Source organism: Osmerus eperlanus, chromosome 3 (genome assembly GCF_963692335.1).
Source record: "Osmerus eperlanus chromosome 3, fOsmEpe2.1, whole genome shotgun sequence".
NCBI classification, from domain to species: Eukaryota; Metazoa; Chordata; class Actinopteri; order Osmeriformes; family Osmeridae; genus Osmerus; species Osmerus eperlanus.
This window is the reverse complement of record NC_085020.1, coordinates 18,569,060-18,670,942: the sequence shown is the minus strand read 5'-3', so window position 1 is coordinate 18,670,942 and position 101,883 is coordinate 18,569,060. Positions and strand designations below refer to the sequence as shown.

General features: G+C 45.6%; 3 protein-coding genes across 3 annotated transcripts; 2 read left to right on the top strand and 1 right to left on the bottom strand.

Moving 5' to 3' along the window:
- Positions 1 to 7,876: 7,876 nt before the first annotated feature.
- Positions 7,877 to 21,372, top strand: wars2 (tryptophanyl tRNA synthetase 2, mitochondrial). Its single transcript, XM_062457654.1, has 6 exons — positions 7,877 to 8,009; positions 15,967 to 16,224; positions 18,133 to 18,213; positions 18,792 to 18,874; positions 19,092 to 19,210; positions 20,736 to 21,372. Exons 1-6 carry the CDS (start codon positions 7,905 to 7,907, stop codon positions 21,182 to 21,184), a joined length of 1,095 nt encoding a protein of 364 aa, XP_062313638.1. The 5' UTR covers positions 7,877 to 7,904; the 3' UTR covers positions 21,185 to 21,372.
- Positions 21,373 to 24,975: 3,603 nt separating this feature from the next.
- On the top strand, positions 24,976 to 43,992 carry tbx15 (T-box transcription factor 15). The gene is made up of 8 exons (XM_062457608.1): positions 24,976 to 25,457; positions 30,683 to 30,881; positions 32,858 to 32,959; positions 36,437 to 36,608; positions 38,330 to 38,497; positions 38,813 to 38,877; positions 40,398 to 40,495; positions 41,984 to 43,992. The coding sequence occupies exons 1-8, from the start codon at positions 25,256 to 25,258 to the stop codon at positions 42,811 to 42,813; spliced, it is 1,836 nt and encodes a 611-aa protein (XP_062313592.1). The 5' UTR covers positions 24,976 to 25,255; the 3' UTR covers positions 42,814 to 43,992.
- Positions 43,993 to 79,334: 35,342 nt separating this feature from the next.
- Positions 79,335 to 80,929, bottom strand: LOC134017694 (zona pellucida-like domain-containing protein 1). The gene has a single exon (XM_062457645.1). The coding sequence runs from the start codon at positions 80,892 to 80,894 to the stop codon at positions 79,722 to 79,724; it is 1,173 nt and encodes a 390-aa protein (XP_062313629.1). The 5' UTR covers positions 80,895 to 80,929; the 3' UTR covers positions 79,335 to 79,721.
- Positions 80,930 to 101,883: the final 20,954 nt, after the last annotated feature.

Sequence of the window (101,883 nt, the reverse complement as noted above, 5' to 3'; positions counted from 1 at the left end):
ACGAAGGCACCGTGGACGAGCTTTTCCAGATGGCACCAATAGATCACATTATTTACATGGATTGTATCCAGTTACCCTGGTAACGCAGCTCTATTACATGGCTCCCTGACCTGGGTCTGATGAGCATGGGGGAGAAGGGAGGAGGGGTTGCTGATGCGCAGATGTAGTGTCACATCGATGCACCTTCTCCCCAGTGGAGCCCTCGTATGCATCCTCTCTGATATGTGATCCTGGGGAAGACAGGTCACCCTGCCCCCATTGGAGGAGCTCTGCCCTTTCCACCCATAACTTGTGGTCCAGCACTCATTACTGAGTCCCTCTCTGGGGGCGTCACGGATGGTTAGCTCTGTTCATGACACTTAATTGTTTCTCTCTGTCTCTTCTTCTCAGAGAAGATCGTTGTGGATGGCTCCAGGTCTGATTGTGCTGTGGGCTCTGATGCTGTACTGACCATGTCCACTAGGCGGAGACCTTAACACAAGAACCTCAGGCTGATTATGCTACGCTCAGCAAGTTCTGAACTAACATGCAGCCTCTGCAGGTTGCTTGTTCGTGGTTTGTCGTTGATCATAATTCAATTTAGTGCAGTGCCCGCACATATTTTAGACTGTGACTGGTTGCTAGTTATTCTAGTTAGACAGAATGTGCTTTCTCTTGTACATTTCAAAATGTTTTAAATCAAATAACAATTAGCTGAATAACCTTGTCAGTCACTACTATAGATAGCTGGTTATACAACCTGCTGGTTATTGGTCGTAATCCTGGGGGGGTGATTGATTCTGTGTCAACGTAATTGGAGTTTGTGCACACAGATAAAACCTTTTCAGTGTTCAATTTGAGATATTAATGCACATCCACATGGATTATTGAAAGTAAATGAGTGAAAAATCCAAAAAGTAAAGGAACCACTCCATTTTGTCTTGCTGTTAGTTAACTAGCCAGCACGTCATCCATGAAGCAAACCCTTTGAAAGTTGATTCAAACAGCCAGCGTTGGCAGTGTATGTGCTGTAATAGCGATACGGAAATTTGCTTGTAAGTGACAGTATGCCCAAAAAACGTATTTGTGAAATGTCAATGGAAATGTTGCAAGGAAGTCGATTTTTGATGATGTCGAGCAAATCAATGGAAATCAAATCCCTGTAGAATAGGGCTGAACCGTAGGCTACTAAACAAATGGATGGAGTGTGGGATGTGTACCTCCCCCCTTCTAATACTGTAAAATGATTTGCTGAATTAAAAACTGATTGACAACAAGTTCAGCCGCTGAAAAGGGGGCCACATTTCAGAGTTTTTGCCTGTAACTTTTTAGGTGTATATATTTTACCCAAACGCAAACATCCAAGTGAGCTCATCCAAACAACATCACATGGGACACTGCACATCCTTGAGTCCTAAGCATGACACTGGCCGATTTTCAACTTCATACAGTTGTCCAGTTCTTGAGATAATTGAGCCACAAAAACAGAAACACACACACACAGAGAGATTCCTAGAATTACATAATATACTTATAAGTCTGTATTCTGTTAGTCTATATTTGTAAATAGGAAATAAATACCCGCAGACTGGAATGTTCTCCCTTGTGGTGTTACATGCCTTCTAAAACAAGGGGACGACATCTCACTGTGCTGGTACACCAGTCATGACCTCCGAACGCTGCCCATGACATGAGCGTCAGACACACTACTGTATGATATACAGTAAAAATACGGTGAGCCGCAGTGAAGCCTTTCAAATGGTAAAAGCAGGAAATGTAATCATTGTTAGCGTATTTGCTGCGGAGCTGAGGGAAGACTGACTACCATTAGTACCGGATGGTTGTGGGTGTGAATCTCTAGCGAGGCTGCAGGCTGAGGCTGAACCCAGCTGTACAAACGCAGTGAGGAATGTGTTAGATGTCTGAAATGGTCAGAGAACCAAGTCACTGGTTAGGGCAGAACCGGACTGCAGGATGTGGGAACCACAGGCCAACCTTAGGGACCAGCACATCTGAGGTGTTGGATCCACTGTCTGAACTCTGAGGTAAAAACTTGGTCTTGGCTCAAACTATGATCTGCTCAGCAAGGGGGAATATTAGGATGCCTCAATGTTGTGTTCCAGTAGTACTGCCTCTTACAGAGCACAAGCGAAGGGTTTATGAAAAATATTTTTACACGCAAATATAGAAATGTCTATAAAATGTTGTACATATCATATTACATGAAAGTAGTCAGGTTATCAAAAGTATTTTTCGTAAGTACACACAGTGTATTATTTGGTATAACTATATAATATATAAATACATGCTATAATATAAAATGTATTATATGTTTATATACACATAAATCTACATGTATAGATCTACTGTATACTGTACTATACATTTGTATATCATTTTTTTAACTGATTAACATTTATAAATATATAAATATATATTTAGATTTATATATACATTATATAGACATATACTAAGTGATACATCGTAAATTTGGAAATTTATGACAGTTTATTTCAGTTTCAACTACTTAGTTTAGGACTTACTTCTGCTGTGTTGAATGCACAATAAAAAACGGGCAGCATTTATGAAGATTACCTTTGTTATTTTGTTGGCCTCCATTTGCTGCTATTATTAAAAAAAACTGTTTGTAAGACAACAAAACCGAAACAAACTTTGGACAACATTTTTACTGGAAGACCAAAAAAATCAAACTGTGAACTTCACATTTCCCGATAACATAAACAGTAGTGCTTGGTTAACAACATTCCTCCCTAACAACGGCAAAATGTTGGATCTGTCATTCTCCTCTGCATCCACCACTAATGATCATGTAGTAATGCGTCAGCCATGTTTACGGCTGGCTTTGAGAACCTGTTGATCTGGTGGCTGCCATATTTAGGACATGAGGATAGGCTCCAGCTGTGTGGAGATGGCAGAGTCTCTCCACGCTTAATTATTCTGTAGAGAAGCGTAAAATAAGACGCTATAAAGTCAGCCAGTGGCTTGCCTGCATGTCCCACAGCAATCTATTGTTGCTTTAATTATCCTTCTCATTACATGCCAATGCTCACAGAAGCTTTTGTTTGTGGCAGGGTTTTCAGCCCCAGACCTTCTAATTTCCTGAGAGATGTTGTGGCAGTGATTGGGTATATTGGTACCTCAGGAGGAAGAGAGCCGGAGAGAGCCCAGTGAGGTAGCTGTAATTTAGCAGAGCACGGAGACTCCATACCAAGTCTTAACCATGTGTTGGGTTCTAAACAAGCCTGCCTGTCTCCATGTGCACAGCGGGCCATGAACTTCATATGGCTGTAAGCTCACACAGAGAGGTCTAGCTGTCTGCTCACATAGAGAGGTCTATCTGAATGCTCAGAACGGCAGTTCCAGCTGTATCTCAGACAGAGGGGTCTAGCTGTATAAGTGTAGCTAAGTCTAGCATAAATTTGATCCTTACTGTGGCCCTTCATGCTACTCTGGGGGGGTGCCTGGTCAGGCACCCCCCACTTGCACACCAACACCAGTGCTGTGTTTACTATGGATAATGTAAAGAGATTAGACTGAAATGAAATGCAAATTGAGATTCCAGGGTTTGGTGCAACGAGAGGAAGGAGGCTCCAGCCTGTGACTTCAGCGTAAAGCGATACTCTTCAGAGGAGATGTTTGCTGACAGCCATGGGGCCCTGATCAGAAATTGCACACACAGACACACAGGCACACAAGCACACTCATACACGTTTGTATATAGACATACACATTCTCTCCCTCTCACATACTCCTCCTTCCAGCACCGTAAAGTAAGCCTAACCAGAGAAAAACAGTAAAAGTCGTGTTAGTTAGCTCAAGTCAACCTACTTTAACTTTTTTACAATTGCGCACAGTATCCCTGTGAAGTTTGTCCTGATGCAGTTCGACATGGCTTGATTTTTGCAGCTGCAGTTTCTGAAATACATGTTTTTCAGCTAGAACGTGTCAAACATCTGTTAAGTGTTTTTTTTTTTACCTCGCCTTAAATCTTCCCTGCTTTTAAACGAGAGAAAATTAAGTGTTATAATGTTGTGGGTGTTTTTATGGACGCTATGGGCACACACACACGCACGTACAAAAACACACTTACAAAACACATACATTGGATTATTGACACTTCAGTGAACAGTATTTGCAATGTTCCAATCAGGTGGAGGCCAGGCAGGCGATGCTGGCGTCACTGCTGCCCTGCTACATGTGCTAAAGCAGCGTAATGATAGCCTGAACCAATACATGAGTTAATCATCAAAGTCCTCAGGCCAGGCCAAAGTAAACCCATTCTCAAGGTCTTGCACCTTTGCTCCACAGAGGCTCCAAGGAACTGACTACAGTATGTGTGTGCACTCACTATGAGACCGGCACATTGAAAGAATTTATAAATAGTACAGTCCCCTAAGCTCAGTGTTTTCTCCCCCTCAGTTCCTGCAACCCAGAACTAATAGAAAATAAGGAGGAAGAAATGATGGGCCAGGAGAAAGGCTGAGAAGGCTTCACATGGATGGAGGGAAAAATATGTCACCCAAATTGAGCTTGGCTCCCTCCAGAGTTTTTGCGTGGACTGCGGAGCACACATAATATCCAAAGAGACAGTCATCATTTCAATGAATATCGTCAGTCAGGCTAATGGCTGGGTCTCCATTGTGGTCAAATCAGGAGAAGTCTGGATCCACTAGCATCAGTTGTTCTGTGATAAAGCAGAACACTGATTTATGTAGTCTGGTTCTGATTACACACCGAAGATGCATGGTTCTGTCTGGAAATGATGACCCCCCACCCCCAAGGCTTAATGGGGGTTGACACTTTCCCATCCATTTGGAAAAAAACGTGGAAAATAATGGAAGACCTTGCAGATTCTCAAAAGTGACTTCTGTAAAGTTGTTTCCTCTACTAATTAAGCATCGCAACAGTTTGGTCTACTGTGGTAGGTTCTATGCAATGCCTTGTAATTCCCAGCACTGACTGAGAATTTCCTCCAGTAGCATTTGATCAAAAAAAACTAAACAAGAATAACAATGTAAAACAGGAGGATAGAGTTAAAGGTGATTTCATGAAAATTCCTCATTATGTTAAGGTCATCCTGCAAATAAAATATTTTTTTGGCTTTCAGCGCAGTGTAGGACTGTTTCTACAACACTGTGATGTGCAATGTAGGGTTATATCTCTCCTACTGTGCAGTGCAGTGTAGGGTTATATCTATACTAGGGTTGAGATGTCAAATGATCAGAGGCTGTGGTCTCTAGCAGGGTTGAGGCCGGCAGTGAGTGAGGACAGCGCGGTCGAACGCCTGCCCCGCTTTACCTGACCCCTCCCTCTCCCCACTGCTCTGTCAGCACTTTAACAAGGCAGCCAGACAAGGTGCTGAAACCCCCCCCTCCAGGGACACGCCCCCACAACCTGCTGCTACACCGTATAAACACACACACACACACACACACACACATACACTACAGAAACAAGTGACTGAAAGGTTGGAATAATGATAAAAACACAAACCACTTGCTCCTAGCAGTTTAAGTACATGGATATGGTTTAAAGTGAGTTAAATCATCAAACCTTCTGTAATGAAGGGCCACTCTGTCACAGATGCCCTCCGGTGCTCCAGGTAGACCCTGGGGGGGGCAGAGGGGTGTCAGTCACACGGCTGGGACAGAGATAACTGACTTAGAGCTGGGGAGCTCTAACCAACACCCAGCAGCTGTCTCCATGCTGCCTGCAGGCTAGCACACAGACACACACTTTCTAATGAAAGCCAGATCCTCCTCAGGGAAGCAAACATTGCTTTACACAAAATACTTTGCGCAAAATGTTTATTATCCTTCCAGCGCTTTCACACTAAGAAAATAGTAGAAGAGTCTGAGGAATGTAGGCCTCTCCGACAGCACTGCTTCCACCAACTGAGTAACCAAGGGATTTTCATCTTTTCATATTTTCCCCTCGTTTCCCTGCCCGAATCCATCCATCTTTCCATCCATCCATCCACTTGTCTGTCCGTCTGTCCACTTGGGTGGCGGACGCCCCGTGGCCTGAGTGTCAGAGGGGAGCGCCTGTCTTTCAGCGTCAGGATGCAGCCGTGTCGGAGGTCCGTTGATCCACACTGAGGCCCAGCCACCCCCCCAGAGCCCCCAAGCCCTGCCTGCCGAACCTGTCCTGCCTGCCCAGCCAGCCAGCCCTGGACCCCTGCCTGGATGTGTTATCACAGGTGGGCCGTCGGTCACCGCTATCCAGCCTTGTCTCTCTCCATCTTTCCTTAGCTCTGGAGGGGCAGCCAAGAGGCCTTGCACTGCAATGTCCCTGTCCTGGTGCAGGGGACGGGGAGATCACTGTGAACTGCTGGGGTAATTCTGGAGCTCCGGGAAGAATGTGAAAAGGCGAGGAGAATCACTAATACACCCAGATGAAGCATTGATGAAAGCAGAGTAGTGGTGATCTAGGGAGCGTGGTGAAAGAATATTATTTTTCTTATAGGGAGTGTGGCGAAAGCAGAGTATTTGTGATCTAGGGAGCATGGTAAAAGGACCAAGCTTTCAATCATTTTTTCTGTTGCACTACCAGCACCCAGCCGCATCTCTTTGTCACACCAGTTTACTGTGGCCTGTCCACTTTCACTGAAGAGTGTTATCGCTTTAGTCCAATTAATTTGCTTATATTAAAAGATTGCAAATACATCAATGTGAATCAATCAATTTGTATTGTATTTTTTTAATAAGTATTATAATAATTAATCAACATACAAACAACAATCCCTCAACTGTAGCTTTTCTGAATGAAGGCTTTATGAAAAGGTTACAAAAAGAGACATAAGTAGGACCAAAATAACAGTTTGTAAAAACTGTCTGCTCTCAGATTTAGGAAGGAGGTGGAGGGAGAGAAGGGGGGGGGCGAGGAGGAGGTGGAGGGGAGTAGATTGTGGAGCGAGGTGAGGAGGAGGATGTGGGGGGTGATGAGGAGGTGGGTGAAGTGGCGGGAGGGGATGGGAATGAGGAGGAGGGTGAGGAGGCAGAGGGAATAGGTTGGAGGAGAGAGGTGAAGAGCAACAGTCCAGGAGGCTCGGCATGACGTGGGTGGCCAAGAAACAGGCCCAAAGGCATGGAGAGCGAGGCCAGGGGGACCCTCACACTGACCCAACACCGACCCAACACGTGGGGCTGCTCCGCCAGCCTCGCAGCCAGACAGAGCTGGCAGAACACCCCACAGAAGGCCCATGGCCTCGGGGAATGATAATGAACATGGAATGAAGAAATGATATTTGCACAAATACAACCAGATGCAGAGGTGGGAGAAATCAGCAGCAGATGTCGGGTGAGGAGCAGAGCAAGGGGCCTGAACCGTGCGGCCTCAAAGGACAGCCATGCCCTGCGAGCATGTGTAACCCTAGCCTGCCCGCAGATCATCATGTATCTCACCTCCCCTAATGAGGCAGGCATGGAGGCTGCAGCAGCTAGCCATGCAGCTGCTGGAGATGGTTTAGGACTGTCCAGACACAACACCACCTAATTAGACATATGGTTCACACATAGAGGAAACCACATGTCTGAATCATCACTGTGCATATGGCAGGGTGTGGAGTAGCACTAAATAAAAACCTACTCAACACATAATTCTACTTGATTTTGAAACACTGTCAGATTTAGAAGTAGTTGGACCGTTCAGGTCCAGTTGTCTGGAGTAGCTATGTATATGTTGTTAGGAAACATCTATCATTTATCGTATCTAATCATACCAATGCTATGCAAACAATCTATCTCTTGTTTTTGTGTGGATTTTTTGTAATGCAGACGCAGTCATATAGGATGAAATTGGACACAGATTTTATTATGAAAAGCCGAAGGGGGCCACACGTTTACTTTTTGAAGGCACTGTTTGGCCAGTGCGAGCCACTGTAGCTACAGTCACAGAAATCCAACATGGCGCTCCCCATGAGAAATAACGTGAAATTACTTCTACGATTCATTCAAAAACATCGTTCTCAAAGTCGATTATTCAGCGCGGGAGAATGTGCAGATACAAAGGTAGTTACAAACGTAAAATGTTTGTCAAACGTATTCTTTTCCGGAACAAGTTGTGTTCTAAACACTAGTGGTCAATGGCATTTGACAGGACAGGTTTCTGCAAACCTTCTGCATGTCTGGCTATGTTGGTTGTCCTTCAAACTAGTCTCATCTCACTGTATTACGTTAAGCATTATTGTGGCAGGACAATATATGGCAAGGACGATATTAAATCATGACACGACAACTGAGTAAACGAATGTTGTCTAGTTTACTGCACAACCTATGATAGAGACCAAGCTGTAGCCTATCGCTAACGCTACGTGCAATACTTTCTCAGCTGAGAGCTATTGGTGTATTTAAAATAGGCTATATTCCATATTATAGTCTCTATTGGTTTGCTGCTGTGTTAATGTATAATTCCCTTGGCTTAGCTAGCATTGCCCTGAATCTAATTTTTATGATAAAAAATCTAGCAATTCATCTATCAATTACAGATGAGCTGTGATTGACAATCAGGATGAGGTCAGTAATAGGCTATTTCTTTAGACATCATGCAACTTGTGTTTCTTTTGGCCTTTTTAAAAATCAGTCAACAGAGGTCCATTCAATCAGTAGGATAACATTCTCAATAAGTATGTTACATTCTATGCCATTAAAGTATGTGTGTGGTGTTGAAATAAAGTGCGGCTCAACCTTATGAAACACGAACCCCGTGACGGCTGGCTGTATGGTTGAATGAAGCATTAACCCCCTGGGCTCCAACCCCAGCGCCCTGTAGAAGCCAGCAGAGTGTTGAGGCAAGCAACTAGTCCCGTGACGCGAGTAAAAATGATTAGAAGCTTTCGGCACAACCGATATTCTAATTATTGAGCTATTCTCATCTAATGACGCACTTGAGCTCTCGCCATCCACCCAATGCGGCCGGATAATGTCTACTCTCGGTGATGTACGAGCTGCGCGGTGTAATGACTGCCTCGTGGAGCACTGCTGAGGAACGGAATGCACGCTCGCCACCACGTCTGTGTTTGGTTAACAGTTGTCTCGGGAGACGCTGGAGGTGTGCGCGCGGAGGCGGGAGGGAGATGGAAGTGAGGGACTCGGGAGCATCACAGCAGTGCTTCATTACCAGCAATAACATCAGAAATGAAGTGTTGGTTTTCACTTGTTTTAATTTTCTCCAAATGTGGACGGCTGTGCACAAACACCGACATGCGTACAATGCCCCGAGGTGTGATGTGCGTCAAGGCCTCCGGCTTTTTTTCTGCCATGGAAAATGTGTGTTAAAAGTCACTGAACCTAGTCAAACTTACGCGAGGAACGACGCTGTTCCCTAACCTTTATGTCAGATTGTTTCTATCAGCAAATAATTAAGTCGCTCCATGGTCTAACTCTGAGAGGTTTGTGACTGAATTGTAACAGAAGCCTTAGGAGCTGATATGACTGCTATGCATGGCTGATCACCCTAGTGGTTGGCCATTTGGCCTGTTCAGTTATCTCCCCTGGGCTGCACTTGGGTTGAAATAGTTTCTGTTCCTGTGTTCCAGTTGTCAGTTTGACTTGGTGTGTCAGAACTAGTGCTGACATCTCATGATGTTTTACCTACCCATTCAGTTGCAATGACATCAGCTCCCCAGAAACCTCCTCTCTCTGCTCCTCTCTCTGCTCCCCATACACCTCCTCTCTCTGCTCCCCAGACACCTCCTCTCTCTGCTATTCTCTCTGCTCCCCATACACCTCCTCTCTCTGCTCCCCAGACACCTCCTCTCTCTGCTCCTCTCTCTGCTCCCCATACACCTCCTCTCTCTGCTCCCCAGACACCTCCTCTCTCTGCTCCTCTCTCTGCTCCCCAGACACCTCCTCTCTCTGCTCCTCTCTCTGCTCCCCATACACCTCCTCTCTCTGTTACCCAGACACCTCCTCTCTCTGCTCCTCTCTCTGCTCCCCATACACCTCCTCTCTCTGTTACCCAGACACCTCCTCTCTCTGCTCCTCTCTCTGCTCCCCATACACCTCCTCTCTCTGTTACCCAGACACCTCCTCTCTCTGCTCCTCTCTCTGCTCCCCAGACACCTCCTCTCTCTGTTACCCATACACCTCCTCTCTCTGCTCCTCTCTCTGCTCCCCATACACCTCCTCTCTCTGTTACCCAGACACCTCCTCTCTCTGCTCCTCTCTCTGCTCCCCATACACCTCCTCTCTCTGCTCCCCAGACACCTCCTCTCTCTGCTATTCTCTCTGCTCCCCATACACCTCCTCTCTCTGCTCCCCAGACACCTCCTCTCTCTGCTCCTCTCTCTGCTCCCCAGACACCTCCTCTCTCTGCTCCTCTCTCTGTTACCCAGACACCTCCTCTCTCTGCTCCTCTCTCTGCTCCCCATACACCTCCTCTCTCTGTTACCCAGACACCTCCTCTCTCTGCTCCTCTCTCTGCTCCCCATACACCTCCTCTCTCTGTTACCCAGACACCTCCTCTCTCTGCTCCTCTCTCTGCTCCCCAGAGGCCTCCTCTCTCTGTTACCCATACACCTCCTCTCTCTGCTCCTCTCTCTGCTCCCCATACACCTCCTCTCTCTGTTACCCATACACATCCGCTCTCTGCTCCCCATACACCTCCTCTCTCTGTTACCCATACACATCCTCTCTCTGCTCCTCTCTCTGCTCCCCATACACCTCCTCTCTCTGCTCCCCATACACCTCCTCTCTCTGCTCCTCTCTCTGCTCCCCATACACCTCCTCTCTCTGCTCCCCATACACCTCCTCTCTCTGCTCCCCATACACCTCCTCTCTCTGTTACCCAGACACCTCCTCTCTCTGTTACCCAGACACCTCCTCTCTCTGCTCCTCTCTCTGCTCCTCTCTCTGCTCCCCATACACCTCCTCTCTCTGCTCCCCATACACCTCCTCTCTCTGTTACCCAGACACCTCCTCTCTCTGCTCCTCTCTCTGCTCCCCATACACCTCCTCTCTCTGCTCCCCATACACCTCCTCTCTCTGCTCCCCATACACCTCCTCTCTCTGTTACCCAGACACCTCTCTCTGCTCCTCTCTCTGCTCCCCATACACCTCCTCTCTCTGTTACCCATACACATCCTCTCTCTGCTCCTCTCTCTGCTCCCCAGACACCTCCTCTCTCTTCTCCTCTTTATGTTACCCATACACCTCCTCTTTCTGTTACGAATACTGCTACTCCCTCTGTTACCCATACACCTCCTCTCTGTTACCCATACACCTCTCTCTTCTCCTCTCTCTGTAACCCATGCACCTCCCCTCTCTGTTACCCATACAGCTCCTCTCTCTGCTCCACTTTCAGCTTCAGCTCCCTGTGGTCCAAATGGCTGATATCAGTCATCTCAGCCCCAGGCTGCAGGAAACAGGAAGTGACTTCTAATTGGCCTCTCTGTTCTGTTTAGCTCCAAGTTCACTCACTCTGGTGTCAGTTAAAACCATTAGAGCTACTCCCACACCTCCAGGGAGCGTGGAGAGAGAGGAAACATAGACTCCATCGTGAGTAAATTCATTAATTGCCCTATTTATTTTCAACTGTCCAAAAAGCCCTGTAATTCTCACTAGTCTCTTCTATGTGCTCATGTCTGTTTCAGGCTGTGAGGCTCCTGAATGCTTTGTGCATTAGTTTGAACCTGTAGTCCAACCCATTTATCCAAACAACCCTGAATGTCAGCGGGTTTCTTTTTTTATACTGAGCTAAGTCATATTACAGAATACACCTCTGTAATGCGACCAGGTTGATACCCTGGGAGCTTAGTCCATGTAGGTCCAGGTTTGGACAGAAGGTTTGACGTTTTTAATTAAAAAGTACCAAGTATCTGGTAACACGATTTTGGGCCATGTTCAAGTCAACAGACGTGGCTGTGCAGAGGAAATGGTTGGCCCGCTTAGAGAGGTAGCCTGGCGCTTGCTTGGAGTGTTACCATAATTACAGATTGATAAATTTATGAAGTGTGTGCTGGTTATTTTTTGCTGTGTTGTGACTTTTATGTGTTTTTTGTATTATTAGTTCCCCCTCTGACCAATTTTCCTGTCGGTGGACTAAAATTAAACATTTCTATCCATTTCTTGTCAAGCGAGGACGTTTTTTAACGGAGCAGTTCAAAACCATTCATTTAAAAGACCTATTGCGAGTGCTGTTGGCAGAAATATGCTGGGCCTAATAGTCCTTGGATGCAGATTAAAGTAGCCTAGTCATTATTATATTTATTATTTAAAATACTGTCAATGATCCATTGTACTTTATCATGTGATCTGGAGCTGGTTTTACCCTAACTGTCAGGACAGAGCTGCCAGCTGGTGGAGGCTTCCCAGAGCTGTGGATGGTTGTTGTCCGTCAATGTGTGTTGTTTTTCATCCTGCTGGTGCTGATGTGTGAGTGGGTGCTGGTTTTGGTTCTGAGCGCAGCAGCAGTGGGCCCAGACGGGGAAGCCTGCCGAGCCAGGCTGGTTATTTTTGGAGCGCTGTCGGGCAGTGTCTGCGGGGAGCGCTGTTTTTGAAGGGCCTCCAGTCCCATTAATCAGCGCGGGACCCCACGGTGAGAGCGGGCTCCAGCCATGGACGCCACACTGCCGTTCTGTTCCCCCCCCCCCCCTCCGCCCTTCCCCGCTCTTCGCACAGTGTGAAGCGCAGAGGAACCTCATCAATCTCACCTGTCCCACACGTCAACCGCAGATTTAATCAAACGCTCCGTTTGGCCCTCCCCGCCTCCCCTTCCCCCCCATCCCCCATCCAGACCGATACTTGCTTACAGGCTTTCAGTCGCTCCCGTTCTCTCTCCCTCGCTCTCTCTCTTTCTACCAATGTGGGGTTTTTCCTGCGGCTCTTCACACTTGGTTTCCAGCTGGGTGGTGTTCTGCTATTGGCGGAGCCCTGTCACACCGCTGTGCCGTGTGAAAGAGAGAGCCTGTACAGTAAAGCCTATTTCCTGCTCAATACTTCACAGAAGCGGAGCTCTGCCGGTCCCCTGCCTTAACAGGTCCCCGTGCGAGAGAGAGCAATAGAGGGATGAAGGGATGGAGGACGAAGGTGGGGGTGTTAGAGGGGGAGGCAGGGGGGTGAGCGAGGCCTGTTTCCAGCCCCGTTCGGCATGGTGTCGTGTTAATGGGCTGCCGTTGGGGGTGGGGGGGTGGGAAGGACGCTGTGGGAACACTGGGTCCTGTGTACCCCAACACTCAGCAGGAAGGAGACCATGAGGACCCCAAACACACCAACCAGCGAGAGGGGGTGACCACTACCCCTAATCATGCCCCACCTGGAGAGCTCCCTACCCTGGGCTCCACCTGGAGAGCTCCCTACCCTGGGTTCCACCTGGAGAGCTCCCTACCCTGGGCTCCACCTGGAGAGCTCCCTACCCTGGGCTCCACCTGGAGAGCTCCCTACCCTGGGCTCCACCTGGAGAGCTCCCTACCCTGGGCTCCACCTGGAGAGCTCCCTACCCTGGGCTCCACCTGGAGAGCTCCCTACCCTGGGCTCCACCTGGAGAGCTCCCTACCCTGGGCTCCACCTGGAGAGCTCCCTACCCTGGGCTCCACCTGGAGAGCTCCCTACCCTGGGCTCCACCTGGAGAGCTCCCTACCCTGGGCTCCACCTGGAGAGCTCCCTACCCTGGGCTCCACCTGGAGAGCTCCCTACCCTGGGCTCCACCTGGAGAGCTCCCTACCCTGGGCTCCACCTGGAGAGCTCCCTACCCTGGGTTCCACCTGGAGAGCTCCCTACCCTGGGCTCCACCTGGAGAGCTCCCTACCCTGGGTTCCACCTGGAGAGCTCCCTACCCTGGGCTCCACCTGGAGAGCTCCCTACCACTTCCAGGCCCACGGAGGAGCTGACGGCAGTGTGTGGCGGGTGGCGCCGCCCCCAGAGGTGGCTTGGAAGAAGTGTTGAAAGTGGCGTGGTGGATGGCCCCGAGAACGCCCTGCCTACCTGCGTCTGCTCACCCCGAGGGCTCCAGTGATGGATTGCGTTGGCTGTGAACCTGGGTTTACAGCAAGCTGAGTTTGGCAGTCAGTCTCCTGATCCATACCACTGCTCTCCACCCTGCATGCTGGGCTCTGGGAGCGTTTAAACGACTCTGAGAGTAGGGTTAAGTGGCAGGTTATCAATCCATGTTATTGGGCTTCTGGACAGGTAGCACATTGTTGTATTTAGCACAATACGTTTTATCCAGCCTCAATGTTGATTTGTCCTCAACCATCTGTGTTTCCTGGGTTGTTTGGTTGATTTGCATTTACCTGTGTCTATTGCCTATATCTTCTGTGCTGTGCCTCAAGTTGCCTTTCGGAGGACGTTAATGTATTCTCAGTCTGAGTTGTAGGAGAGAAAGAAATCAGGAAAACTCAACGTGACCTTTAGAAATAAGAAAACGATGTCCCTAACTGAACTGAATGTGTTCTGCTTAGCAGGGTACCTAGTGCTGCTGTGGTGTACATCCTTGTTGTGAGGGAATCAGGTTCTTTTTTTTAGAACGATGAGTCTTGAAGCTGTGAGACACACGTTACCACACACATTCAATCCCATTCACACAACCCCACACACCTCCCGATGTACGTGTAATGTCTCAACACACACACACATTCAGATAAATGAACACGTAGGCTATTCCCTGAAAGCGTCCCCCGAGGGGTGAAAACATGGCCTTAAAGTGTACGTAACCCTACTAGCTGTTGGCATTAATGTCACACTCGCAGTGTGTAACGTATTCACCATATGCTAGATGTGGATGAAGACAGCTTTCGCCACCTTCGCTCTTCTGTGGTGGAACGTCATGCCTGTCAGGAGAACAAATGAGGAGAGAACACCCAAGGCTACCGCTCGGCTACGTGTCATCAGCAGGCGCCGAGACGGGTGCAGGAGACAGAGACGGGGAGACACAAACGCAGACAGCGAGAGAGACCTACAGAGTAGGAGAGAGAGAGAGCGACAGAGACAGAGAGGTGTTGGTGGTGATGGGAGGGAGGCTAAAGATAGCAGGTTGAGGGTTCGGTGAAGGGCGACAGAAAGTTCTGCTTTGAAAAAGTGATATTGTGTTAATGCCTCTTCGTGCTCAGACCTTGTAGTGTATGGGAGCTGAAGCCTAGCTGACAAAACAGAGGATGCGGGAGACAGATGTGTAGAACACTGTTTGCAGATTAGCCAATTCAAATATGTTTCCATATCCAAACTTTCCTCTGACCAGTAGTAAGTCTCAGCCTTCAGGCCAGCAGCCTGATTGGCCGGTGGCTAGCGGGCATTGGCGTTGATGCCGTTAGCGGTGCCGTGTCAGGTGACACCATTAGCATGTCTGCATGGCTAATGGCCTCCCCAAGGACAGAGGAAAACATGGGTTTGGCGTGTCAACATGAGGTGAGAACACACATGATCCAGACTCGGCCATCTGCACCCAAATCACTCCTGACACCAACACTGGGGCCCTCAACATCAACTACACGCCACAGTAATCACCCCCCTGCTAATGACATAAGCACCCACTTCCTTCCTGCTCTGCAGCGCCTGCATAGTAACAACCTGGGATCTGCTCCCCAGGCTGGGTGGGAGACAAAGGGAGCAGGACTAGACTGGTCTAGGAACAGCTGGTATCTGCTCCCTAGGCTGGGTGGGAGACAGAGGGAGCAGGACTAGACTGGTCTAGGAACAGCTGTTATCTGCTCCCCAGGCTGGGTGGGAGACAGAGGGCGCAGGACTAAACTGGTCTAGGAACAGCTGTTATCCGCTCCACAATGCAACCAATGCATCTCTGTCTACAAAGCCCAGATATGTGTCTTTCTTTTCTTTCACCTTCTTTCACACTTTCAATTCTCCTATTAAGTACTTCTCTGTTTCTACCTTTTCTTTTCTCATAGTCGGGTATCTAAATTCCTTCATTATCGATCCCTCACATCCCGCTACTTAAACACATTCTCTCTACCGTCTCCTCTTCCTCCTCCTCTCGTTCCTCACTCATCACCTTCTTTCTCCCCGCTATCACCTCCAGCCGTGTACATGGGCCAGAGTGTTCTCGGGGATCCAGCCCACTGGGGTGCCCCACCTGGGGAACTTCCTGGGGGCCCTGCAGAGCTGGGTGTCCCTGCAGAGCCAGTACCCGTCCGTGCTGTACAGCATTGTGGACCTGCACTCCATCACCCAGCCCCAGGACCCCGCGCTGCTTCGGCTTCACATCCTGGACATGGCCGCCAGCCTGCTGGCCTGTGGCATCAACCCAGACACCTCTATCCTCTTCCAACAGTCCCAGGTCAGAGATCTACTGACACACACATATATACACACAAAGTTGTCAGTAATTTTTCGATATGCAGTTGGCCTAATGGTTGACCTTTTAAATAGTTTAAATGCTTCGTTTTTTTCCTTTGTGGTTGCAAACAAGTGGATAAGTGTACGTTTGTGACTGCTGTGATGTGTGTGTGAGACTGTGGTTATGTGTGTGTGTGTGTAACTGGTGGTATGTAAATGCCTGCCTCTGGTCTCTCTCTCAGCTGGAGTCATCAATGTCATCAAGAGTCAACTGGATAGGCAGCCATCTTTGAATGTTTATTTGATCTCCGCAGGCTCTGAATGTTTACCTTATGCAGGCTGCTCTGAAACGCTTATTTTATTACTGCGATTCTTATCTCCTGTGTGTGCTCTGCAAATTCACAGGGATTATGAAAACACACACCAGCATAAACCACCATTTACTTCAGAGTAGCCCACATGAAGGAACTTTAGGGAATAATGATAGATTTACTGTATGCAGCACTTCAACAGATCACAGTTTCAGGGAAAAATCTCCTTTTGGGAGGGGGTCGGGGGAAAGAAAGTGTAATCAGAACGGACATTTGGTTTCCCTGGATACGATACCTAAAGTGTGTTTTCACTGGTCTCAGACCATCTGAGAGAGAGTGTATGAAGGGAGGAGGCCATGTGTGTTTAGATTGTCCAGTTCTGCTGTGTTTCCCTCCCTTACATGTGCGCACACACACACACTTTCTCTCTTATTCTTTTATTCTATCTCTCTCTTTTTCTGTATCTCTTGCTCATTTTCACACACAGCCCTATTTTTATTCCTGTTTAGCTTCATGGCACATATCTTGGCAGAGATGGGGACCTCCCATTCACTACCCCAGCCCCAGGCTGTTCCACATGTACAAATATGACTGTTGCCCAAAACAAACACTTGACTTCATTGAAAAAATGGTGACAAGCTAAAATCAATGGTGTCTAAAGTAAGGTGCATATGTGTGTGTGTGTCGTAAAGTTACACCCTCTCACTGGAATAACACCCGTGAATCCACACGGCCGTGAGGGTTGCACTGTTTTGGTTTTCCCTCCCTTAGAAAAGAAGGGAGATGTTTATCTACCGTGTAGCATCAACTGTCATGGCCGTCTGTCAGTCCTGTATTCACGTTTCAAAACTGCTAGTGTCTTTTTTACAGGGAATATGGAGTTCTTGTTCTTTTAGCCATCACTGGTTCTCTACCACAAGCCCTGGAACTGTCCTGTGTCACTATGCTGTCACTAACATCTGTCCCATCTCTCATCTAGCTGTTCTCGGTCCCATATCCCGTGTTAAGACCCCCTCCATGCCAGTGTAAAATCCCATTTTATGTCTGTAGAGTCTTGAGTTTACGTCAGGCTCCTCAGAATCGTATTTAAACAGCAAGAGATGGTGGTCCGATCGCCAGCAGACATAAACTTTAATTCCCTGAAGCTGAAGGATTTTGCGCCTTTTTTTCTAGCCCAGCAGATATTTGTTGGCGTGTTGAGGAGCAGGCGGTGTTGGACAGCCGTGGAGATGGTTTGAGCGTGATGCAAACTGGGCTGTAAAACTGAGCAGTTATTTAATGGATATAAAGCTTCATACTGGTGGACCAGGCCCCTTAGTCCATGCACTGACACCTGTTAGCCAGAACTGACACTGAGGGGGCTGGCTGCAGTACCCTTTTCTGCCACATGGAGGGGCTGGGGAGACACCCTTCACTCCATGGAGGATTGGAAAGATTCTTTCTGTTTTCAAAGTGAAGGGTAATAGAGACCAAAGCCCATTAAATCAACCATGTTTTCTCTGTGCCACAATCTGACTCTTATACTCATGCACACACACTCGCACCATCTAAACAAACGTCCAGTTGAGGTGACCAGGTGTGTGTTTTCTCCTGTGCAGGTGTCTGAGCATGCAGAGCTCTCCTGGATCCTTGGCTGCCTCACCAGTATGCCTCGTCTGCGCCACCTGCCACAGTGGAAGGTAGGAACATCCAAAGAACATCCTGAGCTCACCTAGAAGGAATATCACTGTAACATCTTACCTCTTACACCATCTTACACCTGACACAGTGGACAGAACATCAAGTTAACAAACAAATCAAGAACAATTATTTAAACATTTTGGGCCATTGTCACTGTAGCATTTTCATCATATATGATATATCCATGTAATGGAGTCATCCCTCTGTCCTGGTGATTGGTGTTCTGGTGTCTGGTGACGTCCTGGTGTGTGTCTCTCTATCTGAGGTGACTGGGGCTGGTTCTGGCGTCTAGATCAAAGCAGCCTGTCCACCTGCCAGAGTTTCTAATGTCTCATAAAGTCTGGTTTGAGCCCCTGTAGTGTTAATATGCTGGAGAGACTGCAGACCAAACACCTTCCATTTATACAACAGATGAGTTCACCTCAAACATGCCGCAAAATGCCCAGCGAGTTCAGCCATGCTGGGTTTGTCTGAGAGTTTCTCTTTTGGTAAAACTGAAAATGACTTCTTGTATTGACTCATGTATTTGTACTTCCTTTCGCGTACAAGCGATCTTCCTCTCTTCCCTCTCCCCCAGATGAAGAGCAAACAGAAGAACGAGGGCAGTGTGGGACTGTACACCTACCCTGTTCTGCAGGCTGCAGACATCCTCCTATACAAGTAAGACAAGCAATGTCAGTGCTGGAGTATCAGGGCGGAGGTGCCACTGCTGTATAATACTGACAGTACTATCTTGCTGGTTCAGAACTATATTGCTGGTTCAGCACTCTATTGCTGTGTGAGCACTGTATTACTGGTTCAGTAGTATGTTGCAGTGTGAGTACTGTACTGTTGTAGTACTGTACAGTGTTGTTAGTGCTGCAGTGTTGTGTTGCAGGTCCACTCTGGTGCCGGTGGGGGAGGACCAGGTGCAGCACCTGGAGCTGGCCCAGGACCTGGCACGCATCTTCAACCACCAGTACGGAGAACTGTTCCCCGAGCCTCGCGCTCTGCTCAGTATGTACACACAAGCACACACACTCGCTCTCACATACCCACAAGTAGGGTTGGGTATCGAAAAAACTGTACCATTTTAGAACCGGTTCCAAAGTTCGCGCATTTCAATTCCTAATTTTGGTTCCTAACTAAGGGTATTACGATCCCTTGGTGGTATTCTTCCATAGATAAAATTGCTAATTTTGAAAATATTTTCCTCTGCACTGTCGCTTGTACTCCTCCGGTTGAGCCTTTCACATGGCTACAGGCTGATTGGTTGACTTTAGACCTGAAATATAAGGCCAAAAAGTTCCTAACCTAGGCTACTGCCTCTCCATTAAATGATCGCCCAACAAAATGAAACGAAAATGTGTGTGTGAGTGGGGCACAAAAAAGGCAAAATTGCTCAAGCTAATTTGTTGGAGAGCTCCAAGATATTTTGTGGTGAAATATAGCCGATAGAAATGAATGAATGGATGGATGTTGAGGACTAGAGCGTAGCTGTCGCCAGAGACGATCTTCTGGCGACCAGCTTTGACGTTCTAAGATGTCAGAAAACAATTGAGTCTTGATGAATGTAGGAGTTGGCTAGCTGTGTGTGTTCCAATAGTAGGTTATCTAGCTGCAGAGCTGTATCAGCAGTGTTCACGTCAATTTCGTAGTTGATAGCAGCACAGTCGGACACTACGCACAAATGGGGCGGCTCGCAAGTAAACGTAACAATTTTCCTAGAAATAGAAATTGTAGGTTACCCCTCCCTTGTATTTATTTCCATCTCATAATTTGACATCAACATTGGATGCTTTTTATAGTCACATTGTGTAGGCTATAGGCGTAGTACAAGATTGGATAATAGGCCTACAAATGTTGTCGAATAAATACAGAAAGATATCAATGGATATTCTTCTGTGTATATTTGCACATCAGAATCAAAGATAGCTAACAGAGTATTATCGGAACCAAGATTTGATTCGAGAACCGGAATCTGAATGATAAAATGTAAACGATACCCAACCCTACAAACAAGCACTCACACACTCTCACAAACGTCCACGCACACACACAAACAAACCTAAGTTTATTTAGTTGCTCCCCCATCTGCAGAGTAACACACATGGCTCGCATGTTTCACAGAAATCCTCAGTCTCACATGCCCCTTTTATTCTCCTTAATTATCACCATCATAAAAGCACAAGATGTAACCGGTCATGCATGCGATGGAGCTTTGATTAAAGGACTGTTCTCTCCCTCATATATCTGAAACAAAAAGTCATAATGGATTTGGGAGGATGTCCTCTAGAGGACTTGCGTGTGTGTGAAAGTTTGTGTGTGTGAGCGTGTGTGTGAGAGCATGTGTGTCAGAGTGTTATGAAGGGTGAGGTAGCGGGGTTGTCTCATCCTGTTTTTCTGGTCCTCACATGCTGTACTTGGCTGCTTTCTACTGTACCGCTGAGAACTGCCAGTCATGGCTAACGTCAGGGAAACCCAATCAAAGATGTCCTCCAGTCACCCAGAACCACAGTGCTCATCGGGTCTGTCTCCACAGGCTCCACGCGGAAGGTCAAATCCCTCCGTGAGCCCTCTTCCAAGATGTCGAAGTCGGACCCCCAGAAAATGGCAACCGTCAGCCTCACTGACTCGCCAGACGACATTGCTCTGAAGATCCGGCGCGCTGTCACAGACTTCACTTCCGAGGTGACCTTTGACCCTGAGCGCCGTCCGGGCGTGTCAAACCTGGTGCTGTTGCACGCAGGCGTGGCAGGGTTGAGCGTGGAGGAGGTGGTGCTGCAGGCGCAGGGCATGGACACGGCCAGGTACAAGCAGCTGGTGGCCGAGGCTGTGATCCAGAGGCTGGGGCCCATCAGGGAGGAGATCCTCAGGCTGAGGGCCGAGCGGGGCCACCTGGAGCTGCTGTTGAGGCAGGGGGCGCGGAGGGCCCGTGAGCTGGCGGCCCCCACCCTCCAGGAGGTGCGGCAGCGCGTCGGCTTCTGCTGATGAGGGGACTTGGGGGAGGGTGGGACTGACTGAGGTAGGCTGAAAAAGCTGTCTTTAAACAGGACAAAGGGGGCTGGAAAATTCTACTGGAGCTTTATAATGTGTGCTATTATTGTCGTCTCTACTTTTATATTGCTGGCAATTTTTTTTATTTTAAAAAGTAAATAAATGTATTATTTATTACCTTTTCTGATTTACTTTATTTGTAAAGTCCTTGCAGTGCCAGAGGACTTTCACCACACAAACACACACAGGTTCTGGTCTACAGAGAGAGAAGAACATGCGTAAATCCGTCTGTGTTGCTTGGACCAGTGTCCTTAGGCCCCAGACCAGGGTCCTCTCGTCCGCCCCCTGTCCCTGAGGAGCAGCAGCTGGACACACTCACAATTTTCAAAACCCACGCTAACCAGGGAGCTGCTTTTCTGATCACTTCCAAGGATAGTTTCTTTACCTTGTGATACTTGGTAGCATGTGCAGTTGGCAGAAAGGAATTCAATAAATAAAAAACATATTTGCCAAATAATGTACTATTATAACATTGACAATGAAGACCTACGGTTTTAAGTCAAATATATTCAACTTTAGTCCTTTTAACTTTGTTAAGTCTGTTGCTTCTCTTGTCAAGTAAAACAATGTGAAGCAGTAACAACAAATCTATTGTCTGGTTTTAATGAATTTGAACTTTTTACTAAAAGAATGGGACTTTGGAATACATTTAGCTGCATCTTACAATTGGAAAGGTATCCAATACTAAAAACGGTTTATTAAAACAAGCAAGTTGACTGCTGTGATATTACTGTAATATTTTATGGGATGTCTAAAGCTTTACAAGAAGAACAAAAAAACAAACTGTCTTTTAGTGGTGTTACTTCAGGTCTTTTGAATCTTCTTTTCTCAGAACCACCCGACACAGTGAGGTACTGCGGGCCCAGCCTTCGCCTGAGCTGTTGGTCGGAGGAGCCGAGTCTCTCGAGAGCTGTGTCTTAGTAGTCTCACTCCATTTCTGCGAGTCTGTCAATCCACCCGACTGAACTAGCCTCTTATTCACGTCACATGTGGCCAGACTTATTTTGTGTTCTGCACATTTTAATTTCATATAAATTATATATGATTTACTATAATACTCAACCATAGTTCATGGATAGGACGTAATAAACAATAGTTCATATACTACGACATCATTAACTGTAACCTAGTTCATCAACGACTCCTCACAAAATGTCATGCATGCGCCCCGATTAATTTATAGCCTACACTTTAAACGTCGATAAAATTACAAATTAATCTCTGAAACAGTTTTTGGTTATTGTAGACAACATATTCCTAAATGTCACTATTTTGCTTCGCATAGGCGGCCTACATGTTTCTGAACTGTGAGCAACAGAGAAGTGCCGTCTCCAATGTCTAGTCGATTGCAGATTCAGTTCACATTCAGGCCCATGGGTTTAGCTCTGTATTGCGCGTCAGTAAGAAATGTAACAATTCAATGCAAAACCTTAACCTGTGGTTACAAACGTGCAGGACAATGCTCGTAAATAATATTTGGCAGCGGTGGGCGCATTGCGTCATCTAATTGAATGTCTTCCTTTTTGTTAAGCTATAGTCTACTCTTTGTCGAATAGCCTCTGCAGTCCTGGGAAATTACCTGTTTTTTTTCAGAATACAGATATCTGTAACTTTTAATTTGACTCAATATGTGACCTGAATGAAATAATTCAGATGAGCCTGCGTGTCCCAGGTTAATTCTGACAGTTAATCCAAAAAATTTAAAACAACTAACTAATGCGCAGTCGTTTTGGATGGTTTACTGCGTGTCGTGCTGTTTCCTCTGCTACGTGGTTTATGTTGCGTGTGTCAGGGGTCAAACCACTTTTCTTGCGAACTGAATTATAACTGTGCGAGTTGAAGTTGTATTCCCTCACTTCCACAATTCACAATTGTACGCAAAAATAACCAGTTGAAAGCTTTGACTGTCTCCGTTTTGCAAAGCCTCATAGCTCGACTTCTTGTAAGATGTTTACATAGGCTACAGCTAAAATTAGGAGCGAATGGTCAGCAGCATTCGATAATAAACAACTGTCCTGGTTCTAAGGATTTGGAAACACTTTTTGCCCCTAGTATAACAAATGGAAATTGTTGGTGTGCGGACGAATCTTTAGTGCTATGGTTCTACTTATAGCCTAGATTATGCTGTAAACGTCACCAATGTCAGGCCCAACAAATGGTTATTTATAAACCTATTACCATATTGCCGTGAAATTAGGCTATTTAGTTAAAAAATAACAATACAATTCTTCAAAACTCAAAAGTTTAATGTTTTTTTTATGTAGGCCTTTCGCTTGAGATTTACATGTAGCCTACCTTTCTACTACAGAATATACATTCGTAAATAACCTACGATTTTCGTTTATTTAAAACATTTAAATAACTCTTTAAATCTTGATAATTAATATTTTACCTGAGTAAAAACTTAATTTATTAAGGTGCGTCTATAGAAAAAGATGTTATATTTCTTTTTCAATTTTTTTTAACAAAACGAATATGGTCATCCAAGTAGTTTGCTTTATTTGCTGTTCTGCTTTTATATTTTCTGAGAGCTTATTGATAGGCTATTATATCGCTTGACAAAAAAGTTAGAGATGCGCAAGCTATTTTATAGGCTAAATTACCGTCTGTGTTATGGAAATATACCATTCAAAAGTCATAATTTACATTCACACGTTTGAGTAGGTCTTCCATTCGTTAATAAATGACTGTATTTAGGCCACGTGTAAAATTGATTTAGACATCACCACCACCTTAAATTAGGTAACGCGAGATTAAATTAAAGTTTCGCAACACACGGAGAAAGTGGGTACAACATTTATATCGATCATCCAATCTGCGCCAATGTTAAAAGCATAAATAACCTAATTATATTAATGATAGGCTACAAGACACCCTTTAATTCTCAATTATGCTAAATTAAATCTGCAATTATCCTTAGTTGTATAATGTATAGGCTACAGGCCTGCTGTTTACATGGGGGCTATAGTCTACTCAACACTGTTGACAATGATGACGTGTCTATCAAAATTTGCTCTATAAAAGTTGATATTCTTTAAAACTTCAAAACATTGTTTGGTTCTGTTTGTAGTGAGGCTTCTCGCTCAACACATGGTTTTACCTCGGTCTTTGGGCCACACTTGTGTATGAGCTGTTTCGGATTCTCAGGTGTTTGTCGGCGACGGCATAAAGCCATATGACATGTTAAAGCTAACATTCGTAGAATTTGAAATCTTGAAATTGAGTTGAAACTTTGTGATAATCTTGCATAAACTTGAACCATTAGGAAAAAACCTAACGCTTTTAATTATTTTATTTGGAGCTCGGTGCTTTGAAAACACGCTCTTCAACTCGTCAGTCTCGTTGTATGGTGTGGGCGAAAGCATGGATAGGGCCCAGGTAGGCTATCAGTCTAATGTGGTTTGATTAGCCTACTAAACTTTGTTAAAGAGCATGAGAAGTGTAGGCCTACTTTTTATCAGGTTAGTACTGTGCGTAGTTATTAATTTTTGATTATGTATCCTAAATGTTCCATAAAGCCCTGTCTAGTTTAATGTTGTGCTGGATGGCCAGTTACGAGCTACATGGAAGGTCCCTCAGTTGTTTCTCTCATCTGCCATTGGATGACAAATTTTGGCTCGCTCTCTTTTCAGGCTTCTCATTGGACACGTAGGATTTGACAGTGAGCAAGAGGGTTGCCCTTAGCGCTTCGAAAAACCGTTCTCCAGAAGTGAGTATCAATCAGAGAGAAGGGAGGACAGAGAGGAAAAGTGGAGCAGGCATAACGCGGAGACAAAAAGCGATAGATAGCATCAAAATATCTGATCTCCGAGAAAACTAAAACACAGTAGAAATGGCATATTTTAAATGTATAAGTTTGAAACCGCATTGTTGGTCATAGGTTTGGGATTACTTTTGACACTGGTGAGTTTTGTCCCGTTGTAAACATTGACGTGCGCATTTTTGTTGTGCTTGCTGCGTGGACGGAGTTGTAGTTCCCCGTCTGGAGGATCAGCCCTTAGAGACATGAGTGACAGGAGACGATCTGCCGCTGCTCTAAGCTCGAGAGCGCACGCTTTTTCGGTGGAAGCCCTAATCGGGTCAAATAAGAAAAGAAAACTCCGGGGCTGGGAGGAGAAGGAGCTTGAGCTGTCTATGGAAAGCCTCGCTACCAACGGACAATTAGGAGACGGAGAAGACCCGGCGCATTGTCTGGATATCGACCCTGGTCAGTGTGGAACCATAGCCTAGCCTACATCTCACAGGTTCAGGGTTCTTGAATCCCAACATTTTACGACACGCGGATGACGGAAAAATGAAAATAAAATATATATTAACACTAGGCCTACATAAGCTATTTTGTAAGATATTGATCCTGTTTCCTTACCTGAGCATTGGGAAGTGAGTGGCTAAACATGCAGTTGTCATGACAATAAATTGGCCATAATACAAATAGGCCTATTGTGTAGCTATTTTCATCCGATTCCTTTAATTTAGGCTACTTATCTTCCTATCAGTTGGTCATCAACGCAAATGTTCCCGTAGGCAATTTAAATCGAAGAGGCCTTTAAATCGAGATGACATAGGTTAATTCAGTAATAATTCAGAAGTTACATTTTTTACACGTTGCATGTGGACTAACAATTCACTTTATTAGTAGGCCTATAGCTGTATTTGAGAGTTTATAGGTCTAACAAAAGCTGTTGTTTTAGGCTACTTATAACCTGTGTGTAACGTGCAGCTCAGCCTCTTGCAGGCCCTTGTAAGTCTGGCCTGCGTGAAGTTCACAGCGCTGACATATCTTTCACGCGTCTCAATATTCACAGGCCTACAACATAATTTGCCGTGACACTGATCTGGGAGTGAAGACACGACCAAATGTGCCTTCCCATTAATAACATAATTGAACAAATGTCCATATAAATTGTTTAGGAAATCTTATGACTAATTTGCACAGTGTTATTTCTTTAAAGAAGTAGCATATGGACTAGATGGACTCTTTGGCCCTATGACATGCCGGAAAAGTTTAATATTAGGCCTACGATAAGGCTATTATTTGTTTATTATTTTATATTTAGGCCTAGTTCTGACAAATCCATTCGCATGAGTTTTCATTAGGCTAGTTGGTACGGCTTCTGGTGTTTGGCGAGTGGGCCGCTCATATAGCTAGCTACATCTCAGTATAAGACCCTTTAGCACCTAATTTTCCCATGTAGAAAAGTTAAATTTACTGTTATTGTTTTACATTTTATTTCACAGGAATTATACCATGTTGGCTACCGCATGTCAGACTCTAGCCACAACCGACACACATATTTGACGAGTTTGACAATCGGTTAATGTAGGCAGGCCGATTCTACTCAAAACTCAAAAACTGCGTTGAGTGTCTTCATTCAGCCAGCAAAAGTAACAAAAAGACTAAATCAAAATTCGAAAGTAGCCTAATTTCAAATGAGAGTAACCACCCTATGTGGGCCTAGGCTATACGATACCTATGCTAACAGGTAAACATTTTTTATATATAACCTAACAGGCTAAATATAAATTATAATTACACTTTTAATGGTTTAACTCATTGACATAGCCTATTTCTTTCTAAGCGGATAAGGTGAAATATTATTTAGCGTAGGCCTACACGTAGGCTATTAGGCCTACAAATGTAGCCTGCTGGTGTTAGACCAAACCTAATACATATGACATTACACCAGGGAACTTTTTGTTACCGAGCCTCATTTATATTGGCCTATATATTATGCCTAACGCATATTGTCGTCTTGTAAATTGTCCCCATCAGATTAACGATTTGAACCTTAATACCTTCTAGTTAACTTGAAATCGGTAGATTGTAGGCCTATGCTATCAATTTACTAATTAAACTCAGTCTATAAAAATGTCGCATGGAATGGCCTATATATGCATCGCTCAAGTTCATCCACCGTCTGCCATGACTTTTTGAAGTCAAGAGATTCGCTCTTTCAAAAGCAACTAATGACAATAGCAGACGTGAGCAACTCAGCCTTTAGTGTTTTCACTTTATTTATTAACCTATAGGCTACTATCTCAATGTAAAACGACCAAGAAAGTTAATATCTTTTGTAGGCTATAAAAAACTCCAGAATAGCCTATAGCCTATTTTATAGGTAGGCCTACACAGTTTTTTCATTTCACCAATGCAATCGTCCTCAGCGTTTAAATTAATAATTAAGACTTATAAATACATGTGGACGTCAAAATACTTTAGCATGATAAAGAACATTCGACGTGATACTGCAAAGCCAATTATAGCCTAACTTATGAAATGTGTAATTTACATCTGCTACGTTTAGCTTCACAACTTCGCTTAGAGAGCGTCTCACGCGGATTTGTGTCAGAGGGGCACCGACGATGACCTCACCCCCGCGGCAGGGCTGTTTTCTTAAACACTCCTGACGCGCGATTCGTAGAGCAAGTGCGCTGCTGTTGAGATGCCTCGCAAATGAGGTGAACAGAGCTACATAAGTTCACGGTTTAGAAGTATTGTAGCAATGCAATCGGTACGGCGAGTCAATGACAGGTTATAGCCTCCTCAGTTTAACAGGGGCCGATTCAAGGGATGCCGTTGATTGAAAAGCACAGTCTCCCTGGGCCGCTCAGAGTTTCCTGACAGCACTTAGTGCAGACCGGGCTCCAGCTGACCCGGAGACCAGCCGGCATTGCAAACAGCGTGTCTTTGTGGCCGTTTATATAGTTCTGGACATAAGCTAATACCTAATGCCTTCAACTGAATAGACTATTGAAACCAACATGGTCATATACTATATATATTTATATATATCATAAGAATATATTCTTATTGAAAAATCGTCTCAGGGATACCAAGGAAACCACCTTAAATTACACAAGAATCGACCCCCACGACCCTCTGAGCTGTTGAATGTATCTCCTACCTGACAGTGGTCTACCTGGACTTATGCACAATCAACAACGTGTGTGGAAGAAGGAAATAAACTGACAGTGCCAGTGAAAGATAGTGGAACAATATTTTATATTTAAAAAATTAAAATTGATTTTGCCAGTGGAAACTGTGGCAGTTTGTTTTTTTGCTTTTGTATTCACATTCTATGAAATATTTCAGTTTCTTTAGTCATGTAAATTAGACTAAAACATTTTGTTAAAAACTTTCTTATTACATTTCAATAATTCTTTGTGTTAATTAGCCTACTTTGTGGTTTCCTTATAATTTAATACGAAAACCGTCTTGTGTTTGATAGAAACAGCTGGTAGTTATAGCAGACATTGTGAACGATGAAGGACATCATGTTGAAGGCTTTTATTAAACTGTCTGTCTGCCATGACCTGTCTGTCTTCCATGGTCTGTATGTGGTTCAGCAGAAACAGGTGGCCCTATTTTTTGTGGCTTGGTTTACTCTGCAATTTCATGGTTGGTAGATTGCAACTTGCCCACGTAGAAATTCTAGTTAGATCGGCATTAAATGCATATCACATTCGTAATTCACATTAAATTGTGGGATTCACCTTGTAAACTGAAATTATTATAATGACTGGAGACTAATACAGGCAGGAATCTTATGAATTGCCCTTTTGTTTTGATTCAAAGTCCCAAGCATTTTGTTCAGTAATAACATGATACCAGGAACTGTGAGTCATGTCAGCAAAATGGTTTCCTTTCTCCTCCAAGGTTTATACACCTACCATACTCCATGTCTGTGTGAGCAGCCTACAGGATAGTTAGACCATTGTAATTAGTAAAGAGGCATGTTATTTTGACTTCATTAGAAAGACAAATCCAATTAGAGGGACACAGTGGACTGAACCAACAGTCGTTTTGAATAACAGAGACTCTCCTGAACAGATTTATCTGTTGTTGTTGTTGTTGTTGTGCAGTCAGATGTGTGTTTTGATGTGTAGTAATGTGTGTGTGTGTTGTGTAGTCAGATGTTTGTGGTGTTGTGTAGCCAGAAGCATATGTTGTTGTTTAGCCAGAGGTTTATGTTATTTTGTCGTTAAATGTGTGTGTCGTTGCACTATAGTCAAACGTGTGTATTGTTGTGTAGTCAGATGTGTGTGTTGTTTAGTCAGATGTGTAAGTTTGTTGTTGCTTAGGTTACTGAGACGCAATGATGAGTCAGCATGAGTCATGCTTCTAAGTTTGTCACCATGCTTTTTCGGCAGAGTGATGCAGACACAGCAATTTTCTCTTCTAAGGTACTGCATCTCAATACATGTAATGTCTTTCAGCCATGACAGCATTTTTCTAAGCCTCACTGTGACAGGGGTGAGCTGGGCCAGGGGTGCTCTAGGGACAGCTATTCTGGTGACAGGCCAGAGGGCTCTAACATGCAGGCTGCCCCTAAGCCACTGGGCCCGCCATGTCTCTCATCTCTGGATGGCTAGGAACGAGGTTGGACGACCATCATGCTGAAAGGATCTCTCAAGAGGATGATGAAAATGTTCCCCCCTTCCCAGTCCTCCTCCCTCCTGCCACCTGTATGTCTGTGGGCTCATCCTGGAGCATTTGTCACATGGGGTATCGTGCTGGCTATATCGATCAGGCTGCTGGCTGTAAAGCTCTAGTGGTTCTGGTTCATTCAGGTCTATGAGTAGCTGAGTTGTAGTGGAGCTGGTTCTGGTTCGGTCTAGTCTATGTGTAGCTGGGCTGCAGGCCAGTCCCTCAGTGGTGCTGGATTTGCATAACCATATTTGTATGGAGTGTACTGCCAAGGCCTACTCCTGTCTCGATAAATACTGTATTATTACATTTTGGAGAATAGACAACCTATTTCATAAAAATATTACGTTGTAGAATTTGAAATATAGTAGTGTTCACAGCTGTTAAATTTATGTATTTTAATTTTAAATAATGAAAATACCTCTAGTCCGGTTGCTACAGTGTGCCCGGAACCAATAATATCCAGGAATAATCGGTTGGTAGTTTTTAAAATGTCCTGATGTTAACCTTCTAGAATTTTCTGGGAAACAAGTAATAAAGTTGATTCATAATGGCCTAAAGATGTTACTTTAGGACTTTAAATTCAACACATTACATAAATTATCCTAGGCCTATGTTCCGAAAGTTGCAACAGTTGTCTACTTGTACTTAAAATAGCAAGCTTAATTTTAAATGGAAATAATGGGTACTCTTTACACGTCTTTTACTCTAGCAATTTAATAACTGATATATCGTCCCAATGCAAGGAATTAAGGCAGCTGGCCATTGACTCCGCGCGACGGACTATGTTGTGTGAGGATCAATTCGATTTCGAACGTTTCGACATTTTAATTAAGCTTTTTCACAATCACATTTCTATATTTAGGCCTTTATCCAACAATGTTTGAATGGGTCACAGCCGGTTCTTGCTTCGGGTAGCCTAATTTGGCATTAGATGACGAAAATAATGTGGCAAGTATGTTACTACTGAAATAAGATTTTCATAATTGTTTCGATCGCCACAGATTCAGAAGCGAGCCCAGGTTCTGACGGTGAAGGTCTGGCGGAGAGAACCTCTTGCTCTTTTGGCTCCCCCACGGACCTGGCCCCCGCTGCCTGCGACCCCACCTCAATGGAGGAGATTCAGGTGGAGCTGCAGTGCGCCGACCTTTGGAAGCGCTTCCACGAAATTGGCACGGAGATGATCATCACCAAGGCGGGAAGGTAATTCCATTGCTCAATGGAGACACCACAACTGCGCTTATTAAGCATTGACTTGTGAATGTCGGGTTAGAATTGTAAAACATTGTGTGCAACGTGTACATGCAGCAGGCCAATATGTTGTTCCGTTATCACACATATGTTTAAAAAAATCCTTCTCGGTTAAGCTATAATGGCAGTGTGTTTTCAAGTTATTAAAATAATGTTTCTTCTCAGCGTAGTGGCGTGCAATAGGAACGAGTTGTGCGCATAAATGGTGCTGTTTTTAGGAAGCACTGCACGCGCTGTGTTTGAGGGTGCTAATGTGCCGCACATGGGGCCAGGTCTCCGGACACACCACTTTGGAAACAGGCGGAACGCATGGGGATATTCCATGGTGATGTCAGAGAATACAAAAAGGGAACTGCTTCTAATGAATATCCTATACTCGATCTGTTTTCGTTTTCTTTCTCTTTTGGGCAGCAATTGCACCCAAACCGAGCATATAACTGAGCTGTGTTCTCGCAAATAGCCTAACTCGAGCGCCGGTCATTTCCTATTGCCTGTAGGGTATTTCGGATTTTACGATCAAGCGATAGCCTATGATAATATGAACTATAGTGGACGTACACTAAGGGTAATAAATCAGTGGACTGGATATTACTTTTCTGTAGCCACCAAAGAAAAGGTAGCCTAATGCAAGTTATTTTGCATTAGACTTTCAATAATCCTTTAAGGTTTATATTATGCAAATCGGTTTATACATTATGGCAATGCATAAATATGGTATGATATGGGATGAAATGCAATATGGAAATAACCAAGAAATTATAATCTGACCATCTAAATGATAATCTGAGCAAAGGATGACTGAAATCAACAATTACGACCTGAAACAATTATGTGAACAATGCCGATATTGAGTAGCCTAAGCAATAGGCCTAAATTAGTCGTTTCGTCTTGACGAGCACTGACGAGTGTTTGATCAACGTTAGGCATTGTCACTGATTATTCAGATTTTTTTATTTTGCCTAGGTCTGCAGTTAATACCACCTACGGCCTACCACCCGTATTTCTTTCGAACAGTTTTCGCAAGGCCAATATGGACTATAAGGACATAGGCCTATACATTTTTTTCATAAATAGAATATAGTCCTACTCCAGGTTATTTATGATACGCCAGATACATAAATTCAGATTAGTGTAATAGTAGGCTACTTTCACATCCGATAAACTTGTCTTAATTATATTTTATTTACTTTGGTAATCGCCTCATAAATATAATTATTCTTCGTTTAAGCGTATAAGGCTTACACGAATAGCTGCGTGTATTGCATGCCCCTGCTAATAATAAGCCTATAAATTCAAAGGAGAAGGCAAGTAAATGAACAGCCCTCTTTTCTCATTAGAAAAGCCAAGATTTATGACGGTGAAATATGAAAAAAGAAAAGTCAGCTTTTGAAGTGTAAAACGGGTAATTAACTTAAAATGTTTCCATCTTCATATTATTATGGTTTCGTTTTAAACTTTTAAACTTATTTTCCCTATTTGCATTTTTTTCTCCCCAAAAAAGTTTAATCGTGTGCACATGTTAAGGGGAAGTATAGATAGCCAATCAAGCAAGCTCAATGTCTGTATCTCAATGAAACCCCATTCTCTCTTTAACATGAATACAATTTATTTGACATTTAACATTTTATGAAGATTTTTTTTTGCAACATTTTTATTGAAAATCATAAAATGATGTGTGTAGGCACTGCTATTATGGGATTAAAAAAACAACTGGCGAGACTGGCATTGGTTAAACTTTTAACCATGGTGTTCTCCTGGCTCATGAAAGACTCATGGAATCATGCTGACATTACCCAATACCTTGCCTATTGTACACATCTGATTATGCTGCTGTTCTTCTCATCCCAGTAGCCCTTGATCATCTTATCACCCTGCTTCTGCTCATCTCACCTCCTTCATCATGTCTTTCCCTGTCCTCCTGCCCCTAGGCGCATGTTTCCTGCAATGAGAGTGAAGATTGTCGGTCTGGACCCCCACCAGCAGTATTACATAGCCATGGACATTGTACCTGTAGACAACAAGAGATACAGGTCAGTGTACATACAAACAAACATAAACATACACACACAGCTGTTTTACACACAGGGGCAAGACACATCCTCGTAGCAGGTTGATGGTTGTATTCATGTCAGAATTCCGTATTCTAACCATCAAAACATTTTATTTCAGAGTTGGAAACCACTCTGAATTTGCTGGTCTTTTACTCTGTTTTGATGGATAGCCCATGATGAAGATGTTACTGGCTCGAGTGTTAGTGTAAAGAATCTGATATTAAATCCTCTGAGAATGTGAAAAAATAGTCTCCACCAGACCAGGGTCCTGTATAGATGTGCTATGATAGATCTCCCAAGACCAGCATATGTGGCCTGGGGAGAGATGTTATGTGGAAGACTGTGAGATCCCCATAAAGTCAATTTAAATACATATTTTTTGGGGGTGCATGTATGCCTTTATTATTTATTTCTGACAGAGATGGTGTGTTTGGAGAGGACAGGAAATGTGAAGAGAGAGAGAGAGAACGAGAGAGAGAGGGGATGACACGCAGTAAAGAGCCTGGGCCAGATTTGAGCCCAGGCCACTGCGGTGGGGCCTCAGCCTATGTGGTGCGCGTTAGTCTGGTGAACCACCGGAGCACCCCACCAGGAAGTCATTTTGTAGATACTGAATTCCCCCCCAAAATAAAGTGGGGAATCGATGATGTTAGTGACAGTGATTACAGCTTGATGGTTAGTAGGCGTTTTATTTTAATACTGCCCCTGCATTTCCTTCATAAAGGCCAGATGTATTATAGTTGTATGTAAGTATTAAGTCTAAGAATTTACTGTTGCGTCTTTGACTCAATATTACAGCTGAAATACTTATTTTTATTATTTTTATTATCTCAACTTACTCAATTGTATTTTTAACAGAATCGAAAGCAAACATCACAGTAAATCACAAAAACATTGTTGCCAGGCAGCATTGTATCATCCATTACATTCATGTATCAAACATCATATTCAGATTTATGGATATTGGGCTTTTTACAGCACTTCATAATTTGTATTTAAGTTTCCATGTTTTGTAGAGTGTATAATGAAAGGAAAGCAAAATAACATTTTGACAGTAAGGGAATGCAATACTTTTAAATATGATTTTAAATCTGATTCAGATGATCATAACTATTAAACTGAATGACACAACACCAATTTAGCATTTTTCTCAAATCAAGAATAGTCAATTGTCTTTTTCAGAAAGCTGAAGCTATATAAAAGTACTCCGTTTGATAGCTCATGCTTTCCCCCATTGTGGTTGTTTATGTCAGAGTTAGACAGCAGCGCCATAGCTGTTTCTCTGGCTGCTGTCGCTCTCATAGAACTGACCAGAGAAAATATCATGGAGGATTGTAGAAGCCAAAAGATCTTGTAAAATTAAATAGGATTTCTTCCTGGCTAGGGAATTTACCACAGGGCTTTGCAAACTGAGCTCTGAGCTGTCACTGGAATGTCTCATAGTTCTCAAGAGTTGGGGTCTGGAAATATGGTCTTTATTGGAGTTTACTTGCTTTACTTAGGCATTCTGCCTCTCTTTAGGAGCGCCTCGTTAAATTTCCATATATTACTGCTCTTTTATGTGGACAGTTGGTTAGTTCTAAGTTTGAATCGCAGAAATGGGAAAGTGCAGACACCAATGCTTTCTAACTCATCAAAGGTACTTCATTCCTTACTGTAAATGGCAAAACGTATACACACACATATACATATCACGCTCAAAAACACATGTTCACGCATAAAGGTTTGCCTTAATGTAAACTCAGAACACACATGCAGGAGCCTTGGGTAAGGTAATGGTGATACTTACTCTGTCAGTAAGGTAACCCAATATACAGCCTGGGTTTGGAAAGGGTCAGCCTTTTATGTGTGTGGCTGTCTGTATTCCTGTGTGTCTGTGTATGTGTTAGATGACTGGTGTGTCCAGGGTGTGTACGTGTTAGATGTTGTGTTTGTGTGTGTCCATTGTGTGTGTGTGTATGTGTGGCTGTGTGTGTGTGGCTGTGTACATGTGTGCGTGTGAGTGGTGGTGTTGGATGAGGGGGTTAGGGGTTCCCTGTCAGTCTAAAGAGTGTCACATAAAGTCCGATCTTTATTGATAGTGCCGGAGCCAGATGGCAGATTTATCGAAGATGAAAGGAGACTAATCAAATTTCCAGTGGTGTTTGGGGCTCAGGTTCCCCTCTTCTTCAACACTTTCCCTGCTACACGGAGCGTAACCCTAAACAGAGCTCCAAACAGGAAATTACAGAAACGCCTGGCGTTCTGTGTTTGGGCCCAGGGTCGGATATATGTGTGAGTATGGGTGTTTATTAGTGTGTATATTTGTGTGTGTATGAATGTGCCTGTTTGTTGTGTGTCGTTTCTGTATGTGACAGAGAGAATGAAAAAGCTAGAGAGTGTGTGGGTGTGTGTTTGTGTGACAAAGAGAGGGACAGAGAGGGCTGGTGCAGCACTTGAAGACCATAACAAAGGGACCAAATGAAAGTGTCCATGTTTTACAGCTGAGCGATGACTCTGGCGAAGGCGTAGCCGCTAAGCGCCTGTCCAGAACTAAAGACAACCAGCTGGGCCTCGGCCCGCTCTGCTAGCTGCTCTGCTAGCAGCTCTGCTAGCAGCTGTGCTAGCAGCTGTGCTAGCTGCTCTGCTAGCTGCTCTGTTAGCAGCTCTGCTACCCGCTCTGCTACCCGCTCTGCTACCCTCTCTGTTAGCGGCTCTGTTAGCTGATCTGTTAGCGGCTCTGTTAGGAGCTCTGCTAGCGGCTCTGCTAGCGGCTCTGCTAGCGGCTCTGCTAGCGGCTCTGCTACTAGCAGCTCTGCTAGCTTTAGTGCTCCCAAACACTCGCTCAACACACACTAACACCCAAACACACACATTTACATGTAGTCATTTAGCACTCACGCAACAGCAAATATTATGACTGAGACTGGAAATATGTTATCATTATCTACCTGGAAAAGCTGGAATATGTGTGTGTGTGTGTGCCGGTCTGTCTGTGGCTCAATTATCTGGCGTACCGGACAATGTATGAAGTTAAAAGTGGCATGTGTATTTGGCAGGACCCAAGGACGTGTCGAGTGTGAAGTTCTCAATAAATAAATAAATATATACTTGTTCAAATATAAATATAAACTGGCATTTTTATACTGCCTCACAAATACAAGAAAACTTATAAGCCAATATTAATGTAAAAAAACATAGGTGCCTAAGACTTCTGCACAGTACTGTATATATAAAAATATGTGTGAGTGTGTACACATGGAATATTTATATATAATATTTATTATCAGAATTTCATCAGAATTTTCAAATGAATCTATGACTGCAAATGTGCTTAGTTTGACGTTCTTTTTGCAAACAAGATTGCCAGTTATTTAAAGACCAGCAAGTTGTACATGATTCTCATGGCTTTGTCTGTTTGTCTGCCTTCCTGCCTGTCTGCCTTCCTGCCTGTCTGTCTGTCTGTCTGCTCTGCAGGTATGTGTACCACAGCTCTAAGTGGATGGTGGCGGGAAACGCAGACTCCCCTGTGCCCCCACGGGCCTACATCCACCCGGACTCTCTGGCCTCTGGAGACACCTGGATGAGGCAGGTGGTCAGCTTTGACAAGCTTAAACTCACCAACAACGAGCTGGACGACCAGGGACACGTAAGTGAGACTGCGAGCCGGCTGGTAAAAATGTGGTATGTGGCTATTGTAAGGCAGGATAGTATAAATATAACTAAATATATCAGATAATATTGTTGTTGCTAGCAACCCATACGATGGGCATGACATGGGGTCTGTGCTGTTAGAGACCATGCTGCTTTGATTACAGCCTGATGCTGTTTAAACAGGAACCAGTTTAAATCCTTTTCTGCACCAAGGTCTTGATTCAGGGTTGCCAGTATTGAAGATGGACTCATATTGCCCAACTGCAGAGAGGATATATATAATTTGATCATCTCAAAATGGCCGACCGTGGCTAGCTCTTGTGTGCTCAGCTGGGCTGGTATGCTTATACAGGCTGGCTTTCTGTATGAACACAAACGCTGTCAAGTTTACCTTTCAAAAATATTAATGTAATAGCACGTCATAGTTAGATACTGCATAGAAATTCAATAACATGTAATTGTTATATAACATATATAAATACATGTAATGTAATGCATGTAGTAGTTAGATAATAATATATACAAATGTACTATACAAAACAATAATCGCTACTTCTTTTAAATACACCTATAACTTCTTTGCTGGGGACATGGAAAAAAGGAATTTAGTTACTTCCTGTATGACAAAACCTCACCACAGACCTCACCATCTCTATTGGCTGAAACTGTATACCAGTGCTACCAAACATTCCCCCTTGTAGAGAATTTCAGCATGACTCAAAGAAACAACAGCTTGGATTGATCAGATATCCAGTTAATTTGGTAAAGCCGGCAAAAGACTAGCTTAATTTATACAAAGACGTACTAAGACTAATGTTGTGCAGTTGTTGTCACCAGTGAAGTTGTTGAAGCAGCTTTCCCTCTCTCTCTGTCATTCTACATCAGTGACCAACTGTTGCCCTCTCTCAGGGATTAATAAAGGGGTCATAAGTCTGTAATGAGATGAATGATAGTATTACCTTGTTCTGATTACAGTCAACAATCGAGTAGATCAGGTCTCATGTGTGTGTGTGTGTGTGTCCCTGTCCCGGGCCAGGTCAGAACTCTAACTGGACTCCCCAAGGTCCAGGCCAGGGACGAGGTGACTAGGGGTGAGGGAGGGATCCAATATTGAATTTACTGTCCCCCGTTATTTGGTAGTGTTTCCCCAACCTCAGTTTGAAATGACCCCCGTGGTTGAGGCGAGGCTCAGGGGAGGGTGTTTCAGTCTGAGTAATGAAGACCAGCTGGAGGCCCCGGGCCGTGCTGGCCCGACACAGTCTGACGCCTTTTCCACCCCCTCCCCCCTCCCCAGACCCCTCCCCCCCACCAACCGCCCCCCCCCAACCCTCCACCCCCGCATCCTCACCACTCCACTCCTGTCCCCCACCAACACCCCCACCCCTGCCTCACCACCCTCACTACCACAACTCCCCCACACACACACCCCAGGCTCCATCACCCCCCCCCCCCTCACACACACACCCGTCATGTTTATGTTCTGCTTCATGATAAAAAGAGATTGTATGAAATCAGTCCACATACAGTATTTGACATCAGACTAGTCCATACACTCTGTACCCACATCCCTGAGGCGCGTGTGAGTGCAAAGACCATTCAAGACCAGATTTGAAACCATAATGATTCCCACATAAGCATTTCTCGCACACTTACACACACACACATATAGCACACAGACATAATTTTTTTAACCATAATCGTCTGTTTCCCTTCCAGATCATCCTCCACTCGATGCATAAGTATCAGCCCCGGGTGCATGTGATCAGGAAGGACTGCAGTGGGGAGCTGTCCCCCACCAAGGCTGTCCCCGGCGGGGACGGGGTCAAGACCTTCAGCTTCCCGGAGACCGTATTCACCACCGTCACGGCCTACCAGAACCAGCAGGTCTGAGCCTCTCTGACTACTGCTGCAACCTAAATGGTTATGGGAAATGGGAAAGTTAATCAATTGTAGTTAATTATGAATGAGTTATGGATGACATGGGATTCTTTTGTGTTTTCTTGGGATGTGTTTTGTATGAGTGCATTTAGATTTATGGACCACAAGTAAAAAACTAATGTTGATTGATGATTGAGTCAATTGATACCAACCGCTCATTGATTTATATATTCTGTCATTTCCTTTTTTTTTTTTTTTTACCTAATATTTTCCTTTCTGAGTCCTCAAGAATTTAGATTGTTACGTTCTTGTCATTGGCAGATCACCAGACTAAAGATTGACCGCAACCCGTTCGCTAAAGGATTCAGAGACTCCGGTAGAAACAGGTACATTTGCCTCCAGTAACTGGAGCACCATGTAATACAAGCTGTCGTAGCGTTCGCTATGCTGTGCACTGCAAATCTATCCTTTCTCCAAAAGCGGCCTTTAATATGGAAATAATCCCCTTGAGATAGCATTTAATCCCATGTGCTGCTCCATATAAAATCAGTCACTCTCAGCACTGCCAAGATGAACCACTGTGGTGCAGACTGAGCTGCAAGTTTCAAGGAAGGAGATCTCCCTCTCTCTCTTTCTCTTTCCCTCTGTTTCTCTCTCTCCCTCCCTTGCTCCCTCTCTCTCTCGCTCTCTTTCTCTTTCTCTTTCTTTCTTTCTTTTTTCCATATAACTTTTCTTTTGCTTTCTCCTTACTTTTGTATTCTCTCTTCCTCTCCGCTCTCCTCTCTCTTTCTCCTACCCTAGTCTCTGTTTCTGAATTATCAAACATAAGGGGGAACCCTGAACCAGACCCTCTACACATGAAAGCAGCCTCTCATCTGGACCACATTATCTGCACAGATATTTGAGACATCTTTTTTCATTTTTCAAACAATAGAGTGCCTGATTTATGAACTAGCATTAGAATTTCATTGCCGAAATCGACAGATGAAAAGATTATGCAGGAATTAGATATTTATAGAGAGAAAATGTATTTATCCTCACACACTCCTCTTCATTCAACTCAAACCCAGCCTATGATAGTCATTTACCTTAGCAGTGCTAAATGGCAGTGAGTAATTCCATATCGTCGACATAAAATCTATAAAAACGCCATCTTACCAAAGCTAATTTGTAATTTAACTACCGAGTTGTTTTCTTTCATGAATTTACATCTTAATATGGAACTCCCTCAAGCATTAAATTATGATCATGTCGTCTAGTTGGACTCTGTGGTGACGCTGTGTTATGGGGTAAAGGAGGACATAGCTCATTTGTTGGGTTTTGGTCCTGAGCGGTATGAATGAGTGCACTGATGGTAGGGGCCAGTGTGATTAGCGTAGCGCGCTAACGAGCTGGTATGGACAGGGAGTTACTGGCCCTAAAATAACATGAGCAGGACAGGCTCGTTTCCCTGGGATCGGCCCAGCGGTGAGCTGGGGAGTAAATCATGCAGGAAGGAGAACCGAGATTCAAGATGAAACATCACTCAGATTTATGTGCACAGTAAAAACCTGCTCCTTTTTAATGGCTCCAGTTTCCTCAGTCTGACTTCAGCTCTCCTACTCCATCCCCCTCATCTCTCTCCTCTGTTTCCATACATGCACATACACTCATAGAAATACACAAACTCACACAAAAACACAAACGCACGCACACACTCACACAAACACTCACTAACACACGCACACATGCAAACACATACAGTACGATCACACATAAACTCACATGCTCACACACACACAGTACCATTTATTATTCCCTGACCTGACTGTCTCTTGCCACTCCCTCATTCTGTCTCTGACCTTCTTGTCTCTATCTCCTGTTTTATTGCACTGCCTCACTCCTTCGTCCTCTCTCTCCCCCACAGGACTGGTTTGGAGGCAATCATGGAGACATATGCCTTCTGGAGGCCTCCAGTGAGAACACTCACCTTTGAGGACTTCACTAACATGCAGAAGCAGCAAGGTGTGTGGAACTATTTCAGAAAAGGCTGGGGACCCCCATTTTCAATCTAATTGGTCTCAAAATATAGTTCCTACTTTTCCAATACCTCACTATCTAATAACTGGGTTTCGGGACTGAGTCTGACATCAAGGAACTCCCTTGGCGTATTTCCCTCAAAATGTGTATCTGTTGAACTTTTCACTCTCTGCAGACACCGCAGAAATAAAATCATTAAACGAACCCAATGGCTTTTGAGCGGCTTAGTGACAGAAGCGGCGTCTGTGAAGGGCTCTGTCCCCAGCGCCGGCTCTTGCTCATGGCTCACATCACAGGCTTGACTCTCAAACCAACTTGATGTCCTCACCCTGTCCTACCTCACGGTCACGCTGATGTGACGCTTGTATTTTGTCTGTGCCGACATCTGTTTGTTATCACAAGCTCCTCCGAAGCGATTAGACGTTAATTAAAGTCCTTGCGCCGCCGAGGTCCTTGCGGTGTTTCGTACAACAGAACCGGAGATTCACCCCCGTGGCTCCTACACCCCTCCAGCCCGGTAATCAACTGTTCCCCTCGACGACGCTGAGCCTGCTATAACCCCGGCCTGAGCTGAGAGGAAAATATGACATCACCGCGACCTCCCCTTCGACAGAACCCCGCGCAGAACCGGACAGAACAGAACGTAGCAGAACGCTGCAGCGTTATCGAAGGCATATGGTGCAAAATCAGAAGCCTAGCCAAGAGTCCTGAAATATTTAGTTATGCAGTTTTTTAGATTTTCCCTCTCCCAGTTACTCCAAGAGAATCTCTTTAACAACAAGATGAATGTGAGCCAAATTCTCATTAATAAGGAAACGTGATTGATATCCTACAGCTATAGCTCTGTCCCTAAAGTTTGACTTATTGGACGTAGATCCGTGCCAGGAGTGTTTCTATTGGACCTAGATCTGTGCCAAGCTCTGCTCAGTTCAATCCACACGACATGGGTCTCTGTTGAGAAAGAGGGCCTGCTCAAAGCTCTGTTTACCTGTTCCAAACTGAAGCCATATTCATCTCCACATAATTTTATTCAGTGAGTAGTTATTTATGACTTGAGGTATGCTTTTGTAAATAGCAGTATCTCAAAATAATGCAGATCAGCTATCCTTTCCTAATGTCAGATGTTGTCAGATCAAAGTCCTTTACAATACATGTCTCTAATACTGGTTCACTACTACAGATTCTTTAATACAGGTCCTTTACACAGGGGTTCATGCAAAATAAATGGATAATGATGAATTAGAACCAGTAAAATATGTCTGGAATGTACACCCTGATCAGCCATATACCTGTACATCACACAGACAGCCAGAGACCCAGTACCTGAATGAAAGATCTCTTATCAGATTATTTGTTGGCAAAGGCTGTGTTTGTTTCACTCCTTACCAATGGCAGCTGTCTTTCTGTCTCGCTGTGTGTGTGTGTGTGTTTGTATGTGTGTCTGCATGCGTGTGTGTATGGTGTGTGTTCCAGGGGGAAGCACTGGCACCTCTCCTACCACCTCCAGCACAGGAACCCCCTCCCCCTCCGGAGCTGCACACCTCCTGTCCCCCTCCTGCTCCCCCCCCACCTTCCACTTGGCCCCCAACACCTTCAATGTGGGCTGCAGGGAGAGCCAGCTGTGCAACCTGGGCCTGTCTGAGTACCCGGCCTGCGCCCGCAGCAACATGGCCGCCCTGCAGGGGTACGGTGGCCTTGCCGACAGCTCCTACGGACGCCTCCAGGCCGCAGGGGGCACCGTGACGTCGGGTCAGCCCTCCGAGTCCTTCCTGCCCCAGAGGACTTCCTCTCTCATAGCTGCGGGCATGCAGGGTGGTGCTCACTCCTCATTGGCTGGCGGCAGCGGTGGCGGTGGAGGGGGAAAAATGGATGCCTATGGCGGGCAGCTGACCTCCTTCCCGGCTTCCCAGCTACAGTATGTGATGCAGGCAGGGGCTAGCTCTGCCTCTGGCTCCTCCTCCACCTCCGGCTCCTCTCCCTCCTCCGCCCACATGTTCAGCGGCGGCCATCACCACGTGCAGCAGGGCTCCTACAACGCCTTCTCCCTGCACAACCCCTACAACCTGTATGGATACAACTTCCCCAGCTCCCCCCGCCTGGGGGCCAGCCCGGAGAAGCCCCAGGGCGGCCTGCTGTGCTCCTCCTCTCCTGCCGGGGCCTTCTCGGAGCGCCAGTACCTATCCAACGGAGGCATGGAGGGCATGCACATGATCGGCAACCCCAACCCGGGCCAACAGGGCGGTGCCTCCTGTGATGGCCGCCAGTATGGCTCCTCCTCTCAGATGTCCATGCATATGGTGTAAAACTGGGGCCCCTCCTCGGACACCTGTTCTGACACTGTCCCCACATTAAAACACCCTCCGTTCTGAAGTCTATCTGTAATCCCTGACAAGCTTAAAGACATTGTTACCGTGTTACTGTGTATGTTTTTATGGAGTGTTGTTTGTGTTTCTGAGCTGCAGAGTGAACCTTTCAAAAAAGGACATTTTAATCTCATGATGTATTTGCTTAAAATTTCACTCCAAAGGCTTAAACAAAGTAGGGACGCTATTATTTAATTCTCCAACTGATGAATATGGTGTAAATAAAGTGAGTTGGGAGAAAGAATCCCCCCCCCCCTTCCCCCCAGGGTAGCTCCGAGCCTGAGGGACCCAGAACCACGTCTTCTGATTCTAGAGGGATTATCAGGAAGAAGTCTATCGATCTTATTATGGTGCAATAGTAACGACATTCTCCACTGCAGCTCTCCCTATCTCTGCCTTATCTCAGATCTACAGACCGGACCACGTGTTACTGACTCCTCCGAATCACAGGCACACCAATGCCATACGGCCAAATATGAAAACACGACGGAAGGCCGTAGAGGATTTAGGGTGACAGCGCGGAAATCACAGACGTTTTCTAATAAACTTCAGAGGTTTAAGAAAGTCTGAGAAACTCTCAGGGCAGAGGGACTCTGGTAGAAGAAGGATACAGGAACGAGATGTATGTGATGGAGAGTGTAAACAGAAAGTGGACCGATCACGTCAAAGACTCAGACTAGATGGAGAACTGCGAGGGAAGGATGGGCGGACTGCCTGCCCTCTGGACACACTGTATGAAAGGGACTATCCTGGAAATTACCACGCAAGCATATCTTATTGGTGCTTTCTTCATTGACAGGAATGGGTTCACCCCATTGGTGATTGGACTCTTTTTAAAGTATACACAGTATAAAATGACGAATGCAAGAAAAATCATAAGCTTTAAAGTTGTGTGAAAAGTTATAAGAAACAATAGGAAAACAGAGTAATTAACGTATGTTTTGGTGTGTTGTAGATATGTGTATTTAATTACCAAGTCATAATACCATTATATGGGCCAATCTATTATGAAAACAAATGTGTGAAAAAAGGAAATAGCATAGTTATTCTTTTGGATGGCCTTTAATAAATAAATGTAAATAACAAGTGCCAAGCACAAAAAAGCTCAATAAACGTTTTAATTCATTTACATGGTTTTGAATTTTTTATGCAGCAATATTATGGCGAAACATACTCTAAATGTTGTCATACACTGGCCTGTGTGCCAATGAAAAATCATTCATGTATCATTCATGTATCATAGCAGTGTCCAGGAGTGGCGTCATAATTAATCATACAGAACTCTTACTCTATACTAAAAACACATCTGCTTTTGTCCACATCACAAGCATTGGTTTCAGAGCTATGACGCAACCCATCTATCACGGGGGAACAGAAACACAGTCAGTCCTGCTGGTTCTCTTTATCGCAGAGAGCCGAGCCCGCGTTCATCAGGGATGAGGCCCATAAATATGCCACCTGTTTGCAGAGAAAACTGGCCGTAATCATTTGAACATTTGAGAGGAATAAGTGTATTTATGATCATTGTATTCTTGCTCTGTGGTGCCCCCTCGCTATCCTACTTCAGACCTCTGTGGTTAAACCAATCAGCATCCATTACACAGGCGTCTCCTGAAGGACTGGCTCTCCCCCAGTCACGTCCTGTTATACACCCGGCTCCAGCCATGAAACATCATATCTGAGCCATCATCAGAAAATGAAGGGGTCTCGGACCGTAGAGACAGCTCTCGGTATTGGAAACACCTGTTTTCCGAGAACGACTCCAATAATGAGTGGATGTACCAGAGAGGAGTGCATGATTTCATAATTTGGCACAGATCCATCTATCTGGACATTATTTCCTATTCACGTTATTTGTCTGATATCCCTCTACATGGTTCCAGCAGTTTTTAAAATCAGTGCAAATTTACCTCAGTTCCACAGACCGAGGGCACATACATGTGGAGACTCAGTAGAAGTTACTGCCTTGCTTGCCAGATCAGTCTTGAAGTGGAAAAGATCAGATGGAGTTACTCATACTCTTTCATTACCAGCAAAATATGCAAACAATCCAATTGATTGATTAATAGATGTACACAGCTGCTATACAGTAAAATATGAAACTGGAACAATTTAAGATTCCAAACCAAATTCAGACAAGTAGAATACTTTACGAGACACTTTGGACACATGCTGGTGCTGAGTAATGCTTTGACAGAGCTGAATGAGGGAGATGTGTGTTTGGCCTGACTGCTGGTTAGATGTATCACCATATAAGACAGTCTGATCAGATTTATGGTAAACTGTTGCCCTCTTGTGTTTCTTCTTAGATCTGAATTCCTCAGTTCAACCATAGTACTAACAGAACCCAACAGAACCCTAATCCATCCTGAGACTAACAGAACCCAACAGAACCCTAATCCATCCTGAGACTAACAGAACCCAACAGAACCCTAATCCATCCTGAGACCAACAGAACCCTACAAATCCCCCCAAAACACATGGATGTGAGTGTGCACACACACACACACAGACACATGAATACAACAAAGAAAAACACACAATCCCTCCATTTCAGTGAAAGGCCTCTTGTGGACTTAGAGGTCAACAGGAAACATTCAAAACTATTTTTTTCTTCTGGAGGTAAAAGAGATGTTTGAGATACCATCACCCCAGAGACAGGTGGTTCTGATAAAGCCCAGGCCCAGATGGAGCCGGCCAGGCCAGGCCTCTCCTGTGGTGTGCTGCCTGCTGAGTACAGAGACTGACCAGCGGGGCGCCTCCACAGCTAAATGAGAGAGGTCCGGTCTGGAGCTGCCTGGTGCACCCGGGTCCTGGGGATAGTGTGACTGACCGGACGGCTGACCCGGACGCTGCACCAGACCTGGGCCAGACGGAGCAGTGTGGGAATGGACTGGAGGTAATGGGGGTGGGGGGGGTCCGATAGCACTCAGCATTGAGGAAACTTGCACTTGAGAATCAAGGGGCCTGGTGATGGGGGTCAGGGGGTAGGGGTGGGGGTGTGCGAGGGCTGCAATAGCACACAGATGTAGGTTGTCAGGGTGGGGGTAGGGCATAGGGGCGGTGGGCATGGGGTAGGAGGAGGCAGATACAGCAAAACAGGTGCTCCAGGCACCAGGAGAAATGAAAATTAGAGATGGCGACTCATTTTCTTCAGAGCCTGAGCAGCGTAGACAGGATTTGAATCTGATCATTTGAGGCAATACAACTCCACAGGTCTGGCATTCCCAGGTCCTGGACCAGACCAGCAGGAGAGACCAGAAGGAGAGACCAGCAGGGCACAGCCATCAGTCGGGACACTATCTCTGATGTCACTCTAATGGCCCCTGTTTTCTCCCATCCCTAGACAATAAATCTGTTAGATTTGTTCTTACATGAACAGAGTGTGACTTTGTGCCAGAGACATGTAGGATCAAGGTTTCATCCTGAGAGACCCTAACCCTATGCCTAGTTTTTGATAATGATCATACTAATATCATACCAGTTTGCTCAGTGACGGTGCAGGACAAAAGCCCTGTGGATGTACAGGACAGGAAAAGATGAAGTCAGAACTCTTCCACAAATAAATGATCTCTAAAAACTACTCTGTTTTTCAGTGATTGTTTCCCTCAGGAACGACATGTCTACTTGTCCTTGACGAGGCTTCTGAGCAGCATTCTGCGTTTCCATTCGTTATGCTCGTTATTTTCACAGGAAGTTTGTTTAACGGTCAATAGGCGGACGGCGCGAACACTCATTCAAGCCATTTCAAAATGCAGGGCTAATCCCCCCAACTAAATATTCTGGAAAATATTCTGCCAGCACACATGCATACTATAAATCACCTTTATAATGCTTGTCACATAAAATGTTACTACGACTGTGGGCTTAGGAGCGTGTCCGTAGTGTTAAGGCCAGCCTGGCGAGGTCTGGTTTTGAGACTGCAGTGGGGCGCTTGGTTACCCCACCATCAATCTATGTCTGGAAACCATGCGTGCCCTGTGTGCGTGTCTGAATGCAGGTTTGAGGCTGACAGCTGCATTCCTCCATAGCCCTCACCTGTACAACAGTGCTTGGCCAGTACACTGCCTGGACCTTTCTAACCCAGAGCAGTAAGCAGAGGCCTGACTGATTAGTTGGATAAAACAACATTCTATTCTGGACCCAATAACACCATTAAATAGCCCAGGTCTAATCCCTGATAACAGGCTTGCTGAAAGCCAGCCCCTTCCCCTGCTCATCATGCCCGTCTGAGGGCTTGGCTGGGGTTGCATTGCGACGTGCGCAGGGTACGGAAAACAGGAAGCTGGGCTCTCTCCTTCCTGTTCTGGAATGTAGCATTGCAGCACACACTCAGTGAGAGCCTGAAACCGGCATGTTTCTGAGGGCTGACACCACGCTGACTGCCAAAGCCCCTTTTAAGTCCATGAAACGCAGACAGTTGGAAAACAAAGGTTACTTGTGCATGTGTGTGTGAGATAGTGTTTGGTTACACAGCCAGCCCCACCAGGCCAGTCATGAGAAAAGCTGTGGACATGGACCAGTGGCATGGCTGTAGACAGATGTCACTTAAACAACAGCAGTTTTTGTTTCATGACCAATGTGGTTCTAAAAAGAAACTATAAATGTTACTGGAGGCATCACTACCAACACTTGTTTAGGATCGAACACAGTGATGAGAGGAAGGTGTGCGGGGTGAGGGGTGGGGTCGGGGCTGCGTAACGGGTGGGGTCGGGGCAGGGGGTGGATTGGGGTTGAGTTCTGGCACAACAACACAAACATGAATATGTATTTTGAGCAGAAGGAACAACCACATAGAAATCCACATATTGTAAATATGTGTCATGGGAAATATATGTTCAAGCAACATTTGCTTTCAGGTATCGTATGGAAAAACCTTTGGCACAAAGTTTGTGTCCATGTGTCCCACAACAACTGTACCATACACTCTTGTTTTTTCACATCCCTGCCAAAGACCTCTCCCCCTCGCCCTCCTCCCCCTCTCTCCTCAGGCTGAGGGTTAGCGGGGTAATCCCTAACACCTGCTTCACAAAGGAATGCCAAGTTAAATTTACTACAGCAAGGAGAAACCCACTGGAAGGAGCCATTTAATTGAAAGGGCTTCTCTTTCACCCTCTCAACTCAGTTTCACAATATTATAGGGAAGTCCTGGGAACAGGAACAGACCATCCAGCGTGAATCAGAAATAGACAGGTAATGGACATGTGGTGTCATTATTATTCCCATGATTAAGGGCTATATCTACATGAAGTACATATCCCTACATGAAAACAAGGCTGTGTTGAAAAAGCCCCTAGTATCAGTGGCTAATATTGGCTAATGAGCCTAACAGTGAGTAATGTGTCCACATGTTTGACTAAAAACTAACAAATGCATGGACTCAACCTTTCCCCACTTCCACCAGTCATCAGCTTCAATATTTGAATAAGATCAGGTAAATTACTTAAAAATAGCATTGTCTGTTTCTTTGTCTTTCTGCTTTGAGCTGAGGTTGCTTGTGACCCCACAACAACACCACTGAGAGAGTATTTCTCCAAGTTTCTCATTCAGCCACTGCACCTCTGACAGCGTGGTTCCCCAGGATCAGAGCTCGTACAGCCACAGCAGGCTGGGATTTGCTCTGTAGGCCAGCTCTGTCGTGCCTAGGGCCTAATCCACCTAAAACCAATTACAAGGCTATTACTGTGATCGCCCTCCCAAATATGACAATGAAGCCGGTTGGGGAGAATGAGAACAATCACAGCCATTCCCCTCCAGCTCTGTCTTCTCTCCCGCCGCTGGCAATCCCACTGGTATCTTGATCACTGGTGGCGACGACTGACACAATTAGTGTTTTGGCGAGAGGCAGAAGGTGTTGACTGACGGCTCCTGAGTCTGCAAAATGAGTCCCGAGCTTTAGAGAGGGTTTTGGGGGCCATTTTAAGGTCATGAGACTGGGGGCCAGACACTCCAGCCCTGACAATTTAATTAGTCTTTAACACAGATTAGAGAGTCTAGGGCCCATATTAACTCTTTATCATTAATAACCATAGAAAGAAGAAAGTCTTTCAGCTGCTCCCGGACCATGGGGTTTGACACATGTACTTGCCAAGTAGATTCCTGATAGATCATTTTGGGAACTGTGATTTCCATTTTTCTTCGAAAGAAAGTTTTTTTGTATTCAGAACTATTTTCTCCCCTATCATATAATATTAGACCTTGTACATTTAAGGTGCGGGGTCAAGATAATGCATTAAACTGAACAGTGATCTAAGAGCTCCCCTCGGCCTGCTGAGGATGTAAAATAATAATTCTCACAGTTTCATGTGACATCCTGTTGATTGTTTTCTGTGGTTAGAGATCCGCATTTCCTCGAGACTGCATCTCACGCAGTCACTCCCGAAAGTGGAAGGCTCCCTGTGGTATTAGTACAGGGAAGGTGGAAGGCTCCCTGTTGAAAGTCACCCGACAGACAGATACAGTGCTCACTCAACCAGTAGAGCTCTGAAGAGTACTGTCTTGGTTTTTGTTTACTCATTTTATTTTAACAACATAGTGTTGAATTCTGCAGGTTGTGAATTGCACCTCAGTGCTGATGACAGTGGTATATGTTACTTTGGACTTAACACTGCTTTTACAAATCACATAAAAATGTATTTGTTAACATTATTTTAGTTACTCTATGCTATAAATATGAGAAGTCTGCACACAAATATCTCTGCATTTGGTTAGATGATGCACATTTCTTTCAAAAGTATGTTGACAGTCAAGAAGTTGAGAGACTTAGAAAATCGATTTGAAATAGATTGTGTCTCTCAAGGAGCACCTGAAATATTGTTCGGCCCACTTTAATCCCATTATATCACTGTGCTTTATAGCATGTCATGATTTATGTATTGTACTGGTCAATGTACGGTACATCGTATAATAACATGGGCTGGTCGTCTTTAAATTCATGGAAGGAGATCCATTGCTGTATTCATAAGGACCTGAAGCCATCCACCATGCCTAACATCCCAACGTTTAGGCTCCCAGCTCATAAAATCAGGACTCAAGACTGGTCAACCCCTCAACCCCCCAAGATTAATTCCAATAAATTACTTAAATTTAAATTGAATTATTATGCACAGCTCCTGTGGAATAATATAGATAACTAATTTAAATGTTCCATTTTACTGCCATTGAGTACTTTTAAAAGGCGAGTAGGGTAGTTTTTGTTGAGTTATTTAGTTATTTGTAATTCATACATACCATATCACTATTTGATCTATTTTGTTCTTTTATATTGATCATGAATGATTAATCTTCGTTTTCATTAGGAATTTTTTAAATATAATTATTATTATTATTGTATTGTATTATTGCAACAATAAATAGATATATTAAACATGTTAATAACAACAATAATAATTAACAGCATTAATAATAACTAAAGATATATCATAACAATCCTACTATTTCTACTACTACCACTAAATATAATAATAATAATAGTCATACGAATACCACTACTATTAACAACAATAGTAATAATAATAATACGAATAATAATCGTATTATTATATTGACCGGAAAAAGGTGGAGTGCAATCTCCGGGTCGGGGAGGAGATCTTGTCCCAAGCGGAGGAGTTCAAGTATCTCGGGGTCTTGTTCACGAGTGAGGGAAGGATGGAGCGCGAGATCGACAGGCGGATCGGTGCGGCGTCCGCAGTGATGCGGGCTCTGCATCGGTCCGTTGTGGTGAAGAAGGAGCTGAGTCGAAAGGCGAAGCTCTCTATTTACCAGTCGATCTACGTTCCTACCCTCACCTATGGACACGAACTGTGGGTAGTGACCGAAAGGACGAGATCGCGAATACAAGCGGCCGAAATGAGTTTTCTCCGCAAGGTGTCCGGGCTCTCCCTTAGAGATAGGGTGAGAAGCTCGGTCATCCGGGAGGGGCTCAGAGTAGAACCGCTGCTCCTCCGCGTCGAGAGGGGCCAGTTGAGGTGGCTCGGGCATCTGATAAGGATGCCTCCTGGACGCCTCCCTGGTGAGGTGTTCTGGGCACGTCCCACTGGGAAGAGGCCCCGGGGAAGACCCAGGACACGCTGAAGGGACTATGTCTCTCGGCTGGCCTGGGAACGCCTCGGGGTCCCCCAGGAAGAGCTGGTGGAAGTGGCCGGGGAGAGGAAAGTCTGGGCCTCCCTGCTTAGGTTGCTGCCCCCGCGACCCGACCCCCGGACAAACGGAAGATGATGGATGGATGGATACGAATAATAATAATAATAACTAGTTTGGTAAAGCTGTGTAGCTCCCCTACAAGCCAGTCCTAAACACAGATAGGCCTGGCTGGCTTCAGCAGGCTTTATTAAGAGATCAGGAAACTGTTTTATGTTCATTCATTCAAACACGTTCATGCGTGACTGTGTGGGTGTATATCATACATATGGTGCACACACAACCCAGGCAGTCACTGAATCACACACAGCATGTTTATTTAATTACACAGGAAGTAGCCCTGCAGTATTCTTCCTCTTATTTATGATGTGGCGGCCATTCCCCGGCTAAGGAGCCAAATGGGGGGGATGTTTTTATGGATTTTTGTATTTAAGTATTCACAATAATATTTTTATTTAGACATAAAAAGGCTATATTAATACTTTTCTGTATGGTTATATTTTAGTCCAAACAAAAATAGCAATGCAATTAAAAAATGTGTGGACTAGGGACACACTGTGTAATTATTAACAGAAACTGCAGCAACTAAGTTAATATTGAGGGATTCAAATCAGTGACATGATTCAGTTTTAGTGTGAAATTACCAGATTTATGACAGTTTGTGAGTGTCAGAAGTGTAGCCTTATTAGAACTGAACCAGACCAGGCAAGGTCAGATGCTGACTTATGATTGTGTATTTCACGATGATGTAGTTCTGATGGACGTGCTTGTATTGACGGGTACACACCACATGCCTGGATGTACTTTGCTACAGTAGTAAATAGCTCTCAAAACTCAAAGTTGACAGTTTTGGAAACATTAACCAAGCTCCTTGGATGCTTTGACGTCCATGTGTAATTTTCAATTTATTTAGTGTTTTTCTCTCCAATGAATGTTTCTTGGGTAACATGAATTATATTGCAAACATAGTCATTCCAGTTACCACTGCCTGCATGTGTGTGAGATTGTGTGTGAGCATGTGTGAAATTGAGAGTGTGTGTATGAGTGTTAGATTATGTGTGTGCATGAGTGTGTGTGTGGGATGTTTTCTAGTGTTTGTGGGTGGGGATATTGGGGAGGGTGGTAGGAATAGAGGAGGGGGGGAGGTGAGGGAGAAGAGAGTGGGGGGTAGTGAGACGGAGCGTTTGTTGAGTGGAAAATGGTCTCTAAAGCTCCTCGACTCACCTTTCGCAGTGGCAACATTTAGCACGCTCCGTCCCTCTCCACCCCCCACCCTCCCACTCACCACCCCTCTCCCCCTCCATCCCCGTCCCTCGCCAGTCCCTGCCCCTCTCCCCCTCCACCCATCCTTCTCCACTCACCACCCCTCTCCCCCTCCCCCTCCACCCCCAGATCCTTCTCCACCCCCCCCCCCCCATTTCCATATTAAGTTTTCACAACCTGTTTTAGGAGTGATAGAAGCATAAAGTGATTTTACAGGAGTAATGCCCTTCGACAGATGGTGAGACATGACCGTGGTAGGGGGGTTGGGGGGGGGGGGTCAGGGTGGGGGGGCGGTGGGGGGGGGTTTCTGGGGAGGGGTGGGGGGGCTGAATGTGACAAAATGCAAAGTGGAATTCGCCAGCCCCTCCATTCCAGAATTGGCCCACAGAAAGAGCATGCGAGAGGCGCGATGGCATGTCCTTGGCGGTCCGGGCAAGCTTGGGTGACAGCTGCGATGTTTATAGGCCGGCTTCGATGACAGTCAGGAGGGGATAGCTCGGCTCTTTTCAGACAGGAATTAGGTATGTCATCAGATTCTAAAATCCATCTGATTTATGACATTTCCACCCCTGTTTTCCCCTCTACCCCCTTGACCCCCAGAAAACCCTCAATGGAGCCGATGACATTTAGGAGTGTTGTTTGTTAGTTAGTTTGTTTGTTTACTTCTTACTTCCACTAGAAAGACCTATTCTTTCCAGATGTGCTGGGATGTTTGCAGGTAGAGAGTGAAATTCGCTGCAACAGATGATGACATTGCATCTTGATAAAACCCGTTCCTTCTGTTTTTGTTCACATTTGCAGTCCCATATCCAGGGTTAAGAGCCAGCCTTCAAAGCAGACCTATTTATAGATGAACAGCTCTCATGGTTCCCCTCCCTGAACACGCAACAACACTCCTCCAAGGCCATGCTGTGATAAACTAAAAAGCTCTTAATTTTTTGCTTATTATTCAATTATTTCTATGATTTTGATCAACTCAAACTGAAAACACATACCCTGAGAGGTCAAATAAACGGAGGTCTCACAGATGAGACCGTTAGCATTTATAGTTTGATTTAAGGACGATTCATCACAATGTGTCACAGTCGTCAGGAAGTGGTCTAACTTCATATCCTGGACCTGGTGTGTTTCACTGAGCAGACTTGGTGTGTTTTACAGAGCAGAACTTGTGTGTGTGTGTTTCTCATTTCAGTCGGGGTAGGAGCTCCACCTCATGTCCTGTCTCAATTCAGGGCCAGAGGAACACAAATATTTGTCAGTAAAGGTCATTGAATTTTACGTTATGCTTGGTGTCAGAGTTTCCTTTTAAAGAGAGCATGACCTGCAGTGGTAGACATTTATGAGGCTGTGTTTTAAGACCTGCTGGCTGATGTCCAGACCACATCAGCTAACAAAGTCTCCTTCAAGACCCACTGCTTGTAGGGGGATCTCTGGGAAGTGAAGTCCTTTTCATTGGCCCCTGTTCTCTATGATTCCCCTCCAATCCATCCAATTAATGAAGAGATTATATGCTCTGACCAAAGCCTGACAACCAATTCATGAAGAAATTACATCTCAAGCATCTCGCTTGACAACCTATTAATGTAGAGATTAAATGTGAGGCATGACTTTAATAAGGGACTGTCAGTGAAGGCATTAAGTCAGATAGGCAGGCATACAGATAAGCAGCCAGGCATGCAGACAGGTAGACAAGTAGAACAACAGGCAAGCAGCCAGGCAGTTAGGCAGGCAGACAGACAGACAGACAGGCCAACAGGCTGGCAGCCAGGCAGCCAGTTTGGCAGTCGGCCAGACAAGTATGTAGGGAAGCAGGCAGTTAGGCAGGCTGGCAGCCAGGCAGGCATGAAGGCATGATGGCAGATGTGGATACAGACAGGCAGATAGGCACAAACTAGGCAGCCATGCAGTTAGGTAGTTAGGCTGTTAGGCAAGCAGGCAGGCAGACAGGTAGGAAGACAGGCAGGTCTACAGGCAAATAGGCAGACAGAGTACTACTTTGTCTATTTACAATAGTAACTGATCATTTGGTGAAAACCGTGAAGTAAATCTGTTGCATAACGGAGTCATAGTCTTTTTTTGGGTTTAAAAGGAGGACAGATGGATACAGGTTCGTCTGTATCCATAAAAGTTTACACAGCATTGCAAACTTTACAGCATTTGTGGTATTGCTGTATTTCAAACAGAAATCAGGCCAGGCAGCATTTCCTCACATCTTAAAAAAATGACACAGAGTTACGTGACACTTCCCCTCTGCTTACCGGGGGATTTGTATGCTCCGAGCCAGGTGCATCAGCCAGGCCTGACACACATACACACACACACACACACACACACTGTACACACCACACATATGTACCACAATCTACTCACAGACACTACACACACTGCACTGTACACACGCAGTTTACACACATGCACATACTATACACTCCACATGCACCCCACACACAACACATGTTCATAAACTCAGCTATTCCTCAGGGTAACACACAGCCCTGTGCTCCTGGACGACAGGTCCATTGTGTTGAGTAGACCCCCATGCAAAGCTCTGCTTTCTACTACTAACTGAGAGTATTTCACAAGCTGTAAATTCAGAGCAGATATATAAATCACAGAGGGCACGGTGGCTTAGGGGGGGTAACAGGATCTGCTGACTTTCACCCCAGGGGTCACTGGTGCTATGCCAAACCTGGCCAGACTGTGTGTGTGTGTGTGTGTGTATGTGGGGGTGGGGGTGACACCTATAGCTACTCTGACACAGGTTATGTGAGGGGTGCCTCGGGGGGTCTCTTTGGCTGGAGTGGTTGGGGGGGGGGGTATGTATGGCTGGTGTGGTGCATAGGGGGATCTGTATGGTGGCTGGGGTGGTCTGTAGGGCTGGTGTGGTGCATAGGGGGATCTGTATGGTGGCTGGGGTGGTCTGTAGGGCTGGTGTCATCCCTGGGGGGCCTGTATGACTGGAGACCAGGACAGTGGTCTATATCTACATGGTGGAGAAATGCTTTCCCCACCAAGAAACATATTTCTTTCTCCTCTCACACTGTTCTCTTCATCTCCTACACCCCTCCCTCCCACCCACCCAAACCCACCCACCCTCCCCTCCTGCACTAATCCATCATTGGATGACAGTCTGTGCGTTTAGCTCTGTGTCTGTAGCTCTCTGTCTGTAACTGAGTTTCAGCTCCACAAATAGTTCTTCCAGGCGGCCCGCTTCTATTCCGGACCCTGCAGGGCTGACTCTGTCCCATCAGCCTGTGGCCCCCAGCGCTCCAAAGAGACCTGCACTCCAGACTTATTTTAGACCCTGCAACCCCCCCCCCCCCCCCTTCTCTCTCATCTCTCATCATCAATCACTGGCCAGTTGGAGGTGAAAAAAACAAACAATACCCCCTGAGGACATGAGGGCGATTTCCGAGTGGTGGCAACAACTTTGCAACTTTTCAAAAATATTCCGTCCACAGCAGGGGATCTGCCCTGAACTGCCCAGCTGATAGAAGTTAGCACTCAGCACAGCCTGTCAGTAACCCAGTCCAGCCCGCAGCAGAGACATTCACACCAACAATTAGTACTTAATAAATCAGGCTCTGGTTTTAACACCTTGATTCTCCACAGCGAGAGCTGTCTGATACCACGGAGATAGTCCGGATGTGCACCTTCCCCTCTGGTCAACACAAAAACTAATTAGTACTGTGTTGTTCTGGGGAGCGACAGTGCAAAGATATCAGCCTTTATTGAATTTGGATTCATTAATGGTGGTTAGGGTTAGAGTTAGTTAGGTTGAGGCAACAGGTTTGTTCTGGTTTTGGTCAAAAGCTTATATCCATACTCAAGCTGTATGACAATTACTACGGGTTAGGATTAGGTTTACTATTATTCTGTTACTATACGCAGTTTCTGTTAGAATAGATGATGGCAGTAAGAGCTGTAGTGTGCGTTCATGTGTGTGTTTGGGGGGGGGGCTACGTGTGGGGTGCTGGTTGACAGAGAGGGACACCTGCACTCTGTGTTGTCTGTCTGGGTCCAAACAAGGTGACTAGTCAGAGGATGAAGGTGATTTGATGGGTGTTTGTGTGCACTTGCATGTGTGCATGCTTACATATCCACCTGTCTTTGTGTGTGTGTGTGTGTCACATGTGTGTGTGTGTGTGTGTGTCAAATGTGTGTGCATGCTCTTAAGAGTTTTGTTTAAGGCTACAGGTGCTGCAACTTCATCAATGTCACACTTCCTCAGTGTCACAGGGAATGAGATGTGCTGTGCAGTGTCCACACATTCTGTGTTGTTGGACTTACCTCAGACAGACTAGGTCCACAGTGTTCTACATTAGAAGCACCACTGAAACCTGAACAGCCTCTTGTGCTCTCTTAGATTGCTTTGCACGGTCAAGGGGAACGTTCCTCTGGACTCATGTCACCATGTTGGCTCAGAAACTCTGTCACCTATGCAAAGACTGAGTCGTAGATATAACCTTACCAGGACATAACTCAATGTTCTCTGCCTCCTGTCCACTAGTGGATCCAGCTCATTTAGGTAGGCTCCTAGTAACGTAATATTAATGTAATATTAGACCTGGAGATCACCCTCAGCCCCCCCCCCCCCCCCTCCCCATGGGAGGCCACTCTGTTCATATGTCAACAAGTTGTTACGTTGATTTCAGACGGCACCAATCTGATGACACCGAGTTTAATTAGCGCGTATCGGGCCTCCAGGTATCACGCTAAATCCATCAGCACCTGGTTTTGGAGGATGCGTTCACGATCATTAACATGACGTGCTACAGTGCTGTACATCTTTATTCACTAACGGGGCTGGATGAAAGTATCAGTATTTCAGTAAAATAGCTTCAGTAGTTAAATGAAATTAAATGAAAATTATGACTTTCTTTTTTTTTATATTGCAACCTAGCACTCCTTTGATGTTACACATTTTGAGCTATTGCTTAAAAAATTCAGTCTCTTGACCACAGTGAGGGATAACATTCAGTTAGGAATATATATTCACATATCCCTATAAGGCATTAAACCATCTAAATAGAAAATAATTCTGACCAATGCACGACCTCTGTCATTAGAGCAAAACAGTTACTGTAGTAAGAACTAATGAAGAACATCAGTGTTTGATGCATGTGTTGACCTAAAGACCAGAGTAAAAGCACATGGTTCTTACAAACGTTCACTTCTGCCCAGTTTTAACAACTATCCTGGACTAACTGTAGCCAGACGCCTCCCCACCCACCATCACAACCTCTTTTGTCTTTGAATCTCCTCACATATTCAGCAGACCACAAATTACAGTGGTGGGGCTTTTCACATTAAAGGTTTGGATTAGTGGAAATCTAAAAGCAGAACTTGCATGCCTGGGCAGCACTGCCTCTGCAGGCTTGTGGGTGGGCACCCCTGCATGTACAAGCTATCCCCCCATCACATGAAGATTCCACACCGCACACATCAATCTCTCAACAGGGTCATTTACCTCAACCCCTCCATGGGGGGCGGAGAAGGGGTGTGTGTTTGTGTATAGTGTGTGCGTGCGTGTGTGTGTGTGTGCATATGTGGGTCTTTGTGTGTGTCATGGAGGGCATATGTAATGTTTTTATGTGTGCGCTTTTTTATGTTCTGTATGTGTTTATGTGTGTGTGTGTCCTGAAGGACATATGCATGTGTAGGTGAGAGAGATGCTATGTGTGCAGACAGTACAGTGTTTGTCGCTCTGGATAAGAGCGTCTGCTAAATGACTAAATGTAAATGTTTGTGTTTGGATAAGGTTGGGGTTTGTCTGAAACAGAGAGATGTGTGTGCTTAGAGGATTTCTACAGAGATGATGAGCTGGAGAAACAGTTTGTTTTTGTCAATTAAATCAGAGCCAAAGCCATCAGCGAATAATGTTGTGAGAATTTGATGGGGAACTGTGATAAAAAAAGACAAATTCTCAATAATCCTGCTGTTGTCTCTTCAGTCCAACTCTTCTGTTCCTTGAGACAAGTTGGCCATGGGAATGTGAAAATAAAATACTGTATGTGATGAGGACAGGGGTAGGAGAAGAGTGAAAATGGCACCAAAGTTCACCATATGTTAGCCAAAGTTACACTTTAAGATATGTTCTGACAGATATTACATATTCTAAAAGTAAATAAATGGAATTATGTGTTTTTCTTGGCAATCTACGTTGTTTATAGAAAGCAGAGAGAGCAGTCAGTTCACACTTTAGGTGATAACTACACTGGGCCTTTGTGAAGTCCGAGGGCTGGCCAAGGAAGGATAGTTTACTTTGGAGGCTAAAGTTGAGCTTGGCCTTGTGTGCAAAGTTGTCAGAATTTGAATGTTATTTACAGAGTGTAACCCATTTGTGAACTAGGCTGTGGGCCTGTTTGTGTATTTGTGTTCATTCTAGTGTACGGTCTGTTTGAAGAAACCATATTTTATCATTTAAAAAAACCCGCTATTCACATTTTGTCATAGCAGATGCTTTTTACAAAACAACATTTAACCGACGGTACTACACTATGTTGTATTGTATTTTGCACTTTGTATTTTGTGCTACAGGTTAAAAACAGGAAAGGGTGCAAATAAAACATGTAGAACAAGAAAAAGAAATAAGACGGATAAAAGAGGTTCAGAATCAGCCAAAGGCTATGTTAAAAAGGTGGGTTTTTAGGCCACGTTTAAAAGCATCCACAGTCTGTGGTGTCCTCAGGTGATCAGGGAGAGCATTCCACAGTCTGTGGTGTCCTCAGGTGATCAGGGAGAGCATTCCACAGTCTGTGGTGTCCTCAGGTGATCAGGGAGAGCATTCCACAGTCTGTGGTGTCCTCAGGTGATCAGGGAGAGCATTCCACAGTCTGTGGTGTCCTCAGGTGATCAGGGAGACCATTCCACAGTCTGTGGTGTCCTCAGGTGATCAGGGAGAGCATTCCACAGTCTGTGGTGTCCTCAGATGGTCAGGGAGACCATTCCACAGTCTGTGGTGTCCTCAGGTGATCAGGGAGAGCATTCCACAGTCTGTGGTGTCCTCAGGTGATCAGGGAGAGCATTCCACAGTCTGTGGTGTCCTCAGGTGATCAGGGAGAGCATTCCACAGTCTGTGGTGTCCTCAGGTGATCAGGGACAGCATTCCACAGTCTGTGGTGTCCTCAGATGATCAGGGAGACCATTCCACAGTCTGTGGTGTCCTCAGGTGATCAGGGAGAGCATTCCACAGTCTGTGGTGTCCTCAGGTGATCAGGGAGACCATTCCACAGTCTGTGGTGTCCTCAGGTGATCAAGGAGATCATTCCACAGTCTGTGGTGTCCTCAGGTGATCAGGGAGAGCATTCCACAGACCGGGAGCAGCTGAGCAGAAGGCCCATCTCCCATAGTACGAAGCTTATAGTCATTTACATTTACATGTATTCATTTAGCAGACGCTTTTATCCAAAGCGACTTCCAAGAGAGAGCTTTACAAAAGTGCATAGGTTGCTGATCATAACAACGAGATAGCCCCAAACATTGCGGCCAGCCAAAACATGAAGCATACATTGTGAAAAATCAAATAAGTGCCAAAGGGAAGAACCATAAGATCATGTAGTTAAACAAGTTACAATTAAACAACATGAACCTCAAAAAGTGCAAGAGTGTACCTGTAGAAAAGCAATCAACAGTAAAATATTTCAGGTACAATCATTTAAATCCGTTACAACTAACCAACAGGAACAACAAGTCTCTCAATAAGAGTCATTGTGATCCTGGAGGAAACTAGCATCAGGTCCAGCAAATCATTCCTAAGTACCGTTGTACTCCCGGAACAAGTGCGTCTTGAGTCTTTTCTTGAAGGTGGGGAGACAGTCAGTGCCTCTGATGGAGGTGGGGAGTTGATTCCACCATTGGGGGGCCAGACAGGACAAGAGCTTGTGTTGTGACCGGGCGCTCTTGAGCGGTGGGACCACCAGATGTTTGTCTGGAGAAGACCGTAGGTGGCGGGGGGGGTGTAAGGCTGGAGTAGAGACTTGATATAGTCGGGTGCAGTCCTGTTCACACCTCGGAAGGTCAGTACCAGGGTCTTGAATCTGATACGGGCCGTGATGGGTAGCCAGTGAAGGGAGATGAGGAGCGGGGTAACATGGGAGCGTCTGGGTAGGTTGAAGACCAGGCGGGCTGCTGAATCCTCTGGAGAGGGCGGGTTGCGCATGCTGGGAGACCGGCGAGCAGCAAGTTGCAGTAGTCCAACTTTGAAAGTGCTTGGACTAGCAGCTGGGTGGAATGCTCAGACAGGTATCTCCTGATCTTCCAGATGTGGTACAGGGTGAATCTACACGACCGGGAGACTGCAGCAATGTGGGCTGTGAGGGAGAGCTCGTCATCCATGGTAACCTTGAGGTTCCTGGCAGAGGATGAAGGGGTCACCGTCGCAGATCCCAGGGTGATTGAGAGATTGTGAGATAGTCCAGTCATTTTATTAAAAAAGGTAGATTTTGTATCCTGAATATGTCCTGGTAAGGGAAAAAAAGCAAAATTTCTAAAAAGACCCAAATATAGCCTATTCATATGCCTATTCATTCTTTTTGTCATGTGAATAGGCTAAAATTGTTAACCTTTAGATATCACCATGAAAATTACTGAGTTGATTACTTACATCAAGAGAAACAAAACATTTATTACAAGTTATTTTTATTGTTTGTTAACATGGGCAAACGGTGCATAATTTAATTAGGTATGTGCTAATTTGCATAATACCACAACAGATCTTAATGTTGGGTTTAGCCAGGTGAAAATGTCTTGTTGAATCTGACATATAACAGTAAAAGACAATGTTAAGGTCTGAATGGAACCTATTTAGGCTACCCATGAGCATTAATACATAGAGGCAGGAAGATGTACTTTAAACCTGCCTTTATGAATTATTATTGCAGAAATGGGGTTTGGGGCTGCGTCCGTGGGACTGTTTCTCGGGGATGAGTCTGAGGGAAGAACAGGAGACAAGGGTAAGGAGAATGCAGAAGACAAAAGTGACTGGATGAAACAATCACATCACGTACACAATGCACCACTAGAGAATCTCATCTTCATTCTCGTCACAGGCCATCTGCATTGAGTTTGTGCAGCACATTTGTTGATTTTGTTGAAATTGTAGTTGATCATGAGGTATGTTTTATTAATGTAGGTTGAATAATCCATGTAGGAGAAACAAAAGGAAATCTTTCTTACCTGAGTGACAGCTTAGTGACAGTTGATTGACAGTTGAGTGGACCTTGAATGAATGACTCAATCTCTGCCCCTTATGGTGACATTTGTTTGCCTCTATAGTCTTTTACTGTAAGATGTCAACAAGATTCTAAAAGACATTTTCACCTGGCTATATCCAATGTTTAGATATGTTGTGGTATTTATGCAAATTGGGCATACATTATTATGCACCATTTGCTCATGTTACCAAAAACAAAAACAAACTTGTAAGACATTTTTTGTTTGTCTTAATGTTAGTAATCAACTCAGTAATTGTCCTGGTGATATCTAAAGGAAAAGGTTTTAGTCTTTTCTTATGAGAAAAAGAATGAATAGGCGTATGAATAGGCTATATTTGGGTCTTTTTTTAAACTTTCCCCTAATGGGATTTTTTGTTTGTTTTTGTCCTTACTCAGGACATATTGAGGAGACTAAATCAGTTGAGTTTGCTTCTGTTGCAATTTTTCCTAGGTTGACCCCCATTTTGGCTCAAAATTACTGGGCTGTTAGTCCTTGGAGGTTTCAGGAGATATTTTGCAGCAGATCGGAGGGTCCGTGTGGAGGTTTGTGGGGTGAGAAGTTTTTTGAGGTGGGGGGGGCATTACCATGGAGACACTGATGGGTGAAGAGGGAGACCTTGTACTTAATCCTGAATGAGACAGGAAGCCATTGGAGTGACCTTAGGATGGGGGTAATGCGGTCATGCTTGCGCACCCTCAACCTTCCTAGTAGCAGAACCCTGGAGCAGAACCCTGGAGCAGAACCCTGGAGCAGAACCCTGGAGCAGAACCTTGGAGCAGAATTTTGGAGCAGAACATTGGAGCAGAACCTTGGAGCAGACCTTGGAGCAGAACCTTGCATCAGAACCCTGAAGCAGAACTCTGGAGCAAAACCTTGGAGCAGAACCTTGGAGCAGAACCTTGCATCAGAACCCTGGAGCAGAACCTAGGAGCAGAACCTTAGAGCAGAACCTTGCACCAGAACCCCGCCCCTCCTCTGTGTACTCTTTCCACCCAGGACAGATAGGAAAGCCTGGAAATGCATTGGTCAGAGTTGATAGCTGGATTTTAGGGAAAGTCTTTGACAAGAACTGACAGGTCAATAAAAACAGAAATATTATCAGCTCCATCATTATGGACTGCCCCTGCAGCTGCCAACATATCCCACAGTGTGTTGGTTCCAGTCCAGGCATCATCATCTTTCCGGAAAGGTGCTAATTTTATGGCATTGGAAGACTTAAAGCCACAGATATGTTAAACGTTTTCTGCGCCAAATCTATTCCCTTTTAGTGCCGTATTGCTATGCTTTTTTTCACCCAATTTTCTGCCTGCTGTCTTCATGGAGACGAGAACCTGACCAGTCCAGCCTCCCACATAACACCCTTATGAATGACAGCTCCGTACGCAGACTACTTAAACACTGTGCATCTCTCAACACCTTAATACATTATACTAAGGTGTTTACGGACTGCCTTCACATGTGTATTATACTTGTGCAGGCAATCACAGCCACACATTCACAGCTTTTATTAGAAGCCGGTAGACCGGTTTCCATGTTCCATTAAATCAACTGTAATGAATTAATTTATCACCTTATAATTGCAAAACCTGTATGTGTCATAATCAGTACTGAGTCTATAACAGAGCCACATAACAATTATGTTTATTTAAAAGATTTATGGTGTTTGTGTTTCCAAGAGAGCAGTGATTGACCCTTTTTCTGTGTGTACGCTTGGCTGTCAAGCAAGCTCCAGGGGTGTTGTATATTCTGCCATGTTGGCCTGGAGCGAACAAGTGATTTGCGGTGGTAGATAAGCGTTTGATGTTCTATTTCAGCATAGACTGTCACATTAATCAGAGGTGCGACGAGTTCCATGCAACGTATTCCACCAATCCTAACGCCTCGCGACGATTTATTGGGAAAAAAGGTGCTATATTTGTAGCGCAACCTTTCACTAGACCCCACCAGCTGACGTCAGTTAGCTGGTGGGATTCAGGGGACAATTATTTGTCCCCTGAATCTAATACATTTCTCTGTGCCAAGTCATTTCAGTGGGCTCAGTGTAGCACTGAGAATGGAGACCTTACTGCCCCCACTGACGTTCATTGCGGAAAGTCAGATGCTCCGTCCATCTGTCCGTGTTATCCTAGCAACCAAAGTTGTGTTGCTATGGTGAAGGTCAACCCCACATGAACTTGTCTGTCAAACTGAACTGGCCAAACTTTTTTCACCTCATTAGATTTTTCTCCCCAGCATTGCAGAAATTATGCTGTGTCAAGTATTTCTGTGTTTACTACTGTTGCGTTCTAATTTTAGTCTAATGAATGAACGCTTGGTCCTGGCAAGTCAGAACCAGGTACTAGCTGGTCAATACCAGGTACCAAAAAGTCAGTACCAGGTCCTTTCTAGGGCAGTATTCTGTACTTGCAGGTCAGTACGAGGTACTAAAAATCAGTACGAGAAATCAGGCAGGTCAGATGTTACCCGGCTTATGACCAGTCGCAGTAGGTCAGCTGCACATGTTGCATGATATGCTGGGTAAACCACATCTGTTTGAGCCAATGTGTGATTTAGTGTTGTGGGTTTAGGGTGAAACACCAGGAAAACTCCATAAAGCACACAAAGCCACCGTAACCACAAAAAGCCTCAGGAACAGCACAAAGCCACCAGAACCCTGAGTAATGCCCAAATGAAGTGTGAGAAACTGGGAGAAAAGAATGACTTTGGATATCTTTAACGACACGGTTTACTCTAGGATCAGTGTCGTGTTTCATCGGAAATATTGCTGCTTATGAAATGCCTGCAGCATTTGTCACATTTTGCACGCTGACTTAGAAATTAGTATTACATTGGAAATAGTTATGCTTGGATTTCAAGCTGTTGTAGAAATGTGATGACTTTGGTGTCTATCACTTTTAAACAAATTGGACTTTTGGTACTATATGTATGTATAGAAAATGTAAAACTGTATTTCAACAAATAAGACACGTAATTTATTTTCAGATAATAACAATAAAACAAACCACATGCTGCAACTTTGCAATTTTATAAAATGACACCAAATGCTATTTTCTGTTGTGTCGTGTTAGGTTCCCTGGCTGCCAGCCGTACAATAATAACAGGTGGTTAAATTAGGAGGAGGTTGAAGGCTTTGTGGAGAGGCTGTCGAGGCCAGTCACACTGCAGGAAGAACAGGTCCCTCCATTCACTCTGTGGGGAACTGCTGACCCATTATATCATGACCTTGCTACGGCATTATACAACTAGGCATGGAGGATGTCATGGAAAAATAGTCAGTTTTTCCTTGCTGCTATAGGCATGCCTGTATATGCCCCCTGCTCTGCCCGCGACCTCATCAGTCAGCGCAGATCAGATTCCAATCTTGGATCTTCAAGTGTTCTATAAAACTCATCATTAAAAGCGATGTGTAGCAGGTGGGTGTGTGCAACGTCAGGAATGCCCTCTGGGGCTTAGTGATGCCTTGCAGCCTGGAGGGGTACGGAAGGGCACCCCTTAACACTGCTCTGTTGGGAAAGAAGTTGCTTTAAGTCTCTACATGTGAACCTGTCACTCCAGCGATGTGGAGGGTGGGTGGGGGCGGGGGGATTTAGGCCATTAGTTCTGGGCTGCCCAGGCACACACTCACATGTGTGTGTAGAGTCACCGAGGTCTTTCTGCTAATTATAGGCTGAAATCTGACAGAGAAAAATTAGAGGGAAAAGGGACAGCTGCAAGGCCCTGGACCACGGGGGAAGAGCCAGGGATGGAAACGGGTTTGATTTCTCTCTAAATCCTCAAACCCCTCCTTCGACAGAAAAACAAAACTCAATCGTCTTGGTGTTGGGGGGGGGGGGTTTCCCTGAACTAATGCTCTTTCCTGGGTTGGCAGATGAGGGAGGGAGCTTAGTCAGGAGGAACACTGCGATCACAACTCTTAGAGTCCTGATGATTGGTGCTCACACACTGCAGTCCCATCGTCAGACAGAACATCAGTTGTTGAGAAAGGGGACTACCAGCCTTTTGGTATATTACTCTTTGAGTGTAGTAGGCAGGTGGACAAATATGACGATTGCTGTTAATTAGTGTTGAGACATCAAACTCAACGCTGACCTGAGGCAATGTGGCGTATCCCTGGGTGATGAGTTTTCTAGAGCAGCAACAAACAAGTCATCACCGAGGGCAGCAAGCAAGGACCCTGTCAGGTTCTCATATCTCCCTATCACACACATACACACACCCACACCCAGACATACAAATGTTGAGTTGTAATAGAAAATAGTTCCAACATTCCTAAGTGTGTGGTAGACATGTGTATCATCACTCTTCATAATGTGCCAGTGTGCAAAATGTTTGTCAATGTTGGTGTAATATTGTAAGATCATTATCTTGTTACAGGGGCTCCGTGAGAATGTCATGACTTAGCCTTGCAGAGGCTTATCTGCCTTACAGGGAAGGCACAGTAGCCAGTAAGGAGAGTTCCTCTCTCGGCTTTGATTGACAGGTGTCTGGCTTTGCGCCGGAGATCCCACGAAGCCTGGAGGGGCCCTGCCCAATCACAACTGACCTTGCCGATCTCATCAATAGCATGCGCTGCTCTCTGTTGGTGACAGGTGCACCGACCCCCAGTGTCTAAAGCCAGTCTGTTTTAATAGTCACTCTTGATCCACAGTTCCTCAAGGGTGGACATGGATGTGAAGCTTAACTCCTCCACTTCAGGCTAAATGCCTGCGACGACCAGTGTGCTGTAGGCAAGTTATCAGCAGAGCTGCAGATGATCCAGGTCCCACAGGACTGGTTCCTATTCTGGTTCTGCTGGGTTTGAAGCTCCTCACCGGTCACCAGTCAGAGCCTTTAATGGTTACAGACACATGCTGGCTGTGACAAGGCGAGAGACTCCCCCACAGCTAGCAGCGGTTTCACAGCTGCCCCCTAGTGCCTGGTTAAGGAACTGCAAACTGAAGTTCAGTACAGCATGACTGCATGCCCCTTTTCTACTTTCTAGTTTTCGTTTGCAATGATAAAAATTGCTACTTATTCCTCCAGTTGTATTGCATATGTTTTTGTTATACAATACAGTGAAATAATGTGCAATGTAAACTTGCCACACTCTTGGTCTACTTAGTTTTTCAAAGGGAAAACATATTACAGTAAAGGTGTTCAATTCTTTAAGAGTCGTTTTTCTCATTTTTGCTGAGGAAATGAATTTTCCCCTGAACTCAGATGACACACTCATACAGAGGACATCTGTGAAAAAAATAATAATTCTCATAGAAGAAAAGCTTTCCTAATAAATGTCTCGTTTGTGTGTTTGATGTGACCCCAGGAAAAAAACTTTTTTTTTCTTTCCCCCAGCCTCACATCTGACCATCAAAATAAGACTCTCAAGTCACCCTGCCCTGTCTCCCAACAACAAGCTGCACATGCAATCTTTCTTTCCACCTCAGGACTGCCAGTCAGACCCAACAACCTTTTCAATGTCTTTCTACTCCCCAATACCCTCTACCACCTGAAACCACATATCTACCCTGATACCCTCTATCTACTGCTGATACCCACATCTACCCCTGATACCCTTTGTTTACCCCTGATACCCTCTGTCTACCCCCCAAACCTTCTATCTATCCCCAGATGCCCTCTATCTATCTGATACTTTCTATCTACGCCCTTACACCCTCTATCTACCCCCTGACACCCTACATCGACCCCCTTACGTCCCTTATCTACCCCTCATAGCATATTTACCTCTGAGACCCTATACCCAGGCCCTCTGGGCAGGTGTAAGGGGGTTTAGGGGAGACTGTTTGGAGATAGGAGGGTGGATCACAGGGGACAGGTAGAAGGTAGAGGGGATGGTGGGGGAGAGGTGGGGGGTGCAGTGGGGAGGTTGGGAATGGCTCCTTTATGGTTCCGTGTCTGTGGAGACGCCTCAGTGTCCTCCAGCCATCGACCGCAGCCTCCAGCTCACATCTTTTCCAGGTCTCATCCTCCCAATTTCTCTCTCTCTGCCTCAACGCACATTCTGGGTTTCCACACCTCGTTACTGAGGACATGTTATTCAATTTAGCCTGGAAATGCTATTAGAACCCCCAACAGAAAGAGTCCAGGAGAACCCCCGACTGAGAGAAAGACAGTTGAGGAACTGGATACCTTTGCAGAAGTGTGTGTGCTTGTGTTTGTGGTGTATATTTGTGAGGGAATGTGTGTGTTTGTGTATCTGTGTAGTGTCTGTGCACGTGCGAGTGTGCGCATGTGGGAGGATGTATGTATTTGTTACGTTGTTTTGTTTTGTGTGTCTGAAGTCTGTTGTGTGTAGTTGTGTGGGAACGGTTGTTAAGACAGTTATTCTTAACACAGCAAAAGTTGGAGCAGCCTGTTTTCAGCCCTCAGGCCTGGCTGAGATTCCCTAGCACAACCCTGGTCAAATGACTGCAGCACTGACACAGCTACCCTGGTCACATGACCACAACACTAGGTGTGTTTGACTTCATGCTTCGCCTGACCAGCATCATGCTGTGTTAACGTTGTGGTCATGTGACCAGGGATGCTGTGTTAACATTGTGGTCATGTGATCAGGGTCGCTGTGTTAATAGGTTTAATTCGACTTCATGCAGCGCCGGCGGCGCCGACAGCCGGCTGTACCTGGCTGACTTAAAGCAGGGAATGCTATTGGCTGCTTCAAGTCAGCCGACTGTCGGCGCCGCCGGCGCTGCATGAAGTCGAATACACCTATTAACACAGCTCCCCTGATCACATGACCACAACGTTAACACAGCATCCCTGATCACATGACAGCATTAGCATAGCACTTGTGGGAGCCTGTTTAACAGCAGTTCATGGGAGGGGCGCTAAGAAGGATAACTCGGTGCTGATCAGTGGCATTCCCTGTTTTACATGTGTGACATGTGAAGGAGCGGGGTGGTAGTTCTCTGAGGTGTTAACGAGAGCGCTCCCTCTGGAACGCCACAGTAGGCAGGGACTCAGATATGCAGCTCTCAGCAGAAATAGGACAGACATTCCTTCAGAGCCCGCAGCATCAGCAGATGGAGGGTGAGGGTGAAGGTTCGGCCGGTGCAGCACTTTGTTGGGTAATGTTCTACGTGACAACAGAAGCACCAGCTTCCACCACTCAGAGAAGGGGGTGACATCAACCTAGACATCAGAAGGCAGTGCAGCAATCTCTCAAAGCACAGCGTTTTTTGTTCAAGGTTATTGTGTCTTTGTTCAGCCGAAGACCCCAGTATGTTTCTTGGTGTGTGACTGTGGTGAGGTGTGAGTCAGGCACACTGAGGCCTCTCCAGGTCATTAAACAGCGCTCTGCTGAGAAGGTAACGGCTAATGTATCCTCATTGCACTATATCGCCCGTGCTAAAGGCCTTCTTCCAAAAACCACTTGCTCTCACCCAAATCGTCCCAACCAGCATCTGGCTGGGTGTTGCACAGCCACGTGTGTGTGTGTGTGTGTGTGTGTGTGTGTGTGTGTGTGTGCACGTGTTTGTGTGTGTGTGTGAAAGAGACAGATGACTGATTTGTATAGCAGTACAGTCCATTTCTGAACTCACCACCTAGTTGGAAGGAAAGTACACTGGATCTGTGTATGTGTGTGTCGCTGCAAAATACTCCAAATACTCAGTAGTTGTGAAATTTGAAATCTGTCTGTTTAGTCTACGGGTCTGATCCAAACTCCATCTGTACGTCTCTCCTCTGTATTTCCCGCTACGTCTCTCCATATCCACTTTTTACATTCTTCTGTATTTCTACATTTTCTCACTCTCTCTCTCTCACTCTCTCTCTCTCTCTCTCTCTCTCTCTCTCTCTCTCTCTCTCCCTTATTTCTCCCTTGGGTGTTGAGCACTTAGATTTCAGTCAAATTCACGCTTTCCGTCTTGGCTGGCCAGGATTCAATCATTTGGGCTCCATTTGTGAGTTCTTGTCAAATAAGTAGGGAAAGAAGAGAGAGTGGGACAAGCAGGGAGTCTGAAAAAATTGTCAAGAACAAAACTTTAGGTTGTTGACTGTAACCCCAAACTTGATGGTGTTTCAAACCGCAACCTCCCATGTGGCACTGTGTTTCTAACCCTAAACCCCCATGCAGCACTCTGGCACACTGATGGTGTTTCTAACCCTAACTCTGTCACTGTGGCCTCCCCTCAATCTGACACGCTGATGGTGTCTCCAACCGTCTGACTGGAGCTGCTGATAGAGATGCTGATTAGTCCTCATGCTGGGGAGCTCTGCAACACACGTTAACACACACACACACACATGTGCACACATGCACACACACACACACACTCATAAACATATACACACAACCTGGAACGCACACACTCACAATAAAACACACGAACCTGAGAAGTTTGATAGCTGTCCAGCTTGTGTGCAGGCAAGGCCACATGAAGTCGGAGGGAGATTTGAGAAGGCTTATCTCAGGATAGATAGAGGAGCAGACTGCAGCTGTGCTGAAATGATTTATCTGGAAAGAAACCCACACATGCTCTCTCACTCATGATTTCATGCATACACATTTACACACACATACATACCCAAACACACTCCCTAGTGAAACTTTGTGGTTTAAAACAACTGCATTTAAAGAAGCTTTACAGCTGTGTAGACAGAACCCATTAGGGGTTGTAGACTATAGCGACTCCAAGCGATGGTGGCGCTTCTAGCAGGCTATTATAAGAGATTAAATTCTCAAAAAGATGGACTGTTGAGAATGGGAGCACAGGTCTTTCATTTCACCTTTTATGTTCATTGTGTCTTTTCTTTCCAAATTCTAAATTAAGGACATTTGCTTAAGCCTTTTTTGTAATGACAGATTGACAGGTCTGACTCAAATGTTCTTTCTTTATATATGTTCACAGAACTCAATTGAAACACACATGCTGAAAACATTTGTGTGTGTGTGTGTGTGTGTGTGAGTGTGCGTGCGTGCGTGTGTGCCTGTGTGTGACTGACAAGTGGATCGGGTAATCACTGCTGGTTTGTCACTGTGTAGTTATTTGGTTGTGGAGTTGTGGCTCCTGGCTGTGGGACTGTGGCTGGCGATGAGTCTGCAGAAATACTGTCAGCGCAACATGCTCTGTCACTGTGGCCTCACCACACCTGCACACCTCGCTCCGTCATTGCGGCCTCACTACACCTGCACACCTCGCTCCGTCATTGCGGCCTCACTACACCTGCAGACCACAGCCAGGTTGTTGCTTCTGAGTGTCTCTGCAGCTCTGCACTCCACAGAAACACCAGGCACCCCGCAACACCGTCATGGTGATTCACTGCAAGTGAGGTGTTTTCCCCTCAGTTTATATCTGCTGATGTGTTTATACAGATTGAAGATCCGGATTTCCAGACTGTTTGGCGGACCGCGTGAGATGGATGTTTGTTGAATAGGAATACGAACGTCATAATGCCTTTGCGGTCACATGCATGATTTGAGTCAGCTTCTCTCTATCTCTCCATCCCTCTTCTAAAGGTGAGTGTTAAAAATAGCCCAACACACACAGCCACAGATGGCAGGGTTAGGGTTACGGGGGCTCAAAGTGTAAGTTAATAGAAAGTGTTCCGTGGCACATGGACAGGCTGACGCTGGGCACTTTTCTATTTTCACTTCATCCTTTTTAGAGCGAAGGGTCTGGCCTGATGCAGTTAGCAGATGCAAGCGCGTTATTGCGGAGCAGGGATTTGGACATTCTCCATATACTACGCTATAAATATCCCTCTGACATTTATTATACTCACCAGGCTTCAGGTGCTAAAACACTTGGATTCTGCTCAAATTTGTACTTTTTTGTAGACAAATTCTTCATTTTTATTTCTACGAAGCAAATCGTTGAGATATTTGAGGTGATATGCATGGACAATGTGAAGTAACAGTCTATTCTGAAAGAGTTAGGGATAGCATACATCCTGGTAGGTGCTCCTATCCTCTGCTAGAAACAACATTTGGATGGAAACGAAAACAAAATGGTAGCTACTGCAAGGTACAGTATTTAAAGATATCTTTCATTCACATTTCAGCATAATATTAGGTTATTTCAGATGAAACAGGTAGTTTCTGAGAGTGGCAAATAATAGATAGAATCCCTGTGTAACCTTGGTCACCATGAACAACATAGTAAATGCTGCTGTTTCTTCTGACCTGAAATAAAAACCAATCAGCAGACAGTATTCTCTGTGGTTTCTAGCCCCTTCAGAGCCATCCCACATTCATCACCCCAGACTGTAAGTGTCTGGTCAGCAGCCCCTCCGCACAGGGACACAGAGGTGGTCATCACAACCAGGATGAGACTGTATATTTTGTTCTTTGCTAATAATACAGGACGTCATTATGAGACAGACTCTGGTGACAGATACTACATCATACTGATGGATGAGGTGAAGAACGAATAGATCGAAGAGCTGTTCTATCCAGTGTGACGTGACCAGCCAGCGGCCCATGCTGTGTGTTACATTTCGAGCTCAATAGTGGCATCCACACTCTGCTGGATGTGAGTGCGCCCAGCATGAGACGAGCAGTGGAGCAACAGAGATGTGCCTCCTCTCAGATGCTCGCAGCCGTACAGGATACTGCTGAAGTCTGCGAGAGGCTGGCCCCAGGCTTCATGCTGTATCAGTGTGGAGTGTAAATATCTGAGTGTGAGTGTCCTGTCTGGGGCTGTCCACCGGCCCAGCCTGTTTTATAGGGCCTCTTCATCCCCAGCCTGACGCACATGGTCTGGATTACCTCACTGTGAGGTAAGGGTTCCCCTGGGGATCTGAGCAAGCACGGTTCCATGTGGTTCCGTGTGGTCCCTGCTTCTCCATCCCCTTCAGATGGCTCTACTGGTTTTATTTTGGTGCTTTTAAAAAAGTCGACAAGCCCAGCGGCCGGCCGTAATGGACATGTTTATAAAATTCATCTTGACAGATGAGTGTTTTTGTGAGATGGGGAGGGGGATAGAAATACTGGAGGTAGACTTCTTGGTGGTAACTCCTACCCTATCCCCAGCTAAACGCCCAGAATGCCCCGATTTATAAAAGCCGTCCGATGACAGAGATGTCCTCCTTGTAACTCCATGCACGTGGGGACCACCTGCTTGGCCCACCTGAAACCACAGCCTCCACTCAGGGCAGCACACCCACAATGCGGCCCTCTGTCTCCTGCTCTGCTCTGTCTAGCGGAGCTTCTCTGTCTCATGGTGCTGCTCTATTTACTGGAGCTCTGTCTACACAAAAGATCAAGAGGAAGGAATAAGAACAGAAGCCTTGGCATCTCATCAGCGATTCTGCTTCAGGCCAGCTTTGGCAGGGCCTTAGCCTCACCACGTTCTGTGGAGGTTGTGATCTGAACCAGAGGGTCGGCTTTACCAGCCCCTCTGGCCCATGTCGGCTCCCCACCTCCCCCCCCCACAAACCACCTTGGGGTCCCTTGAGAATCCTGTGAGTGAGACCTGCGGCCAGGTTTTACATGCCCCACAGGACCTTCCACACACAGCTGAACAGGGAGGTGGGGCTGGAATAGGGGCCAGGACATGGGGGCAGGACTGCAGTCGGCTACATTTATTATCAAACATCTCATCAAAGACGTAATGGCACATCTTCACTGCTGTCGTGTCATTGCAGCGTACCTGGTGTGAGCCACTCTGAGGATGATATGAAACAGACACACACACACACACACACACACGAGTCAAGAGTCACACCATTCAAAAAAGGACAGCATTAAAAATAGATCAGCTAAGTATAGATTACTATACTTTACGATATTTATTCACATGTTAACAGACACCGGGTCAAATACATATTCCTGTTTTAGGTGTTTGTGTGGAGAGACTACATGAAAAGTGAACTGGGTGCATCGTAGTTTTATGTGTGTATTTCTTTCTTTCAATTTGTTTGATTGAGTAAATGTTTAAATGATTGTGTGTGTGCTTATTCTATTTATATTAGTGTGTGATTGTGTATATGTCAAGGGTGTGTGTGTGTGTGTATCCATAGTTAATATAGGGGTCATTTGGGGGTTGTCTGGATGTCTTCCCTAAAATGTATCTGCATGTGAAACCTCAAGGTCGTAGCTAATGCTTTTCTCTCTGGCCGTGTCCCAGGGGTGGCAGGCAGATTAGCCTGTCGTATTTCATCTGTGGTACACCTAAAGGCCAGACAGGGCCATGCTGTGCTGCCGCTGCAGAGAGGGAGGCAGGGGCCACGGGACATCAAAAGGCCCAGAGCGTCAGACTGAATGTCATCGACTTTTGGTTCCGCCACCAATTTTAGCAGTACTTTTCAAGGAACGTGAAATTTTAGATGGTGACAGATCTGATGTCAGTGCCCTGCCTCTCCGCCTGTCTTTCTGCCTGTCGTCCTGCCTTCCTGCCCGCATGCCTGCCTGACTGTCTGTGTTTGTTTGCCTGCCTGCCTGCCTGCCTGTCTGTCTGTCTGTCTGTCTGTCTGTCGTCCTGCCTCTCAAGGGCCTCATACAGAGCAGCCTGCTGGGTGTGGGCAGAGATCAGTTCATCCACATGAAGAGAGAGGAAGCGAGTGATGAAGTAGGAGGAGTGGGAGGAGTGGAGCGGGGGAGAGAGCGGAAACAACATTTAAAGGGGAAAAGGAACCAGGTAATAATTTTAGATGTCCACCCGGGGGATACAACGTAATGATTTCAACAGATACAACATTCCCAGCAGCTGAACCCCCGCACACCCCCACTCCTAGTCCCTTCTCCACTCCCTCGGCGAGGCCTGATGATGTCAGACCCAGTATTTCACAGCCAGACGCGGGCGATGACACGGACAATTTGGCCTGTGAGTTCTCTCCAGCCTCGGACATGGTGTTACGATTACACGCTCCGGTGCAGCTCCTACATGCCAAGGACAGGGGGGAAAACCTTTTAAAATAACTTTTATAGAGTACAGCTCTATCCTTCTCTCTGCTCATAAAAACACTGATAGATTGTGAGAGGTAGGGTGGCCTTGCATTGATTTTTGCAAAGCCGACACAACCTCACAGACACAATATTGCTGCTGTGTCCCCATCAGTCCCTGACATCCGTGGGTAACCCCATTGCTGATCACTGTCCGTCCATAATCACTAGAACACTACAGTACCAGGAATAGCCCTCAGTACAGACACTACAGTACCAGGAATAGCTCTCAGTACAGACACTACAGTACCAGGAATAGCCCTCAGTACAGACACTACAGTACCAGGAATAGCCCTCAGTACAGACACTACAGTACCAGGAATAGCTCTCAGTACAGACAATACTGTACTGGGACAACAGACACTAAAGCTCCAGGAGTAGCCCTCAGTAGTACAGAGAGTCAGACTGAGTAAAATCTGAACGACAGTAGGTTTTTACTGCCAGTTTGAGTTTCATGGCCTCAGCAGATGAAAACCTGAGGAGGATTATCATCAAATGAGGATAACAGTACTTGAGCCCTGTGCGCTACATGGTACAGTAGGAGAGATAAAGCCTGAGTGACCTTGAAAACAAAGTAAATGATAATAGGAAAAATCGCCCACTATCACTAAAATAACATATCTGCCAAGCATACTGTATATTCAGAGATCTTGTTCGCAATACTTTCACTGAACTTGCAGTGCTGGACACTGTGGTCATCCGTTCTCAGGTCCCCAGCGTTGTATCACACCTTAACAGGAGCTTTCCCCCTCTGCCTGACACCATGTCTCAGCTCTGTTGTGGAACCGACACGTCCACATCAAACCCGTCCAAGGTGAATGACTCAGTTCAAAGTTTGGGCGGCCATCCTTCACCCTGAGGAATTTTGCAACGACAGCCCTCTCCCCATGGAGCAATAAACATGGATACTCACTCAGCAAGAGTGTCCTCTCCCCTCCCAACCTCCAACCTCAAGCGACTGTTCCCTCACGTTGCTCAGCCCCTCTCCGGGCCCTGTGACCCGGTGGTGTTACTTCACAGCAGACAGATGAGACACGTCTTTGTTGACTGATTCTGTGGAACACCTGCACCCTAGAGTCCTCAGCCATGCATCCTAGATCCCTCAGCCATGCACCCTAGAATTGGAGGACGAGGGCTCTTCTGGCTAATTAGCTAGGTAGCTATGTGTGTGAATATTGCACATGGGTCCTTGATTAGCAAGCAAACCTACTATAAGATTTTCTAAAATATCTCAAGTATACATGCATCAATTTTTGGTCCTAAGGCTACGCAGCTGCATTCTGCTGCTGATTCATCAGAGCATTTGAGAATGTGTGTTACCTACTCCCAGGTAACACACATTCCAGCACACTGCTTGTGGCTGCTAGCAGCTCTGCAACCCCACGAGTGTCACAACAGAACCCTGATTGCTTAGAATATAGTGTGAAATTGAGCAACATATTGTCCTTCTTACTACCCCTAACTTTGCAAACCAATCCAGCTTTAACCCTATGAACGCTAGTCTAACCCTACAAATGTTATACCTCCTAACGCTACCGGCTCTAGACCTTATTAACTCCAACCCAACAACCCTAGCCCTAACCATTGAAGTTGACTAATGATTGATCCTTTGATGGTGATATAAGGAGGGTGATAAAAAGAGGAGTTATCGTGTTGTCATATTCTATCCTCTCTGTGTCCCAGTTCTCAAACTCCAACTCATCACGTTGGGATTGCAGATTAATTTGCTGATACACACTGACTCCCCAGCCAGATGGCCCCCTTCATCACCTCCTCTGCCTCCTCTCTCCCCCCTCTCGTCTTCCCCTCCAGCTTCACCGTGTTCAGTGGAGGACTGAAGGGGTATATCTCAGCACCAGGAACTGAAGACACAGAGATAGAAGCAATCACCTTTTTTTTGTCTGAAAAGTATGATAAAGGGAATTGTGTGTGTTTTTATAGGAGAATAAAGGTCTGTCAGCTCAATGGCCAAACCTATGTGGCTGTGTGTGTCCTCACAGCAGTTCCGAGAGAGAACTACGTGAGGCTCAGGCCAAAGTTGAGATACTTATCAGCACTTCATATAATTTGCTTCTTCTTCTCATGTCCTGTTGCATGTTGACACAGGTCATAGAGAGCCAGTAACACTCCTTGTCCACTGTAACTGACTTGTGCTACCATGAATTAGTAGCGTTAGTTCTGGCATGGCACTCGGGCAGCGCGTCACATCATCAGCTGATGTCACTCACGCAATCAACTGTAGTTGTGCTAATTGAAGGTCTAGGTCTTCCCCATCAGAGGACTTGAATACTGCATGCATTCACAGACCCGGACACACATGCTCACACCATGCGTTGCTATGTACCTGCATATTGTGCAATTGCTGTCACCCTTCACCATCTCCAGGTCCTCCATATTGTCTTCTGTATTGTCACTACAATATGTAGTGGTTGCTCTGTAAAGCTTTTTGACTTCTTCTTCAATTTTGAAATTATTCCTGTCCACAGGGGGATCTTATATCCTATATGCTCCCTGCATTGTCTGTACTGTACTTGTGCTATACTAGCTATGCTCCACAGAGTATTGACAGAAGAATTGACCCAGTACCCAGTATTCAGACTCAGTACCCAGTACCCATCCTGACAGAGTAGCACATAGACAGAGCTGACAGAGCAGAACAGATAGAGCAGAACAGATTGAACAAATAGAGCAGAACACATAGAACAGTGTAGATAGAGCAATACAGATAGAACAGATAGAGCAGTGTAGATAAAGCAGTGTAAATAGTGCAGGACAGATAAAGCAGTGTAAATAGAGCAGAACATATAGAGCAGTATAGATAGAGCAGTGTAGACAGAGCAGTGTAGATAGAGCAGAACAGATTAAGGAGTGTAGATAGAGCAGAAAATATAGAGCAGTATAGATAGAGCAGAACAGATAAAGCAGTGTAGATAGAGCAGTATAGATATAGCAGTGTAGATAGAGCAGAACAGATAGAGCAGTATAGATATAGCAGTGTAGATAGAGCAGCACAGATAGAGCGGTGTAGATAGAGCAGAACAGATTAAGGAGTGTAGATAGAGAAGTATAGATATAGCAGTGTAAATAGAGCAGAACAGATAGAGCAGTATAGATATAGAAGTGTAGATAGAGCAACACAGATAAAGCAGTATAGATAGAGCAGTGTAAACAGAGCAGTGTAGATAGAGCAGAACAGATAGAGCAGTGTAAATAGAGCAGTGTACACAGAGCAGAACTGCAGTCTCCTGTGTTTGGGTATGTTGGCCAGAGCTCACCAGTGCATGGTACATATCCGTGACCTGTGTTGCTGTCAGTCCAGTGCTGATGTGATATATGAGCCAGCTTGTCCCTGTCCCACAGTAGCCCTATAGGAGGTGGTTTCATCTCCCTCTGCAGGGGAGCAAGGATTTATGGTTGTGGAACTGGACGCCTGTGTATGTGCTTTTCAGCTCTCTCTTTCAAGGGAGTTTGATATAAATGCGAGAGTTACAGTAATATTATACTTGCTTATGGGCTAGGCTCAGTAAGTTTGCATAAACACATGCCATCATGCCAACCAGAGAGCACAGCGTTTACATTTACATTAAGATGGTTGAGTGGAAGACTAGATATTTAAAACATGCGTGATCCCCAAAAAACTTGAAATTAACAATGCTCCAACTGGGACAGTAGAGGAATTCATAGCTCGTTTGCAGACAGTAAGAAGTTAGCGCAGTAAAGAGATGAGTAAAGTGACCCCTTCCCCCTCCAGCCATCTCGTCTGTCCCCCACTCTCCCTCCTGTTGTTTGGTCATAAACTAATGTAATATGTTTAGCATGCCCAGGGGCCAGAGGCTGCCGTTCCTCAAGGCTGCTCGTTGTTAACGTATTAGCGCAGGGAGGCCATCACACACAGGATCTGTAAACACTGCCGGGGTCAGTGTGTGTCCATGGCGCAGCATACGTACACAGGGCCGTCCGTCTGTTAAGACAAACTTCCTCACCAAAACTAACAGTTTAAATTGGAGGAGTACATAACACTGGGGCACATGAGAGTAATCAAACTGTGTTTCCAACTAGGGAACCCCGTCTGGACCCTCTTTTACTGCACAATGCTCACTGCACAATACAATACCTCACACAAGACTCAAAGAGCTCAGAGGTCAGCCAGGTAAGGTTTGGATCAAGTTTCAAATGAACCATCGTGATAACCAGCTCAATCAGGTGTGTGTGTCTCTGCACACGTGTGTGCTTGGAAAACATTTTACCATCAGAACTGACCTACATTAAGCAAATGGCATTCAACAACGTTCCACACAGATGCTTTTGTTTTCCCTCTTTTTTCGTTGTTTTGTGTTTAGAAACATCTATTATAGATTCAGTTAAAAGTGTTTGGGCAGTGAGGTGGAAGGGGGAGCTGACCTGTTATGGGTCAGCATCCTTCCTCCATCTATCACCCCCAGCTTCCTGAAGCTCCAGAGCTGCTGGGCCTGGGAGGGGAGAGATATACTGCACCCTGTATCCAGGCAGACAGCTTCCTCCTCTGACATATAGACCAGCCTGAGGGGTGCCTGGACCAGGCTGTTCCCCAGGGACACTAGTGGAGGACAAACCAGAACTTTATTGTAAAAGGAAGACTGCCAGACATGTCGGAAACAAAACAACATCTTGTGTTTCTGGTATTATGTGTTCACAAGGGTTTGTTAATTTTGATCAAATTTCCTTTGAAAGATAATATCATTTTGATTTGATAGGAGAGAAAAGAAATTAAGAAGTAAAAAACAAAACAATGAATGCGTACAAACGGTTAAGAAAAAGGAATAAAATAGAAAAAGAAAACTTTGGTATTGTCTATATTATGTTTAGAAAATAGTAATTGTGCTTTGTGAATTTACAGTTAAGGAATTAATGAATCTAATAATTTTCCAGTGTTGATATTATGGATTAAAGGAAGGAAACAAGAGTATTTGAATTGAAAAGATTTTATTTGCAGAAGCCTTAAAGGAAGTTAAATAAATTACAAAGATAGTATTAGGTACACAGATTTCACTTTCAAAACATTGCAGATACTTTCACACTGACAGTGAGATCTGGATTTTAGAAAATATTTTTGTTACCATGAATCCACTAGTTTTTCTTCATGTAGTTGTAATAATTTTCTAAAGCTAACCCTATGATAATCTTGAAAATATGTTTTCTATAGCTTTTAGGACAACATAAACACCCCTCTTTCATGCAAAACAACAAAAACATGGTGAGCCAGCTCATTTCTCCAGTTGAAATGAGCAGATGAATGTACTATTAGAAAGGGTGGTTTCCCAGGCTAGTATCCCACTTATGAAATAAACTTGACATTTAAGCTTTCAGCTTTTTAATGCTTCAGCCTCTTGTAGAAGACGGCTGCCACGATGAAAGCAATGAGACAGGCGAATGCCAGGATGCCCACTGCCACCCCGAGCCCCATGGAGGAGTTGGAGTTACTGCTGCTGGTCTGCACCTGCTCTTTGGATGTCAGGCTCTCGGCTTTGGTGACAATCTCAGGAGAGGTGAGAGTGTGATAGTCTGTGACTCCGTCTGTGGGAATGAGGGCCTCCGAGCTTCTCCTCTTCCTTTTGTTGCACTGCTTGAACAGGCTGCAACTGTTCTTGTCACAGAGCCGGGTGATGCAGTGGAGGAAGTAGGTGGACACTGTCTGGTTCTGCTGCTCGACGAAGCGGAAGGCCTGAAAGGAGAAGCGGGCCAGGTTGCTTTCGCCATTCTCGATCATAGTGGTCATCGGGTCTTTGGAGCACGGCACAAACAGGTTAAAGAAGGACGAGTTGGTGGGATAAGCAGATATGGAGGCATAGCATCTGTCCAGGAGCACAAGGTACTGGGCGGTCAGGTTGGTGGCGCGGACTTGAACGAAGACTTTGGTTCTCAGCTCGATTCCCAGGGTTGGTATGAGCATGGGCTTGGTGTAGTTGGCATCGCTGAAAAGCTCCATCTTCAGTGTGCTGATGAAGCTACCGTTGGTGTCCTTCACTGCGATGGAGGAGGCTGACACATCGATCTGGGTGTTGTTGATCAGGTACTCGAGGGGATAGGCACAGGAGTAGTAGTACTTGAGCTCAGCGTTGTATGTGACTGTCCCAGTGGTAGGATCCATGGACCTGACGACACCACTGATGTTGACGGTCTGGATGTTGGAGAAGTCGGAGAAGATCCCCGTCCCTGGAGCGCTGGAGGTTCTGAAGATACTTCCGCAGGCATTGGTGGAGTTGAGAGGGAACCTGTACCTCACGACCGGTGGAGTCACATTTTCATCCAGGGTACCTTTGCAGCCCGGATCACTGAACATGTTGTTGAGGATGAGCAGGGACTCGTTGTAGCCGGTGTACATAGCAGGGCAGATGAGGATGGCCAGGCCGATGGAGGCAGTTCCGCACTCCACTGAGATGTCAGTGTACGCCGGGAGTCTGAAGTTTGACCCACATTGGCTCATCAGCAGCTGGCTGCTTCGAGCCACCATCAGGGCCATCACGAACAGGCTGAAAGGAAACATCTTTGAGTTGCTGTTTGCTGTGTGTTGATCGCTTGGCTGTACCAATGCTTGTACCCTTTGCTGGCTCGTCCATGGCTTTTATAGCCAAGCAGTTTCGTGATCCATCCTGGGAATTGTCAAAAACAAGGTCAATGCAACTTTGTAAGACATATACCTGTATTGTGTTAAGGGTGCTTGGACCATAACCTCAGGCAGCCCGTGAAACAGAACACATCTTCAGAAAGAAAGCAGTAACAACAGCCTGCTCCTTTGTGACCTTTAAAATATTGAGTTCCATGACCCTCTAATACAGCACAATGACACTAAGATGAAAGTAAACAATTGAATTACTGAGAAATGTACTGACTACATTGAAGGTTTTGTACCTGGCTTGAGATCAGCAATATCTTGTTGACCTCAATCATAGCCTAGATGAAGTTAACTCTGTGTTCAGACCCGAAGTGGCAATTTATTGATGCTAATTAGAAGTAAAGAAAGATGTTCTAGAGTCTAGTCTAGAAAACTAAAACACTTTCAGTTTTCAAAGAATTATGCAATACCTGTTTTATAAGACCAATTTATTTATACTTTCTGTCTCAAAATGTGTCTGTTGCCAGGCTAAGTTCATGTTCATGTTCAGTTAATGTTTATTTAGTTAACCATGCCCTGGTATAGGAGCCCCAGATCAGTAATATGGAGTCAGATGGCTGAGCGGTGAGGGAGTCGGGCTAGTAATCAGAAGGTTGCCAGTTCGATTCCCAACTGTGCCAAATGATGTTGTGTCCTTGGGCAAGGCACTTCACCCTACTTGCCTCAGGGGAATGTCCCTGTACTTACTGTAAGTCGCTCTGGATAAGAGCGTCTGCTGAATGACTAAATGTAAAATGTAAATGTCATAAAGCGTGAGAATTTAAATTTTTCTCACTAGTTAGCATTAGCTAGCCTGTGACTCACCGGTCAAGTGCGTGTACCACATCCGGCCCAGACCATTTCTTGAATATCCTCCCCTCTTTCTCTTTACCGTACATATTCTGTCTTCACTGTCTATCCAGTCTGTCTGTCCACTGTCTATCCTGTCTATGAAGCAGATACGCCATAACCCCCACCCCAAATAAAAGCATAAACTAGCATAGATGATTTGAGATGTTTTATACAAAATTTGTCTCATTTTGGTCCCATATTGGTGTCACAGCAGGGAGGTGGATCGGGGTATCATGTTTCATATATTATATGTTGGTCGGCCTTTGTTTATATTCAGATGTTTACAGTTACCAGGTTATGCTGATACTGCAATGCTGTACTGTGCCTGAAACACAATCTTATTAATGACAGCTGAGCCTTTTTATAATTCAGGCATCCATGATCTAGAAATGCAGACTGACTCAAGAGTAACAGAAATGTACTGTTGATCATCTTTTTTTGCCAAAAACAAATAAAACACATTAGCTCCACAAAACATTTGCTTCAAAATCATATTTTAAAGTTCATATTATTTATTGTTATTGTTAACATTGTTATAAAGTTTAAGTAATTGCATGTTTTCTGACACAAACATACCCTCATTGTTCTATTTTGTTGAAGTACAGGGCACAAACTAAGAGATGAACCGAAACTTAAAGACAGGGAGTAGCAAAGGATTTGACAAAAATTAGTCTTCTGTGTATCTCCGAGATTTCAGCAGGTCCAGCATTGGGGTGACAGTCTATCGTAATCCTTCAGGACCAGGGGTACAGAACCAAGGGTATAGGACCAGGGGTACAGAACCAGGGGTACAGGCCCTCTACTGGAGGACAGGGCCAGGGGTACAGAACCAGGGGTACAGGCCCTCTACTGGAGGACAGGGCCAGGGGTACAGGACTAGGGGTAAAGGACTAGGGGTACAGAACCAGGGGTACAGGCCCTCTACTGGAGGACAGGGCCAGGGAGGTGCGGGGTCTCCTGCTCCACCGTGTCTTTTGGCAGGCCTGGGGGAGATTTATGGAGGCTCAGGGGGCTAGTCTCTCCTGCTCCCTCACCTCCGCTCAGTGGCGTTAAACAGGCTTGTGTGATTAATAGACAGGCCCCCAGAACCAACCACAGAAGTGAGGTACTGCCGACGGGAAACGTGGAGGAGATGCTGTGAGAAAACGTGGTGAATGTTTTAAGATAGAGGTCATGACTTATACCTGACTGTGTTTTACCACCAGTACTTTGTTCAGGAGACATTTTAGCTGTAGGTCAGCATTCACCGTGTGTGTACAGAAGTACTGATTGTCCAATCTTAAGGTCGGTCTTCTGGAATACAATGCTGGGCAGTGGACACCAATGATTCACAATAGAGGCACAGAGACAGTGTGAATGTTTATAGTTAATTATTTAACAAAGGGAAGCAGGACAGCTCTAGAACAAATGTATGTGGAAGAATGACTCATACAGTCCCATGATTTTTTTTTTATCATCCAAAAATGTACACAGATACTAATTAACAACTAACTTACACATACTTATTGATTTAGATTCACAGGGCTAGAATATATGTCCACCCAGCAGTGTTGCATGTGAAGCTGTGTTAATTGAATACTCATCTGTTCCGCTGTAATTACAACACCTGACCTGGTTCACACCAGATAATATATCACTGTGTAAAGCGACCCACTGGGGTGGCTGGGTGAGACTCAATTGTTATGTTTAGGAAATTAAATGTCAAGTATGAAACGTGTTAATGTTCAAACCTAAAACATGAAACATTTTTTATAGTGGAATTCGATAAGAAAAAAGACAAGATTATATTTTACATGCTGTACCACCGAGAGGGTCAAAAACTCTTTAATAAGATGTGAGTGAAGCAGGAAAGGATACATGGAAGTATTTAATTTTCGCAGATATTATACATCTGACTCCTACAATAGGCATTATTATTCACTTCAAATCTAATCAAAAACTTTATTTGTATAGTCCTTTTTACAAGCAATGTCACAAAGGGCTTCACAGTTGCCCAGCCCAGGACACAGTAATGGATGTTGGATGACTCTGACCTAAATACACACACATACATACACACAAACACACACACACACATGAATAAGGCTACACATTCCCAGACAAAATCGTACACATACTGTACACACACACAGTGCACTGTTCTGTTAAAGCTATGTACTGTACCAGTGGACCGCTGATTTACGAGGCACTGAATACTTCTTAGTAATGCCTTTAGCTGACTTAACCGCTTTCATGTGTCAAGCACACACACACACACAAACATGCTCACACACTAACATGCTCACACATACACACACACACAAACATGCTCACACACACACTCACACACATAGACCTCTCGGCAATGTCCCTTTCATGAGAGGAGAGGGCAACTGTGGACCAGCTGTTTGGAACTGTAGCGGACATGCTATGTCCTTTCCATGTCCCCAAAGTACCAATGACTCACACACACATACTGTATACACACACACTCACTCACACACACATACTGTATACACACACACTCACTCACACACACATACTGTATACACACACACTCACTCACACACACATACTGTATACACACACACTCACTCACACACACATACTGTATACACACACACACACTCACACACACATACACTCACACATACAGACATGCACACATACATCGTTGAAATGTACAAATGCACACGCAAACACATATGCACACACTAAGGCTCATACACGCATGCAAGCACACATACACACACATTTATTCATACTGTTCTTGGCCCAGTTCAGTGTCATGTCCCCAACAGAGGCCCAGGTTAGTAGAGCAGAGGATGTTATATCATTGTAATACAGCTTTGCCTAATTCACAGAGCCACTCTTCTCCTCTACCTCATCTGTCTCTTCCCCCTTTCCCTGTCCTCCTACATACTGTGGCGCTCCGCGTTGCTGTCTGTTGTGGAGTGTGCTGCCATCCCTGCTGACCCCCAAACCCCCCGGTTTGAGTTACACCAGATGTGGCCCCTCACTGTTTGGAAGACTAATTGATTTTGGCCCACACCACAGTTGGGCTATTGTGCTGGATACTTCTGATTAATAAGAGTGTTGGATCTCACCTCCTCTCCACTCCTGTTCAATGCTCAAGAGATCTCGTGTTGCAGCAGCAGAAGTTATGGGGGGGGGGGGGGGGGGGATAGTAGGGAGGGAGGGGGTGGGGGGGGGGTGGAGTGCATGGAGCATATTTTCCTTGCTGGTCTAAGTTGTCCACTAGCTGCTGGACAAAAAACGTGTTCAGAGTGGAGTTGGGCTATAACTATGATAGATTGCCCCCTTGTGTGTGTGTGTGTGTGTATGTGTGTGTGTGCGTCTGTGTTAACATGTATGCTAGAGAGAGAAGGAAAGTGTCTGGTCGACACCTCTGAACGTCCGTGTTTGTTGACTTCCTGAAGTCAGAAAACTCTTATGCTTGTGTCTGGACACTTTTCTCTCCCTGCCTCTCTGCATAAGCACTTGCCTCAGACCCCAGTGTGTGTGTGTGTGTGTGTGTGTGTGTGTGTGTGTGTGTGTGTGTGTGTGTGTGTGTGTGTGTGTGTGTGTGTGTGTGTGTGTGTGTGTGTGTGTGTGTGTGTGTGTGTGTGTGTAGGAGTGTGTCTGATGTGTGTCTATACATACACATATGTGTGTGTGTGTCTGGGTTCAGATCCCAGTGTGTGTGTGTGTGTGTGTGTGTGTGTGTCTGGGTGCAGACCCCAATGTGTGTGTGTAAGTGGCGTTCTCTGTGGGCCAGGCCATAAGGGTGATGGATGGCCGTGTGTAGAAGCCGTTATTATTTGTTATGTGAGCGGGTGTGTGTGACAGGCCTAGTGGGGCATGCACCTGCTGAGAGCCCAGAGAGGCTGAGCTGGGAGAACAGCTGGACGCATTGATTTAGCAGCTCTACGGGCTGCAGGAACACATCAAGCAACAGCTAATAAAACCTGCCTTTATGATCTCGATTCCATTTGCCCCAAACAACTGGCTACATCATGTGTTTTTCTAACACCCAGCATTGCACCAAATTAAATCCTGGGCTAAGGTGTCGCTTCTAGACATTTTGACCGGTATAATGTCTGGCCTGAGAGCGGCAGTAATCAATGTTGCATGGTGTGTGTATGTGTGTGTACGTGTGTGTGTGTTTGTCTCGATTATTGAAGTTTCATTGCAAGCTTGTTATACATCAATACTCCCCATGTTTCTGCTTGACCCAGCGTTGGTTTAGCTCTAATTGACCCAGCTGTGTGACGGTATGTGAGTTTGATGTGAGGAATCTGAATGTGTGTTAGCATGAGATAACTGGGGCTGTGATGGTCTGAGTCCAGCTGTGCTCTGAGGGCTGAGCACTGGGAAACAACACTGCCACCACCGTGGGCATTCCTGGGAAGGTACGTAGAGATGACAGCATCCCAACCCGTTGAAAGCACACTGTGTTTTTTCATTTCGATTAATTTTCATTTTAGCAGACACTTTTGTGTACAGCGGGGGGATTTAAACCTGGGACCTCTTTATCTGCAGTGAAATTCTCAACCATTGCACCATTGCAACCATTGTATGGACATGGGCATGTGTAAAGGTCCCTATATGTTTCAGGTCCCTATATGTTTATTGTATGCACCTTCCTGCCAAAGCAAATTCCTTGTCTGTGCAAACTTTCATGCCGAATAAATCCCATTCTGATTCTGATTCTGATTCTAAAGGCCCGTACACTAAACCATTAAAGGGATATACAGTTAATGTCTCAAGCTAACCTCCATCCCTCAGCCTTACTATGCAGTGTTCCTAGCCAGTCTGTTCTTACTATGTCCACAGGCTGGTGACAACTGGTGAATTCCGTGCGTGTGATGTTGTCATAGCTGCAGAATCAAGTCATGGACCCACACCATCTCAATGCACAGACTGCTATGTGGCCACAGGAGCTGCAATATTAAATACACAAGGTGTGATGCTGTCGCAGGGACTGCTATATTAAATAGGCAGGGTGTGATCCTGTCACACGCACTGTGACATTGTTAAATAGAGCAGGTGTTACTGTGTGACACCTTTGGTGTGATGCTGTGAGGCTGATGACCAGAGATATCTTATTGTGTCAGCCTGTTGATAGGAGATTAGAGAGTTCCTGGTTCTACTGCATCAATAGTGTGACTGTTACTGTAGCTAACTAGCCAGTAAAGTACAGAAAGATTGAAGGGATTGCACGTTTGAATTATAACCAAGTTTGGCATCCGTGAGTTTTAAAAGCGTTGAAATAACTGTCAAAGGAAATATTGACATTTACTGCACGTGTCAACATGTTATGCCCTTGCCAATAGTTTTAACAACTGGTTATTAAAGGTGACTCAAGAATTTAAGCAAAATAGAGAAGCTGAAACATTTAGTTTGACAGCACGGTCTCACTCGTTTTGGTTTCCAGTGATATCTATTTCAGGAATGATGCAGTAATGCCAAGACAGTAAAAAAAAACAAAGCCGGACACAAAATGTTAAAGCTATCAGCTGTATGTGTGTGTGTGTGTGTGTGTGTTTGTGTGTATGTGTGTGTGTGTGTGTGTTTGTGTGGGTGTGTGTGTGTGTTTGTGTGTATGTGTGTTTGTGTGTGTTTGTGTGCTATTGTCAAATGTCAGTACCACTGAAACCCTAAACTGGGACAGGATGAGCCCAGTGTAAAGCCTCCACATTCCACCGTCAGATCGGCTAAGTGGAGAACGTTGTGGAGCTGCTGGGTAACGCAGCAGGAGCCGGGACTCACCACCGCCACAACCCCATCCCCTCCATCCCCCCCATCCTCTCCTCGTCCTCTCCTCGTCCTCTCCTCGTCCTCTCCTCGTCCTCCTCCGGGACCGGAGCTGGAACACAACGCTGCTGCCAACCAACCTGGAGCCGTCACGGCACTTCAATGGCCCCTTCCAATGCAGTCGCATGTTAAGATACCGCACGTGTACACAGCGCTATGGACGCAATCCACGATGTGTCCGTCGGTTCAGTCGTTGACTTTGAGCAGTAATAGAACACTAGGAGTCAAACATCACCTGACATGTTATTTGAGATGATAAGCTATGTGCCTTCCATGTCCCCATGGTCAGCTCTACGCAGAAATACCAGACATCCTCATGGACAGGTGTTATTATTTAAAACAAGTGACCAAAGGCTTGAGGCAGACGTGGTATGTGTGATGTTAAGACTTTCACGTACATGGCCTTTCACCTTTGGGATCAGACCACCCAGGTCTAACGCCAGGTGAATATGAGGCATGGCATGTCATAACGTTTACACGCTGGAGAGTGTCTGAGAGGCACATTCAATGTTTTTAACTCTACTTTTCTGTAGAGCATTTACCAACCGGTCCGAGGGTGTTGAAACTATCTTAGACAAAATGACCTGTGAGAAAGAATACAAATTTAATTACAATGATATTTAGATTTGCCTAGTCTTTGCCAGGGATAATGTCATGGAATGGTCTAGAGTTCTGATGGAACAGGGTTTGAAGTTCTGGTGGTTCAGTGTTGGGATTTAACAAGGTTTCCATCTGAAAGGAATGGTTCTAGAGATGCTATTTACGCTCAGAGGGGTCTGTGGAGGTCCCCCATGTGTCCCCCTGAACCGCAGCTTGTGTGGGTGATTCATACACATGCCCACTGCTCCCAAGGAACAACCTCTAAATTATTCAAAAGGGAAAGGGCTGCCAGATTTAAAATTAAGGAGGAAAAAACGTTTCAATGTGAATTATTTGCTGGACATGACTCCGGAGCTGGGACTCTCTTTACAGCCCAACTCCCAGAATGAGTTTCTGTGCCTTTTCCTCCAACATGGAGGAACTGTATCAAATGCTGCATCCGTACCACTGACCCCACAGTTTCATTATCACTCAGAGACGTCGACAAACTTCCACCATTTTTAGTCGCCTGATTTACTGCAGACTCTCATTGCGATGTTTTGGAGCACTCACAGGCCGCGCTCACACAGGGTCTGGGGTTTCAAGAACTGCCGTTTGGGAAAGTCATCAGGGCCATTTTACGTGTGTGACCTTCACGTGTCTACATGCAGTAAATATACCCCCCGGCTTTAATGGACGGGTCATTGAGAGAGAGAGAGAGAGAGAGAGAGAGAGAGAGAGAGAGAGAGAGAGAGAGAGAGAGAGAGAGAGAGAGAGAGAGAGAGAGAGAGAGGGGAGAAAAAGAGAGAGAGAAACAAGTACTTTTGTTCCAAGCCACACCTCCTGCCAATCAACCAACCTTAATACTCTGCACGATAGTAGCGTACATAAGGAAATACCGGTGCAGTGAACCTTCAACTTAGAACATACAATTGTAGAAGTTCTGTATGGACTATGTGGCATGTTTTTCATGGATAAACAACGTGCCCTTAAAAAAACTTGCATATCCTCCCAGGGATATCCAACCCTAATCACAGAATTGCAGTTGCAGCGTGACAATGTGACAGTGTCACAGTACTATAGTGTTACGGTGTTACAGAACTGCAGCATTACAGTGCTGGGGTGTTGAAGCGCTGTATGTTACAGTATTACAGTGCTACCATATTCCCGTATTACAGCATGACAGAAATGCAGTGTTACAATCCTGCTGTGTTACAGTGCTACAGTGCTACAGTGTTAGAGTGCTACAGTGTTACAGTGTTACAGTGCTACAGTGTAGCAGCTGCAGTGAGGTGGCAGCTACCTGCTCCAGGGGTCACTGGTCCACCTGTATTTGAGGGCACACTGCCATGTGCCATGATAGATCAGGCAGGCATCCTGCTGGGGAGAGGGGCCCGAGGCTCCCTTCTGTCACGCTCTACCTCAACGCCAGATCCTTTGGTTATTTGGAGAAGCTTTTTTAGAGCCAGAAAGTTGACCGTAGTGACGCAGCAGCTGGAATGGCAAACACTGGGTTGACCCCACTCACCCACTTACACACACACACACACACACACACACACACACACACAACTTTATACATACACACACTTATGTAGACGCACACACACACACTCACTTTCATTTCTTTGCTCACATGGGATCCAGTCAAGGTGCAGTACAGTATGAGTGTATTCTGTACATGCGTCCAGCATATGGTTGTGTGTGTGTTTCCTGCGCATGTCAGCGAGCCTGTCAGCCAGGTTCCTGTCAGGGTCTATATCAGACGAGAGCCACGCGTCGGCCCAGGGCGCCGGCCGTGAAGCCGTCCCTCAACAGCACATCTGGAACCCAGCAGGGCTGCGCCAGCGTCCAGACCTCTACACCACTCACACACACTACTCATACATTAGTTCCCGATCGTCAACAATGACTTCCCCACCATAAAGATTCTCCAAGATAAAAAAAATGTATGAAAACGTGTGATGGTAGAGACATCTCACTTGAATGTTGCTTACATTTTTTTGTTAAAGGAGAGTGAGGATGGAAGTCTGTGTGTGTGGGCGGGGCTATAGGATGGGAGAGATATTGTTGAAGGGGGAGTTAAGGGAGGGGGGGATTGGAGGGATAAGGTTTCACAGAGAATTATTTACCAGGGCAGAGGGGAGGAGGTCTATAAATTGACTGGCAACGTTGACAGTCCTGCTCTTGAGTTTCTCTTTTTAAAGATGCTTCCCAGAGCAGAATCTCCACCTAACTCCCCTAATCTGTGATGGAAACACTCTCACCATCACACACTGTTAACATTCATCCAGCATTTCAGCCCCGCCACTAATAACAACTGTGTTTCATAGAACTGAAGGGGGAGAGAGAATAGATCTACGTCCGTGGGTCAGCCCCTTGTAGCGCCCTGGAGTCCTCTAATTTTAGATTGGGCATTCTGGATTCTACCCCTTATGCTCCCTGCTGACATTCTGATCTCATCCGTCTTTGTCAGAAAGGATGATCTGTCAGGCCCGCGAACATCTCTGGGTGTGACATGAACTTTCTGATAAGCTGTGAACAATGTTGTTACACGTTAATGATCCCCCCCCCCACGAAAACATGATGTATGACCCCCACCCCCCAACCCCCTGCCACCCCCCAAACCATCCCTGCCCCTCTCCAGTGAACAACCACATCTCATTGGCTGTTAACAGACCCCTCTCTGGCCTGTTCTCACTGTCTGGAGCTGTGGACTCTGTGTGGAATGTTGACACTCTGTGATGTGTGGTGTGTCTGACTAGCGCCAGTTCTGAGCTCTCAGGTCACCAAGCCGATGCGTTCCCTTCCACAGGACAAGTCGAAAACATGTATTATACTACGTGGTCAGTCCTCGACAGACTCTGACCACGATACACAAATTTCATGCATCGCGCCAGCCAAACACAACCGCCCACACATTCACACGCATTCCCACACACTCCCGAACGCACACAGACACACGTGTCCAGTGGGCAGAGCTCGAGTTTCACAGCCTCTGCAGCGAGGGAGAGCAGGAGGGCGAGGGCTCTTAGTCAGATCCGCCAGTGTGAGGACAGGCTGGGATGGATGGGTAGGATCACACAAGGCTGTTATGGGTCTGAGGACTGCTGCTTTACACAGCTGCTTCACCCAGACAGATGCTCTGCTCGACACAGCCACTCCACCCAGACCGAGCTACTTCCAGGTCTGCTCTACACAGCCCCTCAAGCCAGGCGGTATTGGTAGTTTGGGTGGTGTAGTCTGGGTGGTGTAGCAGAGCTAAGTTAAGGGGTTGTTTTCCCAGCTGTGTGAAGGGAAAGCCTGCTCCCATGTGACCTGTGTTTCTCCAGCTGCTCCTGGATCAAGACCCCCCTCCAGGCTAGGAGGGCCCACCAGGCCTGTAGCACACCCCACCCCAGAACAGCCAAGGAGGAGCTGCCCAAAATTTCCTCACTATCTATCCATTCATCTATCTCTCTATCTATTTATCTTGAGAGCTCAGAGTGGAGGAGGTAATATCAACCTTCACATTGTGATGACCCTGACTCTCGTACACACTGTAGACATAATATCTCACACACAGACACAATCGACTCGGGCTATAGAGTTAGAAAGTGTTTTAAAGTTTTGATAGCTTGACCAGACATTTAAATATTCAAATGTGTCCGAAAGCTCCTGTCAGCATGTCCAGTTAAAGTCTGAAGGTATGGCTGTGTGTTTTTTCGTATGTAGATGGATCTGTGTTTACCCTCTTTCAGAGCAGGGCCCCTGGTGGAACTCTGTAATAGTGTGGACAGTCCCAGCTGGTGCAACGTGTCTGTCAGCACAGCTATTACAATCCTCTCTGGGGGGGCATGGGCGTCTGTGACCTTGAAACCAGCACTGAACATTATATACAACCCTACCATTACCCCTTATACAACACACAGCACCTCCATTACACCCTACTCAAACTAAGATAGGTATTCGTAAAAAAATGATGTGATTCATGTCAAAATCCAAAATTGTGTCCCCTCCTAATGTTAGGGCACCATGAGCGGCTGGGGTTCTTTTAAGTTTGGGTTATGGTTAGGTTTAAGCTCAGGTTTAGGGTTAATAAATCGTGCTAATGCAACAATAGGACTCCTAACGAGTGAGCCGTTGTGCTAATTTCTGTGTTTGACAAAAGGACTCTGATCCTCGGGTGTGTTAGCGCTTAGCGAGAGGCCTGAGCACAGCAGGTGTCCTTCCTTCACGCTGAGATAGACAACATGCGGCTGTTCAAAGACAGCATGGGGGTTCAGGGAGGGAGGGGGGTTCGGGGAGGTGGTGTAGGATGGGGGGTTGGCAGGATGGTTCCTGGAGGGGCTGGGAGGGGAGGTCCAAGGGTGTGTGTGGGGGGGTCCAGGCATAGGGAAGAGGGGTCCGGGGCTTGGGAGGGAGGGGGGGGGGGGGTCCATCCAGGGCTGAAGAGGGGAGCTATCCACTGTGGAGGAGCTCCCTGTGTTCCTGCTCCTGTCTCTCCAGGAGGAGCCTGATTATGACAGCCTTTCAAGATGTGAAGAAAAGGAGACAGAGTTGTGAACGAGGAGAGGGGACGGCAAGGAGAAGCTGAAGGGGAGGCTGACAGGAGATAGAGGAGTAGAAGAGGCAAGGTGAGTAGAGAGGAGAGGAGAGTAGAGAGGAGAGGAGCAGGCAGGCGGGAGATGTGCAGGAGCAGGGGAGCTGTGACAACTCTGACAGCCTCAGTTCCTCACACAGCTCCTGTCTCAGGGTTAAATTGAAAACTTGGGGATGGGCTCTGAAAGCCAAGTCTGGGAGCTGAGAGGGGTTGGAGAGAGTGATGAGACACAGCGCTACTGTCCATCACCATGGCACCCCCTCAACCCCGGCTTCCACACCCCTTCTTTCCCCCGACCTCAACACCCCCTCCATCCTGGCCTCCACCCCACGTTTTCCCCACACTCCACACCCTCTCTGCTGTCCATTCTCAAGTAACACATGTATCAGTTGGTGTACACACAGCGAGGTGTCCGGCTGTCTCTCAGGGCTAGGTGGGTAGTGAGTGTTTGAGAGTGTTCCGCTTGCCTCCAGAACGGAGAGGCTTGTGACTATACTGTTTCTCCAATGTATTCTGAATTGAATATTTAACCATATGTTACTTGGCATCGCAAAAAAGCCTGGAGCCGATTTTGACCCCCACCACCCAGAAAAGGAGAGTCCCCCTGTGGACCAGCAAAACCTCTGGACTGTATCCCCCCTGCAGAGCAGTCTGGACAAGCAGGGTCTCTCGTCTCTGGGGGGAACATTCTGCCTGGGTCAAGTTCTGCTTCTTCTTGTTTCTCAAATTAGAGCCTCCAGTTGGTTAGGAGGCTCCCGAAAATATCCCATGTGCCTTTTGTAAAGGGCAAGAACCATATGGCTGCAAGTCATTTATGAGGAAGCCACTGTCATCAGCAGCACCCAGTAGCCTGCTTTGATGAAGAGCGATATCACACTGTGATGTCATCATTCCTTGTCCGGATCCACAGCATGGAAATTTCACAGTGGGATCTTCTAGGTGAATCCTGTTGGCAGCCTGGCTCTGTAAGAGCCTGGGATTGGGCTACTGGGTTGTAACACTGGCTCAGTTGGGATTCAAAGTGTGACTGCTGGTCCAAGTGGCTTCTGGGTTGTAAAAATGGGCTCAGGAATGATCCAGTCCGTGACTTTCCACAGAGCCCTGCACTAGCATCCAGCGCTCTCCCTCTTAGCCGGCCTCTGATCTTGGAACAGCCCTAAGCCCAGCGCTGACTACCACATCATTAACAAGACAACTGTAGAACAGAAAACACAGGTGCTCACTTTGCCCTCCATTTTGTGTTCAGTGGATTCAAATGTTTTGCCTTTTGGGTTGAGCTATTCTCAGTCCTATCGGGGATCGGAAACCGATGGAGTAGCAAGCCACTTGGGCAACTAAATTGAGTTACATGTATCTCAAATGAATTGGCTCATTTTCACACTGCTATCGGATAGCAGAGTGTGATCTGTACCACGATATGGCTGCCGTGGACTGGAGATTAGGCTGCAGCTGTCCTCGAGGACCTTAGTGAGTTGATATTACTGTTTCTCAGACGACGGGTAACCTTTCTGTCCCTTGGGTGCAAGAGAGCGGCTGGGACCACCCGACACCTGATCATACCTCTGGAATGTAGGGGAAGGGGGTGTCCGTTTGCGTCCCTCCCCCCCCCCCCCCCCCCCCACGTGGGACTCGGCATCTCTGAATTGTGTTTATTTGTTGGCAACATGTCGTGAAAACCTTTCCATCAGCTGCGTATTAATCTTGTCAGCACATTTGCAAAGGCCTCTGTCTCCCACTCTACCCGAACTCCGACACAATTTCTTGATGAATTGATGTCCCTCTCCTCACTTCTCCGCTCCCCTCTTATTGTGTCCTACCTGCTCCTCTTCCTCCCTGTCCTCCGCGACTCACCCCCCCCATCGTACACAAATACACACACAAGGTAACACACAGTCATGCACGCTATACATACACACACATAAACACTTAGCCACGCTTCTTTGGTGACATGTCAGAGTGGCAGCAGAGGACACTAAAAACCTCCCAGTCCTGCTGAGAACCCATCTTCTGTTTCACACCAGGCAGAATTTATGAGCTCATCACCAGGGGAATGGAGAGATGGGAGAATGGAGAGATGGGGGAATGGAGAGATGGGGGAATGGAGAGATGGGGGAATGGAGAGATGGGGGAATGGAGAGATGGGGAAATGGAGAGATGGGGGAATGGAGAGATGGGGGGGACAGAGAGATGGGGAGAAAGATGTGGAGAGAGAGAGAGAGAGAGAGAGAGAGAGAGAGAGAGAGAGAGAGAGAGAGAGAGAGAGAGAGAGAGAGAGAGAGAGAGAGAGAGAGAGATGGGGAGAAAGATGTGTAGAGAGAGGAGAGAGAGAGAGAGAGAGAGAGAGAGAGAGAGAGAGAGAGAGAGAGAGAGAGAGAGAGAGAGAGAGAGAGAGAGAGAGAGAGAGAGAGAGAGAGAGAGAGAGAGAGAGAGAGAGAGAGAGAGAGAGAGAGAGTGATCCGTGACAGGAGGCCATTATCTTTGTGGCCCCCAATCTGCCTGCCAACTTATCATCAGTGGCAGACTCTTGTAAATTGTATATAAACAGCTTGAGGTTCTAGATGGCCATTCTTACAGTTTGGGCTTTCCCATGTCTTCCCCATGTGTGATCAGCTGCTGTGTGTGTGTGTTTTGCAGGCTGTCATGGAGCTAGGGGTCTGGGAACAAGGCTGCTGTGTGAGGTATTAGCAGACCTCAGGGAGTCAACAGCAGCAGAACCCACCCCAGTACTGACACCAGCACTGACCCCTGCACTGACATCAGCAATGACACCAGCACTGACCCCAGCACTGACACCAGCAATGACACCAGCACTGACATCAGCAATGACACCAGCACTGACCCCAGCACTGACATCAGCAATGACAACAGCACTGACCCCTGCACTGACACCAGAACTGACATCAGCAATGACACCAGCACTGACCCCTGCACTGACCCCAGAACTGACATCAGCAATGACATCAGCAATGACCCCTGCACAGCCATCAGAAATAACATCAGCCATGAAATCGGCACTGACCCCAGCACTGACCCCAGCACTGACAGCAGCACTGACACCAGCAAACACTCTTACAATAGGAGGCCACTGGTCACAAAGCCGGTCTTCTTTGAGGGTTGATATCAAAGATTTATGCAGAGATGGGTGTAACCTGTGTGGAGTTGTGTAGGAGAGATGGGTGGAAGTATAGAGTCTGTGGAACAGGAGAGATGGGTGGAAGTATAGAGTCTGTGTAACTGGAGAGATGGGTTGAAGTATAGAGTCTGTTGAACAGGAGAGATGGGAAGTGTTGGGAAGGAGATACGGAGCAGGCAGCAGGCCTGGTAATAAGGAGAGTTCAGAGGGCAGAAATAACAATGACAATGATCATGGTTATAAATTCAGCTGCAGACGCATCAAGCTGTCCACACGCTCCTTAGTTGGAGTGTCAGTTTTTCTACGTGAAAACATTAACCCCATCCTGGCTACAACACTCCACCCAGCTCTGACATGAGTTACGGCCTCTCATTAGGACTGGACATCCTGTCTTCTTCCGGCTCGCTCTCTCTCTCTTCATCTCTTCCCCTCTCTCTCTCTCCTTCTCTCACTCTCTCTTTCTCTCCTTCTCTTTCTCCCCCTTTCTCCCCTTCTCTCTTTCTTTCTCTGCTTCTCTCTCTTCCCCTCTCTGTCTCCTCTCTCTCTTCCCCTCTCTGTCTCCTCTCTCTCTCTTTCCCTCTCTGTCTCCTCTCTCTCTTTCCCTCTCTGTCTCCTCTCTCTCTTTCCCTCTCTCTCTCTCCTTGCATTGCGTCTAAGTCTCCGTCCCTGTAGCTTTTGGAATGTATCCATTGCTTGAGTCTCGAGGGGGTTGAAAAAGATACTCCCACCCACCCTAAACAAATGTGCCACAGGTGTACAGTGAGAGAGAGTCCAAGCAGCTCTGGAGTCACACACACGTTATTTTTACAGTTTGGACACACGACGCCCTCATACGATATGGCCAGTTAATCGCCCTTGGTGTAATTTATATTCTATTCAGGCAGTTAGCGAGGTAGCTTTAGAATGAAGCCCCCCCCTATGGTTGGTGGGCCTCTACCCAGGAGTGAGAGATCTTTGCTGAAATTTGCACCATGTAGCAGTCCATAACCCTCCACACCAACAATCTCTCAGCAAAGTTTCATTTTATTTCCAACACTTGATTTATCTTTGCTAAACATCTCACTCAAAAGGATCGTAATGTGTTCGTGATTCCTCACTTCTGAGCTTGGATGAAATTAAATAGAGACCTTAAATCCACTGGGAATTTAACAGTAGTATGATGAATGAAGGATTTGTATAGCTTTCCAGATTCTTTTTTTTGTAAATTTTTGTATGAAATAAAATGTACAGCCAAAGCAGTGTAATTGCAGCATGGGACTCACTGAGCATCGGAAATGTATCACTTTGCGGTGTGAGCTGATAAAATGTTATTTGAGAGGACCTGAAAACCAAGAAATAGAAGATGAGGAGGAGAAAGAAAGAGTGAAAACAAGCTCTCGAAAATCCCTACAGCTCATATCTAACGATCTCACAGATGTTGCTTATCTTTCCGACAGCTGAATAGACCCCTCTTTTCCACTGCGGATAAAAACAACTCGCAGAGAGAGGAACTTCTAAGAGATTTCATCAGTGTTCCTTCCCTTCCGCACGTCCCACTGGGTCCACACCGGTGTGCCTCTGCGGAGGCCTATCTGTTCAGATGGAGCTGAGCTTGTCTGTCGTGTAGAAAGGTGCTAAGAAGAGATCTGTCAGTGTCAGCATCCCTGGGGGGAAGGGGGGACAGGAGAGGGAGGGACGCTTAATGGTTTTATTGAATTAATCACATGAGTGAGAGATCAGTGGTGTCCAGGGGCAGAGCCTGGGGCCAGCAGTGCAGGCGGAGCTGATCCCAGCCCATCGGAATGCCACATCAGAGCCATGAAAGAATACACGTCCCTAACCGGGTTATTGGTCTGGGGAGACCTACACACAGCGTTGAAGAGAGAAGAGGTCTTTTAACTTAATTAAACACTAATATAAAGCAGTCAGTGCCTCTCCCTTTGTTCTAGGGGACGGTGTGTGTGACTGTGTGTGTGTGACGGTGTGTGTAAGAGTGTTAACGTGTGTGACTGCGTGTGAGTTTGTTCACTTGTGTGCGTGTACGTGATTGTGAGTACGTGTTATAGTGCCCTGTACGGCCAGAGGTCTAGTCAGGTCTTGACAGAGGGATTATCCTGAGCTCCGGGTCCAGGTCTGTGTGCTGACAGATGACCAGGCCCAGGAGTCAACACACCCCTTGGGACACACTCTCTGACCTAAGAGTCTGGAGGAGGCGTGGTGGTGCTGAGCTGGGCATCAGGATAGAGGATGAAACCACCCAGCTTCAAGAAACATGGAATTAGTTCTGCTGTGAACAAGACTTCTCCCGTATATCTGCATTCATGTCAGCTGGTGTCATCATGTCAGCTGGTATCACTCCAACACCGAAGACCAGATGGATGAAAAAGTGTCGGATCTGTATGCCCTTGTAGTGTGGAACATTAAAGAGCACTCTTCAGATATGCTATCAATCAATACGTGTAGAAGTGCTCATTAGATGGAGAATTTGAAAACCAAAATGCAGGTCTAGTCCAAGGAATAACTAAATGTATTAAATTATACATCTGAAAATATTTTGGGAAAATATCTGTTAAACTAGATGACTGACAGACCATTCCACTCTTTGGGTGGTCTTGGAGGAAGAGGGGGGAGGGTGGAGGGGGGGATGAATGAGAGGGGGGAAAGAGGGAGGTGCTATGACAGACTACCCCTACGCCCAGCACAGACATTTTTTATTGTCCCCCCCTTTTTCCTCAAAACAAGCTTTAAAGGGAATTGCCATACACACATCAGGCTTCAACTTCTCATCCCTGAAGGCAATCCTGACATGTTGTGGGGAAGTAGGGGGGGAGAAGGGGAGGTGTGGAGGGTAGGGGGAGCAGAGGAGGGGGAGGTAGGGGGAGAAGGGGATGTGGAGGGTAGGGGGAGCAGAGGAGGGGGAGGTAGGGGGAGAAGGGAGGATCACAGCCGTGAGACTTCACAGACATTCTTCAGGCAGCGTCTCTGATTCATTGATTAACCTGTGTTTCCTCAACTCGGGGTACCTTGATCCAATGGCTGACACAACAGACAGCAGGGATGGACTCCAATACTGTCTCTCTCCCGACAGGGTTCTGGAGACAAACACACACAATACCAACAGGGTTCTGCCTCCTGTGTCAGTACATTCATGGTCCAGTCAGGTGTTTCTAACTCAGGAAATTGAGCATCTGTCTAAAGGACTGTGTATGTCATCACTTTCATAGTAATTTCATCACAGGACACAGTGCAGTATAACACTGTCCCCCAATGAAAATATCTCATGAATCTGTTTCATTGAAAAAAAATATTATTAGTGAGGAAATGATATATATTTTTTGCTGGTAAAGGTCAGACATTTCTTCCTCGCTTAGCACACCAATTAAAAAGGTACTGGCAATGAATGAATAATGAAAGAATATGTTTCACATTTCCTTACTGTTTACATAGTATTTATTTCTCATTCTCTCTGTTACTGAAGGCTGATTTTATACATTTGTGTAAGAATGTATTCTTGTCTATGACAGATTTATGTCATGAGATGGTCAGATAATAACAGAGATTAAGCGTTCAACAAACATTCAGTTCAATGTTGTTCCATCAGTGCTGCTTGAAGGCACAACATAAATCCTACATCAGATTCTGGGAACAGGCTTTTAAAGGAGAGCAATACATAAACAGTCTAATACATTTGTATTTATTTTCAGTGTTTAATTGGACAAATGAGTAGCATTCCTGCAGGGGAGAATAGAGGAATTATTGTTTCCAAAGAGTAAACACAGAGAGGTCCTGCATGGATTATAAAACTCCAGAATAAACAGCTCTCTCAAAGGTTAGGATTGAATGTCTGTTTATGGGTAGTAACATGAAGTGCAGGGCTAATTACATCAGCTATGTGGACTTCTGGGGGTGAGCTCTTAAAAGGGGTAAGTAAGCAGTGTGTGTGTGCCGCTAAGTGTGTGTGTGTCATTATGTTCGTGTGTCGTTGGATCCAACGATAATTCATGTTTCATATTTTTACGAGCCTTTGTGGATCTGAATTGGACTTTCTCTGTATGCGCACTACTACGTGCGCAAGACTTTCCTTTTGTGTGTGTAGCTTAATAAGAGTCCAGGGGAAACTTGCTCCGCTCTTCCGCCCAGATGAGGGGAGGTGAGCTCAACCAGGCCAGGAGACACCTCACCTCCGGGTGCACACACAAGCAGGACTCCCTTTATGAAACAGCAGGAAACTCACCACGACTCTATAGTCATATGAGAAGATATTTCCATGTACTCTGCGCAGGTGAAAGTGGAGCTGGGTGTGGACAGCATAATGCTTAACACACACAACCATATCAGTGAACTGGTTGGATGCTGTGGCACTAAGAAAACAGGAAATATTCGGCCTTACATAAAACACCATGTAAACGAATCTTAAAAAAATAAATTTGTGGACAAGTGTGTGTAACGTAAACAAACAAGTATAAAAGTTTCAAAGAAGGGAGAAAGAGTTTTTAGGTAGACAGTAGTCAAAGGAGTAAAAGGCAGACACAGAAAGAGAGCATTCATGGAGCCCAGCGGTTCCCTCAGAGAGGAGTGTTGGAGCTGGCCAGCTCTGTGTGTTCTCTCACCTCATCACTCAGCGCATGACTGGACGCACACCAAGACCCCTCACACCGCCATACCATTACCCTAGCAACCAGCTTACATGGGTCTCATTGGACGGACCCACAGTAACTGACCCAGGTACAGGCGGAAGATGCAGTCATGACTGATTGACTGACTGACAGGCTACTATAACGGGCTGCTTAGCTCACCCTGGCTGCCATTCCAATGATGATTCCACTGAGGTAACCTCTCAGGAATAAACCAAAAGTTTAACCCAACAAAACAATTGTCACAAAGTGTAGTCTCATTTTAGAATGTTTTATTCCACCATTACCCAATCCTCAAACAAATACACTCTGTAATACCTACGGTTGTTCAGCAGGTGTCATTAAATCACTAAAATCTAAGATTCAAATCAGTAAAATGCTAACTGGAATAAGGACAATGAACACGTTTCACGTATGTAGAGTCAGGGTGGGACCCAGCTACTGGGCTGTCAGTTCAGACCCGGTCCACTAACAGCTGCAGTCAGGTGCGGGGTCTGAGTTTGGATGACCCCCCTGAAGGAAAGGCAATGCTGCCCCCCAGTGGACATAGCATCATGATCCACATGCCATCGTCACGTTTTCAGTGTCTCGATCACATACGTTTTGAACCGAAAATGACAACGGTTGGGTTGAAAACATAACTTGCGAGTAAGTAACGTTGTAGCCCCACAGGGCTTTCATAACACCTCACCTGAAGAGGCCCAGGCGTAATGTGTACTTGGACAGGTTAAATGATGAAATGCTTTATGTTTGATCAGTCTTCATACTCATTAGTGTAACCACAACTCACCAATGTGATAAGTCCCTCAGGCCAGTACTCAGCAAAAATACAAAGGTTGTGTTAGTGTGTCTGTTCAGTTATTTTTCTTAAGAATTTTTAATTTTGGTAGGTGTGACATTTACGGCTTTAAAACCAAATCCAGCCTCATAAAGAGTTGCCAGCCCTTTTTATGGCCTCGTAAATAGTTAGGGGTAGATTAGTTCATTTTTGGGGGTCTTTTGTTATATTAAAAAGTGAACGGGGATAAGGCGTTTCAAGGTGTCCCAGTCAGGAAATAAACGCATGAGGAAAATTAAGTGTTTGATGTGGGTGTAAAACACATCTAACTGTTGAAGGATTACTGTTCTGTTTTACACAAGGTCAGCACTGACACAGGAAGTCAGTGTTGCGCCATGAAGTACACTTCCTCCAAACAAGGCCTTGGCATCGTAAATTCCGCCTGTACGGGGGGGCCCAACCAGCCCTCCTCTCCGGTCCCAGGCCTATGGTCCCAGCCCTGGCCTGGCACCAGCCCTATATCACCCCCCAAGGCTGCAGTACAGCAG

Coding starts and splice junctions, on each gene's coding strand:
- wars2 (XM_062457654.1), top strand. CDS start 7,905: ATGGCGCTCCCCATGAGAAATAACGTGAAATTACTTCTACGATTCATT. Junction 8,010..15,966: donor GAGAATGTGCAGATACAAAG/GTAGTTACAAAC, acceptor TATCACCTCCAG/CCGTGTACATGGGCCAGAGT. Junction 16,225..18,132: donor TCCTCTTCCAACAGTCCCAG/GTCAGAGATCTA, acceptor TCTCCTGTGCAG/GTGTCTGAGCATGCAGAGCT.
- tbx15 (XM_062457608.1), top strand. CDS start 25,256: ATGAGTGACAGGAGACGATCTGCCGCTGCTCTAAGCTCGAGAGCGCAC. Junction 38,498..38,812: donor CGGCCTACCAGAACCAGCAG/GTCTGAGCCTCT, acceptor TGTCATTGGCAG/ATCACCAGACTAAAGATTGA. Junction 40,496..41,983: donor TAACATGCAGAAGCAGCAAG/GTGTGTGGAACT, acceptor TGTGTGTTCCAG/GGGGAAGCACTGGCACCTCT.
- LOC134017694 (XM_062457645.1), bottom strand. CDS start 80,894: ATGTTTCCTTTCAGCCTGTTCGTGATGGCCCTGATGGTGGCTCGAAGC.